Source organism: Harpia harpyja, chromosome 3 (genome assembly GCF_026419915.1).
Source record: "Harpia harpyja isolate bHarHar1 chromosome 3, bHarHar1 primary haplotype, whole genome shotgun sequence".
NCBI classification, from domain to species: Eukaryota; Metazoa; Chordata; class Aves; order Accipitriformes; family Accipitridae; genus Harpia; species Harpia harpyja.
Window position 1 is genome coordinate 19686791 of NC_068942.1, and position 139582 is coordinate 19826372.

The 139582-nt window shown below is 42.8% G+C and overlaps 3 protein-coding genes and 1 long non-coding RNA gene across 6 annotated transcripts; 3 read left to right on the top strand and 1 right to left on the bottom strand.

Moving 5' to 3' along the window:
- Positions 1-1168: 1168 nt before the first annotated feature.
- On the top strand, positions 1169-21344 carry RRAGD (Ras related GTP binding D). The gene is made up of 7 exons (XM_052781533.1): positions 1169-1464; positions 8257-8552; positions 8974-9173; positions 10154-10268; positions 16145-16287; positions 18099-18247; positions 20046-21344. The coding sequence occupies exons 1-7, from the start codon at positions 1317-1319 to the stop codon at positions 20195-20197; spliced, it is 1203 nt and encodes a 400-aa protein (XP_052637493.1). The 5' UTR covers positions 1169-1316; the 3' UTR covers positions 20198-21344.
- An 8-nt stretch (positions 21345-21352) lies between these two features.
- UBE2J1 (ubiquitin conjugating enzyme E2 J1) lies at positions 21353-68913 on the top strand. 3 transcript variants are annotated; one of them, XM_052781531.1, is made up of 9 exons: positions 21353-21536; positions 45482-45555; positions 48400-48531; positions 49202-49286; positions 51325-51430; positions 53913-54042; positions 54522-54602; positions 59019-59150; positions 66834-68913. In XM_052781531.1, the coding sequence occupies exons 2-9, from the start codon at positions 45496-45498 to the stop codon at positions 67101-67103; spliced, it is 996 nt and encodes a 331-aa protein (XP_052637491.1). In that variant the 5' UTR covers positions 21353-21536; positions 45482-45495; the 3' UTR covers positions 67104-68913. The 3 variants fall into 3 exon arrangements, with proteins under 3 accessions (XP_052637491.1, XP_052637490.1, XP_052637492.1); XM_052781530.1 differs by lacking the exon at positions 21353-21536 and adding an exon at positions 33320-33848; XM_052781532.1 differs by lacking the exons at positions 21353-21536; positions 54522-54602 and adding an exon at positions 33692-33848.
- Positions 32453-34562, bottom strand: LOC128139323 (uncharacterized). Its single transcript, XR_008234323.1, has 2 exons — positions 34347-34562; positions 32453-33066 (listed from the first exon to the last, which is right to left on the bottom strand). It is a non-coding gene; the product is annotated as an uncharacterized LOC128139323 (long non-coding RNA).
- A 571-nt stretch (positions 68914-69484) lies between the features above and the next one.
- GABRR2 (gamma-aminobutyric acid type A receptor subunit rho2) lies at positions 69485-115025 on the top strand. Its single transcript, XM_052781527.1, has 9 exons — positions 69485-70132; positions 79931-80037; positions 95553-95620; positions 99034-99257; positions 103361-103443; positions 104986-105126; positions 105367-105519; positions 107562-107758; positions 112000-115025. Exons 1-9 carry the CDS (start codon positions 69864-69866, stop codon positions 112306-112308), a joined length of 1551 nt encoding a protein of 516 aa, XP_052637487.1. The 5' UTR covers positions 69485-69863; the 3' UTR covers positions 112309-115025.
- The last annotated feature ends 24557 nt before the right edge of the window (positions 115026-139582 follow it).

Consider the following 139582-nt stretch of genomic DNA (forward strand, 5'->3'; position numbering starts at 1 on the left):
GGCCTGGTGATGAGAAGACTGCCATGCAGCGTAAAGGTGGGAAAATAATCAGCTGCAGGAAATGCATGGGGACTGGGAACAGAAGTCCAATCACTGCACTGAATGCAAGGAGGGAGAACGGGACAGGAAGAAGTAGTAAGAGAAACAGAAACAGAGGAAAACGGGCTGCTGGAGAACCAGGAACTCAGCTGCCAGTCACCACAGCGGGCAGCGTGGGATGACAGCCAGGGGCTAACACACACACTCCAGTGCTTAGACTGGTACAAGACAACAAGAGCAGCACTGGAAACTCCTGAGAGGGGCCTGGCTGAGGTTTGTCTTCATGGTGCAGATCTGGAGGAAGCAATGGCAGGCAGCTGGGCGCACCTCAGTCTGTCAGGGGCTTCAAAGTCCCATCCTCTTCCAAAGAGTTTTCACTACTGTGGCTTTCTGTAGTCTTCCTTATTCATCCAGAGTATTATTTCTAAAATAATCTCTCTCACCCACACTGCAAATCTGTTACCACCCACCATTACTGCCTGGCTTAACATTTTGGGCCCGTCCATACGACGACGGGGTCAGCACGGAAGGAGCACTGGTCAGGTCGCAGGCACCATCTGGGCCCCGAGCAAGGACGGCGGGTCTGTGAGCTGAGCAGTGCCGGGCAGACAGGGGCCATGCCCGAGTCCCGCCGTCTCCCACATGCTGAAGGCAGAGCCGTGTGTGGGGGTGATGCAGGAGGGCCCCGAGAGCCCGCTTTTGGGCTCCGTGCGGCGGGAGGCTGCAGGATTTGACCGACTTCGAGGCCCCCGCCCCGGGAGGGCCACCTGTAATAAAAAGGCCAGCAGTAAATCCGGTGCCGCGGCCCCCCCCGCACGCCAGAGGCAGCGCCTTGCGTGTGCACCGGTCCCACGCGTGTCTCCCGGCCCGCGCAGGGCGCCGCGGGACAGCGGGGCCGGGACGGGAAGCGGCGGCGCCCGGCAGGCCGCGGAGCCCGCCCGCGAGCACGGCAGCGCCCGGCTCTGCCTGCCGGCGGCGGCGCCGAGCCGGGGCCCGGTCGAGCGCGGAGGCCCCGCCGGCCCGTGACCGGCCGCGTCAGGTGACGCGGGTCACGCCGCCTCCCCCGCCCGCCCGCCCGCTCGCTCGCTCGCTCCGCGCCCCGCCGGCAGGCTGCGCCGCGCGCTCCGCCGAGCGCCGTGCGGGGGAGGGGAGCGGCGGCGGCGGCGGGGCACGGCGCCAGCGCGGCACCTGGTGCCCCCCGCGCCCGCGGCGAGGCGCGCCCCGAGGCCGCCCGGAGGCAGAGGGGCCCTCGGAGCCCCGCCGGGAGCGCGGCCGGCATGAGCCAGGTGCCGAGGAAGCTGCCGGAGGAGGAGGAGGGGGACGAGGAGGAGGAAGAGGAGGAGGAGATCGTGGGCTTGGCCGGCTACGCCGACGGGGCCGAGTCCTTCTCGGACGGGGACGCGGAGAGCGGCGGCGATGAGGCGTGTGAGTGCCACCCGCGGCGGCCGCAGCGGCTTCGGCACCGGGGGGGGCGGCGGGGAGCGGCGTCGCGGCCGCCGTGGGGCTGCGGGGGGCGGCGGCGGCTGCTGCTACCGGAGCGCCGGGGCGGGGGAGGCATCGTCCCCGGAGGGGGATGGGGGGCAGCGGCTGGCAACGAGCGCGGGCGAGGTGCGGGGCAGGGCCGGCCCCGTGAGCGCGGAGACGTGGGTCAGGCGGGGCAGGGGCCGAGGCGAGGCAGGAACGGTGGCGGGCGGGACGGGGCCGCCGCTGGGGAGGTGAGGTTTGGCTGCCGGGGGTCGGGCCTGGCTGCTCTGCGGATGTGGGTCAGGGAGGAGGCGAGGCTCCCCGCAGGATTAGGGGCACGGCGAGGGCGAGCGGGGCACGAAGGGAGCCAGGGGTAGCGGTGTGGGGGAGACGAGGCGTCCGGAGGGAGGGCAGGCCTCGCTGGGGACGGGGGCGGGTTGCCTGGCCAGAGGCCAGGCTGAGCGGGGATGCTGCGGAGGTGACCGTGGGAGGGGACGGGACGGGACGGGGACAGGGTGCGAGTGGGGAGCTCTGAGGCGGGAGCGGGGCAAGGGCTGACAGGTAGCAGGAGGGGTTGGGAAAGAGGGAGGAGGCAGAAGGAGCGCAGACAAAGCGGTGGTGGAGGGGGTAATCGCCTTTCAGCATTTTCCACGTCTGGGGTAAGAGTTATTAGTTATTAGTGGCCGCAGCCGGGTGATGTGACTTGAGTGTGCCAGGGAGGCGGGGGGGTTGGGTGTCAGGCTATAAAAGGCAGCGGCAGCACGCAGCTCTGTGTCCAGGGCTGCTCTGCAGCTGTGAATGTCAGTCCCCACAGTGGCAGGCTCTGCTAAATGTCTGCTGTCCGTGTGTCTGTGCATGTGAGGACCCGCGTTACTCGCTGCGTATCCGTGTCAGTCTGGACGGATGGTGATGCAAGGAAGGACAGGCTTACCGGGAAAAGCAGCCTCATTCAGTAAAAAGAGGCAATGCCGGCTCAGAGCCTGTTGCTTTCATTCAGAGCCTGAATTCATTATTCTGAGACGTATTTCACAAAGGAGCTTGGAAAACTCTCAGTATCTCAGGGCGAAAAAAGAATTGCGTTTTCATAAGAGCATAATAAAAGGCCACATGTTTTAAGGGTACTTTGATTATTAGCACGCAGAACCCTTCTACTTAAAGGCCGAGTCCTACAGGCTGCCATGGGAGGTATTGCATTGACTAACGCAATTTTGGGGAGGAGAGAAGGTCAGGGCTTTGAGTGTAAGCCTTCATGGTGAAAGGCTGTGGGAATGGTAGGATGTAAGAGATGTAGCTGAGACTAATTAAAGTCTTATTTGAAACTGCTTAAAAATTGCCTTTATTTCAATGCAAAGAGAATATATTTAGCATATTTCTTTAGTGCTAAACTAACTTAGCATTTTCTGTAGAGAAGTAATCCATATTCTGTCCTCAGAGGAATTTATTTGGGTATTTTTCAATAGGAACTTTGCTAGACTGATAAAAAATTTCAATTGTTTCTTCTTAGTAACACCGGAATATTGTACTTAACAGAAACAAACCTTTACATCCTGAATAGCAGGAGAAGACAGTCCACGAAGGGACCTTTTTTATGCAGAATTAAAACAAAGGGCCATTTTAACAGTCCAGATCCCCTGGCTTCCTGTTACATTCTGAATTCTCTGGAGAAAGAGGTATAGAGCATCTGTAATGGAGGGGGTTGGGTTTGGGTGTGTGTTTTGTGTATTTAACACTGGCCTGCAGGGCGAGCGGCTTTCCTTTTCCCAGCTTTTGTCCTCTCTCTTCCTGGATCTGTACAGCAAGTAGTCCAAAATTCAGTGTCACTGTCTCTACTTTTCCGCAAAGAAAGAATGGAAAGGGTGATGCAAGGAGAACAGCTTCAATGCATGGCTGTTGAAAGTGAAGGGAGAAGCCAGGCTTAAAAGTAAAAACATAATTTGTCCTTGTAGGCATACGGGAGACTTCAAAACTTCATATTGGTCATCTCTCACCCCATAGTGGTTTCTTGTCTCCAGCCTGAATGCTGAAACCACATCTCTTGTCCTCTTCTTAATCTTTTTACTTTATACATGGGGTCATATTCAGTAAAGTACTTAGTTTACATAAAGCCTAGTCATATTTTTGGTATATGCAATTAAAAAGTATTTAGAAGCTAGGAAGCCCTCTGCAGAGTGTCCAATGAAGTAGCTTTAAGACATATCATTGCACAGTGCCGCTCTTGTGGCAGGGTGGAACCAGGTCTTCTGGTTTTGAGTCTTTTCTTTAGCCACAAGAATTTCCTTCCACCAGGCATTTCTGCAATGTTTATGAACCCACAGTAGCTGAACAGCTTTCTTGATTGCATATAAGCTGTTTCTGTTAACTCTTTAGGCTCAGGCAATCTGTTAGCATTAGAGATGTTCATTGTTTGTGTTTTGTAAGGCTATTGTCTCGACAGCACTCCGAAGTGCTGCAGATATCACAGTCACCGTAGTATTGGAAATGCTACGAGATCAGTGGGCTTGAAGGTACATGAGTGGGAAGTTTGGGACTGCTAATTCTCCTTTACACAAAAAAGGTTGAAACTTAAAAATAACGTAATTGCATTAGTGGACAGAAAAATAGTCATTATTAGCTGTATTAGTTTAAAACGAGACTTAGGGGCTTGTTACCGTATGGATGGTAACATGAGCAAAATAATTTATTTTGGCTTGACATCACTTGAGCAGATGAACAGCCATGCTTTATTTGGGCGTTTGAAAACTGGCGAGATCTACAAATACACCTTCCAATGTGGCATCCCCGTCACATATGCCTGTGAAGCGCTGATAGTCACCTGCTTTGACAATTAATTGCAATTGATGTGGAATTCAGGATGGGCTTCGAAAACTATTTTAGTTATCAATTAATATTTCTAATAGCTTGAAGGAGATATTAAAGTATTCATTGTGTACTGTGCATCCTGGTGAGACAGGTCAGGACTACTACGTGCAGTTCTCAACTCCTCAGAGCTGGGCTCTTCTGCATGTTGCAACACAAGCAAATTGCACTCTATAAGCAAAGACACAGTTGCAATTACAGAAATTTTGTACGGAATTGACTGCTTCTCTGTGGGGAAAGTGCTTTTGGGTTTAAGTTTAGTTTGTGAATACTTCAAAGGATATAGTGTCTAACTAGCATGACTTCTGTTCTTTATGGCTGCTTAGAAAAGCTGAAATATGAAGAACTGTTGGTATGCATTAGAAACTGGCATTTTGTAACATTTACTCTTTGCAAAAGTGAATGAAGCAGGAAATGTGTTGCATCTCGCAATAGGGAAAATTATCTTTCTCATTACAGAATAGAGAAGAGTTTAGTGTTTCTCTTAGGCATATTATGATCTCACTCAGTAACCTAGTCTGGGAAGTTGCAGTGATACATCTACTGGCATTTCTGTGGCAAATTAAAGAAGGAGTTGTCATGTACTCTGCAAAGGAATGTGGGCAGGCAGTGCATCGTCCAATTCCTTTACATATAAGGTAATCTCTTAACTCTCTCTCGGAGGAAAGTGCTATAGCAGCCTTGCTATCTAGTCAGGTTTGGATGATACTCATTTACATTTCCCTGTCTTTGAACTGGCAGGATTTCAAAAGCTAAGTAAGTATTACTAGCAGAAGAGCTGGTGTTCATTCTTCTCATCGGTAACTCTGTTTGCACTTGACACTCTATTTTTTTTTTTTTTTAGTATGGCTTTAATATAAAGCAATTTCTTTCTAAAGTATTACAGTCCATAACAATCCAACGGTCTGGAATAATTTAATATAACAACAATGTAAAACCCCAAGTTATTTAAAATATTTTTTTAGATACATGAGAGTTTTTTAGCCTATTTCTTAAAGAAAAGGGAGTTATGTAGGTAGCCTGTCTTCTGGTTGTCTCATCACTGGTCAGAACTTTGGAAACTGCTGTCCACCTTCAACCAAATTTGAACGAAAGATGTCTCAAAGGTGATTAAGTTCCCACAAATTTGCTGAAAACTGGCATTCAGAAGAGAGGAGAGACCCAAATGAAAGTGTCTTCAGAGGGACAGGCAAGCAGATGTGTGTGTTCTTTGTGGCTGCAGCTGGCAAACCAGTGTGTACGCGTGTACAGTCTGGCAAACCAGCATGTGTTGAGCTCCAGACTGGCCACAGCGTGTCATATCTGTTATTTGGAGGATATGTCATAAGACATACAGGGGGAAGTTGGTGTTATTGTGGTGGGTAGAGGAAGGGGACACAGAGTACAAATCTAGCAAATTAGACTTCGTAATTTCTCTTGCGTACAGAGTAAATGGGAGGTTTTTTAATTTTCTGAAACACACAATAAAGCCTCAACTGGAAGACTGTTCTTTATATGCCTTTATAAAGCATTTTATTCAAACCAGTTCTTGTAAAGCTTTGAATAAATTATTTTTCCTTCTGATGGCCACAATGCAAACTGCATGATGTATGGATATATGCACATTAATGAAACTGGGACTATACATTTGGCAGCTGTGGAAAATTTGTACGTTAGAGAAGAGAGTGGGGTGGAGGAAACACTGTTAAATCCTGTACCTTTGGTTTGCTTTATTGACAAGACCGTACCCCCAAACCATAAAATATCGTTACATTGACCTAGAGCAGAGGTTTATTATTCCTTTATAGGTGTGAAGTATTGTAGGCACATGTTTCTTGCAGCCATAGGAGGATACTATCACTGTTCAGATTGACAGGAAGAGTAGAGCAGCATGTTGACTGCAGCTTATTACTTCCTAAATTTGTTGTCTGTGGATCAGCAGAAGTTGGCCGTTGCTGCGTTAGGAGAATGAGATTCTTATGGAGTTACTTGTTGCTGTTCTGCTTGAAGGAGCTTCATCTGCGCACTGCTCCAGCCTGGCAGTGTTTCATGTGTGATAATTGACAAGAGTACAGCAAGTGGTAATACCTGTCAAGGTCTTTCAAATGTATTTAAAATGGGTAGGATACCACCGATAATGAGTTTTCAACCCCTGTCAGTCACTGTGGTGACACGGGCCCACACTGAGTGGCATAACCACGCAGGAGCCGGTAGGTGGTGCCAAGGGGATGTTTTATGCTAACACCGCAAGACCTTCCCTTGAGAAGTCCCAAATTCTCCATAACTGAAGCTCAGGAGGCACAAATGGATGCGAACAAGGTTCTGTGCCCTCCTGGCAGGCATGTCCTGCTCTTGTGTTTCTGAAAGTTGTGAGTGAGGCTTGAGGTATACAGGAGGACAGATGTGATCACCACCCCTGGGTGCAAAACATTTTCCTAGGCAAAGGATTCCTTCAAGCTTTCCGTGTTTTTCAGCCCATGAGGCTACGTAATAAATTGACAGGTTCAAATTGTTGTGGCTGAGGTTTCTTGTTTTGGATTTTCATACCTTTGGAGTAAAGTTGATCACTTAAAGTATGCAGGGCATATGCAGGAAGGATGCGTATGAGCAAATGTGTGCCGGTTTTCTGCAATTCAAAATTTATCCCAGCAGAAAAAGAGAAAGAAATGCAATTATGTTGTGCTCTGAATTGTGTTGAGTAGTCTATACTTCGGTGGGTGGCAGAAGGCCTGCCTGACAGCAAGTGTGCTTAGCCTGTTTTCTGATCAGTATTTTAAATCTGACCACTGTGTTCTGTGAGCCTTACCCTGCAGATTTAGGATTGACAACTCAGTTTTTTGCATTGCTTGTGTTTGACACTGCAGACAGGGTATCACAGAGGTGCTTGAAAGCTTTTTACATCTACGTGCAGTACCATTTTCAGCTCAGCACCGAAGGACATTTCAACATTATAGACCAACTAAATGCAGCAATTTAGACTGTTGTCACTGTTTTGATTAGAGATACTTGAAACTGAAGCTGGTGTGCTTACAGGTGTGGAGAGCTATATATTCATGTCCTTACAGATAGAACAGTATAGTTTACTCCCGTAACTACCTTTATGCTAATATAACTGCATCAGCACTAGAAAATGTTCTGGTTTAGTGGTACCAGTTTCAAACTGGGGTAGGTAGCACAATGAAATCACTGTGTTCCCAGGACTTTGTTTTGCAAATAGACAGTGGATATGCTGTAATCTTATTTATTGGACAACAAACTTTTACAGATCATAACACAAATTATTCACCAGCAGGTGAAATCCTAACCACCTTAGAAAAGGATTCCTCATGAGCTCAGTACTGTGTCGTAAGTCCCAACAGAGAGGAATTATGTGCCTTCTGACTTGTCCTCTTCCTATAGCTCCTGGGATGTGTGACTTTATTTATTTACTCACTTACTTTATAGGAAGGAAGACCTCATATAGCCTTAGGAAGATCACACAGATGTAACTAACACAAACTTACTCCTTCCTTCCAGTAGTGTGATGTAGCTATCAGTTGTCAAGGGTATTTGTTACTGGATGATACTCTTTTAAAGTTGGGTTAGAATGTATGTGGGATAGCGTTAATGATAGTAAAACTAGAAATTTTAGGATATCTGTGTGTGATAACACATTTTTCACATACAAACTGAGCAATCAAGCCTTCTGCAGTCTCTGTCTTAGAGGTGAGAAGCAGATTTTCTGATAGTATAGCCTAAGGGGCAAATAATTCAAGTTAAAATGCCTGTAGCACTGCTCCCTAAGCTTAAAAATTGTTAACATTTGCATAAATCCAAGTAAAAATGTCATGAAAATAAATATAAAATGCATGTTATCTGGCAGTTACTAATTATATTCCCATAGTATATTACTTTTCTTCTTGTGTGATTTTTATTCAGTTTTGGATTTCAATGATCCATTCGGTACTGAAGTTAAGCCAAGAATCCTGCTCATGGGATTGAGAAGAAGTGGGAAGTCTTCCATTCAGAAAGTTGTCTTTCACAAAATGTCGCCGAATGAGACTCTCTTCTTGGAGAGCACAAACAAGATCTGCAGAGAGGATGTTTCCAACAGCTCCTTTGTCAACTTTCAGATATGGGATTTTCCTGGGCAAATTGACTTCTTTGACCCTACGTTTGACTATGAGATGATTTTCAGAGGCACTGGAGCACTGATATTTGTTATTGATTCTCAGGTAAAAAGTGGGCTTTAAGATACCTTTTTCTTTTCTTCCTTCAGCAATAGACAAATGGGTTGGAAAGCATAGATTTTTTTTTTTTCGAAGCAAATAAATGACTTAACTTACATCACAAACACATATTAGAAGAAAGTAATTAAAACTTGAAGAGCTGCTTTACTATTTTTAATCTCTTTGCAGTATGTTCAAAAGTTAACTAACTTGCTTTAACATCTCAAGGTTCTTGCTCAGATTCCTAAGTGCTGACAGCATGAGATTGGTGCACATGCTGGATGTAAGCTCAGGCTTCTACTTATAAGAAATAAAAAAATTAAGCTGTTGTTGAACTGTAGCATTATCTAAAAGTAAGTATCATAAAATTTTATGTATATTTTTAAGAACTTTTCTACAGTTGTAGCTTTTCTTTTTCCTTCATTAGGATGATTATATGGAAGCATTAGCTCGGCTACATCTTACTGTGACCAGAGCCTATAAAGTGAATCCAGATATCAACTTTGAAATCTTTATCCATAAAGTGGATGGTTTATCTGATGATCACAAGATTGAAACGCAAAGAGATATTCACCAGAGGGCAAATGATGACCTTGCAGATGCTGGATTAGAGAAGATTCACCTCAGGTGAGAAAAGCTGCTGTGCAGAGAATCCTAAAGAGGAGAGCAGCTTATTTGACAAGTTACCATTTTCTGTTCTCTTGAAGTAGGAGGCAACAAGCTTTTGATATATGAAGGAAAAGAACAGTCAGAGACATTGCATTTGACCTGATCCAAAGTATCTTATTTCCGATTGCTTTCTTAGAGGGCAAGATGGAGAGGAGATGTACTTGAAAACAGATGACAAATACACCAGAGTCCTACCAGTTCTTGCTGCAGCTGCTGTCTTGAAATAAGTTGCTTGGACAGTGGCAGCAACCAGTAGAGCTCCAGCCAGTAGAGTGTATATGCCACCTGCATGACTTTTGCCTTCTTTCAAACCTCTCTGTCTCACAGTCCCCTCCCAATCACTAGTCCTCACTGCTGCAGCCTGCTTGGAGCCACTTGGGAAGACAGGTGCTGTATCTTTGCCTTATGTCTGCTGAGAAAGCAGATTCTTGTAGCAGATAATGAAAAATAGTGGACTTCTGCAGACTGGGAACTAGAGGACATCAAGTTGTCATGGCTTTCTTAGCACTTAAAGCCAAGTACAAATACATTAAAAAGAGAGACCTGCTCTGTGAACATGTCAGCTCTTTAGAGCTCTTAACTACTTGACTGCATCATTGCATTGGTAAATGGGTCCACAGCTTTCAAAGAGTAGATTGCAACAGACATACTCAGTAATATTCCTCTCCTGCAATTTGAAAAATATTTTCCTAAGAATACCAAGGTGGGAGTTGCATCATGAAGTTCTACGTCAAGGTCTAGTTTGCAGTGTCTAGGCTTTTTTTGTATAGAGACGAAGTCCTATGCTTCAATCATAACATGACTTTTGATCACAAGGGGTAATTGCATAAATGTAGGCACTTGCTGTTTGACAATATTTCATTTCACTCATATTATGAAAGGTACATCATGTTCACAGCATGTGGCTAAAAGGAAAATGTGGTGACGTTTTTTTCCAGCTTTTATCTGACAAGCATATATGATCATTCTATATTTGAAGCGTTTAGCAAAGTGGTACAGAAACTGATTCCACAGCTCCCAACACTGGAAAACCTGCTTAACATCTTTATTTCAGTAAGTACTTGTTATATACTTTGTCTGTAGATCCAGTTACGTCCAACATGCATGTTCAGATACTCTGTTCGCTGCCTTCTGAGAGATTATGAGTAATATGAACTCTCAGAGAAATTAACAGAATGTAGTTGAAATGCACCCACATGCAGCTTGGCCTCACCTCCCTGTCTATTAAACAGTGTTGCTGAGCTGCTGAGATACAGTATTTCCTGAATCACAGAAAGTGGGGTAGCAGTCATCACTTTTCTGCTCATACGTTAATCTGAATGTTGCAAAGGTCTGTGCTGCATGCATTTGTTTAAGTAGTACTTAAAATTTGTGTAAATAAATTCTTAAACGAACACCATCTAGTCTGACCTCCTATGTAGAGCTGTCTATAGTGCTTCCTAGAATTAATTCTACTTTGTATCGAAGTTTACCCCGCTTAAGAAAATCTCCTCTTGTCTTGAAATTTTTAGAGGTAGAGTGCATCACAACTTTCACCACTTCCATAGTTACTCTGAAGGCCAGTTAGGGAGCTTTGTAGATCTAGTGGCTTGTTATCACTGTGGAGGTAATTGCTTGCTCCACTCTTCCTGTATGTGTGATCCCTTCCTCTCCTTTGTACTGGTTCTGATACTCACCTGTTCCCTCGTGGAGTCACTATGACAGACACTAATGCACTGTTGAATTTAGTTAATAGCAGGTCATGGAGGAGTCCAACATGCTCTCGTTTTGGCACAAGATAAGAGGTGGGAACATGTGGCCATGAGCAAAGGGGAACAAAGTGAGTAGGTTGTGAAAAGGGAGAACTCCTTGTTTTGATGGTGGTGAAGTCAGGCTGTAGCAGCTCCTGACGCTGCACCCTTTCTCACAGTATTCTAATTTTGCACCTTGCATCTAGCATTAATTTGTCAAGCTTCGATTTCCAAGCAAGGTATTTTGTTGTGTCTTTTTTGTGGTTTTGAAGTAATGAAGTTATTTAATATCATACAACAGCCTACTAGATAAAATTAGACTTCACAGTTTCTCCGTGTAGGGCGTGAAAATGGAGAGAGAGAAAAGTTGGATGTGTTGCTGAAAGGAAGAGCTAGGATTAGAGGAAGGTCTTTCCAAAACTTACTGTCTTACTATTAGGCAACAAATGATGCTATTTCATAATGAATGGTTTGTTACCAAGATCTGTTTCTGCCAAAATGGCTGGACCATATACCAGTTATCACCCAGTCTTGAACTACACTTAGGACAGAAAGGTAATGAAGGAGTGATGACAACAGTTCTGGAGCAATGGGTTACTGAATATGCTACACAAGTCTTAAAGAGAACACTGTCTGAACGATAGTCCTCCTTGTGCCAGAGTCACCTCAGTCACTCATAATTGTGGGTCAGATCTCTGTATGGGGTCTCCTCGCTGTTTGGAGTTGGTGAAGAATTTCTGCCAAACCACCAGATGAATCAAGCACGAGCTGCTTCCTGAATGACTGATGACAGTTGCTTGTGTGTCTGAAACACCCAGAAGGCAGCTCCAATAATATCTAGAATATCAGATGTAATTTGTAAGGAAGAACAAGTCTTTCAAATGAATGGGAAGTCCAAAAAAGTGAGCGAGGTATGCTATTTCCTCTATTCAGTAGGAGAAACAGTCTCAGACTGCTTCTTAGCTCCAAATAGAGCAAAATCCAGTTTGTTAATGACCTAGGGCAGGGGGTAGCTGCTGTAGCTGTGTCCTCAGCATGCTTGCTGTCTGTTTTTATGAGTATCTTCTATCTGTAGACAGGAGACTTGGAATGACTCTATTTGCAACCGCAGAAAGACTAAACATCATTCCACAGCATGGAATTAGTTAGCAGGTGCCTCTTTTACTTTAGCAACTTAGTGACAGCAAATCTTGACATGGATTTTGGTCATGCCTTACCCCAGGAAGCCAGTGTGTTGGATATCAAAGTGTGGGTGTATTGGTGTTCTAGTTTGGATTTTGCAGCAATATTCATGAGGATGTGTTTTCATTTATGCCATTAAGACTTCTAACACAAAAAGCTGATGATTACAAAAATAAATCTGTGATCACTCTTAAGTTCACAGCAGGTGTTTGACTAACTTTATAGTGCCACAGTGTGTTAGCTTGTACGTTTGAGGAACCATCAGTGTGATAATACTGCTTCTACATTCTTTAATGTAACTGCTTGTAAACTATAAAATAACAGTTGGTTTGGCATTCAAAACCCACATAAATCTTACTTGACTAACACTCTTATCAGCTTCATATAGAAGGATGTCTGGTTTTTAATTACTGTGGCCTTACCAAGCAATCAAGTTGTGTGACATGGGAATGTGGATTTTCATTTTACGGTTGTTGGGGAGGGGGTTTGAGGGATGTTAAAAAGTATGTGTAAAAACAAAAAACGAGTTATCATGATAAAAATAAAATGAAGTATAGTTTTGTTTATTTAATGATTTAAATTTCATAATCTGTAAATTCAAACGTGTTATTTAAAATGAAAATTCATCCACAAAATCTGCTGTTTGCAGCAAGACCTGTTTAAATAACTGTCTGAAATTCATCTCTAACTGTAACTGACTGGTGATATCCTGTAATTTCTTTTAAAAATTACTTTTTAGGGCCAAATTCTGGCTTACTTTTCATACTTTCAAGAAGGAAAAAGATAGGCCCTGTTACCTAACCTAGGAATTGGAGTAACACTACCAGTTTTACTGAACTCATTCCATTTAAAGAATAGAAACTGCCTTCTACTTTATCACACTCAGTATAGTTGAGAAACATGGTTTAAATTTCAACTATGTCATGGTTTTTACCTATCCAAAAGAAAATCTCATATATTCATGGCAGAAGACTTTTCACAATGACTCTCTTGGTTCAGATTAGCTATGGAATACTCGTAGATCAATTCAGAGCACTTGATAGAGCTTCTAGCGCATGTTGCATCTTCTTTCCAGGCTGTAGGGTTGCATCACAGATAACTAGTGCTTATTCTGACCCTGCTCTTATTAACATCAATGGCAGCATTTCATTCAGTTGCATAAAGCAGCTGTTGGCCTTTGTTTCTCTAATAAGGAACCCTCCTACTCCAATAACAGAAACAGTTGTTTTCTTATTGTCATTTTCCCTGACTGAGCATTAATGATGTAATGTCTGTTTCAAGAGTATTTTTTATCCACTGGTTCCTGATTTTTTATGACTTGTAATTATTGTTTGCACTGTTGGTTTTTTGTTTTTCCCTTGAGCAATTTCCTCACAAACATTCTGGCAAATCCTTTGCTTTTTCAGTTGAAGTTGTACTAAAAACCCTGGCAAATAAAATCTTTGAAGTCATGTGGGTACAATTTAGTGGTTACTACTCCTGGCAGTCCATCCTACCCTTTCGCAGAAGTTTCTGTCACCATACAAAGTTCAACAGAAGCAAATATGTGCCAGTTTCTCAGCAGGTCCTACCATGATGTATTAGTTTCAACTGAAAACGAGCATGGTTTAAGCTAAAACACCAAGCTCTGCCCTTACCAGCAGGCCTAACTGCTGGCATGGCAAACATCTCGAGATGAAAACCTTTTTAACTGTCACTGCAAGTACAGGCAGGCTGCAACAGCTGGAGTTCTGAGATGGAAAAATCACTTCTCATTGTTAAATGTTATTATATTGCCACTGGCATCTTAATAATTTAAAGTACATCTTATCTGTACAGCTGAAATTGTCACTATATCTCTCTTTATATAATACAAAATTTTATAATTGACTCCTCATGAATGTCACTACAGGGCTCGAGTTCCAACTTCTTTTGTCTGAAATGACTTGTGTTTTCAAATATATATTTTTGGCAATGAATTACAGCTGCATACTTATATGATATTTACAGGTAAATCCTGTGATTAATCTTATTTGACAGCATCTGTTGAAGTATGTAAGGTGCTGTCAGAATTATTACTTAAAAATTAAAATTACAGAACTATCATGTGTGGCCAGAATAACCAAAATAAATATGCATATGTTTTTGTTCTTAGTGCTCAAAGAACGTAGACTTATAGAGCCATGTAGGCTGAAAGGGACCTGCTCAGAGTCCGGCCAGTTAGAGCAAGTTGCTCATGGGCGGGTCCAGTCCAGCTTTGTGTGTCTCCAAGGTTGGAAACTCTATAGTATTAGGTCAGCATGCTCCCAGTGCTTCACCACTCTCATGCTAAATTTTGGGTTTTCTTCTATCAAGTCAGAATTCCAGGTTGTGCCTTTTGCCTCTTTTCCTTCAACACTGTAGCTCTGAGAAGAGTTTGGCTCTGTCTTCTGTGCACCTTTACATTAGGTATTTGTAGATAGCAATAAGCCTTCTCTTCTTCAGGCTAAATAAAGCCTGTTCTCTGAGACTCTCCTTGTACATCATGTGCTTCAGCCCATGTACGTAAGGTATCCACCGTGTATACTTTGTTTTGAATATTTTTTTTTTTATTAATGACTTACTGAAACGTGCCACTCACGGAGTCTTTTCCATAATGAAATGCAAGAAATTCACTGCTATACTCTTTTATTATTGATAGATGTTTCCAGCCTTAGCTGTGTGTGCGATGGTGGAAGAATTAAGCCTCTTTAAGAAGCAAATGCCCAAAATATTGCTGGCCAGTGTTCAGTAGCATACCTAGTGTTGAAATTTGTCTACCTATTTCAGGAAATTTGGAAAGTGGGAGGGTCCCTTTAGTCTCTTAACTATGTGTTAAATAGTTGACTTAGAAAAGAAAGAAGAAGAAAAAAGGAAAAGTTCTGCAACTATTCAGCTAAAGGAAGCTGAAGCTATGAAAACTTGTTAGGGGTTTTCAGTGTGTTTTTTGGTAGTTACAAAACTGCTGTGGCAGCAGTCCCAAACCGTATTAAAAAGGTAAGCCCGTATATGGAGAAAATTCGGTTTGATGGGAGAAAGTTGCTTCTCTTCCTGTGTAGGTGGATTCTGAAGCATATTTTATAGCTTGAGCTTTAGCAATACTGGGAAATTGCTGTTTGTGTTCATGCTGGGACAGCTGCCCAGGTGCAATCCCTTGATATCAGCAAGCAAGGCTACTGTTTTCAGCTAAGCAGTACACATTTTTTCCTCTTTTTTTCCAGGAAGCAGAGGCTTATGGCAGTCTACCTTATCTACATGAAGAGTATGAGCTAGCATTCCTGGCTAGCCTCTGAGAGCTGTGAATACAATACATCTCCAGTATGGAGAGAATCTTAATCAGCTTTGCAGGATGACAGGAACATAGCTGTCATCATATTAGCAAGCCTTAGCATTATAAACATGGCTTTAACCACCAGTGCTACATGAAAACTGAATGAGCACCATCAAAATACTGGTCTTTCTCTTGTGATCCTAAATTATGTTCTAAGGAACCTAACAGTAAAACAGCTACAGACCTCAATGAGACAATTTCTCAGTTTCCTTGAGAAATTATTTCCTGAACACTACTGCCTTCTTTGTCCATCAACTTTTTTTTTCCTTGTTTTCACCTTCTTACCTGTGCAGCTAGAATAACTTTAAATTACAGCCCTCTTTTTATGTCCATTGTTACAGTCAAAAACCCAAAAGCTTGATCTTGGAAGATTTTTTTCCCCGCAGTTTCCACTGAAAATAAATGTAATCTTTCCAGATGTTTTCCAGAGAGGGGAAGTTTGGGAGTGTAACTTGGCGTTATGTCTGCTCAGAGGCAGAGAAACTGTTGGAAGGTCTGTGAGCATCAGTTTGCTACAAATATGGCAGTGCTGTATGTACTGTTCTTTCCCAACAAGCTTGATTGCAGTTTAACTTCCACTTCTTCAGCCTAGCTTTTTGTATAACAGGCGAGTAGGGGAACAAAAAAGCTTGGTATCAATTTGAAGACCTGGCTTCCGTTTTATCTATCTTTCTTCTTTTCTTAAATAGAATTCTGGGATTGAAAAAGCATTTTTATTTGATGTAGTCAGTAAGATCTATATTGCAACGGACAGTACTCCAGTGGATATGCAAACTTACGAGCTCTGCTGTGATATGATAGATGTTGTGATTGACATTTCTTGTATATATGGGTAAGTAAATTGTTAATGTTCTTCGTAAAACTGTGTACCTAGAATCTGAACGGCCTCAAAATTAGAATGATGTGGGTATAAACAATAATGAGAATGTGTAATTTGCCAGACTAATTTGTCGGGACAGGGAAGAAGGAGGAAACGGCAAGCCTCTGAGGTACAGATCCACTGCCAGCAACAAGCACAGTTCCCTGCCCAGCCTCTTTTGTTAACAACTTCCTCTTTCTATGCTAATAATTTTATTTGGAGGAAGGAGTGGGAAGTAACCAACCTAATATAAAAGGAAACATTATCTTTTTGTTCCCCAGGGATGAATTCAACAGAAGGATGCCTCCCATTTAAAAAAAAAAAAGTGGGGCCATATTTAGTTTTGTTTAATTGCTGGTGGCCTCTACTGGCCTCAGAGAGCTGCTTCACTCTTGCTTCAGTTCTCTGTCCTCTTTTCCCTTCATGACCTTTGTGGGGGTTTTTTCAGTTTCCCCTGTTACACATTACCAACTGGAGATCTCCTGGGTTAGCATGTATGTCTCCTTGCAAGTTACGTTTCAAATGGCTTGGCCCTCGGCCAAATGTAATGCCAGCTATTCCTGGGAAAGGTAGGGGCACATTAAGAATTAGTGCATTAAGATGCATAGACTTGGAGGCTAAACAGCAGCATGCTTAGAGTGTGGTGTTCTTCGGTAGCTTTGCATTCTTAGCCATTGGTAGACTTCTTGCACTCTTGGAGAAGGTGAAAGGGAGAATCCTGGTGCAGATGTGCAATAAGCATTAGAATTTCAAAAGACCAACAAATTGTTGAATACCTTTCTAAAATTTCTTATGATTGTATGTTCTACTGTGTGTTTCAGATTTTGCAGTTGGTCACTTCAGTAACTGTACAAGAAGTTGTGTTTTACAGAGATATACAATAAAGGATGCTGACTCTGGCATTTTTTTGTACAGAGAAAGATGCTGCTGTGTAGTTCAAAAGACTATGTGTTTAATTATTCTCTGTACAACACCATTTGTGGGGTGCTCTTTTCACAAAATGTCACTCTGGCACTGTCTTTGTGTAACCATTTAGCATTTATCACCAGAAATCTGCTTGCCATGCTTTAGCTATAGACTAAAGAAATTATATTACAATTCATTTCTTGTCCTCTGTTCCTGGATCATCTGTGGAACTTGCTACCTTAATATATTATTGATACTAATTTTTCTGGGAGGTTGGTGATAACTACCCATTTAACAAGATCTGTGTGTGCATTCAGGAATAACGGTAAAATTACAAGGTATAAAACTAATAGTGATCATCATGACACATCATCTGTGAAAGAGAAATCTCTTTTCATGTTACGATGTTGCAAATGGCAACATCTTATGAGGAAAGTCTCAAGATGGCTTAAACTATCAGTCGGCTGCCACCGCTCAAGCAAGGTTACTGGATTTGGAATTGTCAGTACAGACTTACTGTTTCATGTGTTTTAGATAAAGTCATAATATAGTGCATTGATTAAAAGAAAACACAACCTTGTAGTAAATGGTTGGTAACTAACAGGAAAAAATAAGGCTCCAGTTCAGGTACTTGGCAATCAAACAATTTCTAGCACCAGATCTAAGATTTGGTGTGTGATTTGATAAATTATTTAATCTCTATGTCGTCTTAGTTTACGTAGTGTGGAGTTTGAATAAAGTCTCTCTGAAAGGTTAAAATGAAATTTCATAAAGTTTGAGATTATCTGGTGAAAGAACCAATGTGGGAGTACTTTTGTTAGCTCATCTGGTGGCTTATCTTTTCTTGTTTGTTTGTTTGTTTGAATATTGCCCTTTAGGCTTAAAGATGATGGCACTGGAACTCCTTATGACAAAGAATCAATGGCAATCATAAAACTGAACAATACAACTGTCCTTTATTTGAAAGAGGTGACAAAATTCCTTGCTCTTGTTTGTTTTGTCAGAGAAGAAAGCTTTGAGAGAAAAGGTATTTTTCTCTTTTCTAGTATCGCATTACTTTTCCCTTATATTAGCGAGTTAATGAGTGACTGTGGTTGTCATTAGCTGATAACAGTCTCTAGCTGTATCACAAATACTAAAGGTAAGTACAGCTTGATAGAGCTTACAAAACTTGTTTAAAGCATGAAGTATTTGTGGTGGCATTAAGATAAGATGAAATCGTAAATCTATTTGACAACTTTCTGATATGAAAGCATATGAAACTTTATATCCAGTGCAGTAAAGCTTCCATCTGCAACAGTAGAATGTGTCAGTTTATCTTGGCTAACATTGATTTGTACCTGTTGGCGCCAGCATACGCATTTGGAACAGCTTGTGTGCCATAACCAAGGGAAAATTACTGAAACTGGCTGATAGAAATAAATATGTTCTTGCTTTCATCTCTGAAAGGAGGCTTTTGAAAAGCTGCATATTTGGGACCTACGTGGCTTTCGTATTTTGTACTTAAAGTGCATAAAATTTCTTGGTTATCTCTCTGACCCTGGTCAAGGTCAATACTGAAAGCTTAGCTCATGATAGCTCTGCTCGCTGGCATGATGTTCACTGTGTTACTGGTCTTAGTGAAATGCCCTGAGACTAGAACTGAGCAGTGAAAGAATGAGCCATCATCTGAGCTTGTGTCCCCATCTTGTGATATTTAATTCACCAGTCAGTATTGGTGTGTTTTTGAATGCAGTACTCGTACTGTGTCTGCTGGGCTGTTTGACAGGCTATTTAGCTTTTATTTTATAGAACTTCAGCTGGTTGAATTTCTCACAACTGTGTCAGGTTGTTGTGTCTACATAGTTTGGGACACTTCGTGCTGTAGCCTGTACTCTTTAACAGTACAGCTCTGGTATTATAATGCAGATTAGCTTTTGGTGCCTGGTGACTTCCACATAATATTTTGTCTGAACTCTAGGGAGAAGGAAAGTAATTCCTGGAAAAAAATCAAAGTGTAACACAGTAGATTTAAACCACTTAAAATACGTATCATCTCCTGTTAGGGAAATTGAAGTGGAAAACACTGCGGTATTTGAGTTAAGGCAGCTTACATCATTAACCTTCAGTGAGGTCATAAGCTCAGTACCAAAATTCTAAAATTGTATTGCAGTATTACACAGCTGTAGCACCCAGTAAGTCTTCTAATTGACTACCAATATGGCTTTACAGCTTTTCTGTGGGATCACATTCAGCCCACTCACATGGTAATGTTATCTGCCTATTATGTATGTACGTAATCTAACAGCATGTCTATTGCGTTATTTTTCAATTACAATGTAAGATGAAATACAGCTGGCTGTTGTTTGGTAATATTTCTATCAAGTATCCATTTCAAAGCTTATGTATTGTCAAAAAATAAAAATTCTTTGATTACTAGATGCTACTTATTTTTATCACAGTTATTCTGTAAAGCGAATTTACAGAATGACACCATATTTTATGAAAGATTTTAATTTTTCTTGTAGTATACTGAGCACTTCTTCAAAGCTCTTTATTAAGTTAAAGCTTTGTTATCTGCCAATGAACTGGTATTTGTTTTCTCTTAAGACTAAGAAGTATATTTAATATTGGACATAATATGAAGCTGTAATGCTCACTGATTTATTTGTCTTTATCAAACGTGCTTTTGCTTAGCACAGAAGAAAATGCCTGGAAAATTCACTGATTATGACCTCCAGAGAGACAGTGTGGTATTTCACTAAATGTAGAATATAAGCAATTTTTTCATTACCTAATTTGTATAAATGTCTTTATTAATATGGAACACATTTCTGTCTCTGCAGGATTAATAGACTACAATTTCCATTGTTTTCGAAAAGCCATACAAGAAGTATTTGAAGTAAGAATGAAAGTAGTAAGATCTCGAAAACATCAAAGCCACATGCAAAAAAATAAAAGACCCACTCCCAATGGGACAGCAAGAATGCCACTGTAACTGAGGTTTTCTGGCAATGTGGCAAGCAAAGTTTTTGTGAAGTTGGTGTGACTTCTGCATCTCATTGCACTGAGTGAAGAGGAAAACAAATGGGACTGATGTACTATATGAATTTTCCCTGAACATTCAGAAAGCACTGTTTAAATATTTTTATCCAATCAGTTTTTTTCATATAGTGAGCACTTTGAGCAAAATGTTGTATATATAAGCATTGAGGTGAACGCTTGTAAGAATTTTCTTAATATATGCTGTAAACTTTTTTCATGCCATATTAAGAAAAAACAGCTGTGACAGAGATACTGGGTACATAATTTGCACTTTTTCATGTTTTCCTTGTGGAGTTGGACTTTGATAAACTTAGTTTTTATGGTGATTTTGATGCATGGTGTCAGGTAAAATGTATGCTGTAGTTTATTTACCTGCTACAATCAAATTGGTTAGTAAACAATTAAGAAAACTTGGTACAATGCCTTTTAAAATTTGTGACAGCTAATACCTAACATTCATACAGATCTAATTTCATATATTTTTCAATTTGTAAACTGAAGAATAATTTTGAAGTATTACAGCAATAAGCACCTTACCAGGGATCATAACTGGTAGGTAAATATTAGCTTTTATAAAACAGGCTTTTGGCCAAATTTCATCCGGAATTCTCTATAACACTGGTCATGCCCTCTGTTGGGTCTGTTTTTATTATTTACCTCAGCATATACTACTAAAATACCTTTCTATAAAGATAATTGTTTTGTAAAATGGCTCTATGTTGCACTGGTATTTTTGTAAGGCTTCAGAGGAGGGTGTTGTATCTGAAAGGTTGAATTTACATTGCTGAGTTTGTTTTGAGAGCCTGCACATCTACAGTTGGTGCACTGAAGAATCTATATGTATTTCCACCCTGATGTTCTGATGTACTGATAGAAAGTCCTAAAGATGTGAGCACTGGGTTCTGATACCCTCTAATAGGGACACATCTGTGACTGAAATCAAGAAGAGACCATTAAAATGAGGACTGGACAATCTACCTGCTGTAGTAATCGGCGTACATCACTACTTTTTATTTTAATATTGAACATGGGCAGACTTACTACAGGATCGGCCAGCAGAGCACTCTCAAACCTAAAAAGAAGTAAAACTTACTTTCCGAGCTCTGTATTCACTGGTTTTGTTTCATTAATGATACAAAATTATAGTTTCTAGTCAGAAGAGCAACTCCTTTTTTTTTCCCAGTCCTGCCGCAGACCAATTGCATGTGCGGTCCAGCGGTGTTGTCGGCAGGTCTTGGGAGTGGGAAGAGCTTGACCTGAATGGGAAGCAGCTTGCTGTAGACCAGAAACAGGTAAGGGGAGCTGTACTTCACTCATTCATAACTAGTCTGCCCCTAGCTGAGCTAGCTGTGGGGACAGATGGGAAGATGGAATTTGAAAATTTTCTGTTAGCCAAGGTAAGGCATAATGCTGCATGTCTGTCAGCAAGTTAAGAGCCCCCAGTGTTTGCTGGCTGCTGTTGAACAAGGAGGGATTTAACCTGTGGTAAGCAAGTGTAAATTCAGTTGTGGTTTGAAGGCAAATGCAGAGTTTCTCTATGCTATGTATTGACGCATCTTGAAGCTCTAGTACTATACGGAATACAAGAGCTTGGAGAGCCAGTTGGCATGAGTGCAAAGGCTCTCTACACAAACACCTGCCAAAAGGGAGACCGGTGGTTTCCAAACCCTTTACTGCTGACTGATGCACGCAACTTATCTTTTTAGAACTAATTGGCTCTTTTGGCATGAATCTATTGAATATATGTGGAGTCCTTAGAAAAAAAAGTGCTAGTCGATAGATGGAGCTCTGCTCCATCAAGGCTCGCTTGATAAGTAATGCAGTTCTAGGTGCTCAGGAAGGTGAAAAACATTGAGAATAGCGAAAAGTACCAGTCCTGGTGCCAGTGTGAAGGATGACAGTAGCTGTAATCAAAGCAGAATGCTTCAAAATGACAGAGTTCGCATTCCTTTCGGTACTGTCACCATCTGTCACCTTGGGTGAGGGCAGCTCTTCTGACCAACTCTTCAGTTAAAGTAATGCAAAGCTGTCTTCGGAGTTCACCAAAGCAGTGGTGGGTAAGAGCCAGCTCTTGACAGCTCTCCAGTCCACAGGACTTTCATTGAAGGGCTGCCATAATTTCTTGCCTTCTCCCTTTACTCCTTCAGGTACAGGTGACTATGTGGGACAAAGAACACCTACCAGGCTGGACCGGAGACTTTTTTTTTTTTTCTTTTAATAAAGTATCTCATCATACTGGCTATGGTATGAATCATAACTAAAGAACGTAGTTTCCATATATTTGGCCTGAGTTCTATGTAGTCATGCATACCCATGTATTTAGGGACTATCAACTTATTTAAGACAATTAAGTTAGCTCTGGTAGTCCTCTCCAGAATTTGACGTAGACTAGTTTGCATAATTTAGTGAAGGTGACTTTAGCTAATGTGTAAAATTTCTAATTGGATATTAAGCATAATTTTTATCACATTACTTATGTTTCAAATAAGCTTAATTATAAAATTGGAAGAATGTTAAAAATGCATTAGTTTTACTGTTTAACTTTGGTATTTTCAGTTTAAGTGATGACTCGTGTGTTCCACTTTTGAGTAATCATTTTCTAATTAGTATCTCAGATTTTCATGTTCTAGCTGAAGTCATTGAGCACTGAGTGAGGCATGCAAGGTTGTTCTTTTTAAAGAACATATTATTTCAAATCTCCTGCTTTTTCTTTAAATTTTATTGAGATTCTAGTTTTTATTTTAAAGGGATGAAATACCCCATATACTACAAGAGTGAATTCTGACAAGGCAGTGTTGAGATACCTTTTTTAAAATTAGAAATTGTGCAAGAAGTAATCACTTCCTGAATAGTGTAGTATTTCCAAAATACCTGATCTGTGAGTCTGCTTTTTTATATATTGTCGGTGTTGCCTAGGCATAGCAGGGACCATTATTGAACTAGATAGGTCTCTCTTAAAACACTGGTTTAGAATAAGCCCAAACCAATTTAGTATCCCATAGACACATTAAAGTCAGAAGCTGAATAACTATAACACATTGGTTCCAACAACTTGTTGTAGTTCAGGAAATCTCTGTAAGTAATTCAATAGCCAGCAGCCCAGAGTACTTAATGGATTCTTTGAAGAGTTAAAAAGCATCCTTGAGCATATACTGGAACGTGGCTATTTAAAGTGTAACAGTGCCGGAATGGCTTTCTAAAATTCTGTGATTACAGCCATGCTGTGCATTGGCATGGAAGTGTAATCGACAGGAGCAAACTACTCTGATAAAGCGTAATTCAAATGGATCATTTGAGATCTCATGTTTTGTGGTGGAACAATTTTTTTCTCATTAAAAATTCTGGGTTTTCTTGCATGTGAAATTGCACTCCTGTGATAACATTTTATACTAAGGGAGTTCATTCTGTGAAAGTATTGCAGTGATTTTTAACAGAAATTTTAACCTATAAACTCCCTCCATTTTTATGCATCATCAGATTAAGTTGAAGAATTAAAGAAAATAACCCTGAACAGGTCATCATATACAGTAGCAACTGTTTGCTTTAATGACACATTTACTGTCCCTGTCATTTGCACTAGTCATTACAAAATATTTTTTTCTTAAATTGAACATTGAGGTTTTTTCCATTTTTGTACTGAATGATGTGCATGACATTATTACATAGTGGTTTTTTGTTGCTGCAGCTTTACCTCTGTCCTGTTCGATGGGGAAATCAGATCATTAACACCAAAATTTCTTATTCTGAATGTTTATTGATAGCCACATGTGAATTTACTCAATTACAGACAAACACATCAACACCCATTTCAGCTGTGTGGGAAATGAGAAATAAGCTTGGTTGGGAAATTCTTCTGGGCTCCTCTATTATGGTGGCATATGGTTGACATCCCACTTGATTTCCCACTGTATTAATATTTCCACATTAGCTCATGCACATATCCACAAATGGCTACATTTTAAAAAGACTCTTAACAGACTGTTTCTTTTCATTTGTTTTCTCCCTGATATCTTCTGTGTTACCTTTCTCATTTTGCTATCTCTGTATACATGTTTTGTTGTAAACAGGTCAGATACCCAGTCTCCTTGGTTCCTACCAGCCTATTCTCTTTGGCTTATAAGCGTTATGAGCTACAGCCTAGGTCTTGAGCAAAAACCTACTGAATATTGAGTACAAAAATATCTAAATTGTATAAAATCCATTACATGCTACTAGTGTCCTTAAAAGATACAACATATTTATGTAATCTTGGTATGTATGCACACCATACAAATATGTGTTCGTATTCAAGTTACAGTTTATGCTGGCAATTGGATTTTAAACATTTCTTAGTCATCTGCAGAACATATTTTAAAAGAGATTCATATAGATAAATACATCCAGGGAAAAAAATTGATCTCATGCAGCAGTCTGTCACAATGTCTCTTGGACTAAACTAATATGTTTTTGATAAGGTAAAAGATTTTCAGGAGACTAGTCAGAGGAGATCACTCTACTGAATATTTTCCTTAATAACACTAGGAGCTGCTATGAGATAGAAGGATTATTTCAGAATTGCTGAGAACCAGAAGGTAGAGAAAAAAACCCTGATGTCCTTTTTAAAAAAAAAACCCAAACAACCAAACCAACAACTAAACATGGCCTAAATTGAGAAGGGTTGGGTTTAAACACCTCATAGATGAGCGCAAACATGAGAGACAAAAAAAAAAATACAGAGTGGCCTAGTGTATAGGCCAGAACATTTCACAGTGTATTCCAAGCTGCCTTCTTTCACAAAAGGCAGGCTAAGAAAAGACGATGGGCTTATCACAGCAAGATGCACGTGTGTACATTGAACCATGGTGAGGTGGTCTGGGCGAGCTCAGTTGCACCATATGGTCCTCAGGCCCACCTAGCAGTGCCCTGGTAGTGACTTACAGGACAGTATCAGAGCTGCCTTTGCTATTGTAGCAGGATTTACCCTTTATATAGGTTTTAATCTCCACTTAGTGCAAACTAAAAGCCATTCTGGACTCTGCTGAACTAAAGGGTAGTGTTGGTTCAAATATAGTATAAACCGGGCATGAACATGTTCCCACTGGAAATCGAAAATGGATTTCTAAAGCAAGAGAGCAGTGATGTTCTGGAGCCTCTTCTCAGCTCCAGGCAGAGAGAGCAAACAGCCTATGTCCAAGAGGAACCTCAGCTTGTCAATGAAAAGGGGCGTAAGTTGTGGTGAGCGTGCCAATTACCTGAGAGCACTAGCATCAGGGAATGCTATAGTCCTAATGCACTTTCTCATCAGCACTGCGAGTTTCTGACCCAGATAACTCATGTTTGCATATAGGTGTTTAGATGTCAGGTAGGTGTCCACTCAGCCAGTACCAATTCATTCATCACTGCAAGTTTATGTTCTTGGCCCTCCTAATTGGGCTGTCTCATTGCTCCTTCCCACACAAAACCCAAGTCTCATACCTAGTGTGTGCTTCCTTGTTAAATACTGCCCTAGTCCTTCTTCAGCTTTCTGTTATTCCAGATAAAACAGCCATCCAACAGTTTGGGAACCTGTAGTGGTTTAACCCAAGCTGGGAACTAAGCAGCACACAAGCTGCTTGCTTACTCCCCCCTGCCCCCGCCTCAGTGGGATGGGGGAGAGAATCAGGGAAAAAAAAGTAAAACTCGTGGGTTGAGATAAAGACAGTTTAATAGGACAGAAAGAAAGAAAATAATAACAATAGAGGGGGAATCTACAAAACAATTGACACACAATGCAATTGCTCACCACTTGCCGACCAAAGCCCAGTTGGTCTCTGAGCAGCGATCTGCCCCCCTGGCCAACTCCCCCCAGTTTATATACTGGGCATGATGTCACATGATATGGGATATCCCTTTGGCCAGTTTGGACCAGCTGCCCTGGCTGTGTCCCATCCCAACTTCTTGTGCCCCTCCAGCCTTCTTGCTGGCTGGGCATCAGAAGCTGAAAAATCCTTGGCTTAGTCTAAACACTACTCAGCAACAACTGAAAACATCAGTGTGTTACCAACATTCTTCTCCTACCGAATCCAAAACATAACACTATACCAGCTACTAGGAAGAAGATTAACTCTGTCCCAGCCAAAACCAGGACAGAGCCAGTAATGCTTTCAGAGTCCTCTGCATCCAGTGCTGCGATTTCTTTTCTGCAGCTGGGATTCCTCTGATGCTGCTGATAAAACTGCCTGATTGGATGGAGTGGTGGATGTCCTAGCAATGAAGTTAAAATCTTTAACCTGCACTCCTGCAGTTTCTAGAAGCCCCACCATCCACTTTGCAGTGGTGTCACTCAAGGGACCTGACACCTGTGATTGATACAATTCCAACTTGTTCTGTGGTTAAGTCAACTATTGATTGAATTTTCCCCTGTTGTTCACGCACATCCATGTCAGCTTTGGGGACTACTTTGATAACAACCAGAGCCATCTGAGCCGTGAGAAACGTAATCTGTTTCAATTCCTTTTGCAAAGCAGTATACAGAGAGAACAGGGGTGTGCCTTCTGGGAAATCTAGTTGATCCAAATCAAAAGGTCCCAGGGGCCAACATCTTGTCTCTAAATCCTGCACTGAGAGGTGGAAGCATACTCTGATGCTTTTCTGCAGTGCCCTTTTCAAAGACTGAATCATCCTCTGGCGAGCCAAATGATCTGATCCACAAATTGCTTCTCTGTCAATACTCCCTTCACAGCTGCTTGAACTTCTTTCGACTGCCAGCATGCCATTCATCACGCTGCCCGGTCTCGGGTCCTGAGTGCTGAATGCAAGCTCTGCAGCAGAGGCACACGAGTGGGCTCACTCCCACCAGTCCTGTTCCCCTTGCTCAGCACTGTTTCTGGTCCTGTTCCTTCAATTTCATTTCATATTTCAATTCCACATCTTCTGTCTATAAAGCAGCAGTCGTCACTCCAAGTTCTGCAATTCTTCATAAAGCCCATTATGCAGACACTTGAGTATTGGCTTTAAATTTAGTGTTCTCTTGACAGATTAAAAATGCCTTTCCAGCTTTTCTCAGTCCACCGGCTCCCATGAAAGCTTCCTGCTCCCATGAACTGGGTGCATCCTTAGAAGTTCCCCAGGATGGGAGAAGTTCATTCCCTTTTATATTGCTACCATTAATAGTCCCCATAAAATCCAAGCTATAAATCTCTAATTTGAATAGTTATGACACCACCAGACTACGCAATTGTTTTCAGCTTTTGTTATTTCTCTTTCAGAATAAGAAAATTCCTCTGCAGCCTGCATCACCTGCCAGTCTGCACCACCGTGAATCACTTTGCTAGACACCTTTCACCATCTGCAAAAAAACCCTGCAAGCAGGTACACGCAGTTTAAGAGTGTAAAGTAATAATTTTTTGGTTAATACAGGTAGCTATGACTAGCAAGCTACTAGACTGATCATTAACACGCTCACCTCCCCCTGCAAGACACCAGATGAGACTTCACTGGCCAGTGTCACCAAACTGCCATCTTCTGACTCTCTGCTTTTTCCCTGCAGCATTTTATACCTTTTCACATTGGTGTTTTTCTCCTGCGCCTCACCTCAACAGCCCTCCCTCCATCTCTGGTTCTGCCTTATCTGGCCTGGCTCTGCTGTGCGGCCCTTTCTCACGGCGAAGCGATCTCCCGAGCGTGCCGAACCAAGGCGGTGGGGCTGGGCCCTGCCGGGGCTGGGCTGCAGAGCCCAGGCAGCTGAAACTGCAGAGGGAGGTCACTTGCTAGCAGGCGGTGGAGATGGAGTTAACACAGTCGGCAGTTTGCCAGCAGATAGACGTGTTGGGTCAGCAGAGCCACTCTCTGGGCTCTCTTGACTGTTGTGATTAGGGGTTTAGTCCAGTTGCCCACGTAGGTCCTTTGTGTCACTGAAGGTGCTCTAGGCACTCCACCTGGCCTTCAGCTACTGCTTCATTCAGAACAGCACCAGTATCCCATATCATACCTTCCTGCTCCATATGGCATACCTTGGGATACCTCATATGGAATCAGTTGCTTATGTGTGTGCAATTGAATCAAGCCCTAGATTTCCACTAACCATGTGAGAAACTCCTGGGTGTCCCAGATGCCTACAGAGGGCTGGTAGAGACGACTGATAACTCAATATAGCTTGGTTAATGACACAGTAAGCTTTAATCATCCTTACACCAATTGTAAAACACTTTTTGAGGGGCTTTAAATTAAGAGCCTGCTCGTAAATCCTTTATTCCCATTGCTGAGTCAGTAGGAGTTGTATGCAAGCAGCTGTACACAAGCAGCTGTACGCAAGCAGGTACACGCAAGTTCACATTAGAGTCATGAGTAACTTTTTTGGAATGGATAGGGTGGGAAGACTGATGGCAGTCCAACAGGCGTAATCCTGACTGCTTTCCCTCTGGCTGCCGTGTAATTGTGAAGACAGATGCTCCCTTCCCAGAAGGAAGCTTATGGGAGTAAGTTAAAGTGAAGGGACATGGGGAGCAACTCACATAAGGTAAAAGTGACAAAAAGAAAATCTGAGGCCTGAAGCTCTGAAGAGGGAGAATCGTGAAAAACTGGCTGCATGAGTCAAAGGCTATGCCTGGTATTTTCTCCCTAAATAGTGGCACAGGAGCAAAATAATTTTTAATCAGAGTAGTTCATAACCACTCTCCATCTATCTAGCTCGCTCTGCAATTTGCACGGTAAAGAAAATTTCTGCCATTGTCTGTAGTTGCTAAAGATAGAGTAACTAGATCAGGGAAGTCCAGAGTCACGAGCGGCTGTTACTTGGAGAGCAGCTTCAGCTTTGACTTGTGCCTTTGTGCGTTTCTTCTGAACCAGGAAACCATCTGAACTATTACAACGATGATGCCAGAGGGGAGTGAGTCAAGTGACTGGCGTGACTTCCCATTCTTCGGGGCGGGGGGGGAAGTGAAAAATAAGTACCTTTATTTTGACTTCACATAGTGTGGACTACTGCAAGATGCTCCACAAACTCTGCGCTGGTGGTCCAGATCAGGCACTTGCTCACTTGGGCAGTTACAGCAATATGGTAACTTCTTCCCTCATTCTCTTTCTTCCATTTCTGAAATAACACTAATTAACAGTCAGCTGGCAAAGCCACCCGTTTTGTGAGACGGTTGCTTTAGAACTAAGGCTGAAGAAAAGACAGTAATCACTTTCTTGAGAAGCACCATGCATCTGTGCAATTGCTACAGGGCATTGGTTACACAATGCCATGCTTGTTTTTATCAGTGAGGAGGAGGTGCACTTGTTGAATCCAGATCTACCAGGTCTGAAGTCACATAAAGGATTTTAAAAGCTGAGACTGTGTTAGTCACCAATGAGCACAATAATGATTTCTCTTCCAAGTGAGTCATATCTGTTGCCGCTGATAATATAGGCATATTAATATTAGATTCCTTAATTCCATTACAGTTTAATTCTGCAGCCAACTGTCTGTATTGAAAGGGTAGCACTCTAAATGAAGCAAACTGCTCTACATTTTGTGAATTGGTGAAAGCAGGGTGTGAATGCTTTATACAAAGAACTATTGTATTTTCATGAGCTTTTGTGATCTCAAACCTTCTCTAGAAGAAATTATTTGTAGCTGAGTTTATGAGACAGCCTACAAAGCATACAAACCCCACTCTGAACTGACTTCAGGTAATCACTTAACGTATAGTATATACTGTTGAAATGTACCTTACATCACACAATTATATGACCTGCACAGAGAAATAAATAATAATTCAATGTCACATTACCTAGCTTAATTCCCCAAGATCTGCAAGAATATACACTGGTGCATCAGACCCAAGTGCAAAAACAGCCCTTGTGTCACACAGGAGTCCTGCCTCCAAGAGAAAGGGGAGGTTTTGGGAATAACTCCCTCTTCAGGGGCTCCTGCTGGAGTCCATCCCCCCAACTCCTCATGCTGAACTCTGTGATTCCCATTCCTACCTGCTGAGCTCCCTCCCCTCTTGGACCTTTAAAGTCAGTTCATCAAGAGTCTTGCTGTTAAAAATAAGAGGCTCTATCGACTGAGACGTTTGTAATTCTTTTAAACTGAGGGGAAATGCATGATACGTTTGTGTCAGATATAGAGAGCTATATATATCAGATGCGGCTATACATACATGTGAAAATACCTCACTAGGACAGTCCAGAACATAGATGACTTGGCCTGATCCCCCTTTGCAGCTAATGGAGAAATCCAGGAACTTTCAAAGCACGATTTGTTGGATCTACAGCTAACATCTGTTCCAGGCAAGATGAACTCTGCTGTAAAAGCTCCTGCTTCTCTCCATTAGCTATAAAGTGAGCCTCTGGTAATCAGCTCAGAAATGTATATCCATAGGCTGCAATTGTCCAGTGGAATTCTGCCCATATATTTACTCTGATTTGGCCTTTCTTTCACAGTCGAAATGGCTGCAATTGAAGAATTATGCATTTTATCAAACCTTATGATTGTCATTAATGTCATAATATGCATTTTATCAGACCTTATGATTGTCATTAACTTTGTTACATTTTTTGCAACAGAGTGGCCTATACGCTCCTTTGCTCTGAAGCTAGGTGGCTGTATCAGAGTCCGTTTTCATCCAAGAGAAAAAAAAAAATCAGTATACCACAACTGCAGAAAAGTACATAGAAACATGAGCAAAAACATCTTTTTGGAAACTAGAAATTAAAAAAAAAATAGAAATTATTAGTGATTTTTTTTGGTCAGACTGAAGCCTTACTTCAATGTAAAACATTTACTAAAGCCACACAATTTTTAATATTTTGAGTTGTCAAAACTGATGATTCTTGCTATCTTGCAACCAATTTGGTGAAGTTGTGCAAAATCTTTCTGCAAGGATTCAGTGTGATATTAAATGACAAAATCTTTGTTGCAGCAGTGTTCAGGCAAACTTTCAGTTTCTATATGCTTCAGCTGAGCATGTTTATTTTTTCACCAAGCTAGATCATATGACAGGATACACAAGCTACATGAAGTGCTGCCAGCGTGTAGGATTTGACTGCAATTTTGCTACTATATTTGGCGTTTGATTTTAAAAAAACACAAGTCCTAGCACAAAATGGCTTATCCATGCGAAAGTCTAAACAAAAAGCAGATGAAAACACAAATCCAAAGGGCATTTTTGACCAGAGGCAGGAAGAGGAGGGAGGCTGCCGCTCCGGACTGGCAACACTGACTGTGCAAGAGCTCTGCAGCACCTGCTCCTCGTCTGCCCCAAGCAGCTGCTGACATGCGGGCTGGGAATTAATCTCCAGATTTCTACCCGTACCCTGACTACTTCACAGGAATCTGGCAGCATTCACCTCCTGCAGCTCTGACTTTTAACGAATAATACAGCTGAAAATGAAAGGGCTCTGGTACTACCAGCTCTGCACAATTTGATGTGGCGATTAGCCCAGCACCCAGCCAGGCCACAATGTAGCTTACTTAAATGCGGAAAATGTATATGTCCTATGAGTGAATTTCTGTTACTTAAAATTGAAGTCTGCTCAGCTTATTTTTCAGTAGTGTTTAGCTGTCATGTAGTTACAGTGACAGTGGTTTTCTTTTTTTAGCTAAAAGCCCAAGTTTCATGTTAACTGCAGGTTCTTCCTCCTTGAACTATATAAAATGACGCTCTAAGTGTGGCCAGGGTCAAAGGCCAGAGCCCAGAAGGGAAAGCTGAATTCCACATTACCCTTAACTAGTTCATAATAACTATCACTTCTCGATTCATGCCATTATTCACATTATAATATCATTTTTAAAATTGTCTTCTATCAAAATATATCTCAGAACTTTTTACATGAAAATCCAGATTTCCAAATGCAAGATACTGCTCTCCTTCTTCGGGGAAGGGCAAGATTTAGTCGCAAATAGTCCCAGAGCCCTTCTCCCGCTGCACAGCAAGAAGGACCGGCAAATGAGGGAAGATGGGACATACCTGCTAAAAATGACCAAAATAGTTTGCAAACGTGACACCCAGTGCCTGCAGCTCACCGTCTCGAGCAGTCAGATCAGCCGATGCTAACCAGAAATGCTGAGATGTCATCAAGAGTTGTTGCCCATTAAATGTACCCTGGGGTGCTTTTGGTGTAAGAGGGAACCTCAAGGTCTGATGCCATCCTTTCCCTTCTGCTATATACATTATTTATGCTTTACATTATTCGTAGTGCTTTGTCCTGTAAAAAGGAAGATCACTTTGCCCCTTTGAAAATTCAGCTACTTGTGAAGGTGGAGTAAAGTTGCTTTATTTATTTATTGCTGTTACCACAACATCACTGTGCAACAGAACAGGAAAGGGAAAAGTAATGCCTTGGTTTGCCATTCTGAGAACATGAGGAGGTGAAAAAAATATACCTACTCAAAAGTTTTTGTTTACAACCATTTTCCATTGCTGTTCAATCAAAGAAGGAAAGAGAACTAAGACATCAAAACATAAACTTTTCTTAAAGATGATTAGGAAGAATATAAAAGTAACGTAGATGAAATTAGGGACAGGTCATGAGATAGAGACAAGGGTTTCAAGCTTATGCTGTTGAAGACAAGCACATAAAAGCTTAGACATGTTTCTTTATGACTTGCACTGAATTAAAGGGAAACTGAGACTGCTGAGCTTATGCCCACTTTAATTTATGTATTTCCTTAGCTATAAATCCTTAGAGGTGCTATCCCAGGTGTACTGTGGCTATAACCAGGCGGCAGAGAAACCGAAGTTGTAGGCGCAAACAAATGTTCCTCTGGCATTGTGGCACGGAAAAGGTGATCTCCCCACCACGTCAAGCTCTTGCTGATTAATTCTTGCCTAGACGAACAATCATTGGTGCCTGACACCGTTTCAGCCTTTCGTGACCCTAGAAACCAACAAACAAGACGCTACCAAGTCTTACAGTAAGGCTAAGTCTTTTGGGGGGGCTGTCGGCGGGTCCGCAGGGTCCTTAGAGGCTCCAGAAAAGGAAGGCCCTTTTCGAAGCCCCCCCGTTTTCGAACCAGTCGACTGGTGCCATGAGGCCGTGAGGCACTCCCCCCACGACCTCTGCGGTTCAAGGCAGAGACGCGACGGGGACGCGGGGGCCATTTTCACTACTGCAGCCACCGCGGCGGAACGGCGGCCTGGTGATGGCAGCGGCACCACCTCCCACCCCGCCTGCCGTTCCGCTGTGGGGTCCGGGGGCCAGCCATCGCTGCTGGAAACCGGCTGCCGCTTCCACGCTACGACAGAGAAGGGCGGGCTTTTGTGCAACGCAGCCGTAGGAGGGAAGCTTCGCCAGCCGCCGCGCCCCGGCCGCCGCGGGCTGCGCGGCCCGCTCCGGTGCCGGCCTGGGCGGGCCCTGCCGTGGGCCACCCCGCGGGGCCAGGCCAGGCCAGGCCAGGCCAGGCCAGGCCAGGCCGCGGGGCGGGGACGGCGAGGCTCCCGGGGCGGGGACGGCGCGGCAGGTGCCTCCCTCCGCGGTCACGGCGGGGCCGCCGCTTGCCACGTCGGGGGAGTTTCCCGAGGCGAGGCGAGGCGAGGCGAAGCGGGCTGGGGCGGGCCCGGCCTTTCTCCTCCTCCGACCCCTGCCCCGGCCCCCGCTGTCGGAGACGCGGCGAGCGGTGCCCGCTGCCATGGAGGCCCGCTACAACCTCAAGAGCCCGGGTAGGCGGCGCGGCGAGGCCCCGCCGGGCCCAGGGAGGCGGCCCCCGGCCTCGCCTGCAGGCCGCGGCCGGCCGGGGGGGGGGGGGGCGGCCGTCCCTTGCCTTGCAGGCACCCCGGGCCGCCGCCTTGCGCGGCGGCCGGCCGGCCGGGCGGGTGTGCTCTCCGCGGAGCTGCCGCCGTTCGCGGCGGGCTCGGGGGCCGCTGGCGGGGCGCGGCGGCCGGCAATCGGCTCTCGGGGCGCGGCGGGACAGGTGCAGCGGCCGGGCCGAGGGCGCGGTGGGGAGGAGGGACGGGGGCGCCGGGCCGCGGCGGTGCCCGCGGGTGTGGGTCAGCTGCGCGCCGGGGAGGCGGAGGCCGGCTGGGTCGCTTCTGCTTCCCAGTGCCATGGCGTTGAAAACTCCCTCCGAGCTGTAATTCGGTTTAGAACACCCTGTATACCCGGGGGGGCGGGGGTGGTGGGGTATGCACACGCTTTTTTGCCGGTTCGTGGAAGCGTACCTTTGAACTTTTTGTCAGGTGGCTGTTCCCTGTTCCCCTGGGTACTGTCTCCTTTCCAAGTGGGTGCGTGCGAGGGGACAGATTGCCGATAGCTTAGTCTGTGTGGTGTGAGTTTGTTTTACAGAAGTGTTCCCATGCGTGCCGTATTTACATGCGTGTGTGTTTGTTCATGGGATTCTGTGTTAAAACTCATGCCTTACAACTCCTTTCTTTTGAATCCTTGAAGCGGAAGGGATGCCTCAAGAGATGTAGGAGATGTCTTGAGAAGCAGCGCTGGAAGGGGAGGTTTTGCTCCCTAGAAAGGGAAACTGAGGACAGGGTCCCTCCCGCAGCGCTGTGTTGGAGCAGTGGCCCCTCACCAGCTGTGCTGGCCTTTCACCCCCTAGGAGCTGCATGGGCAGCAGGAGGCCTGTTGCTGCTAAAGCAAGACCTCTTCTGCAGCTTGTAAGGGCTAGTTGGGTTTGTGTGTCGGTTGCTGTCCTACCTCTGCCTTCCCCTATTCTCCGCTTCATATTATTATGATGAATAGTGGCTTTATTCCTTACCCATACTGTCCTATTACCAGTATGGGAGGTGGGGAGAAACTTAACATTGTGATGACTTGTACCTTACAAAGGTAAATGGCAGGCTTATTTACAAAACATGCCTCATGTGGATGATTTATCTGTTGCTAAATTATGTCCCTTGCCCTCACACCCACGTTGCATAACTGAAAGAGAAGAAGGATCACAAAGCAAATGATGTAATTGTTATAGTTTAAAATATCAGGAAGGAAGACTTTTTTTTTTTTTAAGAGAGATATGCTGGATATGTTGCATATGTGAATTTACAAGGCCACGTGAACATGCTCACTAATTATGGTTTGCCACGTCATTGGAAGTAGTGTTGGTGTGCTCCATGACATGCTCCTGGGATCCGGGTGGAGAGGGCAAATATTTGTGGTTTAATTTAGAAATGTTCTTGCCCTTTGTTGTTACTAGTCCCCCTTGTTTTCAAGAGCAAATTACTTTTACTGGAATTGATTTTGAGCACCTCTGCTGTTCCATAGCAAAATGAACCTTACGTGGCAAAGGTGAATGATTCATACAGTGGGTCAGTATTGCTTCCCCAAATTAAACATGCTCTATAGCATATTAGTGTATTAAATTATTTCTTTCCATATGGATGCTGAAAGTCTATGAAAGATTTAAGTCACTTTTTAAATCTCTATAAGACACTCATTTCAATAGTCACTTAATATGCCTGAAATCTTCCATTAAAAAAGATGGTCAAAAAGGTATTGAATAAATACCAAGAAAGATTTAAATAAATACTGTTTCTTCAACAGTAGCTGTCCATTAAAATGAGTTGACTGTAATTATGTGTAGCCATTGCTTTTAGTCTGGCACTTTTCTTGCTAACCAGGTAGATAAGCATATGCAATTATTTAATATTTTTGTATATGTTTTACAAATTCCTATCTTGTTACATGTGCAGTTTAATGATGATGGTATCTTACACTTGCTAGTCAGCTAAGGCTTAAAATGGAAATGTAGAGTGTTGTAATATTAAAGTGGCTTTAATTAATGTAAATGCACTGAAATACATAAAACCAAATCCACCGTGTTTCCTATTTCAAATGATTGTGTCATCTGTGGACTGAAGGGATTATTTTGGTAACCAAGCCCTCTAAGGCTTTAGAACTAGTAGCTGTCCTTGTGCCCATTGTTCTAGTTGCTCTGACTTGAATAGAGGAAGAACCAAGCTGCTAACCTTTAGGTCCTGGTCAGCTTTAAGGATTTGGAATGTGCTCTCTTGAGACAGAGTGGGGAAAAAAAAGTAATCGTTTTGTACCTGCACAAGAGGCTTCTCCTGTTGAAATCTGCTTTTGGACTTGCGCAAACTCTGGTTGCAGATGGTGACTTCCATCTGCTCACTAGTTTCAAAAAGAGAAAATACTACTTAGAGTTTTAGTATAAGTTATTTTAATGATTATAGTAGACTTTATCCAAAATGTTGTAGAGGAAAACACATTTTAAGTAGGAAAATTTTGTTAAAAGAAACTTGTGCTTCTATTGATCTTCCTTTTAAGGCATATTCTGCTGTAGAGCTATGACAGGAGCTGAAGTTCTTCTATGGTTATACATGGCTACATGGATCCCTTTTCTGTGACTAGGTGTGCTAAACCAGACTGATGAATGAGGATCAGTTAGGCTCTCTAGTGCCTTTCTTTTTGTGTGCTTTCAAATAGACCACATAAAGAACAATATTGCTGCACAGCTTTGTCCTGCTGCTAATTGCTCCTATTCAATATATTCATCTTCTTCCTTAATCCCAGTTTCTCCAGCTAATGTTAGTCCATCCCAACGTATCTAAAAGATGGTAACTCTCCACAGCACAAAACAAGTTGTTCCCCTGCACGCTGTGTCTCTGTCGATGAGAGGCAGTGCAGCTGGTGCTCTGGCAGCTCGTGGTTTACTGTAGGTACACATCGTGGCCACTGCACGTCTGGGCTGGGTGAGGGTGCTGTGCTAAGCTGCTGCTGGCTCCTGTTGGTTAGTTACCTTCTGTAAGGGCAAGAAGGTATGGGGGCATTCACCTGAAGCTGTCTGCTCACACTATCTATGAGCGTGGGGTTTTTTTATTCCTTCCCCGAAAGACCATTAATTTTGGAAGGGAGGAAAATTCACACTCCACACTTCAGGATTCTTTGTATTGCTTCAATAAGGCAAAGCCTTTTAAGCTGTTGCTTCATATTTTTGTGTCTATTTTTGGCACTTGTAAAAGGGCAAGCTATTTTCTGTCTTAGGATTTCAAAATGGATTAGTCAATGTATATCAGCCTGCTACCATATGGCTGATAAACCTCTCCCATCAATATTAAAGCTCAGCTGACTAAAGCACAGACTTCATCCTCTTCATGCTTCAGGAACATCCCTATTTTCTGAAATTTATAAGGCAGCTACTTGGAATAATCTCTTTACTTTTTTTTCCGAGAGCTGTGACCCTTAGCCTGCTGCAAGATCAGACACCAAATCTTGTAGTCACTATTTTTGTAGTGACAGTCTCCCTCTTTCATGTAGGATGTTACCAGTCTTCTGAGCGGGTATTAGCACAGACACACTTGAAGAATTATGAACAGCTACTTACAGTTACTCACATAGAGCCCACAAACAACAGTGCTTTTATTTTGTTTTGGGTGGGGTTTTTTGTTTGTTTTCATCTAGAATTTGATTAGCAAGGGCACTGGAGGACTGGGGAGAGCATGTGGAGGGAGGCATGTCATGCGTGTCCTGCATTTGCTGCGCAGGGACAGTGCTTTTGGATCTTGAACACACAGGGAACACAATGTGCAGAGATTGTGATCCTCTTAGCTGTCATCTTCAATACATTTACTGTTTTTCCTACAAATTATATTTCTTCCTCTGCTCCATACTTTTTACCAGTAAGAAGTGTTCCTTGTCAACAAGCATGCATCAGTTCTTTGTTAATAAAAAACAGTTAAAAGAAAATAGGCAGTAGGTACCGTGCTGCTTATTACCTTCCATGTATGAAATAAAGATAGAATTTTTTAAAAATAGAAAAGTTGAATGGATGTTAAAAATTTATTAAAGCTGAAGACTTTGTTTAATCTTTGTGTGTTCAACAAGCACCTTACATTTGATAAGTTTTATCTCCCTTTGTGTTGACTGAACAATTGTTTCGAATTTTAATTACAGGCAGAGTACTGTACTTCGTGCTGCTCTGAGGGAAATGAGGACTAAAGGTTTGTCATTTCTGAGGGTGAGAGGAAAGAGAGAATAGACTAATTAAAAGTATTCTTTTTTTTACAGTTGTCAACACTTTATATGAGTACAGGAGGCTTGTGGGTCTTGCGAAAGGATATATGTGAGGCTGTGAAGATGTAAAGCAGCTATTCAGGAGGCTTGTGGGTCTTGGAAAGGGATGTATCTGAGATCCTGAAGATGTAAAGCAGCTGGCCTGTCTCTTGGCAAACAGTGTTTCCATTTGTTTTGTAGCAGAAGTCAAAGGAACTGTCAAACCAAATTTTAAAATAAAAGCAGTTTTGGAACCTATGGCTGCCCTAGACAGTTGTTATAGTTCTGCAGTCGCACATTTTGGTTTTGTAAGAACAGTTGTTTTGTCTTGTTATGCAAGATCAGCAGTGGAGAACATCACAGAAGCAGTGAATGATGAGCGACTTCATTGTCTCCATTTGCTTTTATTTAGACAGAGAAGTGTGATTTCTCTAGTATGGCGAAACAGCATTCCGTGGATGATGATGTTTAAAATCAAGTTGAAACTATAGTAGATTTAGGTAGAGATGACTTTAAATTGGTGATGCTGTTCACCTGAGACTGAAGTTTTAACTCTTCTTCATTTCGTTCATTCCTCTAGCACTGGAGGATGTAGGTTTGATAAGGTGGTTGCTGGCAGTATGGGAAGGATTGTTAGCATTATGGGTTGCTTCTGCTGCAGGCTTTCTAGTTCCAGGAGACTGAAAAATCTGGAAATCTTTGCATGGTCTGTTGCATGTATGCCTGTTTCTACATACTTCTGTTGCTGAGTTGTCAGAGCAAAGATTTGTGTAGTCCACTGTCCCATCATAGACAGAGGCAGTAGGGAATGCTTAGGAAAAGAGCTTTAAAGAAACAGATTGTGTAGTAGGTTCTCCTCATCAGTGCTTTAAGGACACACCCAACTGAAAGTTTCATCTGTCTTCCAGGGATTTTGTTTTGGTTGGATGTGACTGGCACGTGTGGGGTTTTTATGAATAAAGATAAGGTATCTTGGTCCTAGTGAAACTTTAAATGTTGTCTTGATTTAAAATCAAGTGACTATAAACTGCTATGCAAATTTTTATGAAAATACAGCCACATTTTTGTGAAATGACGTACAGAAATATATACGGGAACTCAAAAATCTATTTAAAGACAGATGTGAACTCAGAAGGGTTAAGAAAGGTGGGGGCAAAATGAATAAACACAAGGAATGCAGAGGTAGAAAAGAGCATTAGTAATGTGGAGCTCACTTGGAATTGTGGTAACATGGGTTTATTTCTAGAGTAGATAGCGTTTGACACTCTATTCTGCAAAAGGATTGTAATTTATGTTTCAGAGTACTTTTGTCTCAAGCCTTTTTTGTCCCCCTTTTACTGTTTTTTAATTCACTAATGATCACGTATCATTCACAGGTTCTAAGCTGTCCAGGAAAATCACATCCACAATAGAGTAGGTGACACACAGTTACCTAGTGACATTGTGCAGGTTGCTGTGAACCCGTTGGAGTCTCTGTATGTTTAGATTTAATAAACCATTCTCTAGTGAGTACTACACTACTTAAAAGAATACCATTCTCCATATTAAAGAGCTGTAGTAAAAGTATTTCATAACTCTCCGGTCTGCTATGACTCTTTGCTTTAAATGTGTTTTCGTGCATGCTTTAGTGACTTAGTGATTTTTTGGCTTAAAATGTCAAAGCTCATCGAGTGTTGTCATCTTATGAGAAATCCTATGTACTTTACACAAATTTAATCCTCAGTTTTTTTTTTTATTGTGTGATCCAGTCACTGTGCAGTTGAACTACTGACTGACTGGGATTCACTGTCATTTTTCCCCTTATGTGAAATTTAAACTTACCACTAGTAAACAGGATTTTCTTTTGAATGCGAATACAGGCAGTTTGGGTGAATGGGTTCCCAGGTGCTTTGGGTGGCTGCGGGGACTGGTGGTGGTTGAGCAGGTGACACTGTGCAGTGTGAGCTCTGAAGTTGCTCAGTGGTTACCGACCATGGGTCAGGCACTCTTGGCTCCATGGTTGAGTATTGAGGGGAGGGGGAAAAAACAAAGCCAGATGGATTTAAAAAGACTTTCCCAAAATGTCATCCATGACATACGCATCATCTAATTGAAGGGCCTTGATGCTTGTCTCAAATTGATTGTGCGGTTTCAATTTTTTTATTTTTCTGATATTACTGTCTAATATTTTAGCATCATTAATAGACAAACAAGTAATGAAGATGACTTGTATTTTACTAATAGCTCAAGTGGGTTGAGTGGTTATAAACCCCTTCACCCCAGAGAAACTCTTTTTATAAGAGTTTTACTAATTCATTGGAAAACCTGAATTCGATAAGTAAATTGCATCCTTACTTACGCTGTCTTGGTCAGCAGAACCATGGGAAAAAGTTGCTACTTTTTCTGTATTTCTGCTGCATAGACCTCTAAATCTTACTTAGGGTGAAGAAAAAAAACATAATAGCAGCCATTAAAAAAAAAAAAGTAGAAAGCACTTGCTGAAGTAGTAAAAGCTGTCAGGTTGTTTTATTCCTTTTTTTTTTCCAGATCAGATAAGTCAACTTGAAAGGTTAGCAGATCTCTAGCTTTATGCCAGCTGTTTTGCGTTCCTTTATTTATTTGTTTATTATATACTTTCTTTTTCAAGCAGAAGAACTGCAAATTGGTAGAATGAAATGGTTGCTATCCTCTTGAGGAAGATACTGTCACGCATAACCCATATCACTTAAATATGAATTTGTTTCACTGATGATGCTGCAGTCATCTTTGTTTGCACGAAATGCTGTCTCTTGATGTGATGAAGTAGCAGAGGTTGAGCCTTGCTGAACTGAGACCTCACCCTCCCCGTGCTTCCTGACTTGGCTTTGATTACAGTGTCACCCACCTCACCTCTAGCACTCCCTTCACCCAGCTCTCTTTCTCCTGCCCAGCTCTTGTACCTGAGTACCCTTGCCTTTTGTAGACAAGTTGTGGCAGATCTTCAGGAAGCTTGTAACAGTGTCTCGGGTTTTGGTTTTGGAGTGTTGGAGGGGGTTGGAACTTGCATTAGATTTTCTGAACTTCCCCTGAGCAAAAGGCGTGCAACTTTGTTATGCTGAAATAAATCCTGTTGCAATGTTGTGTGCTATGTTTACATTAATATAACCTTGATCAGCTCATTTGATTGCCACATGTACTGTTCACTGATAATGTAAAAATGAACTAAAATCCTTCCTTGTTAAATACAGAAGCCTACTAACAAAACAAAGCTCTGTAACGCTAAATGTAATTGCTTTAAGACTATTTTTATTTTCATGATAACAGATTCTTTAAAAATGAGGCATGATATTTTACTAAGAGAACACCACTGATGTTCAAATCCTGTCGTCTCTTTAAGCAGTAATACTGATATTTATGAAGACTGATCACTTGCATTTTTTGTGTACAGAAGGGTTTCCTGGGCCGTGAGGTGCAGACCAGTCTAGTTGGGCATGATAGCAGGAGTACTTGAATGTGACTTCAAGATATAACCAAGAGAAGCAGTTGTGTTGAACAGAAATTTCAGGATAGCTTAAGGTAAATGTTAATAAGAAGTAGGATTTGACCAGGACACAGTTTTTGACAGAAATAAATCTACAAATCATACATGCATACATTACACAAATTTTGCTTATTAATTGTGTTATTCCACCGCTGCTCAATCCTAAAGCAAGCTGGTGGCTTTAAATTTGATTCTCAGATTTTTAACATCCATGTTCTGCTTTTCAGAAAAATTTGGTAAGTTTGGTGTAATACAAGAGGCAGATTGTCTAGCAGAGCTTTTTGGCCCATAGCACCCACTCTTTCCTTTCCTCCCCAGAGCAGTGGAGAGCTCCTATGCCTCCTGCCAGGATGGGAACTCTCCTTTGCTCTCTAGTTAGCCCAGAAACTTAATTTCAGCAGTATTTAATTTCAGTGAACGTTATGATGAATAGTTATCGAGTGTACCTGTGAAAGCATGGTTATTTTTCATGATGACAGTCATGCCACATTAAAAAATACCTTGATTATTTTGTCTCTCAAACTTGTCTTGGACAAATCGAATGTCCTGATTTGAATTTTTTTTGGCTGAATTAGTGATACCTTTTTACTTTATTGACAGTTTGCAATTCTTTATTTTGAATGGGCCCAAACCGTTCTTATTTTTCAGAATTGCCATTGCCAAACATTTACTCAGATGACTCACTGTGATTTTAAGTGGGTTGAAATACCATATTTTGTATCAAAACTCTTTTTAATGAAGTTTGGATAAGAACGTCATGTACTCATTGCAGGCAGACTTTGTGAATTACGTTTCTTCCATTGCAGTTTTCAGTAGCTAGAGGAGGGACTGTGTTCATGAATACTGCAGCTATGCTTAAAGAACAAACAATTTGATGCTTTCTTCACTGGATTGCACGTTCTCAGAACCTTTGTCAGTCCAGGCTATTCTCTGCAGCCTGTCAGTTGGTGTTTTTCAGCAATGTGTAAACAGAACCACAGAGTGGTTTGGGTTGGGAGGGACTTTCAAAGCTCATCTAGTCCAACCTTCCTGCCATGGGCAGGGACACCTTCCACTAGACCAGGTTGCTCAAAGCCCCATCCAACCTGGCCTTGGACACTTCCAGGGAGGGGGCATCCACAACCTCTCTGGGCAACCTGTTCCAGCACCTCACCACCCTCATCATAAAGAATTTCTTCCTTATGTCCAATCTAAACCTACCCTCTTTCAGTTTAAAACCATTGCTCCTTGTCCTGTCACTACAGGCCGTGGTAAAAAGTCTCTCTCTGTCTTTCTTACAAGCCCCTTGTAAGTATTTTAAGGCCACAGTAAGGTCTCCCTATAGCCTTCTCTTCTCCAGGCTGAACAACCCTGACTCTCTCAGCTTTTCTTCATATACATGTGCTTCTTTTTCTTAAGATATCCTAGGTTGCCTAATACTGAAAACTTCTAAGAAAGTTATCTCTATGGTATACAAAAGCTAAATTATATATTTTTCTGTATTTCACGTTCCAAGAATGGAATAGTCTTTCATATTCTTTCAGTGTATTTTTTGCTGGCTTAAAATATCTATAGTCTGGCTTCTTGATAATAAAATAATGCTATGAAAAACACAGTGTCACTGTTAATTAAATACAAAAATACATTAGAAAAACATGCTTTAAACTGCTTCTGTTTTAAATTCTACTTAACAGGAGCCCACCTGCTTGTTGTCCCCACCTGGCTGCTGTCTCTGTTCTCAGTTCAAAATCTTGTTTTCTCTGTTTCTGCCTGCCAGCTGCTGGCACTCGGCACTGGGGACAGCCTTGGAGCTAAAGTGGTAAAAAGGCTATTCCTTTTGGGACAAATCCAAAGTGCCAGTGTGCACTGCCAAAGATCCTGTGCCCAATTTTAGGCTGGTAGGCTGGGTACAAACCTTTCTTTGGGTGTTGGTAGACTTTTGTAGAATGGTCCTGAAATACTTCTTTTTTTTTTTTTTTTTTTTTTTTTTTTTTCCCTCTAATAGTTAGCTTTCCCTAAGTTAACATGGGTAACTGCACGTGATGCTGATACAGGGGGACTGCATTTCCTTTCTATCTTGGGTCCCTTGTCTGGGAAATCTCAGTAACAGAGTTGTCTGCCTTGTCCATCACTATTCTGTCTTCATTAGGCTTCGTTATATACGTTCTCAGTTTTCTCATGGTTACCCTTTTACTTCATGGGGTATTCGCTCCTGAATTAGCTCACCATGGTGCGCGCCCCTCTTCTTCTGAAGGCAAGTGTCCAGGCTTGTTGGCTGTGAAGCAGTGCTGGGTCTGAAGCCTTTTCTGGTCCAGACTGGTTTTCTTATTATTCCTCGCTAATGAACCAGTAAACCTTAATGCAGATGAAAGAGGCAAACTGCTTTTCAGTGGAGCCCGGGTGCCGCTGTCTGTGATGTGACCTCGTGGGCTCTGCAGGGTGTTTGATTGACACCTCCCCCTGGCAGCAGCACAATTGGGACAACTGGCAGCAGCAAATTTCCGCATAGTCTGTTTGCTTTTTGGGTTGTAAGAAGTGACATTCTCAAACTTTGAGCTGTTGTTTATAGCTGTCAAGAAGTGCGAAGGAGGAAAAGAACTTTTCGCAGTAGATTGAAATCAAAATTTCTCTGCAGGTGGGTTAGAGTAGCTTCCCTCACAGCATCATGAAGGCGAGTGAAGCCCTGGAGTCTGAGCATGCTACACAGCCTACAGTCAGCTGGTGATGCCAGGCTTTGTAAACTGAGGAACTATGGTTCACTTTCACCATATCTTTAGGCTTACAATGTAAGGGAATTTGGTCGGTGTTTCTCCTTCTTTGTAGTTAGATAATTACATGAGTGGGTGGGACATCCATCCTTTGAACTGACTGTGGAGGATGGATTAAGGGATCCTGTTCCTATGTAGTTGCTGAAAGAGGTAACTGGTATTTGCACTTTTTCCAGTAAGTAGGAGGGAGTAAGAACTTTCTACCTAGCCTTGTTCATGAGGTGGCATCCTTGAATTTCATGTCTGTAGTTCTTACGTTTAGTCTGCTCTTCAGTTTGGCTGAGTTCTTTATTAGGCATTAATGCATGATGCACATTAGGGCACCTGGCAGGACAAGTGATGTAACAGAACATACTAAAGGGGAAGGAAAAAGGAGATGCAGAAAATACAGATGATGGTGGTGGTTCTGAATTAGAAGATTGGAGGGGGTAACTAACGACTATCCTGAATTAAGGATAGAAAAATATCAGTGTGTCCACACTCAGTAGTAGGTTCAAATTACAAAGGCCCTGGGTAAATTTTTCTGGCTGGGCATACGCGTTTTCAAATCTAGTTTAATACGTCATCTCCTCGTACTGCCAATGTGTTGGTTTCTCTCAAATCTTATCATGACCTCCTTTGGAATAATTAAGGGAGTAGTCATGTGATAGTCACGGGAGGTGTCAGGATAAAGCTTTTCAGCAGTTGTTTAAAGATGCACATGATGTCCTTAATGATAAAATATTGAGGTTATTACTCTTGTACATCTTGTATTTAAAGTCTGAAACACTGTTAATGACACCTATGTTTTTCCTCGTGTCTTTGGTGCAATTTATGTAAAACTACTTTAGTCCCAGTGTTCAGTGTTGAGAAACTCTGTGACCGTGCAACATACTTTTCATAACTTTGTGCTTGTATAACTCATTTAAGATTTATTCAGTTTGAGTAATTTATATTGTGTTTTGGATTATTAACTCCAGTGGAGAAACTGGGATGTGCTGATGAAGATTAGTTAGCTAAAAGGAGCTCTTCAAGAAATGTTTATGTATTTTTTGTATGCAATGCATATTAATTTTTTTCTTTATTTTCATTTCTTACACTTTCTTTTTTTCAGCTGTCAAACGTTTGATGAAAGAGGCTGCAGAACTGAAGGATCCTACAGATCATTATCATGCACAGCCTTTGGAGGTTTGTTTCTCTATATGTTTGCAAGAGCTTGTAATTAGGCTGTGTTATATATACTCTTAAGTTCTCTGTATACATACGTATTTAAAATGTACATACTTGGATACAAGCAGACCGTTTGAAATTGATTCAGTTCTTTTTGTCCTATGGTGGAAATCAACAGCAGAATTCTACTTGAACAGTATTGTAGTTCCAGGTTGTTAGTGCAAGTACATTATACTGGGTTTATGTTGCACCTGAGTAATTTTATCACACAGGTATAATATGTTTATTCCCCTCCTTCTTCCTGACATTACATAAATGCATTATGTTTAAGTCAAGCTTTTTGCACCCAAACCTGACATCTGGGTCAGTTGCCGAGTTGCTCAACTCTGGTGGTTTGACCCTGGCTGGATGCTAGGTGCCCACCAAAGCCGCTCTATCACTCCCCCTCTCGGCTGAACAGGGGAGAGAAAATATAAGGAGAGGCTGGTGGGTGGAGATAAGGACAGGGAGAGATCACTCGCCAATTACCATCATGGGCAAAACAGACTCAACTTGGGGAAAATTAATTTAATTTATTACCAATCGAATCAGAGTAGGGTAATGAGAAATAAAACCAAATATTAAAACACCTTCCCCCCACCCCCCTCTTCTTCTCAGGCACAACTTCACTCCCAATTTTCTCTACCTCCTCCCCACCAGCAGTACAAGAAGATGGGGAATGGGGGTTGCGGTCAGTTCATCCCACGTTATCTCTGCCACTCCTTCCTCCTCACACTCTTCCCCTGTTCCAGCATGGGGTCCCTCCCACAGGAGACAGTACTCCACAAACTTCTCCAATGTGAGTCCTTCCCACGGGTTGCAGTTCTTCACAAGCTGCTCCAGCGTGGGTCCCTACATGGGCTGCAGTCCTTCAGGCACAGACTGTTCCAGTGTGGGTCCCCCGCGGGGACACAAGTCCTGCCAGCAAACCTGCTCCAGCACGGGCTTCCCATGGGGTCACAGCCTCCTTCGGGCATCCCCCTGCTCTGGTGTGGGGTCCTCCCCAGGCTGCAGGTGGATATCTGCTCCCCCGTGGACCTCCCTGGGCTGCAGGGAGACAGCCTGCCTCACCATGGTCTTCCCCACGGGCTGCAGGGGAATCTCTGCTCCGGCGCCTGGAGCACCTCCTCCCCCTCCTTCTTCACTGACCTGGGGGTCTGCAGGGCTGGTGCTCTCACATCTTCTCACTCCTCTCTCCAGCTGCGGTTGCCATTGTGCAGGTTTTTCCCGCCACTTCTTAAATCTGTTCTCCCAGAGGCACTACCACCATCACTGATGGGCTCGGCCTTGGCCAGCAGTGGGTCCATTTTGGAGCCGGCTGGCATTGGCTCCGTTGGACATGGGGGAAGCTTCTAGCAGCTTCTCACAGAAGCCACCCCTGTAGCACCCCCGCTACCAAAACCTTGCCATGCAAACCCAATAGCACCCCCGCTACCAAAACCTTGCCATGCAAACCCAATACACTCAACCAAACACTTCAACCTAGGTGAACTATGAGGATTCGCTGTTTTGCATACAAAACCCCTGAAAAACGTAAATGGGTGCAATTCTGGATGCATTGTAAGAGAGAATGTTTAGATTCCACTTAAATAGTAGCTTCCTGAAGTCTTCTAAACACTCAGTTAATTTTTTGGGCTGAGAGGACAATGAAGTTCTGGTGGTTGGAAGCTTAAATAGAAACCCTTTCTTATTTCACTGGAATAATAAAAAAGGCAGTGTTCTGCGGTATTCAGTTTGAGGGTTTGATTTAGCTTTTCATAGAAAGCCCTAGCACACTTAACATGCTTACAGAAATTAGTATGTTCCTAGGTGCTATCAAATATACCTCATTATCGACTAGTTTTTGTTTGTACCTTGTGTTTCCCCTTCCTGTGGTGAAATGTAAGGTTTAATTCATGCTATTACTTGTAACTTACATGAAGGTCTTATTTCTGGGTTAGAACAGTGACTCACTGGGAAGAGAACAGTGGCAGATGAAAGGAAATGCTGGAAATGTTGACAGTTACCTCCCATCCTTGAAAAAATTGTTAGTAGGTGGGCAGTGACAGCCCTGTGATATCAGTGTTCAGCATTAGTTGAGAGATCTCATTCACTGACAGCAAGCCTCATATGGTCCTCTGTCCTAACAGTGGGAGTTGTCCTGCTTGTAAGTAGTCAGGAAGTTGAGGGCATCACGAGATCTGATACACAAAGCCAAACACAGAACCCTGAAGAAATAATGCTTAAAGAGAAGTTATTTATATATCCAATGAAAATAATATTCCAAATTTCAAAGTGTACCTGTTGTGCAGTAGAGCACAGTAGTTGTTCAGAATTGTTTATTGAGAAGCAAAAAAGGATGGGAATTCTCTGGGGTGTGAGTTGAGTCCCTGTGTTGACTTGGGCATGGAAGGGGCTTTGGGAAGGCTGTCATTAATGTTCTTTCTTGGCGTGGGTCTCACCTCAGTTCTCCTGAAATTGTTATTCGCTGGGGCAAAGACCCAGTTTTCCCTTAGTTGACTCAGTTTTCCATCTGTTGGGTAATAAAACTTTTGTCATAATTGATACAACTAGAGTGAAGAGCTTGAATAATGAATTTGAGGATTTCAGCAAAGCCATTAGGTAAGAAAATTACCAGAAAGCTACAATATTTTATCCTTTTAACCAGAATCTTAATACTGTGTTGGTTGTCTTACTCTCCTTTTGATTTTGACTTCTTAAAACTTCTGCTATGCACTGTTTCTTTAGCCTGTCCTTGTTCAAGGAATGGTGTTTAGTTGTCTTCTACTTTGACACACTCTTCCTTCTTTTTTTTTTCTTCTCCCTTTCGTGGGGGCATTTCAGGATAATCTTTTTGAATGGCACTTTACTGTTAGAGGCCCTCCAGATTCAGATTTCGATGGAGGGATTTATCACGGGCGAATAGTACTACCACCTGAATATCCTATGAAACCACCCAGCATTATTTTGCTGACGGTAAGCATGTTTACTAGTTTTTCCTTTTTATGTGATCAATTTAACTGTAGGTGTCTGAGAGACAGATTCTTGGCATTTAAGGTAATATTATTTTTTAAGAAAGGTGGCATAATACAGTTAATGCTGCCAATTTAAGACCAGAAGACTCCAAGGTGACTCTGGTATTCTGTAATTATGGTATTCTGTAACATGAAGCTTTGTACCTAATAAATGGAAGTTTTCTCCAGGAGTAATCACATTGCTGATGTGATTGTCTAACCTCCTGTTCTCTCCATGGGCCCTCTTGGTCTCTGTTGGAGACATTGGTTGCATGTAGGAAGGCAGACATACGGTTTGGGGCAAAGGCCCACATGTGTGTACAGTTTCACAGAGCTATAGCTTTTCAGGCTCTCTGCGTGTGGTGTGTGGGTTACAGAAGCAACGGGAAAGCCACCATGTCACACTGGGACATGTGAGGTATCAGTTAAGGGTTTCTTCATGCATGAATAGAGGCAGATGACAGAATTCTTTGTTCAGAAAGCTGAATCCAGATTTTGTGAGGTTGGCAGTAATATAATTATGAAGTATTGCTTGCATATAGATTTGTTCGACCATGATTTTTACAACTTGTACCAAAACCCACGAGTTAACTTCCAGCATGTTTTGTTCTATCCTCCTTCTTCCTTTGAAGGCCAATGGCAGGTTTGAAGTGGGGAAGAAAATTTGTTTAAGCATCTCAGGGCATCATCCTGAAACATGGCAGCCTTCATGGAGTAGTAAGTAACAATTATTTGGAAAATGTTACCCCCATGTCGTGGTTTAACCCCAGCCAGCAACTAAGCACCACACAGCTGCTCACTCACTCCCCCCCCCCCCCCCCGCCCCAGTGGGATGGGGGAGAGAATTGGGAAAAGAAGTAAAACTCATGGGTTAAGAACGGTTTAATAGAACAGAAAAGAAGAAACTAATAATGATAATGATAACACTAATAAAATGACAACAGTAATAATAAAGGATTGGAGTGTACAAATGACGCGCAGTGCAATTGCTCACCACCCGCTGATCGGCACCCAGCTAGTCCCCAAGCAGCGATTCCCCCCGCCCCCACTCCCCCCGGTTTATATACTGGGCATGACGTCCCATGGTATGGAATACCCCGTTGGCCACTTTGGGTCAGCTGCCCTGGCTGTGTCCTTTCCTAACTTCTTGTGCCCCTCCAGCCTTCTTGCTGGCTGGGCATGAGAAGCTGAAAAATCCTTGACTTCAGACTAAACATTACTTAGCAACAACTGAAAACATCAGTGTTATCAACATTCTTCTCATACTGAACCCAAAACATAGCACTGTACCAGCTACTAGGAAGACAGTTAACTCTATCCCAGCTGAAACCAGGACACCCCATCAAGCAACTAGATCTTTAAACTGAAAAGAATCTCACAAAGAATGTTTATAGCAGAAGAGGAGACAGATTTTGAGGGAATAAAAGTATGGGAGAATTTGAGAAACGTAAAGTAGTGAAAGAGTGACATAGGATTTGGGAATGGTATTAAATGTGGGGTGAGAGGGTTGAGAAACTGAGGGGTGATAGTAAGCTCTTATTTATTTGGATGCACAAGCAGTAAGAATTCTCAGACTACTTAGAATATTCTTTGGTGGTTTTGTTTTGGTTTGGTTTTTTAAATTGTTCTTATGTGAAAATACTTTAAATCTTATTAATGTACCCTGTTTTTGTATAATCCCTAAAACCAGCTTGAATATTGATAGAGGGAGTGTGGTCAGCTTTTAATTTTGATGCTGTACTTCTGAACACTGAAGAGGAAAGACAGTATGGTCTGAGTTCAGAACAACTGAATGTTTTCTACCTTTTTTTTAAAGTTTCGTTATTACAGAAACTGAGAGTTGGCACAATTCATCCAAGGCAATATTTCTGTGTTTATATAATTTTAGTTTTGCTGAGTACAGTGCATCAGTTATTTCTTTGGATATCAGTTGTGCTTTTAAAATATGTTGATAAGATCTTAGGAATTTTCTAGCAGACCACTCTTCAACTTTTGTAAAATCTCCTATGTTTTTTTAAAGAGTAGAAAATACTGTCCTCTAAGTAGGACATGTAAATATCCTGTCTCTGTTTTGTGGTACTTATCTTCATGTGATATTGATTTACCAAATCTACTAGCAAAGTGTCTTGAATTCTTAAATTTCATGACTATGTAAAACAAAATTGAAGGATAGATACTGTCAAAAGAGATGTTTTAGATGACAATTCTGTTATGAACTGTTATTAGTATTTTTAAGTAAGCTCCTTCCCCAGCATGATGACATAAAAGGAACAAATTCTGTGGTACACTGCATAAAAGAAAACCACTGAGCTTGTGTGCACTAAATTGCAGAAATCGTATCTAGTAGAAAACACGCACAAAAAGAAGAATGCCTTATGAATCCTCCTCTTTTCCCCCCCACCATTTATATGTTAATTCTCCCCTACCTTTTTTTTCTTCAGAACCCATTTTTAAAGTCTGGAACTCTAATTATTATATTGATGCAACATTTTTGTGACAACTATCTTTTCTCCTCTGTGTTGGCTGATGGAAGAATAAGGCCTCACCTTTCATTTATAATGTGAAGTTTAAAAAATGAAGAAAGCCTTGCTGTGTACCAAAAAACCCAGTGCTGCTTGTATGAAATTCAGACTACTCCTTTGGACAAAATGAAGTTTTGCAGGCAGAACTGCAACTTTTCTATACTGAGTGTAGAGTGAGATGAAATAACAGTTGTTTCTGCAACCTTGTTTGTATCTCTGTTTTCCCATTTTAGTAAGAACAGCTTTACTAGCTATTATTGGATTTATGCCAACCAAAGGTGAAGGAGCAATAGGATCTCTGGATTATACACCAGAAGAAAGAAGAGCTCTTGCAAAGAAGTAAGCACTAAGTTTGTTACTGTAGGTACATATATATATATATATATATATATACACACACTGTCTTTTAGGGTGAGGCATTGAGTAGAAAGTAAGTCACTTCAATCTGTTCTTTTGCATTTATTCCAAATATAAAAAAAGTTCTATGCTTTGTGTGTGCGTATATATATATATTTTTTTTTTTTTTCCCCTGAACATTGTGCAAACTCAGAACTTACGGTTAAACAAAATACTTTGAGGGCTGTGTTCCTTCCAGCATTGTGTGGTCAAATTAGAGGTTCATCTGAAATTCAGGCTTAGAGATGTAATTAACATTGTGATACAGTGGTAACTGCAGTATGGAGGGAAAATGAGTATGATGGAATTGATAGTAAGTGTAAGTGGGGGACAAAACAACCAAAATAATGATGCATCATTTCCCTTAAGTAAACAATAGTAATAATAATAATAATGAAACAACAACTAAAAAGTCTGAAGCAACTCTTTCTGAATGATTTTTAGGAAATTAACTTGGAAATTAACTTAAAATTAGATTTGTGATTATGATGAAATGATTAGCTTCGTGGACGAGGGGAAAGCACTGGATGTTGTTTATCTTGACTTTAGCAAGGCTTTTGATGCTTCTTCCTTAGTATCCTCATAGAAAAAACTCATGAAGTACAGCCTAGTTAAGTGGGGTCCATAATATGGATTAAGAACTGGCTGAGCTGCCTGGCTCAAAGGATTGTGGTAAGCAGCACAAAGTCCAGCTGCAGAACGGTCACTACTGGTGTACTCCAGGGGTCAATACTGGGGCCAGTGCTATTCAGTGTCATTCATGACCTGGATGATGGGACAGAGTGCACCCTCAGCAAGTTTGCAGATGATACAAAACTGGGAGGAGTGGCTGGTACGCTAGAAGGTTGTGCTGCCATCCAGAGGAACCTCAATGGGCTGGAGGAGTCTCATAAAGTTGAACAAAGAGAAGAGCAAAGTTCTGCCCCTGGAGAAGAATAACACCAGCCGACCAGCTGGAAAGGAGCTTGGAAGGGGAGGACCCGGGGACCCTGGTGGACACCAAGCTGATCATGAGGCAGCAATGTGCCCTTGCAGCAAAGAAGGCTAATGGTATCCTGGGCTGCATTAGGAAAAACATTGCCAGTAGGTTGAGGGAGGTGATCCTTCCTCTGTACTCAGCACTGCTGAGACGTCTGGAGTGCTGGGTCCAGGTTGGGGCTGGGTCCAGGTCAGGGTACAAGAAAGATACGGACTTACTGGAGTGAATCCAGTGCAGTACCATGCAGGTGATTGAGGGGCTGGAACATGTTTCATACAAGGAGAGGCTAAGAGAGCTGGGAGTGTTCAGCCTGAAGAAGAGAAGGCTTAGGGGGATCTTATCCATGTGTACAAATATCTGAAAGGAAGTTGTAAAGAAGGCAGAGCCAGGCTCTTTTCAGTGGCAGCCAGCAACAGGACGAGAGGCAATGGGCACAAACTAAAACACACAAAATTCAATCCGAATGCAAGAAAACACTTTTTTTACTGTGAAGATGGTCAAAGCACTAACACAGGTTGCCCAGAGAGGTGGTGGAGTTTCTGTCCTTGGAGGTATTAAAAATGTGACTGGAAACAGACCTGAGCAACGTGCTCTGTTTGGCCCTGCTTTGAGCAAGGAGACTGGACTAAATGATCTCCAGAGGTCCCTCCTAACCTCAACTATTCTGTGATTATCCTTAAATGAAATCTTATACCTGTGGGGGTTTTTTTGGTCTTTCTCCTTTCCCATCTGGGAAGGAGAAGGTACTTGAAAGGCCATATCCCTATGTAATAAGCAAAGTTACTGTATTCCAAATTGTAACTAGTACATTATTTGGCTCAGAGTACAGGCAGAATAAGGTCACACCTGCCTACAAATTGGAAGCTGCAACTTTCCTGTTAGCATGGCACTGAGTCAAAGCTAATAAACCCTGCTGAGAAGGCAGGGTTTCGTGGGTTGGTCTTGGTACTGTACTATCAAGGCTGTGTGGTTTCTCATTGTCCTGGAGAGCTGCCTGCAGTATGCCCTATAGACAAATTATGTGTGCTGGGGAGGAAAGGCAGCGCTCTTGCAGAAGCTGAAATTCCTAGATTTAAGGTTCAAGCTCCTGGGTCCAATTTAATATTTGTAATAATAGTTAGGTCTTTATAATTTACAATTTTAATTTGCTGCAGGTATAAAGTTTTAAAATTTAACAAATTATTAATAAAATATAGGTAATAGCAATATGCAAGTCAGTTGTTAATACTTTCCTAAACGACATGAGAGAATGTGTATTTGTAGTATAGATAATTCTCAACATATTTTTTCAAGACAGTGTGATTTGGGGCAGGGGGAAGTACTTTTAAGCTACTGGTCTTGACACCACTTGTCTTTCTGTGGATTGTTTTGCAAATAGTTTGTTTAAACAAGCACACAAGAACATTATGAGAACATGCTATTCTGAGCTATGTCATTTGTGGCCAGGTCACAAGACTTCTGTTGTGAAATGTGTGGCACATCTATGAAGACAGCCCTCTTACCACTAACATCCGGAAGTGTGTCAAGCCAGGCGGACAAGGAGGCTAAAGAACTTGCCAGACAAATTAGCTTCAAGGTGAAGTCACTGTTTAAACTTTTATCTCTGTTGTATAGAATTAAAAAAAAAAAAAAAAAGGAGGAAAAACTTGTAAATTTTAGAAACATTCATAATTTCATAAGCCTTCATCAATCACTACATGGAAACCTGATTTTTTAGGATAGTCTGAAAGAGGAAAATAGGAGTGGATCTCTTGCAATGAGCTAATTAATAAATTGTGCATCTCAAGCACTGATTGATTAGTTTTAATTTCAGTGGTGAGCATTGTGGTAAGAACTGCATAACTATGTTGCTTTTATTTCTATTTTTTCAGTCACTAATAACTTGATTAAATTCTCCAGAATTAGTCTTATCATAAAAGTGTTAGGAAAGTTTGGGCAAAGCTAACCTAAATTTTTTTTCCTTTGTGATTTCCCCCCCCCCCTTCTGGCTTATGGAAGGAATAAAACATATTCCTACTGAAAAATGGTTGCAAATTCTTTTGAACTACTCTGCAGCTGAAGATACTGAAAGTTGAACTCTGGAATGGAAGTTGCCGTTACCCAGAAATGTGTTCTCTAGCTTGTGTTTCAGTGAAAGTAAGGTTTGTTTAGCCAAATATGTGCCTTAGAAAATTGCATGTCTTGCATGCACAGTGTTGTTTTTCACTGGGTTTTCCTCTAAACTCTTAAATCAGCCACTAAGGAAGACTGCTGTGCATGAGGGCAGGGAACTACAGTGAAATACATTATGACAATGTGGCATTGGTGCAGAATATATCCTCACTAAGGTCAGGATGCTAATATGTCCCCTTTTACCACCAATGTTCTCCTAACACTGTCCTAAAGACTACTTTTTTTTGTGTGTGTGCCATGAGAGTAAAGATTGCCTGAGCATTACTGCCAGTTTTTCAGGACCTGCATATTCCTGTGCGATCTCACATCTAGACATGTTGACATGGTTGGATCTGTGTGTAATAATGCTTATGATAAAAACATCTCAAAATATTTTACAAAGATGAAGAGATACAGGGACAGAGTTTTAAAGTTGAACTACTCAGAGAAGCAATGGACTGCCTGCTCCTGCCTTTTTTACAATATATATGGGTTAAGAAGTGTAGGATTAATTTTTACTTAAGAACTGCTAATTTTCACAGAACTTCTAGAAATATCAGAGTATAATTTTTTTTAGAAAGAACTCTTAACTTACATTTCATACCTTTTTCAGTTTTAAAATGAAAGACTTAGGGACATCAATCTAAAGAATATTGGTGCGTCCCATGTATCCACATACTTAACTCCACCTCCTAAGAACAAGCACTCAGCAAAGGAAAAATGAACAAAAGCCTCAGGTTTCTACAGCCTTTTCCAATCCATTGTGGGTTTTTGACAAGGTAAATCAAGTCTGTCCTCTGGTTGCACCTTCCCTCCCTTTCTCAAATAAAATTTTAGGGGTTGGGTTTTTTTTAAGCTTCCTGCTTCTCTGCTTAGCTTGACTTCGTTATTGTTTGATGTTGGGCTGAGGCATTCAATTGATGTTTTTGTAGTAAACTAATAGTATGAATTACTAGCAGGGAATACAAAAGTTTTTAATCATTTGGATATATTCCATGTCAATTTATAGGGTAAGATTTAACATCAGACTGCTGATTGAGTGTGTAATTTGAGAGCGCTTCTCTACTAGGAAACATACTAGCAGTCTCTGCATTATCTTGATCCTTAAAGAAGAGATATCCTAACTTTTTCTAGATGATCCTAGGATTACGAGAAATTATTTCATACCAGCCTTAAGCAAAATGGTAACTTATAAAAAAACCCCATGTGTGGTATTGAGAAAGGAATATGAAATTCAGGAGAAAAAATAACAAACCACATTTCCGCATTACAGTTTTCCTGCTTCTATGAGTCTCCACCTTTATTCCTGTCTGGTTTAATACAACATTACTTTTTTTTTTTATCAGCTTTACATTGACTTGCAAATTGTTTTGTGCATTTTACATGCTATATACCATAAATTCCATTCGGCTTTAAAAGAAAACAAACCAAAAGATGGACGACTAATAGCATACGCATTACTATAAAGCAATATGGTTTATCTACATGTTGCCATCACAAGGCATATTTTGCAGTAAAATCAGTTCTCCACTCACCCTCAGTATTATTTTTAAATTTGTTGTGGTGGATTGACCCTGACTGGACATCAGGTGCCCACCAAAGCTGCTCTATCACTCCCCTCCTCAGCTGGACAGGGGAGAGAAAATATAACGAAAGGCTCATGGGTCAAGATAAGGACAGGCAGAGATCATTTGCCAATTACTGTCATGGGCAAAACAGACTCGACTTGGGGAAATTTGTTTAATTTATTACCAATCAAATCAGAGTAGGGTAATGAGAAATAAAACCAAATCTTAAAAAAACCACTGTCCCCCACCCCTCCCTCCTCCCCAGGCTCAACTCCACTCCCGATTTACTCTGCCTCCTCCCCCGCAGTGGCACAGGGGGACAGGGAATGGGGGTTGTGGTCAGTTCATCACACCTTGTCTCTGCCGCTCCTTCCTCCTCAGGGGCAGGACTCCTCACACTCTTCCCCTGCTCCAGCATGGGGTCCCTCCCACAGGAGACAGTTCTCCATGAACTTCTCCAACATGGGTTCTTCCCTCAGGCTGAAGTCCTTCACAAACTGCTCCAGCGTGGGTCCCTTCCATGGGCTGCAGTCCTTCAGGCACAGACTGCTCCAGCATGGGTCCCCTGGCAGGGTCACAAGTTCTGCCAGCAAACCTGCTCCAGCATGGGCTCCTCTCTCCACGGGGCCACGGGTCCTGCCAGGAGCCTGCTTCAGCACAGGCTTCCCACAGGGTCACAGCCTCCTTCAGGCATCCCCGGGCTGCAGGTGGATATCTGCTCCCCTGTGGACCTCCCTGGGCTGCAGGGGGACAGCCTGCCTCACCATGGTCTTCCCCACGGGCTGCAGGGGAATCTCTGCTCCGGCGCCTGGAGCACCTCCTCCCCCTCCTTCTTCACTGACCTGGGGGTCTGCAGGGCTGGTGCTCTCACATCTTCTCACTCCTCTCTCCAGCTGCGGTTGCCATTGTGCAGGTTTTTCCCGCCACTTCTTAAATCTGTTCTCCCAGAGGCACTACCACCATCACTGATGGGCTCGGCCTTGGCCAGCAGTGGGTCCATTTTGGAGCCGGCTGGCATTGGCTCCGTTGGACATGGGGGAAGCTTCTAGCAGCTTCTCACAGAAGGCACCCCTGTAACCCCCTCTGCTACCAAAACCTTGCTTCGCAAACCCAATACGTATGTTCATCTTCTTTCCTTGAAGGTAAGGGCTGAGAATAGAGAGACTAGGTGACAAAAAAGATAGTTCAGTTTTGGGAACTTTCAAGTGCTTTATTGTTTTGAATGCTAGTCTGACTTCAATCTAGCATACTAGACTTAGTACTTTCATAAACAAAAATAAATCACATTCACATTTTGTAGTGTATGTGCTTTATAGAGATTAACAGTAAAGATGAAATGAGCTTTTCTTGGAAAAAGCAGAAGTATGTAAAGCAGTGATCACAGGTTCCAGGGAAGCAACTTACAACTGGGTATGGGAAAGGGAAATTCACCCTGCGGGTTGGAGATGCTCAAAAGTTGACTGAACATGACTCTGCTTTGAGGAGGGAGTTGGACCAGGTGACATCTAGAGGTTCATTGCAGCCTAAATTATTCATATTCCTGTGTTGCTTTGTTGCTAGTCCGTATTTGAGTCATAACTTGTCCTGTCTAATATTAAAGTTCATAATAGTCAAGTGCAAAAGGAAAGCAGTTTTGTCAGTTTGTAAGTGTTTTTAAATGTTAAATTAATGTTCAGGTTGTTTCATTGACATATTTTTCAGATTCTCCTGAGGTAATATACATGAAGAAACAGGGAATTTAATTTCCTCACACAAAATACTATCATGAAAGAATATTATTATCTTGTGATCTTATTAGCTTGTTATCAGCATAGCTGGTTGTTTTCTAATACACTGTATTTCTTACTACTACTACCACTACTTATATCTGCATTTGAAGACAGGTATTAGATTTGGAAGTGTCATCTTTACAATAAATTGAGATCTAGATATATGACTTGGGAGATGACTTGCTTGCTGATAAAAATTGATCTGGTCATGACTTTTTTTTTTTTTTTTTTTTTAAATGTGTATAAATTTTTAAGTGTTTCAGTCCAGGACTATGATGCTATGTCCTTTTCTGTTCCCAAAGGATTATTGCAGGCATATATACTGTTTTAACAAGAGGTTTGTTCATGGTCGTCTACATGTTACTACTGATCTCTTGTCTCAAATTTCCAAAAGTGTGAAACCTAAATTCTGGGAATTGAATGCTTATTAGACATTTTATAAATGTGTACAAAAGCACTATTATAAGACTTGTATTTTTTCTTTTGCTCTGCTTGTGCTGAAATTTAAATAGTGGAAACTGAGGTATGCGTGCCTGACAGAGTGTAGTGCCATGCATATATGTCCACTCTGGCTGTGAGGCAACTTCAGTACTAGAACCAGTATAGCCACATTAAATTAGCACTTACTGGAGGCTAGTTAGCCCTGCAGAGAAACAGGCTATATTAGTTCACTCGTAACAACAGTAGTCAGCATTCACTTAAGGACATGAGAAACAAAAGTTTTAAAAAATGGTTTTATTTCTGGCATAATGTTGTCCTGGATTTTCTAAAGAATTTTCTTTTTTGCTCTATACATCTGTGTGTTTTTTGAATGTTATACCTGTTGTTATACGCAAACAAAATTATTTTTTAAACTGATGTTTGCACATCTATAGTCTTATTTCTAAAGAATGAGAATTTCTTAATTGTTGGTATGTAATTAAATTGCAGTTGGCGTACTTGATTATTACATTTCAGTAAGTCTCATATTCTCCATGCGTTAAAACACACATTCCAAAATAAGCCAAGTCTTTTTGGAGGAACTTTGATCTTGTCTCTGAAGCATACATATGTACTCCTTGTAGGCAGAAGTCAGTGCATCCAGGAAGCCTGATGCTGGACCCTCAAACATTTCAGGATTGAACCACTCTGCCGCTTCACGTGAGCCCCAGCAGGATGGTGCAGCTAGAGCATTCCAGGATCCAACAAGTGCAACGGTATGGTCTGCCTTCGAACTCTATCAGTGCAAGTACAGGCATAGTCTGAACATGAAATCAGTACTGTTAAGCTGATTGGAGGCTTCATTAAGAGTATGTAGTTCATACATTTCTTCTAGAACTTCTGCATACTTTTATATAAAAACTACATGTAAACTTTACCAAATAGTATGCTGATCACTTTTAGAAATAGCAGTCTCTCTGCTTTCACTTCCTTCTCTTAAAAACAATAAATAATGTTCTTTTAGCAATTCTTGTTCCCACTAGTTCCTTTAATGTATGGGTTAACAGTTCATTAAAATATTATGGTGTCTGAAGTATTACAATTTACCATCTGCATAATATATCACGGGTTTTTGCAATAGAATTCTTAGCCAGAGGCAAAAAAAGTTTCAGTGATAATTTGTAGCTTTTAAATATTAATTAAGGATATCTTCCTGGTTTTTATAACCTATTAAGTAAATCTGACTAAAATATTCTTCCCATTTGAAGTATGACACTTACGTTTTAATGCTGCTAGGTGTAGGGCTTACATAATGGTTTCAGAAGTGACTGAGGCCTGGTGGTGGGCCAAGGCAGCTGCTGTTATGACTGTGGCAAATGTAATCTAAATTCACTGATAAATTGCAGGCAAATCCCAGCTAAGCTGTCTTTTTTAGAGAGGATGGGGCTGCAGATCATTTAAAAAAACTAAAACACGTCAAATAACATCAGACCATCTGTTGCGTGTTTGCAACATATTTTCAAGCTATGTAGAAATATAAACATGCTAATAGCATACTTTTTTCCCCCAATAAGGATTTTTCCAGATTGTTCAGGATTTAATAAACCATTTTATTTTATTCTTCTTATTACAAATCCTGGCTAATATAGTAGAACTAGCCAAAATACCAAGGCATTGCTAGGATTTTCTTGAGGAAAAAGAGACTGATTTTTTTTTTGATTAATCCCATTTCCAAGAAATTTGTTTTAATCAGTTATGCTGATTTGATAAGTAATGATTAACTTAATTTTCAGCAGAACAGTCCCATGTGAAATGAGACCTTTAAACATATAAATGTGTGTAAAAATAGATGTGATAAACTGTAAATGAAGAGACGTGGATTCGTGTTTTAAGGGATCAGACTGTCACACTCAGGATTGTTAGTTTGACTTTGAAGCAATATCTGTGTGTCTGAGCTGCCACATTTTGAGCATTAGGAATCTTCTGGAGCCATTGGGGAGTGAAAACTTAGAGCCACACAGTGGAAGAAAGAAATGCGTAACAGGAAAGACTATTTTAAAGAATTTGAGCTTGCTATTTTTGTGTTCTTATTCATGCAAAAGTTAATAGAAATCTCAAAGTAGGGGGCCGGAGGCCTTGATCTGCTAATAAATATGAAAGAGTATCCATGCAAACCTCAGACCCTTTCTACTCAGCTGGGCTTCTTGCATGTGTAAAATCAGTTTGTTGGGTTAGTTCTTGTTGTGTAAAGACCTAATTCTACCTTACTAAGTTGTAAGTGTTAGATGTGGGCAACATCAAAACTATTTTTTTTCTCTTCTTAGATAAAATGTTTACCACTTACACTGCAAATGTGTGTTTAATTAAAAGCTATTGTAGAAAATTTCCTGTTGTGAACTTGAGATTTATGCCCTTTGAGAATAAAAAGGGCAGAGGTAGACCCAATGCTGAATCCTTGTATTAGCTTGCATGATTCCTTTTGGTATAGTAGATTTAATGTGCCGAACTCTGAAGTCATGGGACCTTATGTCCTGCTACACAATACAGAGGAAAAAAAAATAGCAGTAATTGTGCAGGAAGAACAGAGTGTTACCTTTCTTCTGCTCTTAGAACAGTTGTAACTAGTCTTCATTAAAAACACGGTGACAAATAGATGCTAAGGAAAGGGTCTACCTGTGGGTGAAGAGGAGGGAATCTGTAGGCTATGTTTTACTATGGGAAAACCAATCTACAGCCTGCTTCACAGGCGAGTTTGTTCTTTCCAGCAACAATTGTCTATTCCATGATTTTTACCTTTAAGCTCCTTGAAAGGACAAAGATTTTTGCAATGAATTAATGGCAGGGCAATTGTGATGCCCTTCCTGGGATAGGTTTAACTGAATTCTTGTGTGAAGAGCACACTGAAATGGATCTGTGGCATGGCATTGCTTTGAGTCCATTCCCCATGTTCCATATGGGGCCTTATTCCCGAAGAGAGAATTTCTCTTTCCATCAGAAGAAAAGATATTTTGAATTAACTTTCCCTTCTGTCAGCTTTCACTTAGGAAAAGGAACATAGCCTCACTGACTAAAGAAACCCCACGACTTACAGTATTTCAGTAAAGCATATTTTTTTTTACTTTCAAAACTCAATTTGAAATAGTGGTTTCTGTTTTAGTAATGGCAGTTGTTACATTAACAGCAATGCTATCATAGCGTGAACTGCTGTGTTGTTCAGTACTTTAGTCTTCCCGATTTTTGCCTGTGAAGAGACTTGCTGTGTGGTGTAATTGTTGCATGGATGTGTTTGTCTATGCTGTTGGAGAGGTGCACTATGTGTTCTTGACTTTTGGGCTCTCCCTGCCTGACCTCATCTTCTAGGTCACTTCCCTCCCTCCCCACCTTCTCTTGTCATTTTGCCAGACCAGCAGCCAGTATCTTAATGCCACGCTTAATTACTACAGTGTCTACTTTGGTCTGCACTCTAGCAGAGGACTAAATACCTTCCCAGTGCAATGTTGAATATATATTTCCTGAGTTCCTGCTGTTTCAAAAGCAGACAGAGGGATAGAAGTTGTCTCTCCAGCATAGCACGTGGTGATGATGAAGATGACTTTTTGCCATACTTTTCATCAAGACCTGTGCATTGATTGTTCCCATTCATGGCCCTGTTAGCAGTTACTGAAGTGTACACCACTAGTACAAATGTTGCACATTGCCTGTTAAAATTTTGTGCACCTATATTACTAGAGAATATTTATCAAGTATTTAAGTAACTTATCTTTGAATGAAGAAAAAGGAGGGGGGGGGGTGATGATTCTCATGCCAGTGATAGTTGCTTCCCAGGAGAACTTATCATAACAACATTATCGAGGTTTGCAGGTGCAAGGCAGTGAGTACAACAGCATGAGAACCATGAAAAGAGCAACGCTGCCATGGAGGGTCTGGAAAATGCTGCCACTGCAGCTTGGGTAAAAGGATCCAGAGCTGCAAAGAATAGGCTTTAAGCATTATTAAGACTAAACAATAGGCTACCTAAAGCATTATGCAGCATAGTACTTGTGAGGAGTCTGAAGCCAGTGCAGAAAACATCTATGACTAGACTACTTCTGACAATATATATACATCTTTTTCTTTTTTCTCCTTTTTTCTCCTTTTTTCTCCTTTTTTCTCCTTTTTTCTCCTTTTTTCTCCTTTTTTCTCCTTTTTTCTCCTTTTTTCTCCTTTTTTCTCCTTTTTTCTCCTTTTTTCTCCTTTTTTCTCCTTTTTTCTCCTTTTTTCTCCTTTTTGCTCCTTTTTGCTCCTTTTTGCTCCTTTTTGCTCCTTTTTGCTCCTTTCGCTCTTTTTCGCTCTTGCGCTCGCTGCCGTTCTTTCTTTCTCGCGCTCTTTCTCGCGCTCTTTCTCGCGCTCTTTCTCGCGCTCTTTCTCGCGCTCTTTCTCGCGCTCTTTCTCGCGCTCTTTCTCGCGCTCTCTCTTTCTTTTTTCTTTCTTTTTTTCTTTTCTTTTTTTTTTCAGTTTGTAGTAGCTGTTGATGTCTACTCAGGGCAAAGTAGTGGTACATTACTCCTGTTTGAGTATTCATATTGCAAGCAAGGTACTGCTGAAAGTTGGCTTGATAAAAGTAATTGCCCTTAGCATTAAGAAAATGAGATTCTTCCACATCTGAGCAGAAGAATGTTTTAGAATGAATATGTTGTAGACACTCAGGTTGGACTCAGGTCCAGATTAAGTCACCTGCTATGCCAGTGGTCACCTAAATGTTGGTACAAAATTCTGATCACAGTCCGTGGTACTGGTTAGTGGAGGCTGGAGAGCACTGGAGCTCACTGAGAAGCAGAGGCTGGTAAGCTGCATTGCTCTGTCTGTCCCCCTGATCACACTGACTCAATCCACATGGACTGTCATGGGAGTCTGAACTCCTACCATACCTGTAGCAACCTACTTTTAGTGTATTGATGTGGAATAATGTCCCACTTTGGTGCTTATAGTCGTTGAATAAAACTATGATTATTATTAAGTATCAACATGACAAGCTAAAAACTGTGGTTAGACTTTTTTCTGATAACCTGGGAATACATTAACCTCAGTACACCTGTTATTAAACAATATACTGTAGTAGTGTCCTGCACTAATATACTGGCCAAATGAAGTGTTATAATGAGGAGTAATGAAATAAACAGTATAACTGAAGTCAACTAATCTTGAACTGATGAGGGGGGTTTCTGTGAGGAAATGATGCTATGTTCTGATACATGAGATTTATAGAAGCCGTTATTTTTAATCATATGTTCTGAATGATACATTGTTAAAAAGTGTTTCCTTTTATCACTATTAAGTGGTGTCTTAAGTTTTGTAATACTGCAGCAACAATTTTAAGTGTCTTGGCAATCAGGAGTACTTGGCCCAACTTTGATTCATTAAAAAATAGACATTTTTCTTATTAGCCTTTAAGCCATGCTGTGTCAAACTTCAGCTGTTCTTCAGTTGGAAGTTATATACACAAACCAAGTATTTCACCTATACTTAAACCTTCGTATTTCTGTATCTCTCTGACATCATGAGTATAACTGAAGGAGGCTTTAACCCAGAGGATTTATATGGTTCTGAGTTCCTAGAGTTTGCTATATTTTTAAAACATCCCTTCTAAGATTATTTAATACTTCCAGCATTCTGATAAAAATTTTTAAAATAATGGCCTGGAGACATAAATGATGCAGTGAATGCTACCATTCTGCAGTAGACTGAACATAGTGTAAATTTCCTTACTTGCATTTTGTTATATGATAGAACTTTTTGTTAATTCTAATATATGTACATTTTAGTGAACTAGCCTTACTCATCGAACTCAGATGTCCTTGAAGCAAAGTTTTCTACTAGTTCTAACAATTTCAGAAGCTTCAGAACTAATATGACACATAAAGTGCATATTCAATGGCTGTGAAGATCAAATGCTAAAGGTGGCTACAACATAGCTCTTATTAAACATTTTTATTTTTAGTTTATTAAGCCCTCATCCCCAGCATTTCCAGTATGGTTTGGCAGAAAATGACTTAAAATTGAATGGACACTGTGTCTTGTGAGGTGTTGCGTTAGTCTAAAAATCTTGACATTTTTGCTTAAGGAGAATTTAAAAACTTGCCGTAAGTGAAGACAAGATGATTATGATTTTTTAAATTTATAATAAAGCCCATCTGCCATTTGTGGGATTCTTAACAATTAAGTCTTCAAACAAAAAAATCTTTATCTAGATGTATATATTATTTAAGATATAGTAGCATCTGGTGCCAAATTTATATTGGGTAGTGATCACTCCTTTTTTATCTAACTTGCTTCTGCATGTCTGCGGATACTTGGTCGTTGATTACATTGGAAATCCCAAGGCAGTGTGTTAGCTCGGCTTTGGGTGAAGCAGTCAGTTTTCTGCTGTCCTGATGCATCTATATAATTTCCTCCAAAAAAATAATTTAAAGCCTTGCAATTGTCAGTGAGGTTTCTCTCAAATCACAGCTCCATTCATGTCAGTGTATGGCACCTTGTCTCATTCAGAACAGGGCCTTTTTGTTTTATTTTTAAATTAAAAATTTGCTGTGTTGGGAAGAAACCCAGGTGTGTGACAGCAAGTGCTAGTTACTTTTGTTAGTAAGTATGAAGGATCAGTAATATTTCTAGACTTCTTTTTTTCGTTCCTTTTTTAAAAGCTACTTTAAGAAGAATAACCCTTTGCCTGCTGAATTTGCAGTTCTTGCTTCCTGAATTCAATTCTTTACCTCTCCCTTTCTGAAAGATGGGAGTGTAGGTCAATCTAGGAATTTCATTTTTTGAAAGCTCAGCTTCCCTAAGTCTTTATTTTCCTTGGCATGAGGAGCTTTCAAATGGGTTCAGTATGGAGCAGAATGAGTTTCTTCTGCAGTGTAGTGGAAATCACGGCAAGCTGCTCGTGGTGTTCTTGGCTGTCTCTGCTGATAAAATAAATCTTTTAAAAACATTTTTCTTTGAAGCTACCCAAGCCGCTTACTTGCTTAGGCAAGAAACCTGTGTAAACAGGCAAGTTGTCAAATGTGGCAAGTAATTACATCAGTCTTCCTTGCTGAAAATAAACAGTAGGAAATACTAATGATGAAGAGATAGGAAAGGAAGGTCTCTTCCCCGGGCTAGTCAAATCACTGATTAGGTGAAAATTTGGAGTTGTTTTCCCACATGCAGAATATGTGGCCAAAGAGTCAGAGGACCAAGGGCTACTGACTGCTTTGTGGATCATCAAACGTGATACACAGTTGAGGACATTCTCTGTCTGGCCATGTGGAAAGGATATCTTTTGTGGATGTAGCAGCTGGCTGAAACAGTGCTTAGGGTTATGGATATTGTGTCCATTAAAAGGCCTTTGCTTAGAAGCAAATATAAAATGTCCAGAATTCTAGTTTTACCTGCTGTAATGATAACCAATCTTTTCGAAGAAGGGAGCAGGGAAAAAGGTAACTCTGGAAAATAGCTGCAGGTTGCTTTAAGTGGGGATACCTGATACCTGCAAACTGTTCTGAGAAGTGAAGAGAAGACTTCAAAAAAATAACTTTTTGTCAGAGCTACTGTTTTTTTTTAAACACAAACATTTTGACAAGGTTCAATTTTAATTTCCAACAACTGTGCTGTGTCACTATTTTTAATATTAAAATGTTGGAAGTTTGAGTCTTTTAGTATTGCAAGCAGGGTTAGGCCGGTGGAATATCAGAACTCATAGTTTCAATCTTACAGACTGAAAAATTATTTTCTTTAGAATAATACTCTCCTGAGCTGAACATCAGTTGCCAGTGTTTATTTTTTTTACTACATATAATGGTAGACCAACGTTTGACCAGTAGAGGGCAATAGGTATGTGCATGCATAAATACAGTGCTCAATAATTCGTGCTGGAATCACTTAGGTGTTCTGTATCCAGGATTTTTGTTTTGTTTTTTGCAGTGGTGGTGGTGGTGGTGATGATGAGAACAGACTTTTGGACCCAGCTATCCACAGAAAGCAGTGCAGCATTGCTTAATTGTAGTTCTCTGGACTTCTTCCTTTCTTGCCCTCCCGAACTTGTTTCCCCTTCAGTATAGGTGACATTACAAATCCTCAGAGACTTAACTATCTGGAGGATTATTAAAGATTTCTTGAACTGCAGAGAGTTACGCAAATCCTAGACAAAGATATTCGAAATCTCTGGATTTGGAACCAATCTAGAATTCAAATACTGTTTGACAGACTTTCTTCAGACTTTTCTTGTCCTTAGAACTGCTAATTTGCAGCTTGAAATAGACTTCTTCTTGAGGTAGTGTATGGACAAAAATGATGGCTATAACAATCTCATAATTACTAGTGACATGTATTAACAGGCTTTCAAGTATCAACAATTATCCGAAGAGCACATTTTAGTCCTAATGATTTTATTCCTTGCTAATCTTATGCACCATCTTGCCTCACAACTCTCCGTATTTCCTTTTCAGTCTGAAACTCAGAACAGCAGCGCAGCGGCCAGTCAAGAGCACACTCCGCCTGTGTCCACTAACACGTCTATGAGTCCTCGGCAGCGCCGTGCCCAGCAGCAGAGTCAGAGACGGGCTCCGTCTTCGACTGACTTTAATCGGGTACAGCAACAAAGAGTCAACATGAACCACACTGGATCAACCGTTCTGATTGTCCTTCTGACTTTTGCATTGGCAGCTCTTATATTTCGTAGAATATGCTTGGCTAACGAGTATATATTTGAATTATAGGGTTGTTTATCGTAACAGCAGTGACTTGAATGCTTCATTGAACATTCTGTATTGGGTATGACATAAGAACTGTTTACAAAGATTACTTTTTGTATTTATGCTTAAATTCTTATGAATGTTAATGTACCTACAGATACATTACTTGTAAGAAGAGCAAAGTTGGAAGTTTAACTACCAACAAGTGTTAATTGAGTGCCCACTAGATACTTGGAGAAACAGTGCAGTGGAATAGTAACATTAAGGCATGTAGGAGGGGAGTCAAATTGAGTAATTTATCAACTAGAAAAAGACAATTTTAAAGTGGTTGATTCACTTTTTTATGGAGTGTAAATGCATTCAATCACCCCATCTAAGTTAGTACAAGATTTGACATTGGAGAAGGAATTATAAAATGAAACACTACTATGTGTTTGTGTCCAGTGAACTCTTAATTTAGAGGGGATACGGTTTTGTAACCACTTTTATTTACCATGACGCATTTCTAGAAGGGGAACATGTACGAATTGGTTGTGATGCTGCTTTGTGTGTGTGAAAGGGGGAAAGGAGTAGGGGAGGAAAGCAGGGGCCAGAAAACTACTTGCATTATTTTGATTTTATTTTTTGGAAGAAAGATTGGATAATCTTTTGCAAGATTTGAATGTCCTCTTCTAATACTCGCAATTGTATATCTTGGTTTTTTAAATTTGAAGATTATATAAACCATGTCTATTCTTGCAATAGTTATAAATATATAATATAATTATTTACCCAGAGCTATTGTCTTTTAATTATACCAGAAATATACATGTGTTGAACTGAATGTTTCATATGTGGTTTTATTTACTAAAGAAAATTTAAACCTTATTATACTTAAACTCTCATATATATGAACATACTTAAGAGAAATATTTATTAAAACCCTAGCAGTAATAAACAGTTTCAAGCCAGTCTTCAGTTATGTTTCCAGTATTACATGGCCTTTTGTTCTTGGTTTGTGGGGTTTTTGGGGTTTTTTTTTGTTTCAGTGGGTTTTTTTTTTAACATAAAATCAATATTGGACCCAGAGGCTTTTTGTATTATTAGTTTATTAAAAAAATAACTCGTAATATTCATGAATGCTGTGAAATCACATATACAAGCAATAGACCTACAGTTGTTAGGTTTTTGAGAGGTTTTGTCTGTCAATGTTTAAGTATTGCGGTGAAGTAGAAGAAAGCAATCAGTGGGATAATTTTCCTCTTGTATTATTGTTCACATTTAAATGTATTCTAGCATGTTTATTTCAAAGACAATGAAATTTAGCTAACTCATTTCGTTGCTGTCAAACACGATAGCACTGACTTAAGTGAGATTCTCATCCTGTTTCTCAGCAAGTATTTATCAAGCTACCTACAGCTTTCCTAAATTTTGTTAAATATATTATGTATTAGTGTTGTGAAACATTAAAGTAGCTGTAACAACTTCTAAAATAAGGAAGGCCCATTGTGTGTTTAAGGGGGATGTGGAAATTAAAAAAAGCAAAACCTGAGTTCCTTTTTAGCACTTCTTGTGGATTGTTGATAATCTTGTTTGCAGGTACAATGGAACAAAGATCAAAAAATAGTTTTCTTAAGAAGTTCACACAAAAATATATAGTTTGTTCAGCCAGTTCAGCAGTTACTTACACATTCTGCTACAGAACAATTTGATGTCAATATATTAATTGATGTGTTTTTACCTAATTTGTATATTTATTTCATCAGAAATTAAAAACAAAAAAACCCCACACCAAAACCCCAAAAAACCTCTCCAGATCCTGTAGCCTAAAAAATAAAAGTACCTGTGTTTCCTAGTTGGTATGTTGCTTTGAATACCTGTTCTATTCAAGTATTGCAAACTTGGGCTCACAGAAGAGAGTTCTGAAGGAGGTCTGACCCAAAAGACAGTTTTGCTGGGTTTTGACCCACCTGGTCCTCGAAGTTTGCTCTGAATGTGGTTTTCTTTTCCCAGAGCCTCACTGCTGTGCCAGGCAAACTTTTGCTCTCATACCTGTACCACACACTGGCTGTTAGTAAAGCAGCTAAGTCTTCTGCAGAGAGGCAGTCTATGTTGCCCTTTGAATGGGTTATGAGAAAATAAGCTTTGAGTGGTTTCTGAAAACAGCCTCTTCCTTGTGATTAACGAAATAGCTGCTGTGTAGCTTTTCGTTTTTATTTCAGACTTTTAAAATAAAAGTTAAAATGCCTTGTTGTGCAAATACCTATTTGAAAAAATAAATATTAATGGTGACTTGATTTATGTAAGAGTCTATGGCATGTATAGATACTCTGGGGGTTACTGTGTTTTAGTTTTCCTTTAAAAGTTAACAGTAAATAAAATCATCATTTTCAGAGGAAATAGCTCATCTTTTATCTTCAACAGCATAAAGAGCCAGACTAAACTGGAAAATAAAATCTTAACTGCTACAGAACCATCAAGATATGTACATTTACAATGATACATGTCTGAAACATGGCACAGGCTCTTTCCAGTTGAAAAAGATGCCACGCAAAGGAACAGAAAATCTGGAAAGCCTAATGAAAAGGGACAGCCCGGTTTTACACAGTCTGGCAGAAGGATAGCGCTGCCCTGAGATTAGGGGATTGAGCAAAAAGCCGGCATGCAGAATTGTGGGGTTTTATATAATGGCTTCAGTAAATATCCTTTAGGACCCAGTGGAAATGTTTGGTGAGGCAAACTTCATGAGTAATGGCCAATCATTAAGCAGTGATGAGGCAAAAGCTTTGAGTGAGAAGCCCCTGAATGCCTGTCGAAAACATCACGTTGGGAAAGCAGTGTTTCTACCACCGATCGCCGACGAAGACGCGAATTAGAGTTGATTCAATGCTTAAACCCGGGGGGACTTGTACTACAGGAGGTTACTGGAGTGCAGAGTGCCCGAATCCTATTTCCAGCAAGATGCCTTATTTTGCAAAACTCCTTTTATTAATCTTTTGCTTAGTTCTTCTTGTGGAAAGCAGAAAACACAGGAGGAGGAGGTGGACAAGCCAGCTGGAGGTGCAGAGGGCAAGGTAAGGGTTATTAAAACACATACGTTTCTTTTCCTGGGGTGTTACAAATCCATTACTACATAGACATAAAAATCTGCCCTGCCACTGTCTTTGTGTATATTGTATGTGCAAAAAGCTTTATAGATGATGTTTTTATAATAGTCTCGGATAGTATAATTGGTTTTAACTGTAAATGGGCACATTTGATGCTAATGTTAATTAACTCTTAATGAGGCAGGTTTTGCAGAGAAGTTGACCGCTTCAGCATGGATTGTGGTAAAAATACTCTTAGCCCTATATGTGAGTTACTGAGAGAATTCAGAGCAGTTGCAATTAATAGAGATGTTAAAATCTACGTATTGTTTCAGCCTGTTTCAAGAGCAGGTTATTTACCCTGCTTGCTGGAATGTCTGTGCTACTTACGTTGACTTGAAATTGCATGTTATGCTGTAATAATTTGACGTGGGGATGTTGGTTAGCATGCGTTATGCTAATTAATAACAAATAAATCCCTGGAAGTTACCCAGGGATTGTAAAATTAAAAATACATTTTGAAGAAATACAGGGAAACTTTAAATGTATATATATTTTAAAGTCAAGCAAAGGCACAAGAAAGAGTTAAAGGTCTTAGCAAAGTTTATTAGATTTACTGTTGCTGAGATTTGACTCGAGGTTTACATTAGAAAAGATAATCTTCCAAACCTGTCAGACAGTCCAAAGTATGTTATCCTTTTTTGTAGTTATGTCATCCAGTAGCAATTATATCTTACAAGACTGTTCATTGTTTGAAGGGCTCAAAAAAAAAAATTGGGTTAATCCATCTTATTAAATGGCTTCACTGTGGCTGTAAACCTTCATCTTTTCATTTGTTTTGTTGGGTTTTTTGGTTTTAACACTCAACGCTTTTATAGGGAGTGTTGTTACTTGAATGTTTTACAAAGAAGTGTTGTGATATAATTGAAAGCAAAGAATACCTAATATGCTCTCAGATTTATACTACTTATTGAAAAAATACAGTAGCATATGCTTTTAGTGACGTAAATGTTATAAAGCTGAAACAGCTAGGGCCTGATCCTGAAATCCTAAAGCCAACTGAAGTTTTACCACTGATTTCCACAGAATCTCCATTATTGAATGAGATATTTAATTTAACTCTGAAAATTTTTCCAAGTCTATGTTCTGGGAAATGTGGGGGATTCAACAGTAGCATTTTCTTGCAAACCATTCACATGTAGTAGAGATCATCGACTCCGAAGTAACAAAATAGTATAAATCCTTCTTTTAAACATGACTTTGCCCAAAAGTAGTGCCATTCTGTGGGTTAAAAGTTGTTTGAATATTTTGTACTTCATTTAAACATTGCAGAAATAATTTACAATTTCTCCAGTGCTGTTATTTTTGTGAAGCTGTGATAGAGTGGAAGTCAAAGTACTGCTAAAATTATTTAGATAAATGAATTTACCGTAAAGAATAACTGATACCGTTTGGTTTCTTGTGGAATAATGATTTTCATGAACAGTTTTCCAGCCAGGTAGAACCTAAGGAACTATATGCCTTATATATATATACACACACACACATGCATACATTTCCTATGCAAGGTACTTATTTAAAAGTATATAAAATGGAATTCTAGAGACTATCAAATGTGAATGGCATTTTAAATACAGAGAATTCTACAATACTGAAAAAAAAAAGAGTGTATGAGCAGTGACATTGATATTTTAAATTTCCAGTTATGCAGAAAAAATATAGTTGTTTCTAAACCAGCAATGAATAGTAGACTCTCCTAGTAAAAGGAAATTAAAGCCAGTTCCTCTGCTGGTTTTCTAATAATGTAAGAGAAATGAAAACAGTGTCCTTTTTAATAATTTCATCACATTTTCTGCTTAGTATTTCCCTTGCTAACTTACAATAAGAAATACAGTAAATTTTGCAGTAAACGTATTAGCCAAGAAAATTTATTCCTATGTTTGGGAATCTACGTTTGCTAAGTCTGATACTTCGTGTCCTTCGAGGTGATACATCCATCTGATCTGAAGATCTTTATACAGAGTTCAAGTAGTAGTTCATTACTTGCATGTTGTATAAAGGTTCTTACCCACGGAGCTCTGCGGGCTTGGGGTGACCGGTCCTGCAGGCGCCGAGACAGCTGTCTGCTAAGTGTACACGGAGAGGTTGAGCCTGTGCCTTCATGGGAAGGGAAAATGGTAAAGCCAGGTTAGGGCTGTGGCCAAATTAAGAAATTCCAGGTTAAGGGTTGCCTGTGCATCCTTCATTACTCCCCTCGCTTTACGTTAATATTGAACTGTAATGCATTGTTTTTTCTATGAAAATGGTACCTCAGCATGCTGAATGGATAACACTTGCTCAATTAAAAACTGTGTCATGTTTCATATTCTTATTCCTGCACTCCCCACCTCACTGATAATGCAACTCTTCGACAAAACAGAGGTATGACTCCAAGAAGCAACTGCCTCTGTGCAGCATTGCCGTGACCATTGCCTGGAGCAGCTTCATGTTATGCTCTGGAGAGCCTGGGCTTTGCGCAGGAAATTGGTGTGTGCTCATTGAGTAGCAGCTCCCGGCTTTGTACTTCGATGGGAGGTTTTTCACATTTTCCAGGGATGCAGTCCCTGTCTCTTATCTTAAAAATCTGGGTGAAGGGATTCAGTGACACCCGTTTGTGTGAAGTTGAGAGCCTTTTTGCTGATGTACAAGCTGGCAAATGGTGCACAAAACCAAGGGCTCATAACTAACAGGAGATTTGCTGGTAAAAAAACTTTGCATTTATTTCTGTTTTAGAGAAATCAAGTGATAAATGAACTGCAGAGTAAAATCTGTCAGAGTCACCTGGGTGACTGCTGGGCAGGGGATGTTGGCCCCAGCGTTACCTACACACCAGGGAATAAATTTCCAGAGAGGAGGTAAAGACTTTGGTGCTGAAGGAGATGGTATAAGTGTGGAAAGGTGCAGGCGTATGTGCTGGATGGGCCATGGTCTGCGCTGCCATGTTGCTAGCCCGGATTTTCCAGGGAGCTGCATACTGCTGCCAGGCCATGTCAGACTTGCAATGTGTAGTACTGACTGTACAGTGCACGTGTATGTGTGCTTGTAGCTTCTTTGGAGCATCAGCCTTACTGTAAGTGCCAAGGAAGTGCTGTTGGCATGTCCAACGCTGGATTGGCAACAGCTCGGGGTACTCTTCAGTAGCTCTGTGGTGGCTGTATCTCAGGAACTGCAAATGCTGGTAGTCCTAGACTATCCATCTGGACAGAACTTCCACACAGAAAAAGAGAAACTCTGAAAAATAGTGCTTTTGTTAATATTTATTGCTCTGTAAAAATTGCTGATAATGCTTCTGGTAATGTTTATTGCTCTGCATAAATTGTCCTAGATGAGAGGGCTCAGGAGACATTTGCCATCTCAGCTGTGCCTGTGAATGCTGTGTTTCCAATGGCCTCTGCCCTGGACAGACAGACAGACACAGTCTGGCTCTGAGTCTGCCGATTCCTCTCTCCTAACAGTTGTGCAAAGCCTCATGCTTCAACCAGCAGAAACACTGCATTTTTGAAATAGAAGTTGCTTTGAGCTTCCGTTAGCTAAAGACTTCTTGCCGAGGCTTTTCAAGTGGTGTCCTGGTTTCAGATGGGATAGGGTTAATTGTCTTCCCAGTAGCTGGTACAGTGCTATGTTTTTGAGTTAGGTATGAGAAGAATGTTGATAACACTGATGTTTTCAGTTGTTGCTAAGTAATGTTTAGTCTGAAGTCAAGGATTTTTCAGCTTCTCATGCCCAGCCAGCAAGAAGGCTGGAGGGGCACAAGAAGTTAGGAAAGGACGCAGCCAGGGCAGCTGACCCAAAGTGGCCAACGGGGTATTCCATACCATGTGATGTCATGCCCAGTATATAAACTGGGGGAAGTGGAGGCAGGGGGATCACCGCTCGGGGACTAACTGGGCATCGGTTGGCGGGTGGTGAGCAATTGCACTGTGCATCACTTGTTTATTCCAATCCTTTTATTATTACTATTGTAATTTTATTAGTGTTACTATTACCATTATTAGTTTCTTCTTTTCTGTTCTATTAAATTGTTCTTAACCCCCAACTTTTACTTTTTTTTTTTTTTCCCAATTCCCTCCCCCATCCCACTGGGTGGGGGGGAAGTGAGTGAGCAGCTGTGTGGTGCTTAGTTGCTGACTGGGGTTAAACCACGAGAAGTTGTCAGTGATTTGGAGTATCTCTTAGAGATGTAATTTTCAGGATGTGCTACACGCCAGCCTTAGGTTGCGACCCAGAAGCAGAAGTAGACCCTCAGGGCATGGCAGCATGAAACTCAGCACACAGACTGTTCTTCCAAACAGCGATCCACTGGGGCAAGCAGTCCGCTGATCCCTGCTGAAATGGCTGCTGCTGGCAGCTGTGCTCCCTCTGTTGCCTTGCAGGGCTGCATTTTTTTCCCCCAACTTTTGACCAGGTGCAGCAGGCAAGTCCACTGGCCTGTGATACCTTCAAGCCCTTACTGATCCCCTCTGATCTCCAGTGATTTCTCAGAAAGCGTGATATTTTTAAGTGGCTCAGTGGTTAAAATGTTGATAACCATTTTTTACAGGTGTGTTGCTCACCTAGGGTTCAAGTGCAGGGCATTGCGCAGCCTCTAGTCGAGCAAGATCTGATGCCTCCTGAGATTTATTCACCAACACCACAGCTTCGCAGCAGGACCAAATAGCAACGTGAAACAAAATCAGGGAGAGATATGTATGCGCATGAATGGCAACAGCAGATCTGAGAAGGAAACCTCGTGCCTTATCTTGGCAGCGTGCTTCAGCGGTGGTTCACGTTTGCAGTTACGACTTCTCAGCTGTTGGTAATGTTGCCCCCTCTGACCGGGCTGCAGCTGTATAGTTGTCCCTGTAGACTGAGATCTTTAGAGCCTCAACACCGCTTCCTCACCAGCCTGTGTGCAGTCAGCGCTGTCTCTTAAACAGTCGTGCCTCCTGCCTCTTCAGCAGAACAGTGGCCGCTGGCTCCCTTGGCTAGACCCGTTATCCCCCACGTCTCTTGCTTTTGGCTCTTTGCAGCGTTCACTGCCCAAGCAGCCTGTTTATGCTGGAAAGCTGAGCGTTATCACGGTACTGTACCTCTGCAATTAAACACGCTGGTTTCCTTTTGCTTCTGCTGGCGCCGGTGTGACTTGCACTGATTTCACAGTGAGGACTGCCTGTAATTGTTTTTTGTTTTCACAAACCAAAGATGACATCTTAAGTGGCAGGGGGTGTGGGGACAGCCAGGCAGGTTGGATAATTCTGCCCTGAAATAGTGAAAATAAAAGGTTGAGCTTTTTAGCCTTGCAAGGCAGTGTCTCTGCATAAAACATCTTTTGTGAATTTTACCCTCTGCTTACGTTACTGTTGTTGGCTTTGGGCTGGATGGGTATAGGAAGAGGCAAGGAGTGCAGGGTTTGGGATACGCTTGGTAAAAAAAGGCTCCATTTATTGCTGTGAAGAACAAATGTATTCTGCATTCATCTTTAATAAGCTAAAAATGTGAACAACCATAGAACAGATTTTTTTTTTTTCCTGGTTAAAAACCGTACTTCATAAAACCAAGCAAAAATGGAAGGTCCCAAACAGTAGATGTTAAGGTGTGTTGCGCATGTAACCATGAGATATTCCTAATGTGTACAATAACAGTGATTGTGTGTGAGTTTGCATCCATAATCTTCCAGAGTCTGATTTAGCTTTTTTTCTAAAAATCTGGCAAGGAATGTCACTTTTCTTTCCTTCTTGCTCCAGGCATAAAACCACAGATGTGTCAGTGTGGAGCATGTTACATCCAGAGGTAGGGCAACAGAGTCCCTCTCCCCTGTGGCTCTGGAGACAAGAGGGACTGGTGTGGCCATCCATGTAAACCAGGATAGACCCGCTTTGGTGTGGAGCTACCGGGGCCTCTTGGGCAACTGGGACTTGTCAAGCCCTTGAATTGCTGGCCCTGACAGGTGGTGGAAGGAGACCTCCCCAAAATCAAGGACCCTGAGGTTCCCAGCTTGTCAGAAAGTTCTCGACCGTATCTGATCCCATGTGATCCATGTACATTAATATTAAAGGTACACATCTATGTGGGATACATTCATAGCATATTGGAGATAATAAATTTGGAATGCTCATCTAGGAGCAAGTTAATTGTTATGGCAGTCATAAACTGTTATTGTACCTTCTCTTTTATATTTATCTTCTAGGGGATTTTTGCAGCTGTTGTATGCTTTGCTGGTTAGAAAAACAGTAGGTTTTGTACCTTTCTTGGTGCTAGGTTTACACAGTGTGCATCTCCTCCAGCTTGCTGTGGCTGCTACGCAAAGTAAATGACACCTTCAACTAATGCGTTTTGGTTTTTTTTTTTTCCCAGAGAATATACTGAAGTGCGGTAAGATTTTCACTGAAACTGTAGAAATATTTTCCAAATCCCAATAGGAAATGGGATAATAGGAGCCAATGTCCCATGACCATGAGATACCATCTTGTTGTGACCGAAGTCAATGCTGAATTCTCCTGAGGGAGATGCAGAAACCTCCTGGACCTTGGTTGCCAGCAGCTGCACCGTGCTCCAGCCGGAGATCATATTTCCTTTCAGGCTCACCACTTAGCCATTGCCTTATGCCCTACAGCACGAGGACTGTTTCCAATTTTATAAGTTCTTTATCTTGCTCCGGGAAGGTCCGAATGTCTGCTTAGATACCTGCTGCTTTTTTGAGTCCTGCTGAGCTGTTATCTGGTTTCTCATGCTATCCAAATTTAATTTTCTTTGATCTATTTGGCAATATAAAAAGGATCTATTTTATGCAACTGAGAACAATTCTGAATAAAAGTGACTGGAAAGGAAAATATTAAAAAAATTTAGGGCAATAACGGAGAGGCCTTTACAGGAGCTCAATGAGATACCTGTCCCCTTCTCTCCTCTGTAAACAGGAACAAGTCCTCACAAAAGACAGTTTTATCAAACTCATCCCAAATGAGCTAAGTGTAAATAGCAATAAAATTACATATCAAAAACATGTCAAAAAAGAGAAAGGGAGATGGGTCGCTTTAAATGAATAGTGGTGAATTGCAGAGAATGCATAAAGCTGAAAGAAACCCTGACAAATCTATAATCAGAAGTGCTAAAGACCCTAAGTACATCAGGGAGGATTTATGAGATACCAGTGATCAGATTGTCAGTAAAGGCACCTGATGGGCAGGAGCGTTCAGTGCATCCTTTGGCTCTGCAAGGCACTGGCGGCTGTATTCACCTTTGCTGCAAATATTGAGATACTTCCTATGCCAAGCAGTGGTGGGAGTGGCATGGGATACCTGCTGGAGAGGATCAGGAGATACCAGCATAGCTGTTGTCACTTAGTGTTATAAAGAATGGGGTTTTTTTCAGGCAAACTTGGTCTTGCCTTTGGATTAAATTGACAAAAATAGTTGTTGGACATTTCAAAGGCTGCATAGACTGCCTGTCATTAAAAATAGCTCTATACAAAATTTTTTGTAGATGGATTAAATTGATTAAAAATTAAATGACAGACCTCTCTCAATTCTGAGTCGTCCATCATGTACCTGAAGGATTGGGCATGAACTGGTGATTAAATTCTGGCTATTAAGTGCAAACCCTGGCTCAGGAAGTTCCTGAAAACCTCTGTTTTCTTCCTAAGGCAGTGTCGGTGGCCCCAGCGAGCCCTCTGAAGCCTCTGCAGCCACAGGCTTATTCTTAGCAACTCTCGCATACGCTATTTGCTGTTTGATGACTTTTAAGTGAATTGACCCGAGCTTGGCGTTTCAGTGAGGCTGTGCCATCGATTTACAAGATGGCATTGTAATACAGTCAGGGTTTTCCATACTATTTCCTCATACAGCATGCAATCCAAAGTTTTATTGGATTTTTAATTTGATTTTTTTTTCCCCATTCTTTGAGTAGAGAGGTTTGATTGAACATTCACTGATACTTAGGCCTTGCCCTGATGGTTAAAGTCAAGCAGACACAGGAAGATCATTCTTCTCTGCTTCCAGCTTTTCAGGCACAGAGGCAATACTGTGGTTTGTGACATGGAGCACTTTGTCAGCAACCCTAACCTCTGCAAAGAAACACAACCTTCCCCTGCAGCAAGCAATAAAAAGCTAAACTTTTGCCTCCAACCATTCCCATTAATGGCTGTGCTTGGGTTTATCCCTTTGCTTTTAAGAAAACATTAATGCAAGCCGTGTTGGGAGTGCACTTGCTCCAGCTGGCTCTTCTTTTACAGCTAGCAGGGAGAAAGATGCTCCAACATCCCAATTTAAACAGGAGCCCAAAGTGAGGTGTGGGGGATCCAAATTTTCCTATGTAGCACGTGCCCTGGAGCACAAAGGCTTATATTCCTTCAAAACATCCATTTAACACATTTTTTTTTTAATTCTGTTGCTTCTTTTTCACCTCCTTACTAAAGTAAACAGGTTAGCAGCAGCTATCAACACCCCTTAGGTTTTATCATTTCTTTTCTGAATGGAATGCTCTGATGGGAAACTTCTGGTTTGTGATTTATGCTCCCTTTGCTCATACTCATAATGATTTGTGTTTTAATGACCCTAAGGCACATCCATGGCCCTTCCACAGCCGCACTTCCACGTGTGGTGACGGTTTTCTAAGCTCTGAATTTTTGACCAAGATTTTAAGCCTAATTTACCCTCATTTTTTTTTATCTATTAGAGTAATCCCTTTATTTTTCCTCCAAGATTTTTGTTCTTTAGCAGCGAGTAATATTTCTCCCACACAGGCAAATCTGAACCCTTTTGTATAGCGTTCTATTTAGTATTATTCTTTTTAGTAAGTTGCTGACAAACAGCTAATTGCAGCAGTATTTACAACTTTATCAGATCTTATGCCCAGAGCAAAGGGGTTGAGGAATCTTAATGGTCCAAGTCCTCTCTTCCTGCACTGCTGGGGAACGCCAGGGATGCTGATCTGGATTTTCTTCCGCAAGTCCACACAGTATCTCTCTGTCTGCTGTTTAGTTACCCACTTATGCCATTTTAGTGACTTTCTTACACTTTTCTCAGGGGGTTGTTGTCATCCTTGTTCTACTGTTATATGATCTCTCAGATAAAAAATTAGGACTTTTCCCCGCTTAATATTCAGAAAAGTGAAGGATTGTAGATCTTGCCGACTTCTTTAGATAAAACCCCTCTTTTCCTGCTGCTGTGGAGGGAAATGGGTGATTTTGTCATTGTTAATAGTCAAAAGGCAGAGCGAGCCCTCTGTCCACACAAACTGCTGGTACTCAACCGATGTTTGTGGGGCAGATAGTCTCAGAATAGCGTATGACATTGCGTGACCGCCATCGAAAAGAGTTTTCTCATGATAATGTCGCCTTGGTACCCAGCCAAGTCCTGGCTGGGTAACGTGTGGGGCAGAGTCAGCCGCTCCTACTGTTGCTTGCTCTGTCACGTTCGCTGCATCCCGGCTCCTCGGTGAGATGCTGTGCTCTCGGCCTCGTGCCCCCCCGGGAGCCGTGGTGTCCAGGGCGGACAGACCACCGGGTCTGCTCGGAGCCGGCTGGGACGGCAGGGCTGCCCGCAGGGGAGGGGTGGGGGGGCTGGCCTGGGTTAATGCTGTGGAGAAGCAGCGCTGGGGCCGCCGCGCCGGCCCGTGCCATGGTGCTGGCAACAACCCCGCTCCCCTCCCTGGGCTGCGCCCGCAAAGCCGCTGCTCCTGCGGCAATGAAACCGGGCGGGCAGCAGTCGGCCGCAGAGCACCGCTCGGGCCCCAGAGACCCCGTCAGACTGATGCTATTGCTGTCTTTTGCAGTCATATCTATAAGAAGAATCATGACGTGACCAAAACCCGGAAAGGAAAGACGGAGCAGCTTCTCAGAGTGGACGACCATGACTTCACCATGCGGCCGGCTTTTGGAGGTGAGAATAAAATGGTTCTCTTGATTTCATGCTCATCTAATTATCTAATTAATCCTCTAATTAAAAAAAAGGAAAAAGCCTCTGGCCAGATGCAGCGGTGTGAAGGGAAAGGACTTGGGTGGTCTTAGGAGATATTTGAGGCAATTCAGAGAGGCTTCATCCTCACCTCATAGTCCTCTGTACAGCTCCTATACTCCTTGCTGTTGCTGAAGTTGGCCCTTTTTTTTGGCTAGTGTTCCCCAGAGCTCACGATGGACCCTCCCAGTAAGTGTTTCACTCTGTTGAGAAGTTGAACGAGCTGCAGATTTTAACGTTCGTTTGTAGTTGTGAAGTTGCAATGAGCTTTTCAGCTGATGTGATCAAATTGCAAAGTAAGGAACTCGTTAGGTGGATCACATCCCATCCTTGCTAGGAGAAAATGGAATATTTTTGTCCAGGTAAAATCTTGTCTCAAACTCTCTAAAGCAACCAAAAGAGCAGGAGGGGAGGCCTCCATCACCTTCACTTCTGTCTTCTGTCGTACCCAGTTACAGGAATGTGCTCACCTGATCTTTCTAGAGGCACTACTGCAGAGGTAAGAGAGTACCTGAATAAAAAATGTGCTGGAATACCAGCAGGGAAATCCCTCTTCTGATTAGATCAATAACCAGGCGTCCCCAGACCGAAGGACAGAGTTTTCTGCAATTTTCGCTGAATGACTAATATTGCATCCTTTGTCAATCGGCCTTCTAGGATGAAGTGCAACATCTCCCTGTCCAGAGGGTCACACGGGTATTTTGCATTTTGCACCTAGTCCATAGAACGGAGCTTCTCTGACCTGCCCGTTCCTGGTGTGGCTGGAAAGATGTTTCTCATCCCACAGTGCAGACGTGCTGATCTGACAGCACGGTGCTGTCCCCATGCTCGCAATTTATATATCTCCAGAGCCCCAAATGTGTCATCACCAGTGGTTTGCCCCCAAACCCACTGTAATTTACTAACAGGTTGCAGTCCAGCCTGCCCATTGGAGGTAACTCTTTTGATAGTCAGTGGTAAACTTGATCTGCTATTTCTAGGGTTGAAGAGTTTGCCTTAAATTGTCCTTTGGGTGGAACATAGGCAAATCTCCCTGGGGCTGGTGTGAGCACATCTGACAAGCCCAGACGTGCAGCTGAGGCTCTGGGCTGAGGTCTGGGAGCTGGCTCTGGAGGCACTGGGCATGCCTGCTCCTTTTTGAATTGTCTGTAAAAGCGATGCTGAATGAGCTGCCCCTGGGCCTCTCACCTGCTGCAGATGGGTATTTCCTTGACAGTGATAGTGCTGCTTCACCCTCTGGTTAGGGAAAGGGAGATTATGGCTTATTGCTGGTATTTCCTCTCCTGCTGGGTTGCTTCTTTAGGAAGGTGAGCCTTTCAGCAGGGTGGATTTGGGAGGGAACCTGACCTCTGAAAGATGAAAAGACCAGGGAGCCGTGAGATTGGTTTCAGGGACTGACCTAAATCCTCTTGGCTCCAGGAGGAGATGGTTACTATCAGGATTGTCCAGCCAGCCACCTTGTTGGCTCAGTCTCCCGTTTGTTTGTTTGTTTGTTTGTTTATTGGTCTTGGCTTTCTTTACCTGACTTTTTAGCCTTCTTTTTTCCATTCTTCTGTTCTGTCTGCAAAGCCTGGATCTGTGAGGTGTTGGCTGGATGTCCACTGCCTTTAGTCTGGCTTTGTTTTGTTGGCATGCTGCTCTGTCATGGATATTGGTGATCCCACATGGCTTGCCCAGCACAGCAGTGCTTTAACAAAGATTAACAGAATGGTTTGGGTTGGAAGGGACCTTTGAAGATCATCTAGTCCACCCCCCTGCCATGGGCAGGGACATCTTTCACTAGAACAGATTGCTCAAAGCTTCATCCAAACTGACCTTGAACACTTCCAATGATGGGATCAACACTTCATTGATTTCGACCAACGCTTCATTGATTTGTGTCACTAGATTGTATGTTGTCTTCTGAAGGGGGATAGGAGGCTGCATGGTTTCACACACGTGAAGGTGGATTGCTGATCTGGTACACTTCACCTTTCCTAACAGAAGACTAGGTGCTGAGAAGTAGATACCATGCTCTGTTGAGTGAGTTCACTAAAGTGTACATAACACCCCTAAATACCAGGTATGCCCTCACCTGCTATAAGCTCAGAGGGTCCCCCCCTACTTCCCATCCTGTAGATCCTCTGTCCTTTCCTTCTCCTCTTCCCTCCCCAAGGCCTTAAAAGAGAGCATTGTGGAAAGCTCCTGTGGCCGTTTCTGAAGCGGTAACTTTTTCTTGGCTTTATTCTTCTCCCACATTCAGGTAGGAACCACTACCATATAATAATCTGGCTGCACATACATTTTCCTCTGACCATTTTCACTCCTTACTGCAAGGCTGGTGGCTGAGCTGGAATTATTCCTTTTCACTCAGAGAAGAGAAGATAGTGTTTCTGGTGCTGAAGGTCATCCCTGCTTGCCCCTGATCACGTTGGGAGGTGAGCGTGCTTATTCTAGCGGCTCTCCTGGAGCAAATGAGAGGGGAGAAGCAAAGTGCAGAGGCAGGCTCAGATCTGAAGGCACACAGGACCCCAGGCTGGCAGCCCTAGGACAGGTACAGCACGCGTGGTATGCAGCTGCAGGCACTGAGTGGACAGGATCATGCACAGCTTGTAAATTACGGCAGTGGGAAGGATGAGAATCCCAAATGATTGCCTTTTGCCAGCTCATGAGACAGCAGTCGCTACTAAACTAGTCTCACTGAGGGTGGCCATCCAAGCTGTATTTTGTCATGTTAAAATGCGAGGGAATAGAGCAAGCAGAGAAAAATAGCCGGCTCAGAGAGAGAGTGCAGCTATGGGATCCTTATTTGTCTTGGTGACTCTAGGTTGAACAGAGTTGGTTTTAACAGTAAATGGTTTTCCCAGCCATTGAAGTCAGTGACAAACTCTGCTCATCCCAAAAGGAAGGGATCTTCCCTTCGGCAGGCAAAAATTAGTGTCAGTGTCAGAGAGGGAATTTTCTAGTCTTCTAGGCAGCAGAGAAAAGCCTCAAAGCAAATGCCCCCAAAACCTTAGAAACCCAAGCTGTTAAAGTTTAGGGTGCTGTGTTAGGTTTTCAGATTTTTTTTTTTTTTTTTTTCTTTTAAGCCAACCTCAGTTTTTGGAGCTTGGCTGATGACTTCTGAATGCCTGATGTGGACAGACTGGAAGCACTGATCTCTCCTCGGTGCAGCTGTTACCACTCTTGCCAAAAGACCTGCTGGTTCCTGGCTCTGATGGGGTGGAATGACAGGGCTTCTCTGGGAGGAGATTTGGGCTCCTTCCCTTGACTTGGTTGGAGATAGCTGGGGAGCCACTGTGATTTTGTTTTTTTTTTTTTTCCTAGCTGGATGTATGTCAGGGCATGATGCCTATGCTTTTTGGTGAACCTGAGGGGTTTTGTTCTGTTGTGCTGATGGTTTAGGTTTTGATGTCCAGTGTCACCACTGCACTGTATTTCTGTAAACAGACCAAATTTTTACTGTTTTTATCAGTTTCACAGAGCCTGTGAGGAACAACTTCGTGCACAGTTCACACCAAATAGACACACATAGTCACATGATTACTCTTCCAGTGCTAATGTAACTGCATTTTAATCTCCCTCTTGTCTTCTTTTCCCATGCTATATCCCATCATGGCATTAGGATACTCCTAGAGCCTAAAAACTTGGAGTAACATCTATAAAATTGAGAAATATCCTAACAGCCTTCAGTGAGAAGGTGACTTTATTTATAAAGGAAAAACATGGTGTTTCTTTAATTTTTGTTTCATTAATTTTTGCTCAAAACCTCCTTATCTTGCAGAGCTACCTGGGACAAAGGTGAGATACTAGCAAAGTTGTGCTGAAGTTGCATGTAACAAGGAACGAACATGGCAAGAGCTTTGTTGAGGCTCCAGCCTTGGAAAGCATGACTCTCACACATGGAGATAGCTCAGGTGGTACAGGTTCTTGCACAGCTGCAGAGTGATGCAGTGTATTTTTAGTGACAGATGATAAGCCTGACGGAAAAAAAATGTAAGGGAAAGAAAACAAAAGTCTGGTAAGAGGCGATCCTTTTATTTTCTCCTGTAATGTTATTCGTCAGGCAGTCACAGTGATTTGCTATGGACTGTGAATCCTTCCAGTTTTTTGCAGTGGCAATGCCAATCAAACTGATGTGGTCTGACCTATGTAGGATAAAAAGGCTTTTGTACTGCAGAAGCAGAGTAGAGGAGCCTGTGGGATGTGTGTGACTGTACCTGGTCGCTGCCCTAAGACCCTCTCTGCTGTCTAGGAGCAGCTCAAGCACCACAGTCTAAAGGAGAGGCTAGCCCCATGGCATTGCATTGGGCCTGTGATGTTATGGTGCAGGTGGGAAAGGCAACTCGACTCTGGAAAACATAAATAATATCATAAGGAAATTGTGAGTGACATTAGACTACAAAGAAGCCCAGTACTGTAAATATGATGGTTCCCAAGCTTGGTGAAATAATGGGCAGCTGTTAACCTTCAACATTTTTGGTGGACCAGTCTACAACTTCACCATTGAACTTTAAGCTGAAAAGGGGTCTGCACCTGCTCTATGGTGACCATGGTGACTCTTGTTGGTCTGCAGAGGACAGTCAGCAAGCTGTCAGCACAACACAGCCGTGACCACTGGACACAGCAGGCTGGGGTTATGCAAGGTGAAATGGAAGAAAAACATTAGAGAAAGGTGAAGGGTTTTTCAAGAAAAAGTATCTCTGTAAAGAGCAAGTGAGCAAGCAAGTGTTGTGTAAGTTGTTATTAACAGCCCAATAAACATGATTGTCTTGCCTGCTCTCAGCCCATTAGAGACAAGCTATTGGGTATGGTGGTAATGACAAAGATTTTTGCTTTGCTGATGCTCAAAGTAGCCTCCATAAGCTAAAATAGACTGCATTTGTTATGACCCTTAGGAGTTATCTCCATGTCAGTGACCTTGTTCTAGCTAGCAGATGTTCAGGTATTATTTACAAATATTAATATTTAAGGATTATGTAAATGTTTGGTTTGCTGCCTTCCTTAAACATCCATTTTAAGCATTTCATCTATGACATCTCGTATTTTACAGGGAGCCTGTGAATAAGCAGCTTTAGTTGATACTTAAAATAGCTGTATCTTCTTTGCTGAGGAATAGCCTAATGCTGTACTTTTATTATATTTCTTCATAGCCTAATAGCCTAATGTCAGCTGGTCCTTGCTGCCCTTTCCTGGCAGTATTTTTGTCAGGATGGATGAATGGCGGGGTGAATGAAGCATCAGTAGTTCACTTAGGGTTTGTATCAAGGGCTGGAATAAAACTTGCTTCTCCCTCAATGAGCTGTGGAGAAATGAAGGTCTCTGCAGTCATGTGGCAGTGGATGAGCTTATCCTGGTTGTGACAGCCTGGAAGCTGAGCTGCCCACACGTAAGAAGTCTCAGACATACATACATACATTAAAAAAAAAAGAAAATAAACACACACACACACATACATGCAGAAACACTGAAGACTGTTTTGCAGCTTGCAGACATGGGATCCCGTATGGACATCTGTGAGCCTCTCTGGGTGTGCGCGACATTACCTGGCAGCAAAGAAGTCTCAAACCTGCTTGTTTCCCATGTAGATATTTTTATCTCAGGGCCTAAGTCAGCCTCACTCCTTCAAAGATAGATGAGGGGACAGAGAGATAGTCTCAGAGAAAAACAAAGCGCCTTTGAAATCACCGCCAAAGAGAAAAATTAAAGAGATATTGCAAAGCTTTAGTCTCAGAGCTGGAGTGGAAAACTGACTCCAGACATTTTCACAGTAGCATGCTATTCCCTATCTTCCAAAGCCTGCTGCACTGTTAAAAAATAAAAACCATGTTTGTATGCAGTACCTGTTTCTGACTGGGAACTGGCTGGTCCTTTGCAGCTTTCATGCTGCTCCTCAGTGGGTGGTTTTAGGTACCGAGACACACTGGGATGTGACAGGTTTTAATGCTGGGCACCTTCTCAAGTCATTCCTGAACAGCACTTGTGGAAACCTCCTGGGTTCCCTGGAGGGGTTAGCTCCAGACCAGACGTGCCATGCAACCTGGGACAGAGTTTAGTATTCAAACTGGAGTTTTTGCAAGATGAAACAAGCCACAAAGTCTTCTTGGTGTCTTGGTGTCTAAAATGGAGACTTGTTGTGTCCGTCTGTTCTCCTTGTACAACCACTGAATGCAGATGCAAAGTGGGTCTTCTCTAAAGGTATTCTGTACAGCATCTTTTCTGTATGTGGCACCTAAGTCGAATGCGTAATGGCTTTCACTGAAGAGTAGGTCACAAAACAGAGCACCTCACTGCAGAAGAAAGAGAAATGAAGGAGCACTCTCACCGCTGGTTCTCAGGACACTGGGTTGTGAATTTGGCAAAGGAGTAAATACCTATAAAGCCATAAACACCTTGACAGCCTGGTACCTGAGTGTCTTTTTAATAACACCCAAGTTTGATCTGAGGCAAGGACACTGACGTGCAGGAACTTACAGAAATAAGTTGTTGCTGATGCAGTTTCGGAAGACGCTACCTTTACAGTAAGAGGATACAAGGGTGCTCTACCATGTCACATGTAAATCCTGTGCAGAAGTTGTGTGGCTAATGGATGCTGCCTAATACAAGAGAGAAAGCAGAAGCACTCCTATCAGCCTTGGATTGTGCTTCAGGTCACTTACATCCTCTCTCAACATGCAAATACAAATATCTCCTTCAAAAGAAAAATCTCCTGTTTTCCATTTCCAGTTTTCATATCATCAAATTTGCTAGTGACTGTGTGAGTGTCTGAAGTGGAAGCTGCTGCTGTGCTGTGTCTGAGATGCAAAGGGAATAATTTATTCGTGGGTTCATTTCTGTGTTGTAAGTGGAAGTCTGTGCCATAAAAGTCTGTGACTTTTATGAAGTTTTTTAAGAATCCAGGGTTTGCTTTCTGGTTGTATCAGTCCTGCTGAATTAGGATTTCAGTTCTGTGAGATATTGCTGTGGACAGTGATGGAGGTAATTGATGTCGATGTGTTTGCTGTTTCAGGAAGAAATGCTTCAGTTGAAGGTTATACAATTTCTCTCTAGACCTTGGTCTATAAATACTTGAGCTCATGTTTAATTTGAAAAATTCTATGAATTTGGCTGACGTTTTTCAGAGACCCTAAAGTATGAGCTGAAAAGCTTTGCTGGGCTGCAGTTTTTGAGCAAAGCAGCACTGCTTCCTCGTCTCAGCCAAATCCACAGCTTTCACATGGGATCCGTTTAAGTTCCCATCCAGCAGTGAACATCCTAGAGAGGAGCCCGAGCTTTGAGATTTCTCCAGTGTTACAGTATTCTGGTCTTTTCCTGCTTGTAATTCTCCAAGCTGATCCTTCTGTTTTTCCTCTCTCTGAAGACGAAATGAGTATTGATTAAACATTGCTTATGACAAGGAAAAGCTGGTCAATGAGGGCTTTTTCACTTTTAATGCTATAATCTAAGTTACTTGTCCTCTGTCTACCTGCTCAATGTGTCAGATACCATCTCAGCTGTTCTTTTCCCTTCCCCTTCACACTTTCCTCATCCTCCGCTCCCTCTCAATAAAAAGATTTTTTTCTGTTTGCTTATCCCTAGTGGTATTTGATGGGGAATTTGGCAAAGCATCTGCAGCACCAGTGGTTCGACAGTATAGTTTCCAGAGGGACAGGATTAAAAAGCTAGCAGTTCCCAATCGACTCCAAGGATTAGTGAGACCAAAGATCTCTTGACATCTTTCTGTGACTGATCAACAGCCGTTTAATTCAATGGTATGTGCTGTAGCCAAGATGACCTTTAAGGAAACCCAGGGTTTGTTTCTGTGGTTTAAAGAGGGCATTTGTTTACAGGGCTTCTGTTTTGCTTCAGACACTGCATGCATTTACAATGTTGCTCGCATCAAGTGCCTCTGCAAAACTGCATCTTAGTAGAAGTGTTGAAAAGTGATGGGCCAAGTGAATATGTAATTATTGTTATCAGTTATGCTCATCGCCTAGAGCAGGACTTGGTGATCGTTTGATTCCTGTCACTAGCTCCCAGGCAGCAGCATTTGGGCTGGCCCCTCTGGCTTTTCACCCGCTCTTCCATGCTCAGCCCAACCTCTTGTCCAAGGCTCCTCCAAAGGGTCTCAGTGTCTCAACGTGCCCTCTTTCCCATTCATGTGCTTTGTCATCGCCTCAGCCCCAGGTGCTGAATGAGGAACAGGGAGAAGGGAAAAGCAGTGACAGCTCCTGCTGATTGTAGTAAGATTTTGCCCAAGAAAGGCAGGGTAAATATTTCCACTGAGAAGTAAGTTTTACAGTCTCATCTTCATACTGTCTGTATTAACAACTTCACGTGTGAGTCCAGAGTACAACTGATTTCTCCCTCTCTCTATTATACTCACTGTTCTATCATCCCTCAAATTCATGATTAACTGCAGAAAAGAAAAAAAGTAAAAGCAGTTTCACTGATGTGCAAGACACCTAACCCAACCTCAGGCCTCTTCTCTCAAGGGCTTTCCAGACCATCTGGTTTTACACTGAACACCCTTTATTTTGGGTTTAATAAAGCTTCATGGCAGCTCCAGACTGAACCTTAGACTTCGGCCTTGCAATGAGGTAACGGCTGGTTATCCGGGAGCCAAACTGAGCATTTGGTGCAGGAATATGAAAAAAGAAAAGAACACGGGCAGAGTATTTTATCTTCAAGAGCAGATAGGGAAGGAATAGGAGAGAGGGACAAATACCAACTTGGCAGTGTTCTTCTGTTTTGGTTTTGGCTTTTTGTGTTTGGTTTTTGGTTGTTTTTTTTTAAATCTGTGATTAGTGTTCAGTCAAGCATGGAAATCACAGCAGTAAATAGACTTTGGATGGGTGTTGATTTCCTGAATCAAGGCTGAATTAAGCTTTCATACATGGAAAGTGTCTCTTGCAGCCTGGAAGCTAGGGGGGCTTCCCAGCATGTGCTGGGCAGGCAGCCCCTCGGCACCAGGGAGACCCAGCGGGAAGCACCGCGGACGACCGCTGCCTTCCTCTTCTGGCACAACCCGACTGCGCTGTGAAGCCATACTGGCAGACACCACGTCTTCTCTGTTAGCACCGTGCCTACCGCAACATGGCAGCTTGGGATGGCAGCACTGTGGGCACCACTGCAATGCGAACAGCTGTGTGTGACAATGGCTAATATTAATTACAAGTGCTTTCTAGAGCAAGAGCCAGAGGCAGGGCTGATGGCAGCCTTGTGCCTGCCCTGATGTGGGCTGTGTTGGACTGTGGAGCCTTTCTGAAGTGCCTTACTCTCAGCATCGAGCCTTGCTCTTGCAGAAGCCCAAGTTAAGTATCAAAAATATGGCTACACTGAAGAGCTATTGGGTATTTAAAGGCATTAAGGGAATAGATAAGTATTTGAATCATTTCCCAGGCTCTCCTTGATTACTATGCATGACTTTATGAGGTATCTGAGCAAAGAAAGGCTAACTGGCTGCCAACAGGGCACTGCCTACCAGCAAGCTTGTGTTGTTTCCCTGTTGATTATACTGCACATCAAAATGTGTGTTATCACCACAAATACAGTGCTTTTTGCTACACAGTCTACCTTGTTAAAAAAACCCCAAAACACATTTTACTGAGCAGGAGGAATGTCATATAGGAATTCTTTCTCTTGGTGTTGTTTTTAACTTTTGTTTACTCAGTGTCCTAAATAATCATAGAGAGTAGGAAGAAGTGTGGCTGCAACCAAGGTATAAACTCATAGAGTGATTTCAGATTGAAAAGGATTGCATTAAAATACTGTATATAAGACAGGCAGGGTTTGTAGAGCAGTGTAGCATGACTTATTAGGTCAACTGAAAGAACCAGAAGTAACAAACCACCTCCTTAAAACCAGGACTCTATAAGCTAATTTGCTTATTAGACCTTATCATACTCCACAACTACTCAACTGAAGAGAATGAAGGGGAGCAGAACGCTGCAGAGCCGTTGCTACAATATTTCCACGTAACGAAGCTACCACTTCCTCTGGCCATACCAGAAGATGATGCATTTGTGGGGTGAGAGAAGGGCCATGTGCTGGTCATGTCTGCAGGATGCTGAATTGCATGTTAGGAATGACACATCTACCAGGGACATAGGCAATGTCTCTTCCCAGGGCAAGGAGCCAGTCAAAAGAAAGGACACGTGGCAAGGAAAAGACATCTGTGATTTTGCCATGGATTTGCCTCTCTTTGATGAGTTACGATGGTCTGAGAATCCAGTGGAAGGAATCCACTGGCTGATGAATGGTGTCATCTTGTGGCCAGATCAGTAGGGACTGAGCATGTCTCCTGGCCTGGCAGGCAGGGACCGGCTCGTGAGGAGCTGAGCCCATGCCACCAAAGGCAGAGGGCTGTCCTCCTCCACACCTCTCCTCTGGCCCTGGCAGCAGACTCAGCCGCCTGACAGGCCTTTCCCTGGGCTGATTCAAGTCCCTGATTTGGAAGAAAATAGTCCAATTGCTGCTGCTGCTGTTGGTTTTGGCTGGGTTAACTTTCTATGGTCAGTGAGCTAAACAGTCTTACAGGAGGTCCCACTGCAAGCTCAGCCTGCTCCTCCATGCAACCTCATCCTTTGCTGAAAGTCATTCCCTGTGTAATTCAGGGAGGAGGCTGAGGACTCTTCTTGCCTGCTCAATGAGCACACCTGTGTTATGAAGCCCTGTGTACAAGAGAAAAAAAGTCTTCAGTACTTCTCAGCCCTGCTGCTGGATGTGGTTGTGACAGCATGTCTGCGTTTCATCAGCAGGTGCAGACTGGGCCTTTGTGGGTTTTCCTGTTTTGGGAAATACCTGGGAGAAGGGGAACTGAATGCCAACAGGGTGAGAATTTCCTTGGCCTCCTGTGATTCCTTATAGTATATAAGCAACTGAAAGGGAGCCAGGAAAGGGAGCAAGATGGGCTTGTGTCATTTGAGTGAAAAATCTTACTGAAGTCTCTGAGAAACATGCCAGTGATGATTAACTGGAATTTCTCCCCAAGTGAATCTTCCTGGCAAACACCCTTCAGCTGGGACAGACACCACCAAGACACGAATAGTAGTGAGCAAACGTTTGCTGGCATTCTTCTAAAGCATGAAGTGCATGGCTGTGTGTCTGAATGTGACATGTAGGTGTTTGTAAGCATCTAGGAGTCATCTAAAAGTGCGGGGTTAGCCACGTTACAGCTTCACTGCTGGGGGCAACAGTCACTTAAATTGGAATCAGTGGTGCTGAGGAGTCTGGTCCTGCTCCACAGGGCTTGCTTCAGGGTGCCTGTACCCAGCACAGCTGCTGATGGACGGCGCAGGCGCAACAGGCTAGAACCGTGCATGTGGAAGGGGGACGGTGTCACTGTCAGCATGCTCTGCGGTAATTCGGTGAGGCTGGCTTATCAAAGCCGTAGTAAAATCTGTATCAGGGCCAGTTGCAGTAATCAGCTTGTCTCATGGGCTTTGTGATTACCCTTTCCCTACCGAAGCTGAGTTGGTGCTTCTTTCTTCTTGTATTGGGTTTGCATGGCAAGGTTTTGGTAGTGGGGGGGGTTACAGGGGTGGCTTCTGTGAGAAGCTGCTAGAACCTTCCCCTATGTCTGACAGAGTGTATTGGTTTTGTGTGGCAAGGTTTTGGTAGCGGGTGGGGTTACAGGGGTGGCTTCTGTAAGAAGCTGCTGGAAGCTTCCCCTGTGTTCGACAGAGCCCATACCAGCCGGCTCTAAGACAGACCCGCCGCCGGCCAAGGCCGAGCCAATCAGCGATAGTGGTAACGCCTCTGTGATAACATTTTTAAGAAGGAAAAAAAGTTGGGACGGCGGTATTCGGCAGCCGGAGAGAGGAGTGAGAACATGTAAGAGAAACAACCCTGCGGACACCAAGGTCAGTGAAGAAGGAGGGGGAGGAGATGCTCCAGGCGCCGGAGCAGAGATTCCCCTGCAGCCCGTGGTGAAGACCATGGTGAGGCAGGCTGTCCCCCTGCAGTCCATGGAGGTCCACGGTGGAGCAGATATCCACCTGCAGCCCGTGGAGGACCCCACGCCGGAGCAGGTGGGTTCCCGAAGGAGGCTGTGACCCCGTGGGAACCCCGCGCTGGAGCAGGCTCCTGGCAGGACCTGCGGATCTGTGGAGAGAGGAGCCCACGGAGCAGGTTTTCTGGCAGGACTTGTGACCCCGTGGGGGGCTCACGCTGGAGCAGTCTGTGCCTGAAGGACTGCACACCGTGGAAAGGACCCATGCTGGAGCAGTTCATGAAGAACTGCAGCCCGTGGGAAGGACCCACGTTGGAGAAGTTCATGGAGGACTGTCTCCCATGGGTGGGACCCCACGCTGGAGCAGGGGAAGAGTGTGATGAGTCCTCCCCCTGAGGAGGATGAAGCGGCAGAAAATAACGTGTGATGAACTGACCGTAAACCCCATCCCCGTCCCCCTGTGCCGCTGGGGGGGTGGTAGAGAATCCGGGAGTGAAGTTGTGCCCGGGAAGAAGGGAGGGGTGGAGGGAAGGTGTTCTGAGATTTGGTTTTATTTCTCATTACCCTACTCCGGTTGATTTGTAATAAATCAAGTTAATTTTTCCCCAAACTGAGTCTGTTTTGCCCGTGACGGTAATTGGTGAGTGATCTCTCCTATCCTTATCTCGACCCACAAGCTCTTTGTTATATTTTCTCTCCCCTGTCCAGTTGAGAAGGAGGGGGAGTGATAGAACAGCTCTGGTGGGCACCTGGCATCCAGCCAGGGTTAACCCATCACACAGAGCCAATGCCAGCCGGCTCCAAAATGGACCCACTGCTGGCTGAGGCTGAGCCCATCAGCGACGGTGGTAGTGCCTCTGGGAGAACAGATTTAGAGAGGGGGGAAAAACCCTGCACACCAGCAACTGCAGCTGGAGAGAGGAGTGAAGATGTGAGAGCACCAGCCCTGCAGACCCCCAGGTCAGTGAAGAAGGAGGGGGAGGAGATGCTCCAGGCACCGGAGCAGAGATTCCCCTGCAGCCCGTGGTGAAGACCATGGTGAGGCAGGCTGTCCCCCTGCAGCCCAGGGAGGTCCACGGGGGAGCAGATATCCACCTGCAGCCCGTGGAGGACCCCACGCCGGAGCAGGTGGGTGCCCGAAGGAGGCTGTGACCCCGTGGGAAGCCCGTGCTGGAGCAGGCTCCTGGCAGGACCTGTGGCCCCGTGGAGAGAGGAGCCCACACTGGAGCAGGTTTGCTGGCAGAACAGAGACAACGTGTGATGAACTGACCCCAACCCCCATTCCCCGTCCCCCTGTGCTGCTGGGAGGGAGGAGGGAGGAGGTAGAGCGATCAAGAGTGAATTTGAGCCTGGGAAGAAGGGAGGGTGGGGGTAAGGTGTTTTAAAATTTGGTTTTATTTCTCATTACCCTACTCTGATTTGATTGGTAATAAATTAAACAAATTTCCCCAAGTCGAGTCTGTTTTGCCTGTGATGGTACTTACTGAGTGATCTCTGCCTGTCCTTATCCTGACCCATGAATGTCTCGTTATATTTTCTCTCCCCTGTCCAGCTGAGGAGGGGAGTGATAAAGTGGCTTTGGTGGGCACCTGGCACCCAACCAGGGTCAACCCACCACACTCCTCCAGCAGAGGCAAACATAATGCTGTTGTCATGCTTTAAGCCCAGCCAGCAACTAAGCACCATACAGCTGCTTGCTTATTCCCCCCACCCAGTGGGATGGGGGAGAGAATCAAAAAAAAAAGTAAAACTCATGGGTTGAGATAATGACAGTTTAATAGGACAGAAAAGGAAGAAAATAATAATAATGATAACAACAACAATATGGTAATAATAATAAAGGAATTAAAACGTACAAAACAAGTGATGCACAGTGCAATTGCTCACCACTTGACGACCGATGCCCAGTCCGTCTCTGAGCAGTGGCCCCCAGCCAGCCCTCCCCCCAGTTTAAATACTGGGTATGACATCATATGGTATGGAATGCCCCTTTGGCCAGTTTGGGTCAGCTGCCCTGGCTGTGTCCCCTCCCAACTTCTTGTGCCCCTCCAGCCTTCTTGTTGGCTGGGTATGAGAAGCTGAAAAATCCTTCACTTAGTATAAACACTACTTAGCAACAACTGAAAACATCAGTGTGTCACCAACGTTATTCTCACACCTAACTCAAAAACATAGCACTGTACCAGCTACTAGAAAGAAAATTAACTCTGTCCCAGCCGAAACCAGGGCAGCTGTGTTCAAAAGCCCTGAAGATGCGTGGGAGTCTGCATGCTGCTGCAGGTACCGGAGCAGGATGGATGGCAGCTTGCAAATGTGCGCTGCTTTCTCAGAACAACATTTCTGCTGTCTTGTTAGGCTTATGGTATACTCAGATCCTGGATGTGGTCTTGAGGAAGGTGCTACTGTAGCTAAATACATGCATGCAGCAGGCCCTGCTGTGCATGGCACTGCGCAAATACGGGTGCGGATCTGCCAAGCGATTGTGGTGCCTCTTAAATACCATAGAATTGCTAATCACGTTCAAAATCTAGGTGCTAAAAATCTTTGCAAACCTTCATGGAGGTCACTATGGTCCTTGGAAAATTAATTTCTGCTGGGCAAGTCCCAGCCATGTCTGCAGAGCTGCTACTTCGTTCCCCATGGTCTGTCTCGCTGACAGTGCCCAGGCTGCAGATACGCTCTAGATACGCACATGAGCGTGAGCCCTGTGAGACCCGCTGCCACACACTGAGAGCTCAAGGTGACCGCTGATCCACTTGGACTGTTCCTCAGCAGCTCCTGCTCACCTGCCCTGGTGGGTTGTGCTTGGTGTGCGCATCTCTGTAGGCACTTACCTCCTCAGCGCACCAGAAGAGGGAAAAGGCTGTGTGAGGACATGCTGTGGGGAACTTTTGAATAAGCTGAGGAGGTCCTGGTCATTGATGAGCAGCAGTCTACGGTGAAATTTTGATACAGGCTTTCTAGTAATAGAGGAGTATGCATTTGTTATGGGATGTTTTCCGCTTATTTAGTCTTTGTGAATTCTCTGGTTGCTAATTTTAAAACTGCTGTGGAAAACTATTAACATCATCAATGAATTGTATGAATGAAAATGGTGATGGGCTCTTGAGAGTTTAATGTAGCTTGTCTTGTTGATAAGAAATGAGAAACCCACAAGGAAGAGCTCATTGCTTGCGGTTTCTTCTTCTCAGTCCCCTGTTCTTGGGGCCAAATTTGTTCATAAAGGCCTAAAATTTATGATGGGATGGCTCAGCTTTCAAAAACATATGCAAATGTTTTATCCAAGCTCTGGATTAGCTGGGCAGTGTCACCATTGCAGCGCACGCCAAGGGGAAGATAATTCAGTGTTTCAAAAGGGGCTTTACATGGTTATTCACTGACTCTTCCCCCGGCCCCCTCGTGAAGAATCATGGACAGAAAAGTATAACATAAGCTCAGAAATGTTTTGCATGCTACCTTATAGTGCTAATTAAATGCAGATGATATAAAAGAACAGTAATTTACATATCTAAATCTCATTCTCCTACAGGCCCTGCAATTCCTGTTGGGGTGGATGTGCAAGTTGAAAGCTTGGACAGTATTTCTGAGGTTGACATGGTACGTAATCCTCTTTTAAGCCTCAATTATTCCTAGTCATAAAAAGTCCCTCCCACTTGAAACCTATGGATTTCAAATTATTGGTCGGATGAAAGTAATGGCAGCATTTGGCAAATTCAGAGGCTTGTGCTCAGGACTAAAGACTTGATAAAACCGGGTGATGAAAGGCTTATCTCTGTATCTTCAGATAAAGATTAGAAGTATGAAGGAAAAAGGGATCTTAAATGGGAGAATAATCAGTGCTATGAAGTATCTATCACAACCAAAATTATAAACAGCTGCGTACAAAGGTTTGGAAGTACATAGTGAAGTTCATATAAGCCATGCTTACTGCAAGGGTTTTCTTCCTTAGGGAACCATTAAGTCCATTTTTGTTTCAAATGCATGATTCTGGGAGGCACATTAGAAAATTAAGTTGGCAACGTAAATGAGAAGGAGCTGCTCCTGCATCTTCATCACTGGGAGTAACATGACTGAGGCGTGTGAGTGGGAACTGCCAGGGGGAGCCTGAACTGCCTTTGCCAAAATGGAATTTGGTGTGGGGGAATAGTCCTTCAGTCACTGATGATGCTGTTCAGGAAACTTGCACCAAGTTCAATTGTGATTTAGTATCTTTATTTTTTTATTAATTAAAAAAGAGGAAGAAATACATGCAGTTGTTAACCCTCAACGGGTTTCAAGGTGTTCCCAGCGAAAGGAGTGTTCGCATGCATTTTCCTGTTTGGGGTTTTTTTTTCCTACTATGGGAAATGGAATAAAAACACTGGAAAGAGAAGTGGAAAGGGGAACATAGAGGATAAGAGGAAGCTTCTTGCTTCCTTCCTCCTTCTGCCTGAAGACTTAAAGGAAGAGCTTTAGGCTGATCGGTTTTTACTGTGTTGCAATTACATCTTCATTAAAACAAGGGAGCTTGCCTGCCTTGATATTGAAAGAGAGGGTTTGGGGGGATGCGTGCAATGAAGCGTGCGGGAGGGAGCTGTCAGTGCAGGAAATGGCTGTCGCAAGGAGACTCGAGGCTCCAATATATCAAGATAATGTCAGAGCAGCAAAGAGACCTGATTAGTGCAAGTAAATAACTGGCAATGCTTTCTGTCAGGAGCATCTGATTTCAACAAAAATCTTGCCCGTCAGAAAGCTTTGAGGTCAGTTCTCTCCCTTTGCTGTTGATAGCTCCGCAGTTCTATTTTCCCAGCACAGGACAGGTGCTTTCCACAGCAGTTGCTGACTTGTATTTGGGGTAGAAGAATGGTCTCCTAGGTCAGTCTGGGTTACGCTGGTTTGTTTTTCCAGCAGTTTTTCCCAGCTTGGGTGTTTGCGAGAGGAGAGCGGGCAGTAAGCTCTCTGCATGGCCGGGGCACCCGGGCTGGCTGTGCCTGCAGCAGGGTGCCCTCCTCGTCTCCCCGTTGCAGGCAGGGCAGAGCTGCAGGCAGGGCAGAGCTGCAGGCAGGGCTTGTTTCAAACCACTCTGAAGGGTTAGTGGCCCTAGAAATCAGGTACCCTTGGCTGGGCAGTCTTTACCTATCATTGCTTGAGCAGGCACCCAGTGCCCCAAAGAGGCACCAGACGGAAGCATCACCAGCCGCAACCCACTTGTACCAGCAAGACAGTGTGCGTTAATGGCAGCAGCCAGGGGCTGTTTAAAGCATGTGGTTTTAAAACTGGTGCCTGGCCGGTCGGCATGGATGGGCTGCTGCTGTGTGCACTGGCGGGGCATGCTCTTGAGGCTGCCTGGAGCATGGCACAAACATGAAAAGTGCTGCCAGAAGTGAGGCACTTGTGTGTGTGCATTTGCTATGCCTCCAGCAGGTACTATCATTCTCTCAGTTTGTTGTAAAACTTCTTTCCTAAGGGATTTTCCTACTCATGAGTGCTGAAATAAACTCCTTTTCTCGGCTTGTATACAGCACGTGTACTGGTCAGAAAGGAACAAGCTGTCAGTGATTGCAAACCATCTCGTTTGACTCACGCTACGAGAAAACATCCTTAAGTTGGATTGTATACTTAGAAGCTGTCATCAGCTGCCACTTTGGCTTCATGTTTGCAGCTCTGTTTGGTGCCCTGTGTGTTGGCCATTGGAGGCCTGTTAGGAGAGAGAAGGGAGCTGGAGGTGAGAGAGGAGAGGGCTCCTGCCCGGTGGGACAGGGAAGGAGGTGGCCTGGAAAGTGGTGTGGCCCTTCCCGCGCTGTCCCTGCAGGCAGGCTCTCCCCCCCCTCTATAGTGGCTCTCAGTCGTGCTGAGGGTGCCTGGCTGATGCCACATCGGTCCCTGTCCCCCTGTGCTCTGATGATGGAGCTGTACAGAGGCATTGCGCAGCCGCAGCCTGGAAGTGTTTCTTTGGGACTATTGCTGTAAGGGGAAGGTGGCCGGTGGCCAGTAGGGAACAGGAGCTGGGAGCATCCCTGGAGGGAGCGGGGATGGAGGCTGGGACCAGTCTGCCAAGGTGGAGACCTGCAGGTGGGTGAGCAGAAGTGTCCCTCTGGCAAGTCTCTGCCATGATCAGGGAGGGAGGTGTCCGGCCAGCTCTGCCCCACGCAGGGCAGCAAGGTGAGGGCTGGCACTAGAGACTTCTTTGACAACTTAATGAAAAACCTACTGGTAACGCAAGACTGTTGCCAGGCAGCCCTTTGAAATGGTGAGTCAGGTTAACTGACGGTTTGTTGTCAGCAGAGCAAAATAAGGTGGTGGTTTTAGAAAACAGTTGCCGTGTGGTTAGGAAGAGATCCCAGCCTGTGTTGCTGCCTGCCCAGGCTTGGCAGCTGCAGCTCCCATAACCACTTGCTTAATTGGGAATATAAAGAAAACAACTGTATTTGATCTCTCAGCATGAGAGAGTAGATTCAGCTCTGAAAGCAGCAGCTGCCAGGTTGGGATCAACAAACAGATGTTTTCCTTTGTGTGACTGAAGTTCCTGCTCCCTCAACGAGCTTAAAAGAGAGCTTTATTTATACACTTGTATGGTGGGAAAAACAGTTCCGTCACTTTGTTGCTGTTGGCAACAATTTAGTTCTTTGGGGGATGAATTTCTTAGTGTTTAGCCTGACCACTAAGCTAATTTTGAAAGTTTTTCCTCTTGAACATGCTACAGATACCATAGTCCTTCGAGATAATTTTGCCAGGATTGAAGAATCATTTCTGCAGGGCGGTGCTCCTCTTGGGGCATATTTATATCCCTTTGGGGTCTGAACATTAGTGGGTACTGTAATACATTGATTGGCTGTTTATGTTTTGTTTTGGCTGAAATTATTTTGTCAGGAAAATCTATTCACACAGAGCATTGGTCCAGGAAAGAAACAGGAGTTCAGAGGGGAGGGATTTCATCTACCTGGTAGGAGTGAGTTTTCTTTCTGGTGTTTCCTAGGTGTAGAGAGCAACACTGACAGACCTCTCTCTGGTTCTCTTCCTTTTTTGTGAAGGATTTCACTATGACTCTGTACTTAAGGCATTACTGGAAGGATGAGCGTCTCTCATTTCCCAGCACCACCAACAAGAGCATGACCTTCGACGGCAGGCTGGTAAAGAAGATCTGGGTCCCCGATGTCTTCTTCGTGCATTCCAAAAGGTCCTTCATTCACGATACCACCACGGACAACATCATGCTGCGAGTGTTCCCCGACGGTCATGTCCTCTACAGCATGAGGTAACCGTGCAGCCTCACTGCTCCTGAGCATCCCCTGGGGCTTCACTGGCAATTTTGCTCCTGGCATGGCTTTGGTGACCACCAGGACTGCTACTGCCAACCCTACTACTCCCACCGCTGATACAGAGCTCTGTTTCCAGCACGTCCAGTACAAAATGCTTTGCGGGGAGCTGTGAGAAACCATGCTGTGGGCAATAACAGGATAATCTCCTCCCAGGGGAAGCATTCCCCTAACTCTTTGCAGTCAGAGGAGGGCTTAGTCGAGCAGGGATGTTCGTCCCAGGGTCAGTGTGTGATTAAACTGGAAGCTGCTGATATACCAGATGGTGACCTCTATAATTATCCTATTTTGCTTCCTGTTTGTCTAGAAAAACTTTTTTTTTTTTTGGTGGTGTTGCCATGTTGATGTAAAGGTTTAAGTTTATTGAAGCTGAAATGGCAGTATTAAAGATGCCCTATAGTCCCTAGCAGACTTGTTGGCTGGAAGAATCCTGAGATATGTCTGTCATGACCTGAAGGGTTACCCGGCCTGTGGGTGTACACAGATTGTGACCATGGGTTTTCAGGATTCTGTAATACACAAGGACAGAGACATTTAATCCTCTAAACTTCTCTACCTTATTACAGATTACCAAAAATACCACAAAAATCACCATGAGCAAGTAAACTACCACAAAATCACCACTAGCAAGTATATGTATGATTAATAAAGTGAATATATGTATAGACCATGCTATTACAAATTACTATCAGTGATCCATAATATAGTATCAATCAATTGTGTAGCAACAGACAATAACAGCAATAACTAACGAGGTATATACTGTTAGAGGTTACTACAAACTTACCATTAGTGGAGCATCTCATCAACAATATAACAGCAGGTTATACTTAGGTTAGATTGCTTGTATGGGTGTATAATACTGGTATCAAGTGATACCATCATCAAGTAAACCAAATCATCCCATGGGTGGGAGGACAAACCAAAACAACCGCAGAAGTGGGCCCAGACAGGGACCAATGGGACAACAGACAGAGTCTTACTTCAGAGATGCTCTGCGTCACAGGGTCTGGAGTCAGCTGGGCATCCCCAATGACAGTCCAAGAGCTGTTAGAAAGTTCATGCAGTGAATTCAACCTGTTTAGGAATGGAAAAGTATGTGCAGCATGGGAAGTTCTCAGAGAAAGATGCTCCATTTTGGATAAAAATTATGTCTTCCTTATATGACAGAGACATAAGAAGGTGTAGGACACTACCACTTTGAGCAGCCAATAGGTGCTCTTAATTTCTATTTTTCATCTGTGACAGCCAATAGATGATGATGTTTTCTGTTCTTTCAGACCAATTTTTATTTTCCAGACTGTTTTCCACCTTTTCAGATAATCAATTGCCTTTACAATCCTCCCCTTTTTTTTTGCACTTATCGATGGTATCTCCGGATGTCTCCAGTTTCTAGGTACCCTGTCTGCACTCCAAAGAGGCCAGCTGCACTTCTCAAAGATGTGTCTGGTTCCTAGGCTGGCAGGCCTTTCTCTGTCAATATTTTTCAGCAGACATCTTCTTTTGCTCAGTAATTTCCCCCTTCTAACAAGGCCACCTTTATGGCTGCTCACATCAGCATCCCAGCAGATTTAATTTCCTTCAGAAGAATGCAAAAAGAGATGCACAGAAAAATACACTGCCAGAGGAGAAAAGCTCGAGAGCCCAGACAGAAGGACATTTCCCCAGGACAGAAAACATGCTCTCATTGTACAGTTACCTTTGAATGCTTTGTAGCCAAGGATTTCTGTTCTAGGATCTTTCTGGAACTTACTCACTTCAGCTATGGCAAAATAATTCTCAAAAACTAGGAAAGGTTTTCTATAAAGTTTGATTCAGGAGGCTATTTCTCTTTGAAGAATGAGCATAGTGGGTGATATTGTCCCAAGTAGGATAATATCCCACCGAACCAGGGGGCAATAAAGTTCACTGGTTTCATAGTCTAAATATAATTCTATTGAATTTATTTAAAAAAAACCCTGGACAAATTATTAAAACCACAAAGAAATATGTGTGTGTGTGTGTAAGAAAGAGCATATGCACTATATGGCCACTTCATTTTGCCTGGTCCTAATGATGAAAATCCCATCTTGACCAAACACTTAGGAACACTTTCCCTGTTCTGAACCCATTTAATAAATCCATTTATTGCATGAAAGGTCTGATTAGCCACACCTTAACTAAGCACCTAAAGACACTGTGTATTTTATTAGAACCGGATGAGGATGAAGGTGCCACACAGCAGGAGAGACAAGAAGGAGAAAGAAAAATGAAGGAGGTTAGGTGTAAGCTTGGGTCAGCAGTGAGGGGAGAAGAGCAGGAGGAGGGCAGGGACCTTCTCGACAGGTGTTGCTTGGTGTAACTGAATATCTGTTTCCATTGCTCATACCCTGCAGTTCTCATGCGGTAAAGCCAGCAGCACGCCACTTGTTAGTAGTGCTCAACAACGAAAATGAAGGAGCAAGTATTTTCAATGGCAAACATTGCCTCTGTTCAGATCTGCTCATTTGCCTACATGCAGAGTATTTACTTTCAAAATTTTCTGTGAGCTGTCAAGGAGGTGATGTGACTTTCTAATGTTACCTACAAGAGAGAAGGATGTGAGTTAACCACAGCTGACAGCACAGGAGTTAAATGGATGATTTGATACGTAAAATCCACAGAGAATGAGAATCTGCATGGCATTTGGTCCTGGTGGTGTTTAGGACGCTCAGAACATGATCCAGCTGACCAAGCATGGGTGTCCAGTGACACTGGAAATACCCTCAGGTGTCTTGAGATGTCTGCATGGGGCTGGCACTGGGCTGAGGGATATTTCATTCCTCATTTGGGCCTTGGGCTTTCAAGATCACCTGAACACTGCACTCTAATTGAGGAATATCTTATTGATGAGCTGAGTTTCTGTGCTGTCCCTGACTAACAAATTGTTCATGACCACAGGTTGTGCCACAGTTTAGGTGACCCGGAGGAAAGAAAATAGCACATTGTAATGAGACTTGAGTTATAAAATGCTTAAGTGCTACACACAACTAGGGGAGGTCACTGCTACAGTATAGCTTCTGGACCATATCCCCCAAAAGCTTCTCTAAGTTTTGCTCATATGGCAAAATTTTGCTCTAGTTTTATAGTCAAAATGAACAGTGTGTGCTTTTCAGGGGTGATGAGTGCATAGGTCAGTGTAGGATTTGGATCACAATCCCTTGAACAGAAGAAAAGTTCTTTATCAACATCTGCAATGAATCTAGATAATGGTCACGGCCAACATAAGTCGGCCTCTGAAACGATGACTCACAGCTGATTTGCTCCTACTAAATCAGGAGCTCCACTGCAAATCTGTCCACAAGGGAAAGTTCACTGACCCGCTGGAAAACTTGTTATGCAATGTTGTGCACAACTGGACTCATTTAAAAATGGGAGCTGCGATTGCTGGAGCTCTTTAGCTAAGACACGAACTTAACATAGGTAAATCTCACCTGTTGAAAAACAGCTGCACCCATTTTTATACCCTCTGCCCCAGAAATACACCCCCCAGATTAAAAGAGTTTGATCAAGGACTGAAATAAACTGGGTTTGCCTTAATAATATATATACAGGAGGAATTTTGTGGCTTGTGATAAAGATGGTCATGTCCCTCAGGCTTGTGTCATTTTTGGGGTGACTATGGAGGGAACTGAGCTATGGGGAAAACGAGGAAACCTTAATCAAACTGGACATAAGAGAACCTTTGAAAGTAAATGGTGAGGTTATTTTATGTTGTTGCCTTGTAGGGGAATAGTCGGATATAAAACACAGTGGAAGTATCCGTGCTGACATTAGTATTACTGTAATGTACAATATAGTGCTTTAGTTCCTTGATAGATGTTGAAATGACAGCTTCCTTTGGAGTTTCTGTGTATAATCCATCTTGCTTGGACTTGGAGAATTGGTAGGCATTTTCCTGGGGATTTAATGCTAACATTATGCATAATTGCTGGCTCTAAAGCTGCAGAATGATTTATTTGTGATAATGTTCTCCCTTCATTGCTCCTCATAGAAACCAACCTTTCTCATTTTTGACTTCTAGGATCACAGTGACAGCAATGTGCAACATGGACTTCAGCCGCTTCCCCCTGGACTCTCAGACGTGTTCTCTGGAGCTGGAAAGCTGTACGTTGTATCTGTGTTTCTAGGTAGACGTGCTCCATGGCTGGCTGCACACACATAAACTGGACACATTTCAGAATACAGTCTATTTTAGAGCCCGAAAAAATAATTCATCAGAGTTACTAAGAGTCTTTCTATTGACTTACTGTGTTGTATATCTAGCCCTTATGCTGCAATACAGGGGAATTTGCAAGGAAAGCATCCTTGTATGAATTTTAGTGGATGGCATTTTCAAAAAAAACACCAACAGAAGTGTTCAACATATACTGGTTCTCATCAGCTTGCTGATGAGAAATCTGGGGGGGAGAAGTTTTGCTCTCTTCATTGCTTCTGACTGGAAGGTGGTGCTTTCAAGTGTCACACTGAAAAGTTGATTGTAATGATCATTGATTTTATCTCAATTTCATCACTAGTGTGGTTTATGTATGATATCATGCTGAACCTGCAAACACTGTGACCTGGGCTCAGTTTCTTTGGGAAGGAGTTGTTCTGTGGAGAAAGTGATGTGAACAGTAAGATTTCCGTGGCTGTTCTGTGAACTTTGTCCAGACTAATATCCAGTTTTTTTGAGGTCCTCCCAGCTATTTAACTGAAATTTTCCTCTACAAATAACACAATCACAAAATCGCAGGGTAATTTATGTTGGTCTTGAGCTCAGCTGCTCCAATACCCTGCTCAGAGCAGGGAGAACTTTATAGTGGGTTGCTCAGGGCTGTGTCCAGTTGGGTTTTGAACATCTCCAAGGTAATGGAGGCTCCACAACTTTTCTGTGTAACCTGTTCAAATGTTTGACAGCCCTCATCCTGAAAAAATTTCCTTTTACCTGCTTGGAAAAAATCCTTTGTGGTAACTTGCATCCCTTGCCTCTTGTCCTTTTGCTCTGCATCTTGGAGAAGAGTCTGAGAAAAGCCTGCTGCTATCTTCTCTATGACCCCCAGCAGGGCAGCAGTTGGACCCCACCACAGACTGCTCTTCTTCCAGCCGAATGAACCCAGCTCCCCCAGCCTCTTGTCTTACGCCATGTGCTCCAGCCCCCTGACCATCTTGATAACCCCTTTTTCATTCCCCATTCCTGCTGCTTAGTGGACTATTTTTTTTTCATTTACAGCCTTCAAATATTTCTAGACTTTTGCTTCAAATCACACCTGTCACTTTTGCTTTTATCATTCTAAGATAGTTTGAGGAGTCTGTGTTTCCTCCTTCCTCTAAGGAAGGACTATTTCCTGGGTTATTCTTATCAGTTAGCAATACCTTGTCTATGATTTTTGATATGTGACGCTCAGAAAAGTACAATTCTAGCTGTCATTTCATCAGTGTGGAGATGTGTTTCCCTGAATCAGGATGACCTGGATTTTTGTTGTTGTTGTTGTCGTCATGGTATATCATATGGCAAGATCTTTTTAACTCGCTGGTGTTAGCAAACTTATTTGTGGCATTACTTCATGCCAAAGATGCCTTTGTGTTTGTTAATTTGACTGGATCTATTAACGTTTGTTTCCCCTCCAAGCTAAAGTCACATCACATCATGTTTCTTCTTTCCCTAAGATGCTTACACTGATGAAGATCTGATGTTGTATTGGAAAAATGGGAATGAATCTCTGAAAACTGATGAAAAGATTTCTTTGTCTCAGTTTCTGATACAAAAATTCCACACTACATCAAGACTGGCTTTCTACAGTAGCACAGGTATTGGCCTTTTCTGATTTAATGCTATTGCTAAACCTAATGCTGTATTAACTACATTAATGTGACATTATATGTCACTGAAAGGTAGTCTCCATGGTCTGGACAATACATGTTTTGAAAGATCAGTTTCTCTTTTCACTACCCTTTAGAAATACAAGATAAAAAAAAAAAAGATCTTGTCTCTCTATGCCTACCATCCAGGCTGTTCTCACTGATTCTGGCTTTCCTCCTCTCTCAAAGGTTGGTACAACCGCCTCTATATAAACTTCACTTTACGCCGACACATCTTCTTCTTCTTGCTCCAAACCTACTTCCCTGCCACCCTCATGGTCATGTTGTCCTGGGTGTCCTTCTGGATCGATCGCCGAGCGGTTCCTGCCAGAGTCTCGTTGGGTGAGAACAACTGCAACAAGCCATGACTGCATGAAAATCTTTGAATGTGAAAGTTTTGGAAGGAAAGGGAACTGTTCATTTTGATGGTTAAATATACTGCGCAAGCAAATGTTTGTTTTATCTGATGATTAATATAATGTAAAACTTGCAGTTTGTCTAAAGTCCTTCATCGCTAAGCAGTCCTCCTGATCTATACTTAGCTCAGGACAGAAAGGGCTGTGGTTTTAAAAATAAAGTTGGGCAGAGAAGACAGGTTTCAGTATTTATAAGTCAACGAATCAATATTTTTCCTGTTGTCCAGTCCTGCAGTTCTGAGACACACATTGCCACTGGTGAGGGTAGAGTTTCACTGGAGTTTAGACACCTAGAGGGAGTTAAAGGCTTCTGTTACAATTTTCCTGAATGCCTTTCATGAGCAGGATCCTGCCACCTCCCAGCTGCCACAGCAGGTGTCCCAGCCCAGGTATGTGTCTTCCCAACCAGCCGGCGCTGGTGCTGTGGCCGGTGTTTCTCTCCAGGCTGCCTGGAGATCGCCAACGCGGCGCATCTTCACAAAGCTGGGAAAGAAAAGCAGCAAGGGATCTAGTCCTATCAGCTTCTGCAGACTTAGGTGTCCCTCCGTCTGGGGACACTCAGGGCATCTCTGTGACATCAGGCCTCAGACTACAGCTGGGCAGTGAAGGGAACGTGGCTTTCCTCTCACATCTGCAGTGCTGAGGATGAGAGGCCACCAGCCCTGAGGTGAGGTGGAGCTGGGTTTCTCCTCTCCCAAGGATGCCTGGCACTAGGATCCAATGTTTCTGGGGTAGGGAGCTCTCTCATTTGAAGGAGTGGGAAAGCGAAGAAGGAGCTGCTTGAAAATCCAGCGCCTCTCTGGACAACTAAAACCCATTAGGAGGAGCTTTGTCTGCGTCAGGACTGGAGGAAATTCTTTCAGCTGAGCATAAAAAGAGACAATTTGTTTATCACTCCATGCATAGGTTAGAGGAAGGCAAAAATGTAATAGGAAAAATCTCTGAATGTTAATATGTAAGGCTTCCAATACTAAAAGTGTAAAAACAGTATTTTAGCCCATGAGTTTGTCTCACTTAGAGAGCTATGCACTGCAGCAAACGTATGTGAAAAGGCAGTTGAGAGTCTGCTCCACTGAAAGAAATGTGTTCAGTGGATATTATTTAAAGAAAGATTAGATCCTGATGAAAAGTGAACAGCAGTAGCTGTGTTTACCGTGGTCACTGTTTTGAAATGGCTGAAGTAGCTATAAATGCTTTTTGGCTCTGTTTTCTCTATTTAAGTGGCTTTGGGAACTTGTAAATATTTTTCTCTCCATGACGATCCAAAATATATACTATTTTGCAGGACTTTATCTATAGCTGTCTAAATATATATACACATACACATGTGTATATATATACACACATATTCACACACACATATATGTATATAAACATACATACATATATGTTTATGAACACATACACATGCACATATCTCTATATATAATACAACGGTTGTTGTTCAAAACTTTTTGATTCCCACAGCTTGAACTGTGGACAAATAGTCCTTGAGGTAAAAACGTAATGCTTTTCTTTTGCATGGTTTCATGCAAAACATTTTAGCATTATTGCACATCCTTTTTAAGATCAGTGATCCTCTTTAGCTGTGACCAAAAGTCAATACCAGGTTGCTTCCTGGCAGTGCCTGTAACACAGAGTGGTACAGCTTGGGAACAGGAGTCCTTGTCACCATTGGTCTTAGCAGAACTGACTATAAGCACTGTGTTAAAACCCTAGAGGTTAGGGAGGGAGTTAAATGCTGCTGCTCTGAAATGATGGCTGCTCCGCAAAACTAAACCCACCATGTACACAGAAGTGCAGGCAGTGGAACAGTTCTGCATTGGCAGGAGAGATACTCATCACAATTTTATTTCACATCTAACATCTTTTACAGCATCATGTAGAGCATAATTTCTGTTTTTCCTGAGACAAAAGCCTTATGGACTGTACCAGTCAATAACATTTATTTCTCTTGGTTCTTTCCAGGGATAACCACCGTGCTGACCATGTCCACGATCATCACTGGGGTGAACGCCTCTATGCCTCGTGTTTCCTACATCAAAGCAGTGGACATTTACCTGTGGGTCAGTTTTGTGTTTGTCTTCCTCTCGGTGCTGGAATACGCAGCAGTGAATTACCTGACTACGGTGCAAGAGCGGAAGGAGAGGAAACTGCGGGAGAGGGTGAGAAAAAATTTTTTGTTCATCCATTTATTCCTTTTTTTCTTACAGCTGATCTGGTCTTTATATTGACTGGTTTGTGTCTATAAAAGGGAAAACACTGACATCCATGTGTGTATAATTGGATCTGTTTAGACTGCTCCACCTCAGGCTGAATTGCTAACACCAGAAAAACAAGAGTTGATCTCATGGGTCTTCACAGAAACATCAGAGAAGAGGAGAGTGTGATCTGAACTGGGGAAGACTGCAAACTGGAACTATGTGGGGGTGACAAAAGGGGAAAGTATCAAATCTGATACTTCACTGCAGCAGCCACAATTTCTGTATTTTTAAGCTAAAGGTGTTACTCGGACCAAATTAATTTCCTCCCTCTACGGTCAGCTTTACGCTGGAAACTGGATTCAATGGATGTAATAGTGGAGTTGTTCCCCGTTACCAAACACAAAAAACAGTCAGCCAAGTTTATGCTTGTACTTTTTAATGTGCTATGAAGAGTCTTATCCTGCATCCTTGGAGTTTTTCAACACCTGACCAGATACAGCCCTGAGCAGCCTGGCCCTGCTGTGAGCAGGAGATAGGACTAGAGACCTCCTGAGGTCCTTTCCAGCATGAATTATCCTACAGACCTGTGAGCCCTTCTTCTTTGTAATTAAACAAAACACCATCACCTTTTGAACACTAAGGCTTGGCACCAAATTTTTTCAGTCCCCACGGACTCAGAACATCGCCATATTCTACAGCTTCTCTCTTCCCATTAGGAACTTCCCACATTAGTTCACAGGTGACACTGGTCACCTACTGCCTTTGACGCTGGGAGAAATTTGTATCAGCCTTTCAGAAATGCCAATGCAGACATCATCTTTCATGTGATTTGACCATGACATTTCCCTCTCTGAACTACTCTGTTGGCTTTGCGTGTCCTTCTCTTCCCCTTGCACTTCTTCCTATGACTTCCTTGAAGTGTAGAATAGGCCACCTATCAGCCCAGTACCTTTCCTAGTTGACATTTCATAAAAAATTCAGGTAGATACATTTTAAAAAGTGATTGGAATAAATTCAACACACTCCTGTGACAAAATTTTACCTCTCTCCAAGGCCTTCTTAACAGTAGTGTGATTCTGGAAAGCTACTTGAACAGGTCCTGAGTATCTTGATTTATTTATGCCCCCATCCTAGTCCCCACCCAGGGCCCAGCAGTTCTCTGCAACACAAGGTAGAGATGCTCTGTGCAATCACAGCGAGTCAAGTGTATCTTACTTGCTGTGCGTGAGCAGTGGTCTGTGGCCTTTTAGTCAGCCCTACTCAGACTTCCTATGTCCAAAGAATACAGTGTCTTTACAGTACACAGGAAACAACAAAAATCATCCTTGTTAGGTTCGACTTGCCTAGAATAAACCTGTATTTTTTTTAAAAGGCAAAATCCCCTCTCCTTTGTCTTTAACTATACTGGAGGGATGAAATGAACTTGAGAGGGTTTGTTACTGTCTGCTAAGTTTTCAGGAACATTGTTCCACATCCATTGATGGCATAGCTTGTTATTTATATCACGAATCTGCCCTTTGTTGAGTCTTGTGCATTGAATTCTGTATTCGGCAAATGCCTTTTTACTACACAAGGTAAAATATTCTATCCAGTCTTCAGCATGTGACAATATTAATCCTCAGAGGTGGTAATGGGAACAGAGATAATAAACAACATTATTTGAGGGTGTTGCGGCAAAAGGTAGGTGAGTGCTCTTGAAGAAGCAGGAGAGACATTTCTCACTGTAAATGTAGATCTTGTCAGCCAATACTGTTCCCCTATGGAAGACCCCAAATATCCCAATACGAATATGTTAGGCTGCTCAGAGAAGAGATCTATGTTATGTCTACATTAAGAAATTAAATGTGCCTGGGACCAAGGCTGATGGGCACGGAGTATCTAAAACTAAACCTTCTTTCCCTCAAAATCAGAGTGGTTGTTGTGAACTGTCTGTGGCAAATGGCCCATGCTTATACCCAAACTGTACATGTGAACTTTCTGGTGCTTGTTGGCCTGGACAAAATTCAGGCCAGAGACATTTCTGACACTCTAATAGTATTGTCAGCTGAGTTCCCGTGCCCAGGGAGGCTCTTTGGCAGTGTTTAATTTACTAGTGTAGACATAAACTAAAATTGCTGCAGGGTGAAATTATGTAGCATACTTCTCCATGTATGTGCCTATGAGCGTAATTTAAGACTCTGTGGAGGTGGGTTTCTAGTACGTTAGGCTCCCTTGTCCATAGAGGTGACCGTCATCACATGTACATGAAGCAATAGGAACTGTAATTTGACCTGGGGGCTAAGAATAAAGCTGCAGAATTTCTTTCTCTGCTGGGTCCTGCAGCAATTAGCTTATTGCAGTTAACTGCTTTCCCTTCCACCCACCCACCATCTCCCAGACCTGTCATCAGCTGATGATAAAGAGCCTGATGCAATTCTTCCCTCTGTTCTTTTGGTGGTTTTTTTGGCTTTTTGTTTGTGTTTTTTTTTTTGAGGTACACCTGCTTAGTATAAAACATGTTTTAAAACTCAAGTACAAACTTCTCATGTTTTTCTGCACATAATCTGCTGATACCAAATCATTTGGTTATGACTAGAACACAGAAAACTATTCTTAAGTTGATTTTCAGGTTTTTGGTAAGCAATGTGACCTGTTGGTTAAATAATTTGAAGAAAAAACCTTAAGTGCAGAGTTTTCCAGTGGCATCCTGAATATTACATATTCAGATAAATATAAATTTTTAAAAATATATATAAATATTCAGGATATATACATTTCTGTGCTTATATACTTAATTATTTTAGTTGAACTTATCCTTGAAAACAAGTCCTTGGAAAATCCACCCATGAAAGTTGGTGGAGGAAGGAATTGGGGGCAAAGTATTATTGGGTAAGGAAAGCAGTCTGTGGAGAATCAGAGGCTGGAACTCCTAGCAGAAAGGAGGTTTTGGAGTCCGTTTTCATGGCATACAAATATATAATCCATATTGCTGGGACAGAAAACCTGCAGATTTTAAACAGTAGAAGACAGTATTTGCTATTCAAAATTCTACCTGTATTCATTGGTTTTTTTAGACTTGTGGGATACATGCTGGTGCTGATGAAGTCAATGCAATTTTTGACATTAACTTTAACAGAGCTGGGATTTTACATTAGGCTTTTAACTGGTCCTCTCCTTGGTTTAAAATCAGATTTACAAAGAAATCATATGTATCTGTGAAAGCAGAACTTGGCCCTTTTTTTTTCCATAACATGTACTGGATAAGCCATTTCCACAGATAAAACTGCATCTTGTCCTTGAATATTTATAAACACAGAGATTGCAAAATAAGGAATCTCAAGACAGCAACTCTGAACAGAGCTAGCTAAGAAAACCTTTTAGTTAGTTTTTATGTCTGCTAAGGCATTTTTCTAATCTTTTCTGAAGCTGCTTGTCCAAGCAGTGTAGCTAAACCACGTCTCTTCCTTTTGTAACACAAGCAAAAAAAAAAGCAACTTTTTTGTTGTCCTGGTTTCAGCTGGGATAGAGTTAACTGTCTTCCTAGTAGCTGGTACAGTGCTATGTTTTGAGTTCAGAGCGAAGAATGTTGATAACACTGATGTTTTCAGTTGTTGCTCAGTAGTGTTTAGACTAATGTCAAGGATTTTTCAGCTTCTCATGCCCAGCCAGTGAGAAAGCTGGAGGGGCACAAGAAGTTGGCACAGGACACAGCCAGGGCACCTGACCCAAACTGGCCAACGGGGTATTCCATACCATGTGACGTCCCATCCAGTATAGGAACGAGGAAGTGGGGGGCAGGGATTTCGCCGCTCGGGGACTGGCGGGGTGTCGGTCGGCGGGTGGTGAGCAATTGCACTGCGCATCATTTGTACATTCCAATCCTTTCATTATTGCTGTTGTCATTTTATTAGTGTTATCATTATCATTATTAGTTTCTTCTTTTCTGTTCTATTAAACCGTTCTTATCTCAACCCACGGGTTTTGCTTCTTTTCCCGATTTTCTCCCCCATCCCACTGGGTGGGGGGGAGTGAGTGAGCGGCTGCGTGGTGTTTAGTTGCTGGCCGGGGTTAAACCACGACATTTGTTCAAAGAGAAACTTATAGTATCTCAACTAAAATTTCAAGCTCAACTGTTTACAAGCTGTCTGTTAATAGAAAGGCATCATTTCTGTTGCTAATGTGTTCTTCCAGTGTTCAGCTATATTTCTTGTTTATGTTCCTAGTTTCCATGTACATGTGGAATACCTCATTCAAAAACTATGATGCTGGATGGAAACTACAGTGAATCTGATGCCAACAGCCTGGCAGGATATACAAGAAACCAGATGGTCCCAGAGGAAGAAAAACAAGAAAAGATGGTTGTGCACTTAGCTATGAGCAATGAATCTCATTCATCAAGGAAGAGAGGCCTGAAGGGCCATGTGGGCTTGCGCATCATCCAGAACAGTCATGCAATTGATAAATACTCAAGATTAATATTTCCAGGCACCTATATATTTTTTAATTTGATATATTGGTCTGTCTTTAGCTAAGTATGCTGGCACAGCAGTGACTGAAGCAGAAGATATTTACAAAACTCTCTTTTGTTGGTTCTTTTTCAGTCTAATCTGGATGCAAAGCCAGAAAACCGATTATTTTATTGCTTCTTTGGAGGGTAAAGGGGAGGACACATCCTCCAGCGGGCAACTCCATGCACAGGCATCATGGAGGAACCTGCTGTGCTGGTTGCTTTCCAAGCCACACCCCAGCTCCCATTTGCTTTATGACACATGTCGTTTCTCATACTTGAAATTATGTGCTCACCATTCACCCAAAAGGTGCTGTAAGTTCATTTGAGGCCAGCCGCACTGGTGGTGCCTGCTGTGCAATGGACAACCAGAGACAGTGCTCACATGGGCTGTCAGGGATTAGACAAATGCAACTTGCGAGGGGAGGTCTGGACAGTGCATCTCCTGTACGGGAACTGAATGAGGCCTTTCCTTTCCAAAAGCTCTGCTTTTGAGAAAATCCTTTTATTTTTCTTTGGCATATGAACATCATATTTGTTTCCATTGGTTTATGAAGAAGACCTCCTTTTAGGGTCCAAATTCTGCTTTCTCTGGAAAGGACCTTCACTGATACGATTAGGACAGTTGACTGGCCAGGATCAACAGGGTTGGCTACAGAGTGCAGGTGGTATGTTTGAGGCAGTAGTCATTTTTTGTTCCAGATTAGAAGCAAGGAGTGATGATGAAACAGAGCAAAGAAGCCCACAGACTCACGAGAAGATGGCTCCCAGGGTACATGGGTAATGAAAACAGGGAGGTTTAGGCATGTGTTCTCCATATAACTTGAGCACAGCACATGATATGTAGCACTTGCCCTCTAAAATGAGAGGGGAAGCTGACGTGTAGCATGTACTGCTAGCACATGGTAAATAGGCAGTGTCTCTGGGACCATTACTTTCCCTCTCCAGAAGCAGAAAACAGTGTTGAGGACAGCACTGGTGGCTTTCACGTTTTTTCCTCACCCCTGTGAGGAAAGTGCAGCCCACAGAGAAACTGTTTATCCCAATGTGCCTCTCCCAATCAACACATTGTCCTTCTGTTCAGGCATTTTGGATCAAGAGGGAGAGATGTCTGCCAGAACCTCTCTCTGCAGAAACATAGGCATATCAGAGATTAAATGGCCAAGAATAATACTGTGGGATTCAATGAGATCCTGTCTGGCCTCTGGCTCCAAGGTCAATGTAAGTCCTTTGAAGCTGCTGGAGAGCATTGTAACAAGCTTCTGTGCTTGGCATTTCATTTTTCATCCTGCGATATCTCCCTTTCCTTTACTAACAACGCTGACAGCAAAACCCAAGTGCGGAAACATGATAGCAACAAGACAACGATGTCCAGGTTTGTGTGCTCCTTATTTTTAGAAAACACCATGACTTTTTGGCTGTGGTGGAGATTATGTTCATCAAAATATTTGGTTACCAAGCTGAAACTCGGGAGGGTGGGCAGAGCCTGAAGCGTGAAGACCCAGGGCTAAGGTTAGAAGCTAACTCAATTATAAGATTAAGTTATACATCTGACTGGGGTTGGGCCATGAAGATTCAGATAAATCACATGAATAAAGGAAAAGCAAACAAAAGTACTAATAAAACTGTAACTATTTGTTGGCATGAGAAATGTTCTGCTTACCATAGCAGTAATTCTTACGCCCTAAATCTCAAGGGATGTAGAAGATGGCAAGGAATTGTTAACTCCAGGCTGTCAGCAATACCCAGATTTTCCCTTGTGCCTCAAATATTGCTGCCTAAATTACACTGATGGTTGCACTAATTTACTGGAAACAAAATTGATGAGAGAAACTAAAATTAACAACTGTGTTCCCCTTTCATCAGCCATGTTAATAACTGACTTGAATGGAGTTCTGTCTGACCATAAAGTAAGAAAACACAGCCCTGAAATTGCTGGCAAGAAGAGGAGCCATGGAAGGACAGTATCTGAAAGGAAGGATTGCCCTGTATCCCAGCCTGCCACTTCTCTCCTGAGCCACCAGATCAGTGCATTTACCACACACCACTCTTCTTGGACCTGAAATCTGGATACTTCTCACATCGACAGGTGGAGATCACTACAGTAAAGACGCAAAAAATATTAAAGAAATAGCCCACTCATCTTTTGCGAGGTTAAAGCCTGGACATAACAGTGTGTGTTCTTCAGCATTAGGAGTTTTGAGCATAAAACAGGAACCAACGCCACGGCTGGCAGCAGGACAGTGCAGCGAAGGGACCTTGGCTGGGGGAAGGCAGCAGAACTGCCCCATGAAGTCACCAGTGCGGGGAGTGAGAAACTTGGTTCCTGTGCCCCCTGTTTTGCCAGTCTTTCTGCATTACTCATGGCACGTGCCATTTAACCTCTCAGTGCCTCATCTCCTCCATCTGGAAAGTGGGGAGCAATAACTTGTACCTACCTCATGAGGTGCCGAGGGGCTTAACTTGCTTAACTAGCACGTGTGCGGAGCACGGTTATGATTTCTGAGCAAGTCACCCAGTGGGAATACAAAGGTTTTTGTCTTAGTTACCACTGAGTTCTTCAAATGTGTCCTCTGATTCAGTCCAGCTGGAAGAAAGCGCATATCTCACCTGCCCTATAGTGGTATTAAGCCAGATAACTCCCTCGCATTACAATGATATTAAACCAGAGATAAACGTAACCCAACAGCCAAAAAGTGAGCACTGTCAATGAATAAAGCCTCCTGCCATACAAAAAAAAAAGAAATCCTAGTGCTTTACTTTGCCATTTGTTTTTATTACATCTCCTGTTCCCTTAGAAGTTAGGCGGCAACAAAGACAGTCCTTTAGATCCTATGGTCTTTGTACTAGCACTGCCTGTAGTTTAAATGCTAGCTAGTAAACATCTTTTGGAGATGCTACCTTACTGTTATTTTATATGCATGTGTACATAACTGAAGAGATTGGTGTCTGTTTCTACCAGGCACAATTATACAGCCTATAAAACTATCTCTATCTTAGGCACCACTTACTTACACTTACTATTCATTAAAACAATAGATGAAAAGTATAGATGCAAATAAAACCAAGACATCTCCTTCAGGCAGCATATGAATTGTATTTTTCTGCTTATTAGGAGGAAAGTGGCTAGGCATGAAGCTAGAACAAATATTTGAAGTGTGTTATTGAGAATGTATTCCACCTTTCATCTCCCCTGGATTACAAGAGACTCAATGAGCACTGTCTAACTTCTAGTTGCAAGATCCATCCATGTTTTGAGAAATAGTGCCTGAAGCTAGGCTCTGAATACAATTGTTTGATGGATACAACCCAATTCTGTGAAGCACTGAGCATCTGAACAATTAACCTACCGAAGGACAGGATTTTCAGAAGTGCACAAGGGATTTGGGCAAATGAAGCCCGTGGATGAATACGCCTTCTCTGAATAACCTGGTCCAATTGCAAAGAGAGAAAATGTTGTCCCCGCTCATTCTGCGTCTGGCTCCATTGTACTTTTACTTCTAACCAAATCATTTCTTTGAAAGAAGGTAACTCTGTATATAGATATGTACACATATGTATAATGCATATGCAGGTAGCATATAACAAAGGAAGACACTGGGATGTGTACCTATGTTAAATAGTGTACATATGTGAAGTTGTAATATATTGTATGTAAATTACCATTTATTATGCCCAGAAAACTTACTATATTGAATTGAAAAAAGGCTCTTATTGCCAGCTAAGGGCCAAGAAATGAGGTATTGGCAAAAATTATGGGTTGTCTTACATTTTCCTTCTGAAAAATGAAGTGTTGAGAAGTTTGCAAGAAAGGTTGATGATAAACTGGTTGTACAACGGGTACAATCCGCTGTGCTGATCACTGTAATCAAACCTGGTAATAAAATAACAGATGGAAAGGGTGGAAAAGAGTCCATTTCATGGTGTGAACTTTAAAATATGATTTTAATTCTGTCTGGAGATTTGTCACCTATGAGCTAATGCCCAGGGGTAAAGGATTTGAATAAACACTCATTTGTAATTGATTTTAAATAAAAAGCATCTCAAAAGGTGGAAGAAATGTAGTGGAAGCATGCAAGTACTTTGAAGTATGCAAAGCTCCTTGGGAAAAAGTGAGCTGTTAATTACAGCTATAAGCTACAGAGACCTTTTGTGAAAACTGCAGCCCACAACTGAAGAAATGTCAATAATTACTTTACATTTAAGGGCACATTTTAAAAAGCCCAAATGGTAGGTATATATCTCAATCTCCATTTGACTATAAATGAGAACTTGTCATTTAATTCCTCCTTTGTGCTTTTGAAAAGATTGTCTCCACACTTACCAATCGAAGATATAACCGCTCTGAGGTCCCGGCTGCCCGATCTCAGCTATTATCCCTAATGCAGACAATGGGACTAAAGTAAATGCGCATGGGCGAGGCTGATACCCAGACCACTGAACAATGGCTATTGTCTGTCAAATTTCCACAATGAAGAGATTACAGCAAGGTACAGACTAACTAAGTGAGATACTGCCCTGCTGAAATTTAAAGAACAGAAAAAAGTATTTAAAAAACAGCAAGACTTTAGCACTATTAAAATTAAAATGTAATCCTGTCTGACACTAAGCTGATTAATTCCTTTGCAAAAATGACATTTGAAATAATGTATCAGGGTCATTACTTTCCTGGTCAGAGGAATTACCATTTCAGATGAAGCAAGAAGGGTGGGGAGGGAAATTGTGCACGAGTAGGGGCCAAGGTGCTGCTCTTGGCATCCGGCTCTTGTGGCAGGGCAGGGGCGATCCCAGGCTGAGCAGAGCCCGCTGCGGAGGTGCGGATCGGAGGACCCAGCTTTTCCAAGGCACTCGGTGCCTGGGCATCACACATCACCATGTGGCACTCTTTGATTTGGGCAAGAAAATGCTTTCTTCTGCTGGAAGCTAGGTTTAGGCTGGCTGTGGGCTGGGGCCTGAGGCAGGAGGACCTGGAAAGACAAGCAATATTTGCACCCACAGCTGTCAACAAAATTTTCGCTAAAGGAATCGTGCCTCACGCCACCGCCTTTTGACACTAGCCTGCGTTGCACCCATAAAAGAAGACACCCGAACAAGGGCAGCCCTGCATTGCCTGCTCCTCGGAGCAAGCAACAAAGCTCTCAGCAGTTAATTTGAAGACTGATCTTTAAGATTTCGTATCTTTGAGACAACACACAAGACTTGTCTTGGCCAGTTGTCCAAACTGGACTTCTCCCACGAGTCTTTTAGGGGGCTCTGAGTGTGGATATACGCAATTGCAACCATAGAAATTAGCTTAGGAAAAGTGCCTGGCAACTCAATCCATGCAAAATGCATATAAATGACATGAAAAAAAAATTTACTGCTCTACTTGTCACGCAGATTTATAGAAGAAAATTGTGTGTTTAGCTTAGAGGGAATTCGGAGAGGGAAATGAAAGGACAAGTTAATTGTAACGACAGTTTGAATTACTTGAACAAATATATTTTGGGAAATGGGACAGAACATTAGAGCTGTAAAACTCTCTAGCCTCCTGGCTCTTTCCATTTTATCTGGATTTTTATTAGGGTCCAAATTCATTTCAACCATGAAATTTTAAACCTTTCTTATTAAGGTGCATAATGACCACATTTTTATAGGTACGGCTGGGAGGAAACCTTCAGTGTCGTGCACAGACTGTAATTGCAGCACCCTCCAAGTGGAAATACTTTTTTAATCTAGAGTTTCAAGAGAGCTGCCATTCTACGAAACAGGAAAGGCAGAGTTATTCAGCCATTAGGCAGGGAGACAAGAGAAAGACCGTATCATCTGCACCAGATATCAGCCTCAGCATCTAATGCTGAGGTGCTCGGGTGCAGTGCTGAGCGGGACTGTATGGGGAGGAAGGGAAGCTCCTGCTTGGGCCAGATCTGGAGACAGTAACTGTCTCGAGTGGTCATCCCCAGCCATGACGGTGACACAGGTGCAAACTGCCACCCCGGGGAAGGTGTCCACCTGCCCCACATGGCTCTGATCTGGCCCTGGGACAGTGCTCTGAAGGAGAAGTTTCTCTTCCTTGGGGGCTGGCGTGGGGGGGGCTCTCCATGTGTGTTTTGTCCATCAGGGAGGTCAGTGCCCTGGTCAGCAGATGTGGTGGCCGTTCGCAGGATTTTGCTGTCAGATTCCTGCCACCCCAGACCTCCCTTTCCTCCTGGTGATGGCCCAGGAGAGGAGAAGGAGGAGCCCTTGCTTCAAAGGATTGCCGATTCCTTTGGAAAGGGGCTGCTGAACAGCACAGAAAGCAAAGGAAAGGCTCAAAATGGGAGGCCCTGCTGATCACTTGGGGTCAAATGGTCTGCCCTAAATGACAGAGGACATGAAAACTGTGAAACCCAATTTTGAACTGAGCTGCTAAATAGAAATGGTGCTTGCTGAGCCACCGCCACTCACACCGAGTAAGGCCAGGGTAGGAGCTCTGTAGGTAGGAGCTCATTCTTTACCTCACTCACACACAGAGGAATGCCTGGTGCCTGCCAGTGATGCTACCAGGATCTATGCTGCCCATCAGCTTGCCTTCCCCAAGCTCAGCCTCCCACAGAAGGTCTCTCCCCATCTCCTGCAGTGCTTAGCAGGACATAGCTTCCTTAAAAAAGAGAAAAAAGTAGGGAAAGGGAAAGAGGCAAGAAGAGGAAAAAAAGTCCCCCCCGCCAAATGAAAGTAAGTATTTTTGTGACTGTGCTGAAGGCAGTATTTTGCCAAGCCATTAGCTGCTCCTCACTTCTCCAGCTTTTCTTTAATCATGGCTGTAATGTTTGTGCTTTCTCTTCCTGAGTCCTCTGGCAGCTGATGTAAACATTACAGCATGTCAATATTCTTCCCACGTCTCAGCTGGTGACGAAAGCCACGAAAATATGTGACTAACAACAGCTCCAGTGCAAACCACCTTTGTGCTGGTGCTCTGCCACGGGAAGAAACCATCAAAGCTGCTTTACAAGTACAAACCCTGTCCATAAGGCCGTTTCCTTACTGTGTGAATCCAATAAACCAATTAGTTGAAGCAGTTTAATTGGGAGGAGGTAAAGCAGCCTGGTACCAAAAAAAAAAAAAATATTCTGTTTGATTTCACAGAGGAGGAAGCAGCCTCAGAAAGAAGTCCGAGGCTTACCCTCACTTCAGGTATCAAGCAACCCGGTGCAGATGCACGGCACGCAGCCGTGAGAGGTCTGGACCTGATGGGTGCAGGTCCAGGAGTCAGCCCACAGGAGGAACCACCAGTGCACCCAGGACTGGAGCAGCCACCCGTGAAGCGCTTTAGATCCAGCGTTTCATTCCTCAGCTTCTCCATCCCATGCTGCTGGGCTGCCACCTAAGCCCTAAAACGCTCACAGTTGCTTCCAGGCGTGTCTGTTCCCAGTATGGAGGCTGCCCTGGAGCCTCATGGTCGCTCTGAGGCATGCTCCTGGTCCCCAGTTCATCTTGCATGGAGCTGAATGCCCTGACACTCATCTCTCATGAGCCTTCAGGCTGGTCCACCCTGCTCAGCCCTGTGGTGTTAAACTGCCCCGGTGCCGTTTCCCAGCTGCCTGCCTGAACCTGGACGTGCCTCAACACCTTGAGCACCTTGCCCATGTCTCAGCCCAGCCTCCCCGCCTTCCACTGTCATTCGAGCAGGTAACGGACTCAAAGACCTCACACGCACTTGCAGCCGAGCAGCCACCTCTCCGGCCATCTTCTGGTGTCTAAACCTCATTTCTTATCCCTGTGAGGCTGTGAAAGGAGATCAGGAATCACCCAGAAAAAAGCCGAGGGCAGCCGGAGAAGAGGGAAAGAGGCTGAAAAGTGTTTCTCAAGGGATGGGACGGCTGGAGAGGGTGAAGCTGCTGAGCTCAGTCCCTGGGTGCTTGGGCAGAGCGCACACGCACGGCACAAAGGTTTGGTGGGTGCCGGGGCTCTGGCGTGGCACGGTGAGGCCCAGCCCGGCTCCCGCAGCAACACCTTGCTGGCCAAGGACCGGCAGACCTGGGGCACGTCCCCACCACCAGGACGAGGCCGCCATGCCGAGCCCTGCCGCAGCAGCCAGGAGAAACGGGCTCGGTGGGGCCGCAGGGAGGCCAGCCAGCCGGCTCCCGCACCCAAAGGCAGCTTCAGCCGCGCTTAAGTCATTTCTGACAGATGCTCGTGCAGCCTGCTCTTAAAAACCTGCAATCCCACAGCCTCTCCAGGCAGCTTATACCAGTGGTTAACCAGCCTTAAAATTAGAAAGTGTTTATTAGCAGCCAGGCTGGAGCTCTCTTGCTGTAACTTGGGCCTGTTACACCCTGTGCTACCTACAGTGGGTATGAAGGAAAGTTTACGTACCTAAGTTTGTGCAAATATCTATCAATCAGGTTTCCTCGAAGCCCCCCCAGTTTGTCTACAGAAAGTCGTCACAGCAGCCTTGCTGCAATCAAGCCATATGAGCCCTGCTCGTCCCCAATATTTCCTTCTGCGGAAGCAGCAGCATGGTTTGAGGATGGAATTTGATTTTTTTTTTTTTTATATATGTTTTTCAGCTATTTCATTAAATGTCTCATTATACTGCATAGAGGTGATAACTCATCCATGAACAACAGCCTCATCTTTTCCATAACACCTGCTAAGATTAGCTGGCAGCCCAGAAGTGACTAGTTCTGAACATTTACAAAAATTCTACTAGGCAGAATAAATCCCTCTCCCAACTTAATCATCAATAAACACACACATTCCATAAATGCATAGAAGTGCTTTTCCATGCCTTCTTCATCGCTGCAAACTTTGGTTCCTGCCATGGTGGCAAATAATGCCCCCAGTCTAATCCAAAGCAGGACTTTCACAGGATGGGTCTCTTTTATCAGCTCGACTCTCCATCGGGGAGGCTCTGATGAGCTGGGGCCACATTCTGCAGCTGGGCAGTGGAAAGGTAGGAGGAAGGCTGAGCCCCTACCCGGCTGCCCTCGCTCCCCTGCACCAGCACACGTGGAAAGCTGGGCCCCGTGCGTGCCTGGGATATGCATAAGTGCATTTTCATATTACGTCTAATGTAATAAGTCAGTTAAATGCCCCTAGTCCGGGGAGGGCAGCACGTTAATAAACCGTCGTTACCAGCAGTTGACAGTTGGTTAGCACAGATTAATTCCTAATGAAGAAAAAAACTCTTTATGTAATGTAATGCTTCTGGCCGGGGATCAAGGGTTGCAATCATCCACCCACAGCAGACCTTTAAATCCGGCTTTGTTCCACTGCAGGAAAAATAGACCAAAAAAAAAAAAAATCTGCTATTTTTTAAAGGTTATGATTCAGCCAGCGTCACTCGGATCCTAATTCCAGGAGCACTGAGCTTGTTTCCTAAAGAGTACAATATGTTGCACCATACCCTGGTGATGCAGATGAGGCAGAGGAGCCAGTGTGAGGGGGGCACCGCGCAGACCCTGTGCCCTGGGGATGCAGGAGATGGCCTCATGCAGCCCCAGCTGTGCCATGGCTCTTGCATCTGTCAGGATGATGCCATCTCCCTGGCCGTGGCCACGGGTGTTTGCGGCTGGCCAGTGGGTGTCAGAGTACGCTGGGTTGCACCGTGTCGCCCCTGGAAGATGCGAGGAGCAGGGGTGCAGCTGTATTGGGCTGTGCTTGCACGGGGGGGCCAAGGTATCCAGCCCTCACCTTCTAGCAGCCACAAGGAAACCGGCTGTGAAAAGCAGGAGGTCAAACCCAGCTTAAGCAGCAGGGGTTTTGGCAGGGGACCACGCAGCCGCCCGGATCCCGGCAGCCGGTGTCGTAGTGGATGCACGCACACAGGTTTTCACCCTTGCAGCCATCAGGAGACTCCTGGGACCTTTACTTCCACTTGCAAGAGAGCAATGCATTTCACACTGACTCATGTTCCTCTCCTTCCTTTAAGACAGTCCTTGAGATGAGGCTTTAGGAGCTGGTTCTTGGGCTCCTCTGCAGGTGACACCGTGTCTCCAGGCTGTGCCAGTGTCACTTTTACAGGGGGTACTTACAGCAGCACCTGCACCCACCCCGGCAGAGGGTCTGAGATATTCTCCCAAAGCCATGAGATCAAAAGCAAAACTCACCAGAAAGCCAAATCCACTGGAACATCAATAAATAGTGTCAATAATTACTCTACCACTGAAAAAGAAAAATAGCTATGGTTATCCTGTGATATAAGGATATGGATATAATAAAACTGATTCACATACAGGAAAGTGATTTGTACTCGTGAGGACAGTTTTTTTACTGTATTTAATCTTACTCCTGATCTGATAGGAATCTTCCTACTGATTTACAGATGATCTCACAGGAAAGATTTGGAAGGAATTTTACAGTTATGGCTTAAAGCAACAATTATTCCATTTTACCTGTGCTTTTTATATTTTACAGTATATTGACTTACACAAAATAAACGTACATAAAGTAGGAGAAGCCCCACAAGCTGTGACATGCGAATAGGAGAAGACAAATGAGAAGCATCTCCTGAGCGGTGTGGGTCCTCAGCAGCTAAAATGGGATCTCTCAGATGTCGGGGTTTTCTTTCATCTCCTTTCTGTTTCACCTTGCTTTTGCACAGTGATGCCAAGCTGTGGAAAGCAGATTAAATCTGTAAGAAATGTGAGAACAAAGTAAGCTCTGTGCAGGCAAAGGACTTCAAACTGGGAAAAAGGCTGGTGGCGGAGATACTGTCATATGCAGAGACTTCAAAAGAGACGCAGCAGGTGATTAACTTAGCAACTAATCGCTGCAGCTGGAGCGAGGTACATAGGCTGCGTGAGTGAGGTTGAAGTCTGCAAATTTCTATTTATTTAAGTGATTCCTTAGAGTTTTTGCCATTTACCTACACTTGTGTTAAGGGGACCTGGAAGAGCCCTGTGCTTGTGTCTGGGGGCATGATGTTGCCCCTACGGGCTTCCCCTCTCCCTGCATCCCGGGGATGGGAGGGCAGGGGCTCCACCGCTGCGGGATCATGCTGCCAATGCAACAGCCTGGCCAGCAGCACCCCCAAACCCTCCGTGGCTTAAACTAGCCACTGTGGCACATGAGAGAGATGAGAAGAAACACCATGGGGCTGCTCAGGCTAATGCTGCTCAGGGAAGACATCTCCAGAAGTCCCTGACCACCAAAGGGCTGTCAGCCGATGGTACCTGGGTGTGCAAACAAGGCTTCCCAGCAGGCTGCCATGCAAGCAATGGGGGCTGGGTACTGATGTGAGCAGAGAAAACGGTCACCAACCCCTCTCCGAGCCTTTTTCACACACTGTTTTTTACCAGTAAAGTCCATGAACAGCTTTATGCTTCTCAGTACAAAGCAAAATCCAACCTCTTTTTACTCATGGGCAAGTCTGCATATGCTGTAATGGAAATTATAGGCCACATTTATAACCAACAGAAAATTTTGTGACACCAATATAAAGTGAGCAATGAGATGAAAATCTCTGATTATTGACATCCGAGATGGAACAGCCCCATTAGATCATCTTAATCATGTCTCAAAAATGCTGAATATTTTCTAATACTTTGGGGTATGAAAGAAGTTACTGTTAAAGGGATGCCAGCCTGGAGATTGTTATTGGCTTTTTTGGCTCTGGCACACTGCACAATGCCTTTAATGCCAAATGGAGACATGAGCTCTTCTAAGTTGCTGCAGAAGCTATGATGTGCAAAAAGCATGTACAAATTAATAACATCTATTTTTTTATTTGCTCCAGCACTAGAGAAAGACAAAAAAGAACAGACAACATTTTGCAGAAATCCCAGTATGTTCTGGGGCTTTGGGGTTTTAAAAGAATCAAGTCTTAAAAAAAAGTTCACCAACATTTTCTGTCTCAAAACGTGCTGCTTTAGAAATGTTTGCTTTGTAGTTTTTCTGGGTTTCTTTCATTTCCTTGCTCAGTCTTACTATTTAAAGAAGATAGGGAAATGAAGGAAGTGAACAAATGCAAAAAGTTTGAAAAGCTTGCAGAAATGTTTTAATGGAGAGGGGAAGATGATTTTGGGTTTGTTTTTTTTTTTTCTCTGTTTTGTTTTTTTAAATGCAGTCTTCTCAGACCTCAGCTCTGGGTGGTAGCATAGGACACCATGCATTGACCTCTGATGATAATGTGTGTGTGTTGGGGCCTCGCAGGCACATGGGGCAGTTCTTCCACATCTCCATGCTCTGCACAGGGCTCCCAGATATTTCTCTACCACTCCTTTTTTTCTCTGCCAGAAATATAGTGATCCTACCTGAGGCCCACTGTAGGCAGGGGAAAGCAGGTCTGTCCCATAGGCTCCTCTTACACAGGGAAGTCTTCAGTGCAATGACCAAAAAGAAACATGTCTCCTTCCTCTGACACCATACGCAGAAAAAGCAAAGTATCACCAGCATAAAAGAGTACTCACTTGCAGTGGTGAGTATGCTCAGTAACCCAATGAGACACCCCAAGTCTCTTGGTCATACTTTGAAAGTGCCCATGTTTGGAAAAAACGTGCAGTTCCATTTTCTACACTGATTGCAGGTCTATAATCTATGGACAAGTGTAATCATGTTGTATTTCCATTGTTGATCATGGAAAACCAACTTTCTCTTCCTGATAAAATCAAAACTTACTTAAGTCTGATCTTAGAATATTCTTTCTTTTAGCAAGGGCATGTTGTTTTCCCAGACATGTTATACTTTATATATTCAGCACAGAGCTCTGCCATCGTGTTCCTACATACCGTGGGCTGAATTTCCAGAGATTTCTGCTTTTCCTGGACTATTTCTGGGCTGACATCAGCACGCTGTGCTGCAAAGCCATAAACTTGCAACTGCTTGCCCACAGTCTGCTTTTTGGGCCCTTGCCCAGAGCCGCTCCAACCACTGTCTCCCCTTATATTAGCTCTGCTCTGGATTTCTCGCTGAAATAATTACATTATTTTCCTTTAAAGATAAACCATTCAAATGCTATTAGTATCAAGCCTCTGATAACAAATTCACTCTTGCCAGAGAGGGAGGGGAAAGGATTTGGCCTAAGAAATCAGAGACTGTTTTCAAGTACCTGAGAGTTCAGTGAAACTGCCATTCAAACAAAAGCCATAAACAAAACCACTAATGCTAGGCAGCTTTCCATAATCAGAGAGTGGTGTCTTTTGAAGAGGGAGGAGGAAGAAAGGATAGGTATATTTTATTTTGGTTTTGTTCATCTTTCGGTGAGTTTTACCACCTGCGGGAGCAGCCCAGCCAGCCCCCCCCCCCCCCGAAGTCCCCAGTTATCCACGCATTAGGGCGGCTATGGACTGTAGCAACCTGGATTTTTTCACACTTCCCCCACGCTGGGCAGTTTTATAGGCTGTGAGGGACCTCCCCAACCCTCTCCCTTCCCCAGAGGGTACCAGGAAGGTCTCGTTTCCTTCCAGATACAAATACACATCTGCTTATTGTCTCTTTTTCATGCTGGTGTAAACTCCCCTGATACACCAAAGTACACGAGCAAGACCCTCAAAAGCCACATGTATACTAAAGAGTCGTCTCCTGGTCGTGGGGTTTTTTGCATGAAAAAATTATTCCTCCCCTTAGGAAGAATTTTTTTTGTATTGCTTTTACTCCCCCTTTCCACTCCTGCCACGGCTTGCTCAGTGTGACCAACACACAACCAGCCCCGAGTTGCCCCCCAAACCCCCTTCTCCTCCTCCCCGACCCACCCTGGCCCCTGGGCGATGATGCTGGGGCTGCACAGCGTGGCCATCCCTGCCAGGTCCTCATCTGCTGGGAACCCTCTTGCCAGGCAGCCGGGAAAAGTAGCTGTGGAGCTGCTTGTCTCCAGCAGGTGGGAGCCTGCCTGCACTGCTGCTGCCTGCACTGCTGCTGCCTGCCTGCACTGCTGCCTGCCTGCACTGCTGCCCCCGCCGCTTCCCCTGCTGCTGCCACCCTGCACTCTTGCCCACCTGCCTGGCACTGCTGGCCGCACTGCTGCCTGCACCACTGCCCACACTTCTGCCTGCACTACCCACTTACCTGCTCGCTTGCCTGCACTGCTGCCTGCTCACCCACAGACTACCTGCACTGTTTCCTGCCTGCCCGCAACACTGCCTGCACTGCTGCCTGCCTGCTCTGCTGCCCACACGGCTGCTTATACCACTGCCCACCTACAATACCGCCTGCTCTGCTGCCTGCCTGCACCACTGCTTGCCTGCCTGCATGACTGCCTCCACCACAGTCCCCACCACTGCCTACCTGCCTGCACCACTGCCCCCGCTGCTTCCCATGCCACTGCCTGCCGCCTGCACCACTGCCCACATTGCACTCCAAGAGGCAGAGAGCCAGCCTGGGTCAGTGTTGCTTCCCGGTGCAGCTACCGGTTGCAGAGCTTGAGATTCTGGCAAAGAAAAAGTACCGAGCTGGTATTCCAGATGGAAAAGCACAAGAAAAATAGAGTGAACAATAACAAATATTCCCCCTTTCTTTTCTGTATCATCTATGTCCCTGCACCCCAGTGGAAATAAAAATTGCGGATGATCCTGTTCCCCTGGCTGCAATTACAGGAGCAGCCACAGACTTCAGTGGTGGGTTTAAGGTCCAACTCCCATCCCATCTCATCCCCAAAGGTCCCCAAGGCCAGTCCCAGGTGGGACACAAACAACAGCACTGGTGGCACAGCGATGCAGACACATGTCCTGGGGGACTGGCGGCTGCTCAGGGCTGCTGCTGTGGCTCATTCACTTCTGCATACCTTGGCTTGAATGTGCAATGAAATGAGAGCAAGAACTTGAATTACGAAGGTAAGGTGCTGGCTGTGAGCGGGTAAAGCAGACAAACATGCAGGAAGAGGACAAATGTGCAGAAAGCAATGATGTGAGAACTTAAAACAGTCATAGCAAAAACTGTATTAATTACGTTTGTACTTTTGTTGAGGCTTTCCTCTTTTATGTGTATATCTAATATGTTTTAAACTCTACCACTCTGCTAGTGTGCTTGCAAGCAGGTGTACATCCAGCTTTCTCTATTTTATCTGGAAATAGAACCATGCAAGATAAACACTGCCTCGTCTATCTGTTCCCCCTCAGTGAGCTGCTGAGACCTTTCTGATGGACCTTTTGTGCTCCGGTCCCCCTGGCGCTGCACCTCATGCTCGCTCATACACTTCAGTGGCTCTTTTCAATGGCCTCCGCACGTCATTGCTTTAGAGGGGCGTGCACGGATTCATATAAGTGGCATTGACCTGATTTGGAAGGGAAAAGAAGAAACAATGATGAAACCACATGGGGAAGTTAAAAAAAAAAAAAAGGACTGGCTTTTTCTGTAATGTGGCTCACCTACCACATTACAACCCCACTGCTGGACCCCTTCCTCTTCAACATCTGGCACTCTGTTTTTCCTATGCAGCTTCTACTCACGGCAGGTCAAGGCCTCTCTGACCTTGCAGAGCTGGATGTCCCCTGCTTAATCACTGCTCCCAGGTCAGCGCAGGAAGCACTGCTTTGCCTGGTAGTGGTGACAGCATGTTCAGGAGGCTTTTGTGTTTTCTGGGAGGCATAGACCTATTGTCAGTGATGCTGGGCAAAAGGCAAGTGGCAATAGTCACAAGCTGCAGCAAGGTGCAAGGAAAAAGCTGCTCAGAGAGGCTGTGGAAACTTCACCCTTGGAGGTGTCCAAAATTCAACTGTACAGGGCCCTAAGAAGCCTGGTCTAAGTTGGACCTCCCAGGTTTAAGAGCAGAAAGTACCATCAAGACTTTTTTTGTAGATCGTACAGGAAAACAAGCCTGCTCTTCACTGTATGCTCATCAGAAAAGAAATGCAAACATCAGGACTTCCTCTTAAGGCTCAGTTCATGCTTATATAAAGATTTATATATTCTTCCAAACCAAAGGAGGAATTAAAACCATGGCATGGGATAAATACGTCAGCTCTAGACAGTGGTTGCGTTACTAAAAAGTTTGGCTCCCAAACAATTTCTTGGAATAGCAAGAAACCAGATACCAAGGCTGATGGTCTCACATCCGAGCCCCATTGCTTTATGACTTTGATGTGAAATGAGCCTGTCAAATACTTCAATAAAGTCTCAAGAGATCAATGATAATTTGTGCTGCAAAAGGAACATCAAAATGACACTAATAAAAAATTGTGAATTATATGAAGACTGAAATTAATAAAAGCTCTGTTCCAAACACAAATCTGTGACACCGCTAAGACTTGACAGTTAATAGCTGCTTCTGGCCATGCAGTCTGGGAAATGACAGGATTAAAAGTCATGACTTGGTAGCTCTGCTGAATACCTGAGAAATCTCAGCAGCCTCCATGGAGGCAACACGAGGAGCAGAAGAAGCTAAGCTGGCCAAAGGGGCACCTCCTAACTGTGAGCAAGCTGACTAACACCAGAAAGCTCACCCTGATGGAGCACCTATAAGGGATGGATAGCACTGTGCACATCACCCTTACCTAGACAGACCCCACCATAAGTGGAAACAGATGCTGCCATCCAGCCCTAGGGCTTTGCCACACAGTGTTTCATCATACCTCTCTTGCCGTTTGCACCATTTTGAGGTCCACTGAGAGCCCAGATAAGTTTCATTATGCAGCCATCCTCTTCTGCTAACAGTGAGTGACATCAGGTAAAGATGTGCTGTTGCTGATGAAACTTGTGTACCTGGGGAACCTGCACAAACTTTGGGCTGTCAGATATACACTGCTTCTAAGTCCTGATGGGCTCATCAGTTGTAAGTGGCTGAGAAGAGAGGTCTGTGTTGGTCAGGCAGAGGATCCCTACATTTAACAGGGATGTGAATTGCTCTCCCTTACTAATAGGACATTGGAAAAATTAGATACTAAAGAGATTGCTAATGGTGCTCTAGCAGGTGACTTCTTTAGTAAAGGCAGACAATATTATCACCAGGTGTAGTGTATTTGGTAAGACCTCATTTTTAATATTTTGAACAATTCTGGTTACCTATGTTGAAGAAATATGCATGTGAACAGGTGCAGGTGTAGGGAAGGACTCCTAGGATGGTTAGGGAAATAGAGACGCTGTCTTACAAGGAGAATATTAAAGAGCTGTTCTTCTTGAGCCTTGCAAAATCACGGCTGTGAAGGCATATGATTGCAGTCTGTGGACATTTTAGGAAGGATAAATACCAGACAAGGAGAATTACTGATCTCAAAGGGTAAACTGATACAGGTTCAAATGAATAGAATTCAATAATGCAAAACTGGTAACTAGAAGATTTCTATCTATCAGTAATGTTGAGGGCCTGCATTACCCACCAAGAAGTGAGGTCAGAGAAGCTAAAGCGTTACAAGATGGGGCTTGATGAGTTTATGGAGATGAGTTTGTAGGCTTTGGGCATCCATTTGCTTGGTTTCTTTACAAGGGTGCTGCAAGGAAGGCTGGTGGTAAGGGAAGCTGATGGTTGCTATTTGTTTAGATCGCATGGATTTAAGATACATACTTCAGTATTGAGCCGATCACCTTCAAAGGCTGGGACACTGCCACACTTGCTCTTTTTCATAGATTTTACTTGGGTGAGAGAAAGGGCAGGGGGGCTTTGGTTTTGTCTTCTGATTGATAGTGCAGCAGTGATTGGTGACAGATGGAGGCAGGACACTGGGTACTGAGGTGTCCTTTTTAGACTTGTCCTGAAAAAGCTTTTAGGTGTCTGCTTGATGCATTTTTCATGTGTGTCCAGGATTAGCCTGATCACCAGTTCTGTAATCTGAAAAGAAGTTTTCCCTTGGATCAGACTGGCTGAACAACTTGTGGGTTTCTTTGGGTGGGTATTTTTTGGTTTTGTTTCCCTCCGTGACACGAGCCACTCCCAAGAACGGTCTGTGCTGACACCTGAGGGACCCCCTTGTTCCACAGAAGGACAAGCAGGGTGCTCTAATACTCAAGAAGCTCTATAGACATACTAAGCTTGCTCATTTGCTAACAGCAGTGATTTCTATGCTACTTATTCATCTGTTGATTCCTGTACACTTGCAATCTCTTGCTGCAAAACAAGACCTCTTATTAGTATTTTATTTCAGTTAAATATTCCAATCAGACTAACGTTCTACTAATTACAGTCTTGTATCTTCCCATATTACACCATATGGTATCTGCAGACAAGGGGCAGAAGCTAAGCTGGTGGAGATACACAATGCGGTTCACTGTGGATTCAGCCCACTATTTGTATAAAGACATTAACAAGAGCAGTAAGACAAACTGAGCAAATGAATGTTTTGCTAAATTGAGATCCTGGGAGACAATAAAGCAGGCAGGTGTTTCAGTTAGAACAAAATTTTTAAAAAGACTGCAAACCCAAGCTGTATCCAGTGCAAGAATTTTTGACAGGGAATTCATTGGTTGAGAAAATGGTCTAAAATAACTCCAGTTCACCTATGTAAATCTGGAGGACAGAGCAATTGAACACCAGTGGTGTTACACTTATTGGCAACAGGCTAAAGGGCGACACAGTGGGGAATGTCTGCTGTGGCATTTCTGTTTCACCACAGATCTGAAGACCTAGAAGGACTGCAGGCAGTTTGAGATCCAGAGGTGGTAAACAGTACCAGCTGTGGTGGTGAAACTGTGTCAGACAAGTTTATCTGCGATAACCCATCTAGCAGCTTTTAGAAGCTGGCTGCTGACATCAGAATTGTATGTTACAGATTTGTGGTTCCTGTTTGCTGTTCTCTTCCTGGTGTGTTTCTATGCAGTTCATAATACCTTTTCAGTTTGTTTTTTATTGCTGCTTTGAGGCATCAGTGTTACAGCAGTGAAGATCAGTAGCAGAGGAAAAGGAGCCAGCTGGTATTTTTCCAGATGACCATGTATAATTCACAGAGCTTCAGTACGTCCAAATGTCAGACTAACATGATTTCAGCACAGAAATTCAAGGAGTATTGTTGTTAGAGCTGCCCCGATCTGCAGTCATGTTCCAATGTTACTGCAAACCCATGAAATATGTCAGAATTGACAGAGCTGGAGATGCCGCAGCATATTCACAGAGGAAAATAAAATCTCCTGGATTTCTTTGTGCCAAAAGCAAAAGGTCACAGTGACTTCAGTGAGGGGAAACATGTAGAAAGCTATTGGGACAGGTTGTCCATGGGCATTCAATATATGAGGCTCCATCAGAACAAAACAAGAACAGAAAGGTGGGACTTGCTGACATTAATCACACCATTGACTCTGCACACTTAGAAAAACACTGTCACAAGCCCATGAGGAGGGTCCCACGGCACAGGTCTCTGTACACCAGCCGGCTGCACTGGGCTGCTGTCCTCAAGAGCAAGACAGCCTCAGCTGGAAGGCAATGCACCTGACTGACTTAGACAGCTACCTCCTGATAAAATGTGCTGTTTCCTAGAAACGCTTCCCCAGTAGCCCCTGATGGCTGGCTTGGATGTAGCTGTCCATGCTGCAGATAAGGAATTTGGACAGGCGAGCCCCCCGGCTCCTTACACGCTGGGAGGTGCAGAGTACGTCGGACACAGTCCAGAGGCTGCTAGTAGACTATGTAGCTTGAAAATGCTTCTCTCAGCTGTCCTGTTCATGTGTTCATCCCTGAATAAATCCAAGATAAGCTATACAGATGCTTAGTGTTTGACTGAAAAAGTTAAAAGTGATGCCGAAGCCATATTTGAAATGTATGAGTCCTGTGAGCAATGGCCAGACAGATCATTTGTGGCTGGCTGGTGGGTCCACCAGATGTCCACCCACAGAAGTGGGAGATTCCAAGAAGCAGCTTACTGAAAACCACTGTGTACCTCAGAGTACATCTACCAAGGGAGAATACTGCAAGATTTGTTTGTCTTTATTTTAAAAAATACAAATTGTTATAATCTATTACTTGTTTAAGAACCTCTTTTTGGCCAATAATTATGTAAAACTTAACTGTTACAACATACTGCCCTCTGAAGTGAATTACGACTGCCACATTCAGCCAAGGTTGTAAGAGCCAAACAAATTTGTCTTTCAAAAGCACTGTTAGAATTTGCCATGTTAGCTGGTGCCAATAATTGGTGGTTCTGAGCCTGGCTCATTGACTCTTTGATCATCTAATCAGCTCTTCCTTATGGCACTGGCTATTGGACTTCCCCAGATTTATCCCTGTCTGAGAACTAGCCCATATCCTTCAGAAAATCATACTATCTTCAGTTAAAAAATACACTCGTAGAGAAACAAACTTCATTGTTAATGTCAAAAAAACCAAAAAATAATTTATTTCTATTTCAAATTTCTTTTCTGTGGTCTTCCAGCCACTGGATCTTGTAAAAGATTTAATAAAGCTATTATAATAAATCTTTAGCTTGCTGCATAGAGGAGAACTCTCTCTTTCAAGATTCAGACAGTCTGCTTCATCACGTAAAGAGGTAATATAACCTTCATAATCTTACAATATTGCCTTTTTAAACACACAAGCTAGCAAATTTTGGCCACTTTTTTTGTCTGGTAAGGTACTGTCCAGCTAGTTTTCCAAGAAAATTCTCCATTGATGTCCAGAATTTCTCCTCCTTATCCTAAAATTATGACCCACATTCCTGACTGTTAGATGGATAGTTTTGCAATAAGCTGTAGTCAAATGACAATAGGAGTTTCTGGGCCTTTGCCTACGATATTCCATTTACTCCATGTCAGTGATCCTTCAGTTTTTCTGATCTACTTCATGCCACTGCAGGCTTATTCAGGAAGCAGTCCATGTTTTATTTTTGCTTATTGACAAGAACAGAACAAGATAAAGAACCAGTCTCTTTGGGGAGGTAATTGCATTGCCTGATGAAGATTTGCCATTTACAGTCATATTCAATATGTGGGTTTTATCCAGTTTTAAAATGTTTTCCTTATTTTATCTTGATACTGTATTGCTGCAGTTCCTTAATCAAAATGCCATGTGCTGCAACATTAAATGCTTTACAGAAGCACATTGCATAGCTTCATTTCCTCCAGCAAACACATTTTAAATTAGTCAAAAAAGGATTAGCTTGGAAAGATCTATTTTTCTTTAAAGCCATGGTAATTGACATTAATCAAATTACCCTCTAACTCTTTATTTATTGAGTGTCATATCAGCCATTCCAATATTTTGCCTGGGATCAGTGTCAGGCTGAGGGTTGTAATTACTCCAGTTGTTCCTTTAATCCCTCTCAATATTGGCAGAACAACTCTCTTATTAAGGACTTCTGCCTTCTCTGAATTGCTATTGACAGTTCTGTAGCTATTATTCATACCTGCGTTAGCTTTTGCCTTGAGATGACCCCAATGGAGTCTCAGTGTTTGTGTATAAGAATTTCTGACTCATGACCCTTTTTTCTTGCATTTTGTTGCTGTCTTTTGAAAAGCATTTTGAATTATTTCTTGGTTGACAGGCAAGGGCCCTTAGCATATTACTATGAAATTCCCCGTGTGGGTGATGGAGATCGGCTGTGAGAGCAGTAGAGGAAACTGGAAACCCTTTTTAGCTAGGGTTCTACGTGTAAGAAATGTACTTATTACAAGAAAGGGGAATGGCATGGGCTGGATAGGAGGACTGAGGACCAGAATCTAGTAGTCAGAGTGAAATTAGTCCCTATCCAGGATGTACAGAGCATAATTTCAGTCCAGTCTGAATGCTTTCATATCTTTTAGTTCTGGATCTTTCAACAGAGCTAAACTCACACCCTTTAAGGGAGCAGTTCCTCCCAGTAAATGAGTGTACTGTGTGCTCTGGAGATTAGGACGTATGGGGGAGTGTCAGGGGAATCCTTAACACCCGTAGCATCCCATGTCTGCCTCCTCTAGTATGTCTACTAATAGCAGACAAAAATACTTTCCAACAGGCTGCACTAGGCACTAGTATGCACGTTTCAATATTGTTAATTCAGCCCTCTTAACCTGCCAACAGTAAAGTATCCTTCTAAAAGCGTCTTTTTATCTTTTATTTCTCTCTTACTTTTTAAAGTCTCTTTTTCCAGTTTTAATAGCAGAACATCCATGCAAAAAGGTCAGGTGCCCCATGGCTGAGTACACACAAAGCCGCCTAATCCAGCTAACGCAGCTCTGCGAAATTGCAGAAGGGGCTGAAACAAAAGGACACAGCTCAGCACGCAATGCACATAATCTCTCAGACAGAGTGTAAGACCACGTAAAGACACTTGCGAACTCAAATATGTTTCCACAGGCACAACGACACATCACGTGGAGAGAAAAGAAACATTCGGTGGACAAAGACATCTCTGAGGAAAGAGCTCTAATGAAACCAGAGTGGTATTAAAGATGCACTTCGTTAGGGTGTAGTAGCATTGTTACTCATTTCAGCAGTGAGAAACAGCAGTGGAATGCATTAGTCCTGAAGCACTGCAATTCACTCAAGCACATTGTTTGCTGTAGCCTTTCAGGTTTCTGCCCAGTGCAGGCTTGGCCTATTTCCCTTGCCTTTCATACAGTGCACAATCCATTTAGGGATTTATAGCGGCTTAGAGGCACATGTACAGTGCCTTGCCTCTATCTGATTTTTATTCTGTGATAAGAAGGCTTGGGGTCATGGGTTCATTGGCACTTCTCTCCTCCCTGCCATTCACGTTGCATGGAAATCTAATTTTCATTAGTGTTTATGATTTCTTGAGGTCCACCAACGTCCTCATCACTACCTGGAGAAGTCCCAGGGATTGCCATGAAGAGCACGTGAACCTGCTCTGACGTGATATTATAAGCAAGGGGTGCAAGAGAGACCAGAGAGGAGCAGGGGCATAAAAACAAATACAATAAAAAAGCACAAAAGCTATTTGCAGTGAAATCCTTGGCCAGTATAAAGTGGCGGGATTCCCATCCTAGTGCACACTTATGCCAACTCATACACTGATTTTTAACACTGAAAAGTAAAATCTTCCTGTTTGGACATTTCCCCTGCCCTGTCATGCCAGCAGCTCCTGGTCTCTGCTCTCCCAAATGCAGCACATTGAGTTACAGATTGGAAAAGAGTATATTTTCCTCTTGTGACTGCAGAGGAAATATTATCTTCTTTCCCTTACTGTGTGGGCTCCTTTAGTTTTAATCATCTCAGTGTAAATATATGTATTCACACTTCTCTCATCCGCTCAACTTCCTGGAGAGTTTGATTTCGAGTCACGCAAAGAGCAGAGCTACAAGCGCTGAGAATAGCCACCAGCTCTGCTGACACCACCATAGTGAAACTCAGTGGATATGTCACTTATCCCCAGGTTGTTCAAATTCTATTCATCATCTGTACTAATATCCTCCTCAAAGGTGGTCCTATATCCAGCAGACATGAAGGATCCCGCTGACATATTTCACCTTACACAGAGTGAGCGTGGATCTGCTGTGAACATCCCAAAGAATGGAAGCACACTTGTTAAAAAGGGACACAAGTAATGGATTCAGAAACCCCACTAACTTCATATTAAGCCTCATTTTTAAAGTCTCTGACAACACCCATGATTGAAGGCACTAAAGAAGTAAAAATCTATACTCTGACCACTGCATCCTGGAGACACAGAGTGCTGTTTCTGAAAGAAACATAGCTGCACAGGGGAAATAACTTTCCAGAAGTCGAACAGCATCCTATCAGTTACACAGGTATCCTTGTGCTCTTCCAGCTCCTGCAAACATAAATCACAACAGAGATACAGTGTCACATTCATCCACGTTTGCATTAAAAGCTTTTAGTTAAAGGCAGACACCCATTAGGAAGAGGTTAGAAAATGTAAACACTATGGGCTCTTTTATGGGTGGCTGCTGCAGTCTGATTATAGCTCCAGGGGTGCTTACACAGTGTATGCTGTGTATTACTGCACTATTTGAAGCTTTGGGTAATTAATTAAACAACAGAAGGCCTGGTTCATGATTTGACTGGAGTTATCGTTGCGGCAGACACTTACACTGCATTGTGCCTTGCCCTCTTGGGCACTGAAAGTACTCCTGGTTTCCTATGGTGGCTGGTGGCTTGTGTGACTGTTCTCCAGACTGGATTTCTGCTCCTGACAAGTTCAGCATCTCAGTACACAGCTGACACAAAGGCAAAAAAAAAAAAAAAAAAGCCTCAGTTTTTCCTTCTGACCATGTTCTCATTTTGGAGATACATGGGTTATAAGTAGAATTGGGCAAATAGTTGACTTTTCTGTGGTCAAGTGGGAAAAGTGTATCTTTGGTTGGCTCAAAACTTGTTTATTTAGCAAATTATAATAATATGGTTGGGTCAAATGGAATGCAATGTTTACTTTTGTGACATTTCTTATCATCCTTTGTTAACAAAAATCAGGAAATACAGGATTAGTGTCCCAAGTAGCCTGGGAAATCTGCATTTAGATGGCCTCAGTAACTAAGTAGAAGCCCAAGGTCTCATTGAACTCTTCTGAGGAACAAAGTGACCGAAGTGATAAAGCCCTGGAGCAGGGAAAGCAACACCAGCTGGTAGGTGTTGAGCGGGGCCCTGAGCTGAGCAGGAGTTGGGGGTAGCATCCCTGGGGAGAGGCCAAGGCGCTGTGCGTGGGGGCAGCTGCTGGGGACCACCCTCCAACATGAAGGATTCAAACCTTATTCATTTCTGCTTGAGCAAGAACTCTAAATTTTTTACCTTTGTTTCAGCTGTCTGAGATTGTTTTTTTTTTCTCATGGTTTATCATTTGCATTCAGCTCCTACTCTAACGCAAATAAGCCTGTTACCCGGCTTCAAGCACAAAAGCATTCCAGGAAAGATGGCTTCGCCCTAAAAAGGAAACAGTTGGCCTTTCCTACTGCGAAACTCAACATTGCTCAGTAGACTTCATGTCTACAGTCCATCCCCACTTCTTGATCTGTTCTTGGATGAGCTACTGACTGTCTGTGAGGGATTTGTCACAATCATTTCACATTTGGATGGCTGTCTCCTATCCGTAGAACTGGTGTTAAAGTTAGGAAAGTCAAGGGAAAGTTAGGAAAGTCAACGGCATTGTAGCTTTCAACTGACATTTCAAAATTTGCTCTGACATCTGGTGAATGTTGTCAGATGTGGGTGGAAGGTTAGTACTTATGTTATTACTAGTTGGGAATCTGGAAAGCAGAGGGTATGTTTAATTTTGTATTTGTGAACACTCATTTGATGGGTGAACAGGAAAAAAATGCTGAGGGGTTGTCAAACCAAATAAAACTAAATAGTAATTCAAATTTAAAATATTTTGACACAAATCCCTAGGACCCTCCCCGCAAATATATCAGCTATAAATAATAAAGTCATTTGAGGAGACTGCAGTCAGCTCACAGCTAGTCTGCAAACTTTAAAAACCGATGAACTTGTTGAAAATACTGTTGACTGCAAATCATTCATGCTTTTCTTGTTTGGTGTCCAGAGGGTTTCTATCTACTAAATGAAAATAGTGCTGCACCTTTAATCTCTAGTTGTTCTCACAGAGAAAGCAGGCAAAATTAACTCTCCATCTACTCAAGTTCAAGATAAAGCAAAATTTGAGGACTATTTAGAAATATAATTTGTTCAATTTTTCTCTTTTATTTTTCATATGTGAGGTTCATAGCCATCTTTTATCTTTTTCCTGGATGTTTGAATTTTTCACATTTGTTCTAATTCTCATATGCCAACTTTCCACCTTTTTTCCTCTGGAAAATCAGAAATAGTGCTGGAAGTGACCCCGAGAAGTAATACAGACTAATCTTTGGTCCTAAGATAAGATCAGCTATACCTGTCTTAATTACTCCTAATGATGGCCATTGCAAACTCTTCCCCCCGTGTAATCTACTGCAATGCTTCCCTGCCCTTACTGTTAGAAAATATTCGTAGTATCTAATCTAGTATCTAACCTCATTTTTCCCTTACTAATTTCTCAGCCCATTACTTTTTTCTCTGTATGTCATGGCCATTTGGAACAGAGTATTTTTCCCTTTGAAGTGTCTTTTACACACCTGAAGACATATACTGTGCCTTTTCTACCCTTTCAAGCCTTCACTTTGGGTTATGCACCCAGATGGTTCACAGCTTCCTTGCAGATCATTTGCAAAACTTGCTACTTTCTTGCCTGTTACTAGTGAGTCACAGGGAGCTGCTCTGGACGTACAGCAAGCTAAACCAAGCTAAAGCTAGCAATGTTTTGCATCAGTCCTACAAATATTTCATCAAGACCATGCTTCCCTGTCTTGTCTATGAGAATGTTGTGTGAGATGGTTTTGAAAGCTCATCTATATCTACTGCTTCTCACCAAGCTATGAAGCCTGTTGGCGTGTCAGGGAAAGAAGTGAAGTTTGTTCAACATGTTTGTTCTTTATGAGCCCATGTCTGTCCCTCATCCAGTCATTTTCTTCCAGGAGTCTAGAAGTTGTCTGATGATTTGTTCCAGGATTTTTCTATTAATTGCTCATATTTGAACTTTTCTATGAACAACAATCCAAAAAAGGGGAATTGAACACATTTTTTGGCCTTCTCTATACCTTCTTTTAGTGAATTCCCTCTATTAGTGAGAGGATGAATGTTTCCCTCCTCTCATGTGTACCAAGGGACCTCCAGCTTTTCCCAGGCAGCTAAGTGAATTCATAGTTATCCATTGCTTGTCAATCCCCATTACTCCTCTGGTGCATAAGCAAGGGACTAGCGCTTCTTAAAAATGCTTATGAAGTAACAAAAATGTATTTCAAAGAGAAGAAAAAGTTCCTTTGATGAAAGACTTCATAAAACTTTATATAGATTATTGCAAAGACTGAGAAGAGTATATCTAATAACACCACAGATGAAAAGAACAGTTATTAAGGTACTTTTTATTCTTCTTGAGAAGGATACGTGGATCAGTGGAAATTGAATGCAGACGATTTTCGAAGATAAGATGAGTACAACTGCTTTGAACAGCAACAGCGATTAACCATTGCAACAAACTGCTGGTGACTGATTGGCCATCTCTTGAAGATTGCGTGACTTTGCGTAGGAAATGTTTTAGCCCAGAAAATCATTAAATTGAATCTTGGTTGGTGGAATGAAATTTCAGTGGCTTTTGATGTGTTGTTCCTGTGGTACCCGAGGCAGTGTAAATGCTCACTGAAGTCAATAAGCCATGGCAGCTTAGACCAGGTAGAGATCTGCTCCCCAGGGTTTTTAGAAAGAGCTTTCATGAAAAGAGATGGGTGACTTGACAAACTGCTCTAAAATAGAAATCCATGGGTAACAGGCAAAGGAAGAAGAGCCTTGACAGCGAAGGGATGGGACAAGGGTGGTGGTGTCTGCAGAGCACAGGGCAACGTCTCCATGATAAGGCACAAGTGGGACCAGAGCTGTAAGGCCTTGGGGGGAGGCACAGCGGAGAAAGGACAGTAAACATGGAGCTGTGGGTTATGCGGGGGGGGGGGGGGGGAGCTCCAAAGAGATGGGCAATGTGGCTGGCTCTACCACGTATTTCTGC

Bases quoted from the DNA above. Each gene is read 5' to 3' on its own strand.
- RRAGD (XM_052781533.1), top strand. From the start codon at position 1,317: ATGAGCCAGGTGCCGAGGAAGCTGCCGGAGGAGGAGGAGGGGGACGAG. The intron at 1,465-8,256 runs GTGAGTGCCACC...ATTTTTATTCAG, and splicing joins GAGCGGCGGCGATGAGGCGT to TTTTGGATTTCAATGATCCA. The intron at 16,288-18,098 runs GTAAGTAAATTG...ATTGCCCTTTAG, and splicing joins GACATTTCTTGTATATATGG to GCTTAAAGATGATGGCACTG.
- UBE2J1 (XM_052781530.1), top strand. From the start codon at position 33,818: ATGGAGGCCCGCTACAACCTCAAGAGCCCGG. The intron at 45,556-48,399 runs GTTTGTTTCTCT...GGGGCATTTCAG, and splicing joins ATCATGCACAGCCTTTGGAG to GATAATCTTTTTGAATGGCA. The intron at 54,603-59,018 runs GTAAGGTTTGTT...TACTCCTTGTAG, and splicing joins TAGCTTGTGTTTCAGTGAAA to GCAGAAGTCAGTGCATCCAG.
- GABRR2 (XM_052781527.1), top strand. From the start codon at position 69,864: ATGCCTGTCGAAAACATCACGTTGGGAAAGCAGTGTTTCTACCACCGA. The intron at 80,038-95,552 runs GTGAGAATAAAA...ATTCTCCTACAG, and splicing joins CATGCGGCCGGCTTTTGGAG to GCCCTGCAATTCCTGTTGGG. The intron at 105,127-105,366 runs GTATTGGCCTTT...CCTCTCTCAAAG, and splicing joins GGCTTTCTACAGTAGCACAG to GTTGGTACAACCGCCTCTAT.